Here is a 141,479-nt window from a genome sequence, read left to right on the forward strand (position 1 = left end):
AATAAATAGTGAAACCAACAAGAACAAAAACAAACAAACGTCATGAACACCACATGCTACCCCGTGAATCCCAATGATTTGGTTAGGAACAGATACTCCCTATCAGAGAAGCGGACGGAAGTCTGACTAATGCACTTATCGCCACTGATGCGCATATGAAAGGCTTCCATGAGCTCACGCGTGAGTTGCACCCTGTGTCTGAATAGGATGGTCGTTTTTTCGAAAAGCGGTTTACACTGGATTTTCTTTTCCTTGTCGTTTGTACTGCACGTGCGGCAATGTTTAGGGAGGTTATCAAGAGGATCTCCCTCGAGCAATCTTCGGTGTTCTCCTAATCTCTCGTTGATGCATCGTCCAGTTTGGCCGATGTATAGTGCGCCACACGACAACGGCAATCTGTACACAACCCCCCTGGCACAGGTAACGAACGGGGCTTTGTGTTTGATGCTGCATTCATTTCTTGTTTTTCGTACCGCTCTTTCGCCTCCTTCATCCATCCGGTTGTGCACCTGTGAGCAGATTGCTCCCAACTTCCGAGGGGCGGAAAACACAATCGGAATTTCAAAGCGCCCGGCAACATTTTTCAGTCCATGCGCCAATCTGTGCACGTATGGTATGACTGCAAAATTTCGACGCTCTGTTTCCCGGAGTTTAGGTCGCGACCCATCCTTGATCCACCTTGCCAATCTTCCACAAGCTTCCACGATATCTGTTCCTAAACAAATCATTGGGATTCACGTGGTAACATGTGGTGTTCATGACGTTTGTTTGTTTTTGTTCTTGTTGGTTTCACTATTTATTCGAGCATTGTCTGGAATAAACCTTTAGTTGTGAGTAGCGCTCGTCTTTGTTTGTCTCGCTTGTCCTCGTTGTTCCGCGCCAACTTCTTCAGTATGCCATCACTTTAGTTGATTATTTTTCGAAATGGTCTCAGGTGAAGATGCAGATAATGTAACAGCTACAGATATTACAGGTTTCTTCCTCAATATTTTTGCCCATGAAGGCTATCCAGGAGAGATAGTATCTGATCAAGGCCCTCAGCTCATGTCAAAGGAATTTAAGCCACTTCTGAGTAACAGGGCTATCAAGTCAACTCATTCTTCGATACATTACCCACAGTCAACGGACAAATCGAAAGATATAACAGAACTTTCAAGTCCTTTGTTTAACTGTCATCGTTGGAACGTCGGCCTGTGAAAACCACAATTACACAATATTTGGGCATATATAGATTTACACCTCATGCCACAACAGGGGTGGCTCCGGCAGTTGTTCTTCATGGCAGATGCCATCGTACAAAGCTAGATATTGTAAGATTTCCTTCATTTCCGTCATTGTTTGCTGAGAATCCATATCTAGCTATTCAAGATTTGAGGAAAAGGATGGAGAAGAAGCAAATGATGATGAAAGAATACATAGATAACAAACGTAGAGCACAACCACCCAGAATTCAGCCAGGGGACTTTGCCAAAGTACGTAAACTCTTTATTCAATTCAAAGGAGACAGACGTTTCTCCGCACCACGGGAGGTCATTCAACAGCATGGTTCAGCATCATACCACCTAGATGATGGCAAGCTATGGAATGCTTCCAATCTGGCATAGGTACCGAGACAACTCAATCGGGAATGGATAGCAATTTTTTTTTCAGTTGCCTTTTCCTTACGATTATAAAGGTTATACACAGGATCAAGGCTCGGCGAGGCGGGCCCAGTGTTGCCTCGGCAGCCTCCTGATACGTCATCGGTACCCCAGTTTTCAGGAGCTAGAACTCGCTTCAGCATTTCTTCACGGCCACTAGCTGGACAATCCATGCCGTCCCACCTCCATAGTGATGTGAGTGATTTACCTGTGAACGGGTGTGATGGGCCTTCTGGCGCAAGTGCTCAGTGTCCAAGTGATTTGTCTGTGGGCAGGCAAGATGTGCCTCCTGCCTTTCGTGCCCAGTGTTCAGTGCTGCCTGGTGAAAGTGGGCCAGCCTCAGCTGTTCCGCCTAGGAACCGACGCCGACGGCAGCCTTCGGAACCTGGACTGAGGACGTCTGCTCAAGAATTCAGTTTGGAATCGGAGCGACCAAGAAGGAACACTGGTTTAAGGACTATGTGTCCCAATAACTTGTCTTGCATTCTTCTCCCTTGTTTAAGAAGGGGCATTCCATTTTTTCAAGTCTTTGCGTAGCATAGTTCATGAAATGCAACCGGGTATTTCACATGCATTTCAATATCATTTCTGTTCGCAGTTTCTTCTTCCCTGTAGCTATTGTATGGGAAGCGAATGTGATATATTTCTGTGCATAATATCATACTGATGCTATGATGTGACGCGTTTCAATATTTCTGATATTTCTTTCATTGCGCTTTCAAGGTTATTCAGTATAATATTATAAGGTTGCATTTCTCAATAACAACATTCTTCTAAGTTACATTCCAACAAGATAATGCTCAACTGTTCAGAAATGAGAACGATTTTTCAGGCTACTAGGCATATTTCATTTTCTTCGTGCAGACAAATGCACTTAGTACTGTTTCATGTCAGACATTATATGTCATTTCAGTCAGAGACGTGTAACTTCTTTAGAATATGACTTGCTGTTCTTCTGTATGTTTATTCCAGTTTAGTAGAATTGGCCAATGTTCATGTTTGTATATTCCGGTTGAGTAAAGCTCGCCGATGTTCTATGGTCGTGTGGACCTTTAGTTTTCATTGAGTGGGATGTTTCTTCCGGCCAATTAAAACTAGCCGATGTTCTACTGTCATTTCATAAAGATTACAGCAAGGAGGACCATTTTATGATATCATTATATTTGGATGAAGGATTCACTGCTCATAGGGACGCCCATCAGCAGATTCCCTGGGGACGCTCAGGGAATAGACAATTCATCCAAACCTTAATTATATCACGTGAGCTCCAGTATCTGACGTTATCAGTAGCATTCGGTAACGCTGCCCTAGCAGCATTTATTGAGCATTTTTGACGATTTCAGCTTGCCATGCATTTAAGACCCCTCATTATTTCTAAAGAAAAAAGGGAGAAAATATATTTTGGATGAGTATATTCAATGTTTTCTATGAACTGTTCATTATTCTTTTCAGATATTCAGACGTTTCAGATACTCAGTGGTTTGATGAAGTGCATTGTTTTGATAAAGTGTGAAAAATTCGTTTTTGATGAAGTGTGTTCATTCATTGTCCTTTCGGGATGAGGTATGAAATTTTGTTTTGGATTCAAAGCTTACATAGGAGTAAGCTAATTTCTGTGTTCAGATATTTGTTCATGTTGTATTTGTATAACTTGGTATTCAAAATTTTCTATTCAGTCAAATTTTCACCAATGTTTGCTTTTCCCAGATGGGAAAATGTATGTTGTGTCCTAAGTTTCGGTTTCAGTTTGGTTCTACTTGGATTGGATTTGGCATTGTCTATGTGCATCTGTACTTTGGATTGTCATGTGATTGTTCCATATAAAAACCCATCCCGCCATTAATAAAACGTCATTGGTCATGTTTTGTTGAGTCTCGACTCACTTCTTGCGCCCGTCCAGGACGACACCACACCATTCTTCTGCAGGTCGGCGAGAACGGTGGCTTCTGATTTTTGAACCGAAAAGTTTCGCTACGCTAGTCAACACCGCGCTTCCCGCGAGCCGGCGTGTGTCGGAGCACGAGTGACGTCACGCGCGGCGCAGGCGGCCACTGCCGCGCTCTATGCGTCATCGTTTGACGTTCGCCGCAAGCGCGTGTTTATCTCGGAGGCCGACTATATAACCGCTTGCCAGAGAATAGGCGTGCGCATTCAACATGGAAGGAGAAGAAAGTGATACTATACCGATACAGAAGTGCTACCACGGGAGTTGGCTGAAAAGGAGCGAAGAAATGAACGGCTGAATGCTCAACGAGCGTCCGAGACACCCGAACAACGAGAAGAACGTCTCGCTAAACGACGCAGCAAAGCTGTAAGCATAGCCATAGGCTAAACCATAAAGCATAACCATAAGCTCAACAGTAAGCATAACCGTAAGCTAAATCATAAAGCATAACCATAAGCTAAACCATAAGCATCGCCGAACCTTTTCGCTTCGAGATATCCAGGCTGAATTTTAGCTAAGCCCCAGCCAATTTTTCTCCGCTTCGGAGGAGCAGATTGACTTTGCTCTTCTCAGGAGAGAAGAGACGACGGATTTCTTGTGGCTAGTAGGATGGTTGGAATGAAAATTTAGGTAGCGGCCGGTATGGGTTGGCTTCCTATAGACACCTATCCGGCTCACAAAAGAGGAGATGAATAGGACTCCAGGAACGCTCCCCTCTGCGTGCGTTAGTGGACTGCGCCACGTGCTGACAAAGGAAGAGCGAAGGCAGCAAGCCGCTGCTGCTGCTGGCACCCTTTAGTCACCCCCTGAAGAAGGAACCGAGTTGGTCCCGGAACGTTGGGATAAAGTTAAAAATATTGGTTGGCGTCAGTTTTTTCTCAACTATCTCAAGAACCCAACCAGGCGGACTTTCGTCGTAGATGTTTTCGTTCAAACTGATCACTATGTGTGAGCCTTGCTCGCTCCTCTACCGTGATTGAAGACGCGTCGACGCGAACACCGTATTTTACCAGGGAAATGGCAATGTAGGCCTTGAAAACTGCGTTTTCGCCTATAAAGACCCCAAGCTCAGCTGCACTCAGGTCAAGTCATTTTGATTTTTTTGTCTGTACACTCTTCGAACCTATCCTCACACAACCAGAGACGGAAGACTATTTCGGTGGCGTTAGCTCACGCGCTTCACCCCCGTTCCATGCGTCCAACTGTTCACACAGCTGGCGATGAGAACTGGACGAGCGAAAAGAAACGTCATAATGAAGGGCTGCTGCTTCGTAGCCAAACAACGTACCATCTCTGCAATACGGACCCAGAAACGCCCAACGACAATTCACTGCCAACGGTCATATGTACATTTCACGCGGCTGTCGTTATCAAGCTTGCTCGGTACTCGCGAGAATGAGCCTGTGTGCCATCCTGTCTGCAAGCACTTTCACGCCATGCACTGCAAGCTGCGTACATAGGGAAAAGTGCATGGTGTGTGTGCGGCTACTGCACTGTTGGATCTGCGCAGTCCATCATTCCTTCCACATTGTGTGTTCACGCGGTCACCCGAAAACTGTATGAATGGGGATCGCTCGCTTCTAGATGAGCCAGACTCACCGTGGTGAAAGCCAGAAGACACGGGCACATATATAAGTACTCTGCAAGACCTTCTAGAAGGCTCGAGATGAGGGCTGCCACGTTAGGCCTCGCGCTGGCGTCTGTGCTGCTAAGCGCTCTTTCCATCACAGATGGCGATGAGGTAATCAGCTTCGCCGACTTCCGCAAGGGCATCATCAGCGTCAACCCCGCCAAGATGACGCCTCAGTGTCGCAAAGGTATGCGGGCACACGCCGGCTGACTTGCACCGCGCAATGTCTTCGTGCTTGACGTGGCTTTTAAATACCTGTCTTAATCTATCTGGGAAAGAAAAAGTCGCCACGCTAGCACTGCGCATATACAGACACACGTACGAGATGCACATTAGATCATCATATCGGTCTCTCTCTTGCCTTGCCGAACTTGCTTTGACTGTGAAGAAAGTTTCGTGAAATTGATCCCTTTACCTTCGCAATGCAATTTTAAAGGCGCTGGAAAGGAATGGAATTTTCTACCATATTCAAACAAGCCGAAATTGTCCTGCGTCATATTCGTTTAATGCAGTAAAATGGAGTAAATGAATGAGAAGGCAATGACTCGATGAATAAGAATAGGATGAAACGCATATGGCAGGTTCTCTCAGAAAGAGACTGTCAATTCACCAATATCCCTCAAGAGAAACGTGAAGGCTAACGAATAGGGTTCAGCTTAATTTAAGGACAACGCTGCGAGGTATACGGAAAGGAAAATGATAGGTGTAACGTTAACAGACCTTGTGACGTCATCGGTACCCTCCCATTATGACAGGCCGCAGTTAAATTAATGATTGGTAGCGAGAGGCTGCACCCTGGGTATCACAAGCCACACCGATGACTGTGTGTGATGCAGTGGCGCATCTCTTAACCACTGCACCAGTGCGCCATAAGTGTTATGAAGACTTCCCGCAATCTATGAATGTAAAGTAAATAACGACCAATTCCACATATGTGTGCATACAGGCGGAACCTACGCGAAAGTGAAAGAATACTTGCACCCTTAATAGCGTTGCACCCTCAATGCGATAGCCTTGTACCCCTAAGGGAAAATTAAGCATTACGTGACGTCGAAATAAAGAAGTGTCTGTCAAGTGACACACAAAGGGAACGTCAGACCCCTGAAGGGACCCGGTAAAGATATCGTGTCATACCCTCAGGGCGAGCCTCAAGTGTCCCCTCAATTTTTTTTTAAGCGGAAGCTCTACTTCTCCCGTACAAGGCTGAAGGTAATGTGGCTATGAAATTTGACCTTCAAACCAGGAGGAGCGAACGCTTGGCTCTGACGTCATGCCACATGACTCGGCACCCCTCGCCTCAGGTGCGCGCGTTGAGCAGACGGCGCTCGCTCGCCTGACGCAACTCTCTCAACTGACGGAAATGGCGTGACGCGCCGTTCTCTACTTAAAAGCGTGTGGCGTGTGCGTACGGTCACACAAAGCCATGGACGAGCACCGTGCCAGAAACAGTAGTTCAACGGTGTATCGTCGCTGTCCAAGCCAATCCACTGATATGCAGTATAGCTCAATCAAATCTAAACCATGTGTATCCATGCTTAATACAGTTTTCGCTCTTCTTACTAGGTTTAAGCCCGGTTGAACGACAGCTAATTTTTTTTTATTTCCCCCAGAGATCTGAAAGCTTCCCAATGAGCTATGTTTTCATCACAACTTTTGCCACTTTTTGTCGAACATTATTTTCTTTTATTTCGCCCAGGTATCCGGAAGCATTCGGAAGACCTATGTTTGAAATCACCGCTTGCCTCTAAAACCCCTACCCCTTTTTCAGCCCGTATTTTTTTTCTTTTCATATCTCAGATATCTAGAGCCCCCCTGGTCCGAGAGCTATGTTTCTAATATCTACTTCTTTCCAGAGCACTCGCGCTTTTACCACACGTACTCTTTCCTTCGCCCACCTATCCGAAAGCCGGCCCCCGGGCTACGTTTAAAATCTGCACTTGCCTCTAAAATCCCTACACCGTTCAACAAGCATGTTCTTTATTTTTTTTCGCCCATACATCCAGACCCATTCCCGAAATTTGTTTCGTATTTAATGGCATACGTTTCTCTTTCGCCCAGATATCTGGAATCTTCCCCCAGAGCCAATCCATTTTCCATCCAACAGTTTCCATCCCCACTTGCCTTTGAAACGCCGAACCATTTTTACCGCCAATAATTTTTCTTTTATTTCACACCGATATCTATGTTTTCAAATGTTTCTCCAAGGTCAATGTTTCCAACCTCCATTTTCCTCCCCTACACCTTTCGCCACACCTCGCAACACAAATTTGGGCGCTTAGAATTCGGCACACGAAAGAGCGAGCTGTTATGCTTGTAAACGGCGTAACCTATATAAAAAACAACTTTACAAAAGCTCCTTTAAAGGATTAGTCTTTTCACACTGCCGCTAAGTGCATGAGCGCCTCCCCTTGGCCCTCTCTCACACTGCACTGGTTTAAACCGCGCATGCGCTGTTCGTGTCGGCAAAAGGCGATAGCGGCAGCTGCGAGCCCACATCTTGCACCTCACAGGCGCAGTCAGCACCCCGAGGAACCGGATCGAAGCGGTGGACTTCACGCACGTATTATTATTATTATTAATCGCATGGATAGGCGAAGAGAGATCGGCGCCGGTCAGCTGCGGAAGCTACTCCTCTTTGCAAGGAAGCGGAGATCACACTAGGACTGCCTACATAAGCGCAACGAAACAAAGCTGCAACACACAATACGTCGCATATAGAGAAGACAGGGCACATGCCAGGAATTCTAAGCAGATGGCAGTAGATGAAAAATAAAGACTAAAGGTTGCCAATCATAATCCCAGTAAACGGTAAATAGTGAATAAATACAGTAAATAAGAAGTAAACGATATGCGGTAAGCCAGTATTCATGGACGTTACAATAAGGTTAATCACAAACAGGGGACAGTATTACTCAGAACTGAAGGTAATACGTGAAAAATATATATAAGCAATGGCATAAGGACGTAACCATTAGGTCGTAATCGCAGTCACGTGAAGGTAATGAGCAAAACTTGTTCTGATAAAGACTGTAGTCATGAACCAGTAATGTAGTACAGTAGAGGCAGCCACAAGACACACAAGCCATGATTGCCCGTTTTGTAGCGCACACGTCGGCCGTGTACCTGGCACCTTTTGAAGAATGAAAGGCCTTTTATCAGGGGCGGCAAGTCCCTTTTCAGTGGAGACCTAAATGTTTCACGCTTAGTTTTCTGTGCAGCAGATGAAATTTGGAGCACTATTCAGGCTGCACCACATATCATGAAAAAGGCGCATTGGCTTATATCCGCTTGCTCTCCTTTTTGTTTCGAACTTCTGCATTTAAATGAACTTACGGCGCGGCCTTAAGGCAGCATGGCCGAAAGTGCGCATGCGCCGTCGAGTTACGGCGACCCAAAGCGCTGCGCTTGGTCGAGTATGTGCGGCTGGTGTTGGCGCAAGTGTGACGTCAGCACTGCTGCACCTATGGGCGTGCTTCATGAGGCGCAACTAAGTGCATGCAATTCTGCATGAATATGTACATCAAGTGTAGCGGCAAAACTCGATGCAATTGCTTTAAGAGCAGATGCATTATAACTGCAGTTCGGACTTTTTTCCAGTCATTCGTTGACCCATGAATCCAACATTCCAGAGAGTGCGTTTCTAGTGTTCGTATCAAAACTTTGAGAGTATATTCACTATGAAACCGAAAGAAATAAAACATTGTTCTGTGCAATATTGACCAGAGAAGGCGTGCATGTCTTCAACTCTACAATTCAGCGCCAATAGCGCACTTTCTCAAGGCATCCGACAGCAGGGCTGGATTCGGACAACTGCAGTTTCCTTTGTAAAAACTATCCCACAAAATCCGGCGAAGGACGGGGGTTCGGGCGTCAATAAATGCTTCGCGTATAGGGATCCGGGTTATCAGCAAGATGTCACGTGATGCCTACTTGTTCTTAAGGCAAGGTGTCATTATTCCACTCGTGATTCATTCGAGACGCAGTTAATCAACAGGCTGTGTTAGGGCCCCTTTGCACGCTTTTATTGTTTTAGGTGTGTGGTCCCACTTCGGAAAAAGTTAGGTTAGGTTACGTTAGGGTAGCTTATGTTAGGTTAGGTCGGGTTGGGTTAGGTTAGGTTAGGTCAACTTAGGTTAGGCTAGGCTAGCTTAGCTTAGGCTAGGTTAGGCAACAGGTTACGCAAACAATCCTGACCGCGGCTACGACGCGGAAGCCAGGAACAGGCGCCGAAAAGGTAGCAGCTGTACACAAATGTGCAAAAAGCAAGAGGCATTCAGGCGCGCACTAGGTTAGGTCAGGTTGAGCTTGGTGGGGTTGGGTTAGGTTAGGATAGGTGTGTTTGGGAGAGATGATGATCATTGTGAATTTTTATGGCGAAAGGGCGTCTGTGGCTAAAGAGCGCCGTAGCACAAGGTATTTTTTGTCTTGTCATGGTGGGGTCAAAGACCCGTTCCGAAAGCATTTCACCCTAAAGAAGCCGAGCATCAGACCAGGAGAAAGCTTGTCCTTATTGTATCACCGGTAGGTACCCGGCGGCTCCGGGGGTCGAACCCCGCACCTCCCGCATGCGAGGTGGATGCTCACACCACTAGGCCACCGCTGCGGTGTGTGTATGTGCACGCGCGTGCGAGCGTGTGTGTTCAACCCCCCACCAATGCCAGCCAGATAGGGGCAGCTCCCGGGCACCCCTCGAATCCGGATTGTGTGCCTCCTCCTCCAGAACACCCTTCAGAGCTATCAATATCAACTCATCCCAGGCGTACGGGCGAAGCGCCTACGTGCGCGGGCGTGCGCTGGAGCCTGTCTGCGCATGCGCGAGGCGCGACGCGCGAGCAGGCGTGAGCGGGGCGCAGATGTCTGTGCCTGACAGATGCCGGCGCCTGCGCACGGGTGCTCGCGTGCGCGTCGGAAGCGGGGTCCGGTTTACAACAATCGGAGGACCGCGGACCTCTCTGCGACTCTTTTATTGAAGCTCTTTCAGGTTCCCCGAACTTTTCTTCGCGGTTTAAGTTCTCCTTTCAGCGCCCCCCAACCCCTTTCCTTCGTGGCTTGAAATACTTTGCGTCGGCTCGAGATGGGAAGCCAGCCAGCACCAGGAGCATGCAGATGCATGCCCCTTTTTCAAGTCTGTCGCGGCGCGGCGCGCAGGCGCTCCGTACGTACGCGGAGGAAGCGTTCATCGAATTGCCGCGTTACGAGTGGACGCGCCTCCAGGCACCCACCGTCACCCATCAACGTACACCTTCCAAAACCCTTCACCCACCCACGCAGCAGCGGAACCAAAAAAAGACGTCGAAGTCACATCGAATGACGCATTGGAGAGGAGATGAATATGAAAGCCAAATTTAGTACAACCGATACTGCTAATGCAGATTTGTCGCGTCGCAGTTGTATGATCGCCTATGCATTTTTTTTTTCTGCGTTTCCGTCGCGCTCGTCAATCTGCAAGCAAGTGATGTCACTTTTTTCTTCTCTTAGTCCTGAAGAACTGTGTTTCAAAAATGATGGCCCTGATGCCTTACTTGGACGTTCTTGGACAACACTGGGACGATTTCTCGGTAAGCTTCCCGCCGCTGTGGCACGTAGCCTCTGAGCGCGGCACGAGTAATTCTGCCTGTGGACGGAAACGTACATGGTGTAGTGTGCACACCGTTTGTTAAACTAGATACGTTCGTAATGGAGTGAGATTGTTTTTTGTATATAAGGAAATTTTCCGTATGATACTGGTCTGTTTTTAAAGGCGCGTAATAACGCAACGAGGAATTCCCGTTGACGTTTTTCTATCGGGAACCTGCGCTGCCAAGGTGGCACTGCAATTGTTCCATTCGGTGACTCAAAACTGCTTTTGTCAGCCGCTTGGGCCGCTGCAAAGGCGAGAACACATTATGCGTGATTAGATACCCGCGTCTGTCTGACAGCATTCATTGCCTAGCTTCTCTCGGCGTAGGCCGGATAGCTGACGCACGGCACGTGCGCCTTCGACAGAGCGCGGAGGCTCACGCCAATAAGTGCCTGAAGGTGGCGCGGAAAAGTACTAATAGTACTACCCAAAACTGCTTGCTCTTCTCGCTAGGCAGTGTGTTATGTATCTGCAATCGGCACCGCAAACTTCAGCGCAAGTTACCCATTCCGTCATGTATAACCGACCTTATTCGTGATGCAATGGTTAAAACGAGCGTAATTTCGTAGTCAGCTTTCTTAAACCTTTAGGGGCAGTGAGGGTAAATTCGAGTTGGCATGTATCGGTAGATTGCCGCGTTGCATTATAAAAGCGGCTATTTTCACTAAAGCGAAGCTTTTATCAGCTGGAAATGATAAAGATAGCAAATAAAGGTGTGGCCACCACAGGCCGTTTTCACAATCAAGCTGCAATGATGTTGCTTCTGTTGTTACTGCACTTATTTTTGTAGTGTTTTGTATCCAGGCCTCGTTGATATCGCAGCAGAGGCAGTTCTCTCGCTAGTTGCGAGGACGGTCGACTGCGTAAAACGCAAAAAATCTTGTCGAAAATTTGCGTCGTATTTTTCCATGCGAAGTGTGCGCTTAACCGACAGCTTAACCCACGTGTGCTTCTTGTAGCAGGTGCCCTGCGTGAAGCAGCGCTTGGTGGGCACGTTTCCAGACTACTCGCATGACTGCACCAGGTCCGGTGAATTTGGACAGGTGAGCCACGTGCGCACGAGTCCTGCTAGTAAACAACTTTGGTTCGGTTTGGTTTTATAGGGTTTAACAACCCATAGTGACTAAGGCTATGAAAGACACCGTAGTCGAGGGCTGCTGACAATTTCGACCACCGTGGCTCAGTGGTTAAGACGCTCGGCTACTGATCCGGGGTACCCGGGTTCGAACCCGACCGCGGCGGCAGCGTTTCGATGGAGGCGAAACGCTGAGGCGCCCGTGTGCTGTGCGAAGTCAGTGCACGTTAAAGATCCCCAGGTGGTCGAAATTATTCCGGAGACCTCTGCTACGGCACCTATTTCTTCATTTCTTCTTTCACTCCCTCCTTTATCCCTTCTCTTACGGCGTGGTTCGGGTGTCGTCCGGCATATAATAATAATAATAATAATAATAATAATAATAATAATAATAATAATAATAATAATAATAATAATAATAATAATAATAATAAATTTTATTTGCATCAAACGCACATAATGCCGGAGGCCTGCACAAAAAGCTGTCATTAAGGCACCTTGACAAGGCCGCAAGCCCCCACACTGGCAACACGTAGCGGTCAGCAATCACGAACAAATATATGCAACAAAGTGTGAAACAGCAAGCAAAAGTTATTACATTGAAAAAAGGATATTTCCACAAAACATGACTGCAACAAGAGGGCACACAATTTCAACAAATCTCACCGCCGGAGATATATAGAAGACAGGTAGGCAAATAAAAGTGATGGTTAGAGAGAATGTTGTGAGACTATTTTGTTGTCTTGGTGAGTTTTTTTTTTTTTTAGTTCCTAAACTAGTGACGAAGTTTCTTGAAGTTACTATTCTCGGGTTGTATGCTTTTCTTATGCAACGTAATTAAAAGGCTTGGCAACCGGTTCTTTAACATTTGTAAACCATATGTTTTCCTTTATGTTTCGACTTCCCATCTCTCAAAATTTCGCGTGTTGTATGTGTTGGGATGATTTAGTGCGCCATTATCTTTCCTCAAAAAAAACAATTTTCCTGGGATTCTTTAACGTGCACTGACATCGCACTATACACAGGCCTCTAGCATTTTGCCTCAATCGAAATGGAACCACCGCGACAGGGATCGAACCCGCGTCTTTCACTCCAGCAGCCAAGCACGATAACCACTTAACCCTCGCGGCGGCTGCTAGTAGCAACTAAACGAGCGACAGCCGGTTCTATAAAAATCAGTGGTGGTTTAGCTCTGTTTAAACCTGGAGTGACGCGATAGCTACAGCTGGCTGAGTGAAGCTTCGTCACGTGACCAACCACGTGACGAACCACGTGATCAGCCAGGGTGCCGCGCCGCCGGCAGCTGCTCCGCACCACGTGATCAACCACGTGACAGCGTGGCGGCGCCGCCACGCTGAAGGCTTGAAATGCTACCGTATAGTGTAGCTATCGCTACGAAACAAAAACAGTATATTTTCTATACTAACAAATAAAATGTGGACGCCTTTCTTGTGAATTCACAATTGTTATGACGATCAAGATTTTTCCCACTGCAGGCCAAAGGCAAATTAAATTGACCGCCAATTATCCCTGTTTTGTGCCGGCCGCACCACCCCAACACAGCAACTTTCACATTCTCCCATGTTTGCCCGGCTTCTGGCCGCCACTGCTGAGTTTGCCTTCCCTTGTAATGCTTTCTGTTACAATAACCACCTTTTTGCTCCTTCCATTTAGTCCGCACAATCAAGAGAATCTTGTCACGCAGCCGGTAACGAAACTTAGAAAGGGCCAAGAGATACGGCTGCAGAATAGGTGTCCATTCCAGCTGACCAATACGCGGCCAATATTATCAAAGCCGTCTTCACTGCAGAGCAAGACTATTGAAGCAACAGTTGCACAGAAAACTTTGTCGGCGCAGAGCCTGACTGGCTTTCAGGTCACATTCATATTGTGTAGCAACCAAAATCTTCCTTGTTCACTTACTGGCTAATTGTAGCCTTTGTGAGGCGCGCTAAAAAGCGTCTCGTTTGCCTATTCGCCGATGGGGCCCTTATAAAGGTGGGCAGAAGATTAAGGGCTCTGAAAGCCGCAGTGCTCATCCACTGGCCAATGGGATCATTATTGATGTGGACTCCCGCACATCTGTGAAAAAATGAAGGTTGCTACAGTTATTCCTTGTCGCATTGCTCGAGAAAGTAATCTGGCTCTCACAAGCCCCATCGGGGGTTGTGTTTGCAACAGCCGCCTGCCAATCCAGTTGCGCATCGGTTAACCGCGGCGCCACTGCGCCGGTAGTCGTACGAGGACTCGCTGCAACCTAACAATGCAGCACTTTTCGCTTAGTTGCGTAGTAGGAATTGGAAAAATTGCTGGTGGTTTAACATTGCTAAGCACGAAATATTCTGCGAAAGCACAATTTTTTACAGGTGGGCACCGCCACCACGTATCTGAAAGCGCGATTGAAGTTTTCACTGACCCAGGGAGCGAGTTATGCGTGTCTTCAACTTTTTCATCGCCAGTGGCAATTTGCCTAATGCACGCCGGCGGCGCATGCTGCAGTGCTGCGTTTTTGCGGCAATGTTGTCCACGCCAACGCATGCAGCGCACATCTCTCTGTCACTACCGCCACGTAGCTCAAAGCGCAAATATTAGTTTCATATCAGAATTAGTGGATGAAGGAGACGATGTGCAGGGCATAGCGCGAGAGAGTGTTGCTCAGGTGCGTCATATTATGTTGTGGTATATATGATATGCCATGTGTTGCGTCTTGTCTCGTGCTTGGTTGTTTAGGTCTGTCGTATTATGCATTGCATTGATTTCTGATTGTTTTCTTCATGCTCTGTACTTAGTTCATGTATGCAGCCTTGCATTACTGTAATGAATACCACCTAAAATAAAGTGATAGTCTAGTGGTATCGCGCAGCGGCCTGCGGAGCCAGTCTATTCGCGCCGCCGTGTGTTCGAGTCGCAGTCGTTGGTATTTATTTGATTTATTTTTTATTTATTACTTTCACTTAGCACAAATCTACAAACATCCCAAGAACTCTCTCGGGACCAACCCATTGTTATTGTGCTCCGCCGCTAACACAATCAGAATTGGAGTAGATCGAGGAGTGAAAGACGATGGACCTGGAACAGAATCAGACCTGGAATAGATTCGAGAGTGAAAGAAGAGCGTTTTCTCCGCATCAATTCAATTGATCACCCCTAAAAATGTTTGGCCTAAATATTGATCCTGGATTTCACAGGTCAACAGTGTTTTGCTTCTGACCCCTGTTCTTTTTTTTTTCTTTCTTTCCACTCCAGGCATGGACTTGCTTGACAGATCCTGTGACTTTAGTGAGACAAATTTTATGGCATAAATGCTTACTGCACTTTTGGCTTCCGAGCAGCACCGATGTGCACCGATGTGCAGCACAAAGAAATTACGACGTCGCATGGAATCGTAAAACAGAACACAGTCATAAAGGCTTCATCCTCACATGCACTCACGCGCACTAAATTCCAGGTGTTTCAGACAATAACGCCACATATGTTTAAAGATGGACTAAAAATATGTTAAAAACATTTTTTTTTCGGTATAGTGTAAGCAGCGTTGGTGGGCGTCAGAAAACAAATGAATCATGTTAACTACTTGGCGGGTTAATTAAATTCTAATTGTTATCATTTCAACTATTACAGATAGACACCATGCAATTAGAGATTTGCAGTTCACGACTATTTATGGTCGCATATTTTTTAAATTTAGAAATCGCGATTACCCTTGGCGCTATGACTCAATAAATTTTTCTTCACTGTTATTACTAGGCAGTTCAATATTTTTAGACCATCTACACCATCGGCAATTTTTCATATTCGTAAACATTCTAGAGACAACCAATTCTATACCTTGAGCTTGGCGCATGATGGCCTTAGCTGCCATAAAACCTAACACAACAATCAATAAATTTTCGCCATTTCTCGCGCAATTCTAAAATCGCGCGCCTGCTGTGAAAGACGACGTCCATCAAAACACGTCACTCCGCGGCATACGCACCACGTGACCTTCTCTGTCCTGCCAGCGCTGCTCTGTTTGCCGCTGCACACTGTTCCTGCCGTGGCGGAGACAAGGTCACGTGGCACATGCGTCGTGGAGTGACAGTCAGTGGTGGGCACCTCTTTGCGCGCAACTCGGGTGTGCTGCTTTCGAATTGCGCGAGGTATGGATGAAATTTGTTAAGCCAAGGCGCCGAGTGTAATCGAATTTTCGAAATTCTTCAATCCGCAGGCATACGCGTGCACTCTCAGGTAACTAGATATTTTCGCTGCTAATGTTAGCCAGCACTAGTGATTTATTGCACTTCACGTAAAGGCATTTTGAGCCTTGCTTACTGCTCTACGTGTTCGGAATTACGAGCATTTACAAGGGGCATTATTTAATCGACCCTTTACTGTCCTAGGCCGCCCTGGGAAGTGAAAATAGCGGACGCTACTCGCTAATAATGGACGCTCAAGTAAGCATGTTTGCTATACTTCTCTTATATAGCATTAGTGCATTTGGTGGGGCTTTCAGACACTGTCTTCTCCGAGTTAGGCAGAGATGTCGGCGATGTGCAGACGCATGTGGTGAATTACAACAGGCTTACAGCGAGTAAAAATCGCCTCAGCCCGCTGTGAGAACGTTAACTCGCCTTTCCTTTCCTCATAATCTAACTTAAGCTAAGCTCATCTAACTTATCCTCTCCGGAGTTACCTCCCGAAAAGATGCACGGGCTCGTACGCGCTGCGCGACGGTACGAATGATCGACCCTGCTTCAACTAACCGCGCGCCGAATTTGTGCAGCTGTGCGCGTCTATGAGAAGGTTCCATAATCTGTATTTCTCATTTGACAAGCTTCGATTTCCAGCAATTATGTGGTCACTAATACTGCTACTACTACCACTACTATTCCCACCGATATTCATATTGCTACTACTACTACTACTACCACTATTACCACTAACGCAATTCCCATTCGTACTGTTACTACTGTTGTAACCACCACTACTATCCGCACTACCACTACTACTGCTACTATTGCTAACACTACTATCGCACTATCACTATTGCTACTACTGCTGCTACTAACACAACGACTATCGCCATTACTGATACTACCAATGCCGCTGCTATTACCACTAATACTGCTACTGCTATTACTGATGCTACTAGTATTACCAGCACTATTCCTACTACTACTGCGACGGCTACTACTGTTGTCGCTACCAGGTTGTCGCTACTATATATATATAGAAAGAGAGAGAGAGAGAAAGCGAAGTATACGCTTCGTTTATGGAAACATTCTTATTTTGCTCGACGTTTCGATCGGAGGACCGATTCTTGCAAAAGGTCGGTCCTCCGATTGAAACGTTGAGCAAAATAAAAATTTCCTTAAATATATTATTTTAAGCAGTCAAGTACGTCATGTTTTCGCAACCACACACACACGCGCGCGCGCGCGCACACACGCACACAAACACACACGCACACAAGCACACACATAATTTGTGACCTTTATATTTATTTTTAGTATTTAACTAATTATTTGCTTATTCACTTATTTATTTGAGCAATCTATGTGAGATAGTGTGCTGAAGTTGTCAATTAATTAGTATGTGAATTTATTAAATGCCTGACCGTCCGCACCATTAGTGTGAATAATATGAACGGTAAGGGCCTTCGAATTCGCAAGGTCGCCACCAACGCTAGATTTCTCTGCAGATCTTTGAGACAAATTATTTCCTCTGCTCCTGCACCCTCTCATGATTATTTTTTTAATCGGGAGGTGTTGTAACTTTATCAGGTTGCCGATTTAAATACTGGTGCGACAGATCTAGCAGTTATTGCTTCTCCGGGTACCTGGCTGACAATGTGTCTTTCTCTTCTCCTTGCAGCAATGTGCGATGGAAAATTCTAAGGAGTGACTTGAAGACCGATCTTTAAAGACGTGGAGAATTTATGAATAAACGGGGATATCTGCAGAATGCTGACTTGCAAGGGCCGCGTGTATCATGTTACTAGCAAAAAATTCACACCAAATGGCGTAATTAACTCCGTAAATTAAGAAATATCAATCTGTTAAGGATTCTGAGACATACATGGTTGTAATAAAGGTTCCAGGATGACTGTAAGATTATTTTTGGCAGGTGTTTGCTGCCCAGGCGATCATTCATTCCATCATATAATTAGGCTCACAGAATTCTCCTCAAATTACGCTATCTTAATGTGGTCTCGAAACCACTCAGTTCTAGACACGTACTTCGATTTTGTGGTTTAAACGTGAAGGCTTTCACGCATAGTTGCCGTAACGAAGAGTGAGATGCACGAAAAAATAATTTGTTTTCCAGTTTAGAATTCGAAGGAAGTGCAAATCTCATCTGAATGATCACCTCCCGCCCTCCATATTTATTGACACATTTGATTCACGCAGACGTCATAGGAATAAACTCGTACATCGCCATCTGTTCGTATTGACAGCATTGTTGTATCTGAGACGCGGTTTCTAAATAAAATTTCATCTCCGCTTATGATTGTTTGGGATAAGAATTATTGAACGTTGCGAGCGTCGGTGAAAGCACTTCCAGGAATCAGGGCGTTAGAAGCTGACTTCGCTTTGCTCTTTAAATTTTAATCGCAACCCGTGTAGTCATAGCACTCGACCAGGAAAAAAGCTTTGAGAAAAGTATTTATTCCTGAGTTTTAATTTAATCTACGCTGCTACTGTTCTGAGCACTTTACTAGGCCTCATTGGCGAGAGCTGCTTCATCCTGCTCCATCAAGGTATTGGAAATTAAATACTAACACAATTACCAATTTAAGGGCAAAGCGACTACCTTTAATATACAGTAGTGAACAAACAAACGACATCACGAATTATTTCATGTATATTCAGAATATCCCTGAAATAAAATACCTGCTTGCATTTTCTGAGTATATTTTGATACAATAATGCCCCCTTCTTCCACCCGGAATTATTGGCAGGTAACTGTTAGGTTTCAGTTAATATTTCAATTTTGTCTTTTCATGGGCGCTTCCTATTGCATTCATTTCCGTCTGTTTTAAATTATTGTTAACTTGTTGCCGTTTTCAAGTAAATTATCTGCACTTACATAGATGACTGCTTATTAACACGACCTCAAAAGGCTGTCGTTCAGCGGAGAACTCGCTGGTTCTGGTGGCATGCGAGAAAATGAGGATTGCTCGAAACGGTACTCACGGGACACATGAAGCGGCGGGTTTGAAAAGTATACCTAAAACGTCGCGTAAATTGTGAATATAAGGTCGCAACATTAGTCAAATGTCATCATGACAAGTGAGAATGTAAATTAATTGCGCTCAAAAGAAAATTCGAATGAGATGGGAACTGAGTCCGTGCCCCAAGTCAGACACGCTACCCCTGGGCCATCGAGGCACGTTCGTTGGACTTGGTTACAGGCATTCCTTGTATGCCCTGTACAACAGTGTCCGTGCCTGCGAAGTAGTATTAACGCCATGGAGTTATACCCTGATGGCGGAGTTTAAGGGGCCCTCCGATTTTTTCTGTAAGCAATGAGTGCAGTGCGAGGCGCCAGTAACGTCACCAAGATTGTTAAAATGGCAATTATCCGCAGCCACAACTGCAATATTAAACATCGCCAGAGTTGCATGCAGTTCACAGTAGCACAGCCTACGACTTCGCAAGTTTTGAAGAGAGACAGATTCAAAGGAGGTTTGGTTTTTCAGATCAATCGTCCAAATTGTCGACAAGGACATTGCTCGCGCGAGCAGAAAAAAAAATGGGAGACTCTTAAGCTCCGCCTTAAGAGTGAAACGCGATAGCGTTCCCTCGTGGCCGAGTGTCCGCTGACATCAGCATTCAGGGAAGGCGCTGACTCAGAAGATACGCGTGCCATCTGCCGGGCCAGCACCATGCATAAGCAGGGGGTTTCAGTGAGTGCCTACAGGATGGCGCTACGACTACACGCCAAGCACTTGGGAATTTCACTGGAAACACATGGTACTCGCTTAATTCCGACACCTGCAATTTACATGCTCATAATTACTCATGTAGGCCTCAGTATTGATCTCGAAGATATGTTTCTAATAAACCCGTGCATTCACAAGACCCGCCTTTATTTATGTTCAAACATGGAGGGAAAAAAAACTGAGGAGGGAGCATCGGGCGAGAGACTTGAAGCCTAGTCGAAAAAAAGTAAAAATGCATTAAAAAGAAAAGAGTCAGTCCCCCGTGACCACACCACGTGATAGCGTGCGGTGATATCTAGCGCTGCGGGGCGCGCTCATGCACGGATTATCGTGGCAGACTGACTGTATATCAACCTCCTTGCTGTAGACGCCCGCGCCACGCAGAAGCGCGCACTAAAACATACCATTACCAAAATACTGACTGGGAGAGCGAAAAAAATGGGGGAGGGAGCGGCTTCACGAGCGTTTGGCTTGCGAAAGCCTGCCGCTTGGCGTCGCGCTCCCTCCTAGTTTTTTTTCCTCCATGTGTTCAAACGTGGAGCCTTCGTGGCAGAGTGGAAGCGCCCCCGTCTCGAGCGCTTAAGGCCCTGGTTCGATTCCCAGCTTAAAGGCCGGTTTTTTAATCATTGAGTGTGCGTGCCCTCTGTTTTTTTCCTATTTCTTGCACCTTTGGCGCGGCGCATGCGCAGCAGAGGGCTGTGCCAGGCACGGCGAAATCGGCTTTACATGGCGTAGTGAAGCTATCGCTTCAAAACGCTCGACTGTCTGTTAGCCACATTTCCAAAGGTTTGGTTTTGGTATCAGGCTCTACAATGGCTCCATGGAATGTGAAACATTATCAGCAATGGGCTGAGCTAAAAGCCAGAAGCCTAGCTCAAAACCCTCACATCAGTGAAAAGAATCGGGCTGCCAGGATGATTTAGAGAAAGGAATTAACGCCTGTTATTGACAGGGATTTTCTTAGAGGAATTGAAGTTTTTATTGCATGGGAGTGACGGGATTCGTTATATACGTCACCCCAAACACACCTTCATGTGGACCTTGTAGTCAACTTCCCGCGTTAGCCCAGGAAGATGGTGATATTCTTGGGTCACTTCAGCCGCTCCAGGTGGCCGGCAGTTTAAGTCTGGCGGCGGCCTCCTGCGCTCTTGCCATGGTCCGGGACTGAACGTCCAGGTCCGGGCTGGCGAGAACAGCTCACCATTTTTCAAGCGTGGGAGATGTGACTAGATCTGCCGGAGGCGGATCCTCCGTGCAGTCCCAGATTATGTGGTCTAAGGTGGCAGGCTCGCCGCACAGCTGACAATACGGATTTACCAAATTAGGAAAGATACTGGAATATGTCAACGGGTTTGACTGCGACCGCGTTTGCAGCCGCCTCTATGTGGCAGCCTGTCCGTGGCTGAGCGAAACGTGCGGTGGAGCCAGGCTCGCTCTAAGCTCCTTGTAATTGGTTATGGCCTGGTATGTAATCAGCTTCTCGCCCCTAGGGACATCCGGGTCTGAGACCCCCTCACCGGCTCGGCTGACAAAACCTCGAGCATACTGGTGAGCGGCCTCGTTCCCTGGAGCGCCCGCGTGGGCACACACCAGATCCACTTCCTTCCTATCTTTTGGCATCTTACGAATAATTTCATTTAGCGCCGATGCGGAGTTTCTACGGAGGCGAAACGCAAAGGCGCCAGTGTGCTGTGCGATGTCAGTGCACGTTAAAGATCCCCAGGTGGTAGAAATTATTCCGGAGACTTCCATTACTCCCTCCTTTATTTTTCTCTTACAGCGTGGTTCCGGTGTCCGCTGAGATGTGAGACATACTGCACCGTTTTCTTTCCCCCAAAATCATTTTCTTTTTATTTAGCGGCGCTAGTACGCTGAAATTCAAGTTTTGACAACCGATAACTCAGCTTCTACAAAGAATCGGTTGGTTTGTAATCTTCTCCAGTATCTGCACCCCTTAGGTGTGAGAGACCGCTCCTTTTGGTTCTCCCCTATGCTGGCCAAGATCTGTCTTCCGGCCCGCATGGCATTGAGTCTCCAGAGTTGCGCCTCCCTCAGCGCTGTAGCGATTTCACGCCATGTATTATGTACCCCCGCTTTCAACAGCTTCTCAACTGAGACGCTGGTGGGAATGTCTAGTACTTTTTTATATGCCCTCCTAATCACAGTGTCTAGTTTCTGCTCCTCGCTCTGGCTGAGATCCAACCAACCGGTTCTTTCCTCTCATCTATACGGGGAGGGAGGGGAACCTCCAAAGTTCTGCACCGAGTGAGGGATAACAGCTAATCAGCATCATCTCATCTTGAGATGCCCGGATTCTCATATTAATGGAATCGCGGAGAAAGAAACCTGGGATGCCCTCCTCCGGGCTCTGGAACAGCAAGCTCGAGCAATCCGTCTGGCACGGGACGCTTTGCGAAAGAGGCCTCCCTGAAGGGCTCCCTCTCCATTTTAGTACCCCTGACTGGGGGAGCGGAGAGGCCTCTACATCGACGGCAATAAAGTTATCTTGAACTTAAACTTGCTTCTACAAAGCACATTAAAAAAATGTTCTTGCTGGACAATATACGTGAAGGGGGATGCTTTAACATCCCAGGCATACTTCAACTTTATTAGAGCCCTTTTCAGGGCCCCTTTATTTTAAAGAAAAAAATGTGAAGGAAAATAATGTGGCCGGCCGGGTCAATTGCTATTTAATATCTTAAGCACTTCGCATTTTTAAATTAGCGGGCTAGACATAGGAGCAAAGATTTTATTGTGGGCTTCAATATCTGACTTAAAAACTTATAAACATAACTCCTCGCTATTCTGAGCGTTTTGGTCGCGCTGTAAAAATAACGGGCACGTGTCTACTGCATCCTCTGTCCGCAGGGAAAACAAGTACTAAGGTTTGATTTTCGATATAAATCAACTTGTCTGCGTGTTCGGAGAAAGCAAAGCTGCATTGCGAATCTACTGGGCCGGTGCTAACGATTTGTAACACGCATTTAAATTTCGTTCAAAACAACTGTATACTTTCTGTATTTTTTTAGATCAGGGAAACATGCCTGTGCACGGCTGTTCAATCATAACAGTCGTAGAGAGAAATTCTGCAAGTCTTGGTGATTTCTTTAACAAGAGGTAGCACTCAACTTGATACCTGGTTCTCATTGACCAGCACAGCTTTACAATTTGTCTGTGGCCTCGAAACGAACTATGACGCATCCGCGTTCTTCTTCAGAACATCTTTTTGACAACGAAGACAGTATAAAGGGTAATGGCATTGAAACATCCAGAACGCTGCTCTTGACGGTACTCGACGGCACGGGAATGATATACTCACATCCAGGACAGTTCCACTTTTTTCGAACCGTGGTTCAAATAGCAGACGAATATATGACATAATTAAGGGCGCCTGGTAGTTCTAGATACAGGTATTCCGGAGCTCCTGAGCATAATTTCTTTTTTCAAAGAGAAAGCTGCTCAACGCAGCTCAAAGGGCGAAAGTTCTTTAAGGAGCGCCTGTCTGTCTGAGAAAAGTCCATGCGCGCTGAAAAGTTTAAAACGATCGACGGCAGAGCGTCAAGGGCACAGTAAAATATTGCCCGCTGTCATATCGTTCTGTACTTCTCGGCCTGCGTCTGAAACAGAAAAGGCGGCTTCAAGACTACGTTTACTAAAAATGCACAGACTTGTGCGTAGGCGAGTGGTGGGCTGTACAAGCAATTGTTTCCTCTCTTCTCAGGACGGCTATCCTTTTCTATAGAATCAGACCTATTATGGCACGTCTATTCCGTTTGTTTATACAGAGCGGCGCACAAAAGCGAAGTTTTTTTTATTTCACCTTGGAAATAATAGAGCCCTTTTCTTGATCCTTTTATCGCTCTCTGCTTTTTTTTCTTTTTTTAACTCCGCTGCTTTAACCATTGCGGCTTCCTTGCTTAGTTTTAACGCTGCCCTGTTGTCTTCCTCGCACCTGCGTGTATACCGCGCGAAGATTAAAAGTCGGAAACCTGAGGCAAAGTTTTCCATCACGCAAGGTGGCAGAGACAGCACACACGTGTTCGTCAGTGACCACAATGACCTATGCGTCACACTATAAATCCGTCCGTTTCACGTTGACGCACTGCAGCGAATCTCAGCCCTCGTCGAGCAAATTTTGCAGCGCGCTCGAAAAATGAAGTGGCCCGTGGTGTTGTTCGCAAGTGTCGTGCTGTGCGCCGTCCTCCTCCTGTCGAGGAGTGAAGCGAAGTCCTACGAAGAGTTCGTGCAGAAGGTTAAGGAGCTCCGCAAGGCCAATCTATCGCCTGAGTGCAAGAAAAGTAAGCGCCTCCTCTCGTGAATGCTCCGCGATGCAGTGCTAGCCAGATAGCACAGGATCTCATGTGGACGAGCTTTTATGAAGGTCGTCATGGAGCGACAAGGCGAAAATAATGCGGGGCTGAGGAAGAACACAGGACTAGAACACACAGACTCCTAGCACTGTGTGTTCTATTCTTATACCGTTCTTCTTCCGGACTGTCTTCTTTTCCTTGCTTTGTAATCCATCGTGATCCATCACGAGCGTACCATATGTGTCGAGTAGCGGAGTTTTCTTTACAACATAACTTTGGCATGTTAAGCGTCTTTCAAGATAATATTGGCATTTTCATGTTTTGTATAAGGTGACTCTATCATGATAACTTTGTCAAAGATAACTTTGACAGCGGGCATGTTAGTCGGACACGTCAGGACGAACCAACGGCGCAAACTCGCATTCAGGCCTGTGCCTGCCGCCTCCCGATAACTTCGCCGTCATCAGGTGGAGCGCACGTTAGCGACAAGGCTCCCCCGAACGCCTTCAAACGACTTTCAACGAAGCGCGGCATCCTGCGCGACTGCGCAGTAGCAGCGGCCGCAGTTATGACAAAGCCGCCAGCGACTACGTGGATCACCGGTAGCATTGCGTCGCGCTCTGAACGCTGCACGTATGGGGGAAGCGAGAGCCAAAAACCTGAACCGAGTTGAACCACGGCCGGTCTGGGGTGCACTCTCCAGACCGGCCGTGGTCGAACGAAGGACGCACGCTCTTGGGACGCTGCCCGCAAACGCACTGTACGACAAGATGCGGCAGTCGGTTCCAGCCCATTTGTCACACCATAATGCAATTGTTGTAACACTGCCATAACCAAAAACTTGAGGAAAACAAGGTCACCCTAAGCGTTTAACGCGACAGCGAAGGTCCTTACCGTCACTTGTGGGTCCCCTGACGTGCCTTTCACAGACGACAGGCTTGTTGCCATCACCTACTGCTTTATTGCACGTCGCCGTCCATATTAATTGTGACGCAAATGAGTAACCGTAATTATCTAAGTGCTCCGTAATGTAATTCCCTTACTGTGCGGTATGAGTGGTTCGTACAGAGGGCAAAACACGTCTAGAATGACCTGACTGTGGGTTGCGCAGCTCCTCAAGCCGCTGCGACCAGGAAGGCAAAAAATGGCACCAAATCCTATGAGTTTAACTGCACATGCGCACACCCAGATCATTCTTCAGCAGACGCCGCGGGGGCTCAGTGATTATGGCGCTCGGTAACTGACCGCAAAGACGCGGGTTTGATACAGGCCGCGGTGGTAGAATTTCGATGGAGGCGAAATTCCAGAGGTCCGTGTATTGTGCGACGTCAGCGCATGTAAAAGAACCCCAGGCGGTCGAAATTTCCGGAGCCCTTCACCACGGCGTTCCTCATAGCCTGAGTCGCTTTGGGTCGTTAAACCCCATAAACCATAAACCAAAGCAATTTTCACCAAATGTTATCTCTGGATATTGCATGTTTAGCCCGAAACACACCCAGAACGTGTTCAGACAAGCGTTTTGCCCTCTCTACAAGGCCTCCATTTATCCCACTGGACGAATGTTCCTCAGTGGTACAGAGGTAAACGTTTGACGCAACCGCGTTCAAACACTGTCGACAAACGCTCATTCCTAACATCACCATCCAAAGCAGATGCAACAGCTGCGAAAGCACAATGTGGACAAACTATCGCTGATCATCCGCACTACCACGGGTGTAGTCGCCATTTAATTTTTTACTTGCATGAAAATTTGTGCTGAAATTTTGCAAAAGTAGCGCTGGTGTACATCAGCTTGCAATTCTGCCTATCATGATTGCACTTCCTCGGTATTCTAAACATCAGGCACCCTAGTAGAGTTCTTCTGCAATATACAACTTTTCACATATTTTATCAGCCGTAGTTCCCCATTAAACGGTCAGTACTGCTTGAGCGACTCGATTAGAGAGGAATATAGAGGAGACCTAAGCCTTTGCGGTATCATAGTTTCTTAATACCTTCGTGTGGCTCATTTGGTGCGGCATCATGGAGAGGTGTAGCGCAACGCAACCAAGGACGACAGAGACACAAAGGAAACAGGACTAGTGCTGACCTCCTGTTTCCTTTGTGTTTATGTCGTCCTTGGTTCCTTTGCGCTACACCTCTCCATGATGGTTGCTTATGCTTTCCGCGGCGCTTTCTGAATCTGCAAAAAAGTTCCCAGTTCTGAACACGTGTCTCTTTTTTGGTTGCTTAAGAGGAGATCCCATATAAACACCTGCCTTTACAGTGGCGAGCGAATATAGGTTTAAACGATAGCCTTAATTACATTTTTGGATAGAAGAGAGATTTTTCTTTTAGTGATGAAATGAATGTCGCAAAGTGGTAGTACCCAAAAGTTAAGGCTCACTTTCTGCCAAACAAGCAAGTGTTTCTGTGTCTGTCGTTTTTGTTTATTTAAAGGGGAGCTCCTTGCAGTTACGCGAGATGTAATATTGCCAGCATAAACAGTTTCCTTATACTTATTTCAGTTTTAAGGAAGTGCGCAGGAAGGCTCTTCGTCCTCTGGCCTCTTCTTAGGCCACTAAAGAAGAAGTGGGATGACTTTCAGGTGGGTTCAGCCGCTGTCTCGTGCTTGAAGCCGTTGGCGATTGTGGGCTGAATACGCTTCAAATGTCTTCATTCTCACTGTAGTTTCGTGCAGGTGCAAGCATGACGCAGGTATGCGTTGCGGACAGCTGACATATGTGGCTACCGCTGCTGCCATATAAGCTACCTGTTCGCATAAATAATTGTGAAAACCGGAGTAGAATACTCCCGCCGATGCTTTGCAGGCACCGGGATGTCTTTTTTTTTTCAGCTTCATTTTCAGCAAGAACACACTTGTTAACCGTAGCCCAGAAGCCATCTATAGAACAAAGGTTTGTTGCAGAGCTCTAGAGCGCCTCTATACAAGACAGCGGCGGTGTCGAGTGTCATTCTGCCTTCACTTCGATAACAACGACGCATTGTCCTAATGCCTGGGAGATCTCACAAGGCGGCATTAGCGGCAGGCCTTCCTCTGTGCTGTTTCTTAACAGCTGCCGTGGCAGGCCGTTCGCGCTGGAAGGCTGCCCTGCCGCTTCACGTTTGTAGGAAGTAGACTGCGAAATTGAATAATTACATCCATCCAATAGAATCATAACACACGTTCCCTGGAAGTGCGTCGTACAGGAGAGAAGTGAAAGTTCTCCAAACCCTATGAGGCTGTTAATAGCGGGGCTTTTGGGGGTACGAGAGATATGCCGGGTGTTTCAGGTTAGCCGGCCACTAATTTTTAAAGACAGGCTTTGTGAGGTGCAAGGATGACTTCTGCGGTATATTAATGCCGGTGTTGCTGGACATCAAGGAAAAAGTGAAACTAGTCAGCCGGGTAACCGAATTCTACTAGTTAACTTTTTAGCATGCACAGATTCCTGGCTTCGATAATAAATCTGTAGTTGACAGTTAATAATAGCTATACAGCTTTTAGAATTTCGAAAATGCAATTACCCTCGGCGCTGTGGGTAAACAAGTTTTGGCCATCTCGGCGCTCCTATAACAAATCGCCCGTCTTTTTTGCGCGTGTTCCTGAGCCCACCAGTACAGTTCACTCCATGTTGCACGTGTCACGTGTCCTTCCAACTCTAGAGTCCCATCTAGTGTACGTATATATGTTCATGTATAGGAACACTAGCCCCATCCTCGACTGCTGACCCGAAAGACGCGGTTTCGATCCCGGCCATGGTGGTCTCATTTCGATGGAGGCGAAATGCTAGAGGCCCGTGTACTGTGCGATGTCAGTGCACGTTGTAGTTATCCGGAGCCTTCGACTAGGGCGTCCCTCATAGCATGAGTCACTTTGGGAGGTTAAACCCCGTAAACCATAAACCAGCTTGTTCCATCCGCTCTTGAGCAGAAGGCAACGGCGAGTACCGATACCACAGCAGCGCGGTCGTAACAGAGATCACATAACACGTGCCCCAAGGAGTAATGTGCCCCGGACGTATGGACGAACGCACCTAGTTTGCACGGCTGGCACTACGTTCTCCGTGGCGCTGAACACACAAAGTCACCTCGAGTGTTTGGAACGTTCGGTACATTTCATTGCTTTCTTAAGGCCATTGTAAATAGCTGTATTGAGCGCAGGAAGCATTTTATAGGTCAGATCTTACAGCGACAAGACAGAGTGGGTCCTGATAATCCCAATGTTCGCGCTGAATCTCTCAGGACACTAATTTTCTCAAAATTACAAGTTGAAAATATCCCCATTCAGTTACGCGGTTTCCGCTGCAGGGTGCCAACAGATGACGCTAGCTCCTGAATGTCAGGAATGTTGGACGCAGTTTGTGCACGTGGGACAAAGGAGCCCGATTCAGGAATGGTGAGCGAGATGGCCAGAATTTGTTGATCTATCGTTCCGAGGGTAATCACGTGTTTGAAATTCAAACATTACACATTCTCTACGCCGTGTCCCGAAACTGCCGCGAGAAGTCGCGAAACTCTGCGAGGGCGGATGCATCGGGGAACGGCACAAGCACCTGTCGTTCGTCCATTGGCACGATTCTGCAGCGCGTTCTCGGCTCCCTGAGGCACGTGTGCGTGTGACCGTTGTGCTACACCCGCGACCGCTTCAACTCTCGTAGCCTGTGTTGTGCTTCGCCTTCCTCCTCGCCGAGTGCATGCAGTGCCATTCCCTGTAGCTCTCTCCAGCGCAAAGTTGGCCTCCACCACCACCTGCAGACCTGTGAGCGTGCTTTGCCTTCTCCGCAGTACTCCACGCCAGCCTCTTCCCTCGTAGCGCTGGCTGTGTTCCTCCTCGCCCTGTCGCAGTAACGTTCTGGAGTGAGGCAAGCACCCTCCGAGTCACAAGTGATCGCCTGCGGTTGACGTTCTTTAACAAGTTTCCGCCGTAAAATTGCTATGGCCAGCTTCAAATCCCTAATTGCAACCAGGCGCCCAAGTTTAATTGTTAAGGGAACTACTAGAAATTTAATAGAAAACTAGAAGACAACTACCAGCTGGCTAGTTAACATGATGCACCTGTGTTTTGATGTCCGTCAGCAGTGACGCTATTCCGCAGGAGTGATTTTTGTACCTGAAAAAGCCTATATTTAAAAATTGGTCGCGTGCTTCCATTATACACCCGGTATAAGCTCCTCCAGCGTGATGCATAGCTCGATGCTGGTCAACATTTTCTCGTGTCAAACACCGGTGCGGTCCATGCGGCCCTCACCACCGTGCCTCGATGTCGTCAATGCAGAATGCAACATGCGTGAAAGCCGCGTTCGCCGAGGGCTTTCCCAACTTCGACTGGCCGTGCACACAGGGCGGCAACTACGAAAAGGTAAGCGTCGTCGCATCTTCGCTCCAAACACAGCAATTGTGTGTGGCCTGCAATTTGCGGTTGGTAGACCAGCGTTCATAGCCTGCACTGATCTTATCACACCACCGGCCCAAAAGGCTCAGTGCTACTACAGTGCAGACGAAGTTCTGACCACGGCGCATTGGATTTGTCTTGCTTTCAACTGTTCCTAAAGTTTCAAGTCACACGAAGCCAACTTCTTGCTAAGCGAAAGGACACCAAATTACTTCTCGGTGGCTACAGCGCCATGGTGGCATTGCTGTAAAAATAGCCATAAGGAAGAATGCGGTGCTTATGAGAAACTTTAACTGTCTTGAAGCTCTTAATTTGCATCATTTTGTCGCCTAGAAAAGACACGTTAAAATTTCACCAAATTATTGTCAAATGCATTCTTCAGAACACCGCAGGAAACACGGACAAAGGAGGAGAATATCGCTTGTTTTGTCTATTCTACCCCTTTGTCCGTGTTTCCTGCGCGGTTGTAACAATGAATATGTACCAACTCACCCAACTTTTTCATTCGTTTATTGTCACAGATATCAATTTATTATGACAATCAGTCGAGTCGCCGCAGACATTCTTCCTCTTACCTTACTTCATATTCTACTTCCTTTTTTGTTTTGTTTTTCAACCATACTCGCTATTTCCGTTTAGTCAATCAACTGCATGCTCTTTCATATTCTACTTCCTTTTTTTTAACCATATTCGCTATTTCTGTTTCAGTCAATCAAGTGCATGCTCTCTGACGACGTCTCGGTAAGTAACTCCTTGATTGCTCTTGGGCAGTGATATTCAGCATGATAAAATAAAAAAAAGAAATTTTCCTAAATGAAAAATGTTTGTTAGAACTTGAAACACGGTTCCTTTAACCCAGTGAAACGCTGAGCCAGTTAGGGCAAGCTTCGATCAACACAAAACAATGCGACGAAGTGAGGAGACCATAAATATTTAAGCGATGCTGCTCTAACAACTGAGATCTTATTCGAAAGCTGTGCATTTATTAAATGAAAAAAAAAATACGAGACGTTCAGACGTATGATGCGACCATTCTGCGAAAGCAGTTGGCTTTATCCTCGATGAATAGTTTGAAGCGTTTCCTCCAATGAAGGATTTTAGTTCAAGCCGAGGCTTCACACGCGCGGCAGAATTTAGCTTGAGGCTGAAGGCGGGCGAAAGCGGGTCGAGGGTGGCCACCGCTGCCCCAAAAGTGGTTCGAGTAGCCTGCTATTGCGTACGAATAACCAAAGAACATAAGAGTGAAGCAATCGATGGTCTCTCTGAGTAGCGGAGTTCACACCAAACAAGGCAAGTGTAGTAGGATGTGGAAGAGAGTGAGGTGAGTGGATGAGATTAGGAAGTTTACTGGAATGAGGTGGCTTCAGCTTTCCCTGTACAGAGCCAAAAGGAGGGATATGGAACAGTAGGAGTGTGCGAATATCTGAAAATTTCGAGTGGCGAATCAAATATTCTTCTATTAGATTCGCTGCACGAATAAAGTAGTGCATGTTCAAAATTATTCGCAGGGAATCGAATTCGTTCTGAAGTTTTCGAATAATTATCATGAATTTCGAATAGGGTAGGCGTAGCTTATTTTGACGAACATTTCAAAAAGAGTGCCTACTCCTACACCTCACTGCATGCCGCCGCGCGGCGTTCATAATGCTCATACATAATTGGCAACACGAAAAGGTTCATCCATGTATAGCAAACCCTGCATTCGCAAACTCCCATCTCTCTCTAATAAACTATTGATCTCTAGTTTGCTCGCTGTCATTATTACAGTAAAAGGTATTTTCTTATGCGTATGACATGTCGGTCATGAAGTTAATATACTGACTTCGCGTTGCGTTTTCCCAAGTTGAAATCAGCGTTGCGCCTTTGGACAGGTGCAGCTTTAATGCCATGACTTACAGTACCTCGCTGTTCACATTCGTTTTGTTCGAATATTCGCACAAGCAATGAATAATGACAAAAATATTCGATTCGAATTCGATTAGGTTTTTCACTGCGCTATTAGTACTCGATTCGGCAGCAAATCTAGCCTACTCGTATTCGGTTCTGTTTCGAAAAAGTACTATTCGCACACCCGTATACAAGAGAGGCCTTCGTCGTGCAGTGGAAGTAGAAAGTGCACAGAAAGTAGTATGATGAGGATGAGGTACGAATAAATATCTAGTCGCACGCACTTCCGCAAAAAGGCACTCATGTAAAGCGCATGGAAAGCGCTTAACAGTCCGCGTAATGTGTGATAAGCAAACAAAGCCAATATGTCTGTCCACTATTCAATTACTTCAATGTCTGCTGTCTGACGCTCCAACAGAAATTATTCGGCACAAGAGGGCGGTTGGTGAAGACGGCATCGGTAAGAATATTTTTCTATTTCCGTTTTCGTTGTATCCTCAAGTGTAATAAGCCGCGTATCGCTGCCACCGCCGAAAAGGTTTCGGCCCATCCTTCTCCCTGCCGCGCGCCGGTCGCATGTTGTTCTTGTTGCGGTCCTTAGCAGAGGTGGGCATTTGACGTCAAAAATCTCGACCTCACATCAACCTCAAAAAAAAATTTGCTCACCTCACTCAACCTCAACCTCATCAGTTGAGGTTGAGGTCTCCTGAGACGGGCTCACCTCACTTTTCCTGAGGCCACTGGCGACCTTACTGAACCTCACCTCAACCTCAATTTTAGAGGTTGAGCGGCTGGTAGACCTCAGAAAACAAAACAAAAACAAAAAGCGATTAAGAAGTATTTCAGTTAAAAACAATTCTGAGATTCCTGCGTAACGGGAAAGCCAAAATGATAATGGTACAATTGTGATTACTAGTTATTACAATAGCGCCACTAAGCGGTCTGTAATTATTTAAGAAGGTGTGTACAGACACTATTGATGTGCACGCAAAAAGGGAAGCTTATAATCTGGGATGAACCCTCGGAGAGTTTATGGCCTGTGGACAGGGGTGTCCCATACGCGGTTACAACCAGTACGTCGAAGGATACTTTTTTTTTAATGAAGTTTGGCTCACTAACTAATTGTAAGCTTATGAGTGTCAATATTCGGCAACTGCTTCGCGTGTACTTGTTCGTATTAGAAGCCTCTCGCTCATTCACGCACGAACCGGCAATTGACAAACACAGACCTTCTACACCATCTACCAGAAATTAGGAGGGCGAGAGGGGAGAAGGGGGGGGGGGGGTATTCACGGTACTCTTCTTAGACTTGAGAATTGTTTATATACAGAAACTGTTCGCCGATGTGCTTTCTAATGTGGTGGCTACGCATACGCATATCAGTATAATTCGATTTTTTAATTTAGCTATATTCAGCATAGCGAGAGCACTCAGCGTAGATGAAAGTTTTTCCGCCCAGCAAACGCTCTTTTCAGTCCTCTGTATGCTGCCTTTGAAAAGAAGCCGCGGCAATAGTACACCAACAGGGGCGCGTTGTATTTATGTCTGTGTAGAAGCGAGTAGCTTCTTTTATTAATTCGAAAGCATTAAAGGGCTCATATCAGTTTCAAGGTCATATCCGCAAAAAAAGTGCCTGCAAGAAACGGCACCGTGTCACGCCATGAGCCAACAAGTCACGTGACGAATACAATTACGTCACATGATTAATGAATGCTACATAATATGCATTGATCAACGTGCCTATCCAATGCATATTAATGTAATTAGTTAATGCTAAACTAATTAGTATTAGTGACAACATCATAACTGTGTGACGTAATACCAGGTCACGTGACAGCGATGTAATGTGACGTCATACCAGGTCCCCACCTACCCCCATTTCAAGGTCCATATGGATCCCACGTTACTACACATGCGCGCATGACGGATTACGAAGAGTGCCCACAGCTCTGTGCCCATTAATGACATTCGGATTTTCTAGCAGGTAAACATGCTAGTTCTCATTTGTGACATACTGCAACGATCATGCAACGACACATGCCGTTGACGCGTGAGGTGAAGGCGATGTTGATTACGATGATAATAGTGTATCTTTATGAGCCCGAGGAAGTCGATATACCGCTATCAAATGAAACGTTTACAAAATATAGATTAAATGTGGTATATTACCAGCAACCGAAGACAATAATTCTGAGGAGAAAAAGGAATAATTGCAGGTAAAAATTAATGATGATGTTGATGTTCTTAGGAGGTCAAGACCTTCCCCTGTTTACGCCCCTTCCCTCCAGGTGGCGATGCCAATGGTTTCAAAATCCTGGGAATTCTTCGATGTTTCGGTGATCCCGCGGCACTTGGGCTAAATTACGTCTTCGAACACTGTGCCGACTATTGAAATCTGACGGGCCAAAACAACTGGCCTTGAATGGGCAGGGTGAACTGCTCTCTCTGTCACGAGCACCACGGCTCTCCGCTCAATTTCGGCGCAGCGAAATATTTACCACCCCGCACCACCCAACCCGGGACAAAAAAAAAACGCCTAAATACTATACGCCTGAACATAATTCTGGGTACCATTTCGTCAACCAGTCTGAGAGAAGCTGGTTTGAGTCAATCACTTGTTTTCCTTGAAGAAAGAAAGAAAGAAAAAAAAGAAAGAAAGAAAGAAAGAAAGGAAGAAAGAAAGAAAGAAAGAAAGAAAGAAAGAAAGAAAGAAAGAAAGAAAGAAAGAAAGAAAGAAAGAAAGAAAGAAAGAAAGAAAGAAAGAAAGAAAGAAAGAAAGAAAGAAAGAAAGAAAGAAAGAAAGAAAGAAAGGAAGAAAGAAAGAGAATATTGACCAGGAAAAAACTAAGGTTTCTAGACAGCTGGTGATTGATTAGGACCTTGATGCTATCAGCGTGTGCCGTTCATCATGGTGGGTTTTTTTTTCGCTTTTTTTCCCATTCCGGCTGGTACTTCTCATTTGTACATATGCGTGGCATCTTCAGCAGAATAAACAGTTGAAATTCAGCGCCCTTTGCGTTCTGTCTCTGTCGTCGTCTCTTCCGTAATGTTATTCGCGCTAATCTAATCTATTTTTTAATATAATTGTGTGCATAACGGATAATTTTAATTTCATAGATCAGGGAGTAATACCTTAATTTTGGAGCTGCGGCCCACTCTGGGTTTGTGCTCTTCACGGCTCTAACTGGCTAAGAAAACATTTTGCTGCCCCTCCCGCACCCGACATATAGTATGAAGCGAACAGATGCACCAATGTGTTAAAAGTGTTAATTACGTTGCTGTCAAGAAGGGCACTGCGTGGTTCAACGCGTTCCTTTTCGGACGCATCACGACCACGTTTACTACTGCACTCACTTAACTATCTGCGGAACCCATGCCTGCTTTATATGCGCTGCTGGGTGTCAGGCGCTCATGATCCGCCACGTGTTTTACTGTCATTGTAGTAGGAACAAGTCGTGCCAGCAGAATTCTACAAAATGAAAATGAAAGCACGTCGAATAAGCATGCAGACAGCCGCACAGCCGCGCGGTGGCAAAGAAAACGCAGTGCAAGTATGACCGCAAAAAAACCTTTAAAAAAGGAAATTGCTTTAGGTCTGTCTTGCTATAACGGGTGATTCCAAAAACAAGAACGCTGTAAGTCCACATCTGTACTCTGCCTGGACTCCACCTCGTTAGCGCTACGCACTTCTTCAAAAGCGACAGTGAGGAAAACTCCATCAAATGTTTGTTCCCAGTAAAAGTGGGTCGTTTCGCTGTTGATTTATTTATTTATTTATTTATTTGTTTATTTATTTATTCATTCATTTTTATTTATTCGATCCATCACTGAGCCTGAGAACGCCTGAGCCTCCGCTCAGGTGCTTTCAAACAAAAATGCTTTCCATCATCGCTGTTTGGTTGCGAAAACGGCCTGTGCCGGTGATACCTGTTTCTCATTTTTTTATCTTTTTGCATCTTCTCAAAGCTTCCTTTTCAAATAAATTCGTCTCTTTGTGAGGCCCCTCTTTGCCATTAGAAAGCGATAACCGATACATGCAGGTCCACTTACTCTGTCCTCGCTTTCCTTCCTAACCCCGTGCGGGATACTGAAAACTGACGGCCTTTTACTTTTTTTATGTCCCAGAAATGCCTTCTTGACAACATCTGACGGGCAATCGTCTAAAATGCGCAACCGGACAGCCTTGCTGCACCTGGACCTGGCAACACTGCAATCCTGCGGAGCAGAAATCGGGATCGGGACTACAGACACCACTTACGTAACACTCAATAAAAACTCGTGGCCTCTCACACGAACTGCTCCGAATATTCTTTTTCCCTTCCCGAAAGAAAAAATGTCAATAAATTAAAACGACGAACGCGCACTTTATCTGGACTAAATTTTTATTTGTGGATAAAAGCACTGTTGCTACTCGTTCTCAACTGATTCCACCTAATGGCCCCAACTACAGCAGCTTACGCGTAGCGCACAGGCGTCCCGCACAAATCTTTGCAGGACCCCATTCTTTTCTTCGCATATAACCTTCTCTTTCTGGTTTCGACTCAGTTTCACTTTTCTTGTTTACGGCTGCGTAATTTCCTGGAAAATAGTTAGTGATAACTTTGCTGCCATTTTATTTGTCACTCCTAAGATGCATAAATAACTGGTGCAGTAACTGGGTAATGTAATGAAATATTAACATGTACCAAGTAGTGCCTCTCTTCCGAGCATATAAACACTGACCCTTACCAATTGGTGCTTCGCTCCAGTTAATGTTTAGGAGCTTTTATATCACCTAGTTTATCTTCGTTTGGGGCTCCGGATTAACTTAGACCATCTGAGGTTCTTTAAAATGCACACATCGCACAGTACACGGACACCCTTTGCATTTCGCTGCCTTCGGAAGGAGAGCTCTTACTGTAAGAAACACTCATTCGTCCAAAATTTAAGTACGCTACTTCCGCATGAGATCCAAGCGCTGACAACGTAATTGCATGACTAGAACCCGTGCAGACTCTGTTCATTTCACCTCTTCCTGTTGTAATCACGTCGCCAGGGTACACCGTCCATAAAGCCTAACAATTCCCTTCCATCACCAGCATCCAGCCGTGAAATTTATTCGCAACTCTTTTAATAAAAACAAACTTGAAGAGACTGTTGAGCCCCGCCTTAACGGTACAACGAGAGAGGGTTAATAGGTCCCTTCCAGGGCCCGGGATCCATTTTGCCTCTCACTTCGCAGACACGAATACTGTTCTTTCTTTCTCCATCACATAACGCTTAACCTACATTGCGATTGCATTAATTGCATTAGAGACAGCTTCCGCGCAAGTACTGTTTCTCTGTCGCCTAGGTTCTGCCTACATGCCCGCATATGGGGTAACGGTCATTCTCTATTTAACATTCAAAGATTGCGGGAAGTCCTCATGCCACTCCTGACGCAGCGGTTAAGTGACACGCGACTGCCCCAGCGGGTGGCTGTTTCGAACACAGCCACCGATGAGGCTTCTGAGCCGCAGTTTGCTCTTCCCGAGCACCCTTTCGCGATCAGTCATTAATTTAACTGCCATGCTGGGCAGTTTGTTCGTTACGTGACCTAGGTGGCAGGTGGGCTACCCGCTTTTTCGCTCACGACGCACCGACGACGACGCCGGGTTTTCCGCACACCGTGGGTATGTGCCATTAAGCCTGAGGATATCGTCATCAACAACGGGAGCCGCACCGCTATCGCGTTAATACTTCATCAACTCGATTACCATCCAGGAATGCATGACGAAATCATCCTTCAGCCTCATCGCTGATGGAAGAGCGCTGATCACCACTATATAGTTGAAATTGCCATGCAGTACAAAAACCTTTCCTTGACAGTTTTTACTAATCTTGTTCCAGTTACAGAAAACAATCACTTCTTCTGACAATACCAGTTGTAAATGTAAAGGATTTCAGTGGTAAATCACAGTCCATGAAAAGTATCTGTACAGTTACAGAGAAGTATTTGATTACTACTATGTTATTTTTCAACCACATATGATTATAACAGCATAAATATACACGAACAAGAGTGAGCCGGTGTGGCTGGCTTGTTCTAGAAGGCTGTTGCAATATATACGTTTGTTATTTAACCAGAATTTACTTTTCGAAGCTTTGTTCCTCATTTTTTGCAGATTTTCTTGTGAGCACATCAGTAGCAAAATTGATGAGCACCTCTCTGTACCCGCCGTAGGGAAATAAATGTAACACCTTGCTCACCACCTTGAAGTTACGAAAAGCGTCGTGCTTCGCTGTTGTTAGCGCTGTGAGGGGACAAAGCCCAAGATCAGAAAACACAAGATATTCCTTTGTGCCGTCGTGGTGGAATGCGAAATGCGCAGCGAGAAAGAGGGGGCTAGCCAAATGCAGGCCGTCCAGGCCCCCATGTGCGCTCCGCAGCTTGAACATTGTCGCTCTAACTCGAGGGAATTTCGTGCTACACCAATGTCTGCAGCCGAGTTCAGGCTCTCGAAGTTCTACGACTGGCTTTAACCTGTTTCTGGAAAAAAAAAAGTAATATATTGCTAGTAATCGATTCTTGAAAGAAATAATTGGATTACCGAGAACGTTACACCTTGCAAAAGTAACCAATGCTTTACAAAATTCGAAGAAAATGTAATTGATTACAAGTAATAGTTTAGTTGCAACTCGTTGCATACAAGTCTGTTTTTTTTTCCCACGAGCATGGTAGCAAGGGTGCAATGGCAGCCACTCTGTGTTGGGTCCAATATACTAACGGACGTTTTCAGAATTGCTTATTTAATCTTTCAATATCAAGAACTTCCGTGGATTAACGTTTTATTCTGACGTATTGATTTTCATTTTCTTATTCACCCCGGTTCCCTCTGTAATGTATAAACACCGAGGAAAAAATTAGCAAAACAATAAATTCAAAACCAAAAACAAAAGCCCCTAATACGTGCCGGCAGCTGTGCTTAATTTCCTCAAGATGTACTAGATTTTCATTGCCCGGCTTTGTTGCCCAGCAGACACTATTCATTCCGCGCCAGTTATACAGCACACGTGCAGTTCGCATCTTAAATAATCATCGAGGAGCCTTCACAGAGCTTTCTTGTGATCTCCGCCGCGCGTGGTAGTCCCAAGGACAGCGACGGCCGTCTCAGGGAAATGGCAAAATCGTTTCGCAAACGCCCTGCTCAGGCGGTGGCGTGCTTTGTGCTCGTCGCGTTGACCGGCCTCGTGCAAAACGCGCTGGTGAACGTGAACGAGATTAAGGCTATGCTACTTGCTGTCAGGCTTGAAGATCTCAAGCCAACCTGCCAACCAGGTAAGCGCGACGATTCGGATGGCTTAAGCTTGCAATGCTCCTTCAACTGGTTCCAAGGAGGCTGTTCGGGTCGAAAAATTGCTCTTTGTCGAACCCGACCGCGGCGGCTGCGTTTTTATGGAGGAAAAACGCTAAGGCGCCCGTGTGCTGTGCGATGTCAGTGCACGTTAAAGATCCCCAGGTGGTCGAAATTATTCCGGAGCCCTACACTACGGCACCTCCTTCTTCCCTTCTTCTTTCACTCCCTCCCTTGTCCCTTCCCTTACGGCGCGGTTCAGGTGTCCAACGATATATGAGACAGATACTGCGCCATTTCCTTTCCCCAAAAAACCAATTTATTATTATTATTATTATTATTATTATTATTATTATTATTATTATTATTATTATTATTATTATTATTATTATTATTATTATTATTATTATTATTATTATTATTATTATTATTATTATTATTATGTGAGCTGTAATCGTTTTCATGCCCGACGCTTGTCCGGACACCACCACACTGAAACACCACGGCCATCACATCCTTCTTCCCGTCATTTGGCGCTTAGTAACGCGTCGAGCAGAAGGAATAATAATTGGTTTTTTGCGGAAAGAAAATGGCGCAGTATCTGTCTCATATATCGTTGGACATCTGAACCGCGCCGTAAGGGAAGGGATAAGGAAGGGAGTGAAAGAAGAAAGGAAGAAGGAGGTGCCGTAGTGGAGGGCTCCGGAATAATTTCGACCACCTGGGGATCTTTAACGTGCACTGACATATTACAGCACACGGGCGCCTTAGCGTTTTTCCTCCATAAAAACGCAGCCGCCACGGTCGGGTTCGAACCCGGGAACTCCGGATCAAGAGCAGAAGGAAGTTTTTCAAATTTTCTTTGAAGAGTTCCAGGTTATAAACGCGCTCACATACCCTCTCATTTGTGCTCACGTTAGCACAATTCTCCATATTAGTTTACTCCGTATATGGAGTAGTAAATGAAGTAAATTTCGTCTATTCCGTTCATCAGAATCAAAGGACTGCATCACCTGAGCACGGCCTTCGAGATATCTGACGTGGCGCAGCTTTTCAGCCGACTGTCAGTCATGGATGCCATGGCGACCTCAGAATAGTTGTCAAAGCATTTCCATGGCACACTGCCCGTACTGACCGAGTTTTAAGGCAGAAGGATGCTGATCCATTGAATTTTCCATTGAGTGCCGTGCACGAGTACGTAATGCATAGTTGTGCGCTATTTCCCAGGGACCAGTGAACGGAGACTGGCACACCTACTAACTGCTATGGACACACTCTTCTGAGACTAACATAGCCAAGCGATGTGAAAATGGCGTCTACAGGCCACGCTATGCAACCTAATTTTGATTTCTGAGGATGCACGGCCTTAAGTTAACACGGGCTCCACAATTTTTTTGTTTTTGAAATTGAAATTACTAGAAGCACTACACTCTAGCCGAGGCCTTCCAAACCTGCAGCGTTTGGAAATTAGTAAAGATGGGCTACAAAAAACTTTTCTTGAAGGCTATACTAATTGCACAGATCTTGTGCATTTACAAGGCACTTATTTAAAGCTCTGACTGAACTTAGTTGGTGCATGGTGAGGTAGGGCAACATATCAGCTGGCATAAACACAAACAAGGGCTAGAAAGGACAGATGATACCTTGTGTTGATCACGACGCTTCAGCGATGCAAGATGCTTAGCCTGAACTTTAGCCATCGCCTTAGCCTTAGACAGAGTCTGAGCTTATTCTGAGCTTAGCCTCATCCTTAGCCTTAGCCAGAGCCTGTGGACCTGAGTAAATTACATGGAGTAGTATAGTTCCGGTGACTGACCTGACAGGGGTTCATTCATGGGAAAGGCGGTTTAGACAGCGGTGCAAGTATCACTAACTTATTCGGCTGAGTGTAAAAAAAAAGTTCAATACAGCTTCGAATTCAGAAGAACCTTACCTAATTTGTTTGTTTGGACACTGTGAAGGGGTCCTCAAGGCTCCTTCGCCATATCTGCATAATAGATTTTGGCAGAGCAACTGGCGGCAAATCTCTTTTCTTTCCCCATATCCCAAAATGAAAAATACCAAACTTTACAAAAGCGTCTAATAGGCATGACAACAAAGCGACAGGCATTGAAATGACAATAGAACAGTAGCGTCATGTGCTGAAGTTGGCGCCAATACGATACATGCAGGATCTTTGCACTTTTCGCTCTGATCTGCGTTTTTTTTTATGACGTACTGGCACGCATAACTGCTGTCCGGCAGGCTTCGAGAAGTGTGCCTGGCACCTGAAGACAATCGAACCCATGCTGGAGTCCCTGCAGAACAACTGGTCCAACTTCACTGTAAGTTTTCACTCCTTGAAGTTCCAGTGCATGCATCTATGTTCAGTGCGTGAGAGCATAAAGTGCCGCTAATTAGTGGGGGTGGGCTAAGCCGCAGGGCGGGCTTTCGAGCCGCTTAGTTCTTTGCTCACGAACCCCTTTTAGTTCGAAACCCCCGAATGTGTGAGGGTAACAGACTTCCTTCCCCTGCGGATACTTCAATTTCCGGTGTCCTCTCATTTTCCAACCCCAACAAGGCACTCTTTCGACATGGCTTTTGCCCTAGTATGTACCTGCACTTTCTCTTTCCCCCTTTCACTCCTTCCGTCAGTGCGCGGGACTCCGGCAGTCGCAACGCCACATTACAGTCATCTTCATAGATTCCCCTGCTGTATCCCGAAACCCTGTCCTGCGAGATCTTCATCTAACTACGCCGCAAGGCAGATGTGCTTGGGCAATCTGAATGTGCGTCTGTGGTGGTTTATATGTTGCGAACAAAGGATCATATCATCGGACTGTACATTCCTCCTTTTCCTGCCTCAGAGTATCGAATGCGTAAGCAGAGCGCTCAGCAATGGGTTCCCCAGCAACTCTTGGGACTGCTGGAAAAATGGAGAGTTTGGACAGGTGAGTGGTATATCTCCTAGCGATATCGTTTACAAGACTCAGTCACTTAGGTTCGTTTCTGTTGTGTGTTGGTCGGGCTCCCGCTGTCAGCCTGGCTGGAGCCCATGTAATCACGACTGCACGCACAGCCGTTTAGTGCTGTTGGTTTCATGCAAAAGAAAAAAAAATGTCAATAAGAGCCTTAAGGCCTATTGTGCGCGTAAGCAAATTAAGTTACAAAAACGTTCCAGAAGACCATGACATATGTTGCGAGTTTCAGCGCTGTCGTAAGTTCGCTTCGGTCCACCCGTCCTTCCTGGCACAGTAATAAGCGGGTGTGTGACGTCATACGCCTAGTCGTTACAGTGCCACCGTGAGATGGACCGACGAGCCAAGGCTGATGGGGGATCTTAAAGAGACTGCTGTCACAGCACTAGGTCAGGAGATTGCATGTCGATGGACGAAGGTAAAAAGCCAATCCCCACCTCCTCTGCATGCGGACCTGTGCAGACGCCGAATTTCGTGAAACCAAGCACCTCTTTCTTCCTTTCTTCTCTTAGTCCCTCCTTTATTGCTTCTCTTACGGCGCGGTTCAGGTGTCCGCCGATATGTGAGACAGATACTGCGCCAATTCCTTTCCCCAAAAACCAATTTTCTACTAAAATTTCTTGTATAGCAAGCTCTGTACAACTTTAAACAAAAAGCATGGAGTCACAGTACGCAAAGAGATGCCACAGTGTAAAACACAAGTTCGCAAGTACAAGGAAGCGGTAACACTCTCCTTGTCGCACGCTTGAGAGAGAGGGGGGGGGGGGGGGATGCGCAGCGGATCACACGATGTGACTTTACGAATAGGATTCTGGTGGGCGAGGATTCTGCTGGAGGAGCTGGGCAGGGGTGGGTGCAGGCCTCCTTGATTGCTGAGGTGTGTAAGAAGGTGGTAGTTGAGCTTTTCGAGGTTGAAGGTGCGTGGAGGGTGCTTCTGTAGCATGTAGGCTACGCGCACACACAGACACTAGCTTTTTCGCCGAAAGAGGAATGTACTGCTAGCGCTGTAAAGAGGACATAGTAATGCGCTACACAACAGGGACGAAAGAAGAGAGAAGAAGACATGTTCTCTCTATCGAAACGCACTTTGCTGGGCGACCCAGGTCGGAGTCGCTGTCTGAAGTCGGCGAGTTGAGGCTGCAGCTTCGTGCGGTGGGGTTGTTACCAAACCCGTGGGCGATGTGGGCAATGGGCCAGGGTGTTGGAAGTAGAGCAGCAGCAGGAGTGACCCAGCTTTCCCAGGAATAAGGCATGTAGTGGGGCAGAATTTTGCGATGACAGCCGCGCGTGAGCAGGTCCTGTGCGTTTGTTAGGCAGACGCCGCATAGCTGACAGTGTTGGTGGTGGTCAGGGCTGCTGAGTATGTGTCCACAAGGTAGAAAATTATGCTGTTGTTGTCTTATGTGAAGAGAATTGAGGTGAGCGTGGTGGTGGTATACCGGTGGCATTTATCGATTAATGATCGACTGAATGGTCATACCGTGCTCCTATCTTTCAGGCATGTAATGGTTGCACTACTAACTTTAGATTGATCAACATTTCAACATTACGAAGTAAATTCACAAAGACACCCAATTACATTATGTTCCGACAATTCGGTAGCATTAGAAGTTGTCGATGCCTTTTGCGACTTCAGCTCTAATAACGTCACTTCCGTCCAGCCAATGGGCGAATTTTATTACCGAAGACGCTTTATTTTGTTTAGGGGATGAGGCTTGTAATGCTCTCGCATTAAAAAAATACAGAATTACTGTACGCTTTTACCATTTTCAATGACTGCTGACCTACTTCGTATCCTTTATATCGGAGTTCTCTGTACCTGCATTTCTTTCCTCATATTTTCACGTCCATTTTCTCACCACGGGATTCAAATGTCCGCCTGCAGCGACTCCTATACAGTGACCTTCACCGTGCCTTTCCTTTCTTGACAACGTCCTCCCCCGTAAAGCAGGCATCGCCTATAGGGGAAATTCAAACGCAGACGCAACAGGCCGCACCATCGCACCTCTTCAACCAGAAAGAATGCATTGCATCCGCTACTTCTCAGCGTCAGATCCTTTGTCGGAGATCTGTTCTTCTCAGGTTTCTATCATCTTTAAGAAATGGGCAGACTTGTGGACAGCTGCATTTTGTGCTGATCCACTGCCTGTATTTCAAACATTCCGCGTTTTCCACTGTATGCCTTGTAAGGAGCACAGACCTCGTCAAGTCACCTTTGGCTTTTTGTCCGTGCCCCTAAGCATCTCAGGATGTTTGAATAAACTGATTTGATTTTATTTGATTTGACCGACTGGCATATACATCACATCGCGAAGTTCGCAACCACTCGAACACAGGCAGGTACATGGGAAATATCGCAGCATCTCCACGTTTGAGCGCAGTTCAGACACTCGGCTTTCACCTTGCTTGCTGTCACGCTGGTCGGCTTAGTTATCACCGATAGCGTCCCAAAAGCACGTGAAAGTGACTGCTGCTCGGTCTTGCGGCGACGTCGGGATGGAAGATGTGACCTCAACATTGATTGGTATTATTTTTAGCATGGATATCAATTCGAAAATGCTCATTTGTGCAAGTATGCCCTCTGACTACTAGGCTGCAAGCTGACGTATACACACGTTCTCGCTTTATCCCCTCCGTACAGACAATGATCTGCATGCTCAGCTCAGGTGTCAAGGTGAGTGCGCTCGAAAGAACCTTGGAGATCGTTCACGTTTGTTTCCCTATGACATCTTTCTACTGTAGCGATTGCCTTGTAATTCGCCTGCTAATTATTCTGCAGAAGTTCCTCGGACAACACGAGAATGACGTAAAGACTGTTGTCGTGAGTTTGTTTTCTGCATTTTCTTTTTCATTTTCAATGAACATTATTTTGTACCAAAGGCTTCTCGAAAAGAAATTCAGCCTCCTTAAACAGAAAAGTGTGTGTCCTGTGCCAGTACTGATGGTCTCTAAAGCACTGTTCAGAGCACGATATCTTGCAGATGTTAAAGGCAACTCAGCCTTACCTCCGTCTGGCCTCCGCGCTCTCCTGGACCCCTCTCACTCACTCCCAACAGCCTACCCATCTACCCTCTCTGCGCCGCCTTATGTTAGCCGTTGCCCGTTGCTATATTTTGGATCCCTCAGATCCAAAGCATGAGGCAGGGAAGAACGTAGTTTGAAGGGGTGTCTTTTTTCCACCAGACATCCGCCAACGCGCGATCTGCTGTTCTGAGCATGCGCGAATATACGGCAATACTTTTGAGAACGGGTAAGACAACAATTAACCCCCCCTCTCCTCCCCCCCCCCCCTTCCCGTTGCTCATGTGGCGAAATGGCTTAGTACTGCGTTTTCGAATGCGTAGCGCAGTGGTTCAAATTTAGACTTCTTCTTTTTTCTTTTTACCAAGAATTCGTACCAAGAAAATTATTTATCGTTTACACCTGTGGATAAGTTCCCTTTTAGGTAGCATTCTGGGGTGCTTTTGAGTCGAAATCGCCGTTTAAACCAATCTCATTAAATACATTTTTCAAGTCTTTTTTTCTGTCTGCCTTGCGCACAAACCAATTAATCATCTGCGGATGTGCGTTACCTTATAGGTTGCATTTTTACACATTTTGAATAAAGATTTCTCGTTTAAAAAACTGTCACACCAGTCGGAAGGCGAAACCAGAAATTTCTGCACTGAACCGTTGCCCATAAGCAGAACGTAAGATCGCATGGCGGCGAATGTCAGGTTTTATTTTTTTTTTCTTGTTAGCGATCGTCCTAGCGGACGTAAACACCCAGTCTCAAATTTCCGTAAATACGTAGTAACTGCTCGAATCACTACACAGAAATGCGAAAGAATCAAAAACCAGTATTTGGAGCTGAATATTTTGCATTGTACTTCTACCCACTGAGCGAATATTTTTTTTAATGTCTTCTCTGTGTTTGCAAAACGAAAAAAATTAAATTTATGGAAGACATGAAGAATCCAGAATATGTAAATATGAGTTCAAATACTCAGTATGTTGTATTCAAAGCCGGAGAGTGTGAGATGAAAACACTGCGTGGTTAAGAAAGCCGCCGAAGACTCGGGGACTTACGAGTGAGGGATACCGGGGCGCGTGCTGCGGGACAACTGCGTAGCTCGGGGCTGTTGATTCACAATGCCTTGTAGCGGACCCTTGCGCCAGGAAAGATCAGGGCGCCACGGTCCCAGAGCCTCGGTCTTCCCAGTCGAATCAGCATAGCGGCATGAAAGCTGCTTAAATTGGAGCGTGTGCAAAAAGCCTGACGATGTCAAGTCCGAACGGACCATGCTTGAACCTTTGGGGCTTATTAATGAGCAGCCATCCAGTACAACACCGTAAACTAACACTGCAAAAATAAAGAACGAGTTTCGCGGTTATTCACTTCCAATGATACTTATGGCCTTCCTAGCGAAGTCTCAGGTCAGGATGGCGTGACTAAATGGGCGTGGTCGTTACCGACAACGGTTGAACAACTGGTAGCTGACGAAGAAAGCCCTCTATGAAAATTTTATAATAGAAGGTTACCGAAAGCGATAAATCCTACTAGCAAACTAAAAAATCAAGAGCAGCTTCCTACCATGGCGGCAGCAACAGAGTGCAGAAGAGTAATGTCTTATATAAAAAAAAAGCGGAAAAGAACAACCCACCATGCAAACGTCCGAACAATAACGACAAAAAGGGACAAGCTGATGTCGCCAGTTTGCTACAAGAACTTGTTTTATTATCGCAAGTGAATGATGTACATCTTCTGCACGCCCTGTAGGCGTTGAATGTTCGGTTTTTGCTCGTACAGTGAGTGCTCTGGGCGTGCTTCCGAGGTGCACTGAAACGGCAAACGTGCTATTTATTCACCACTTAAGAGATTAGCCTCGACGTGGAGGTTTCCTGAAGTTTACGGCAGAAAAAAAAAAGAAAAGGCTTGGTGACTTCATTCTTTCATGTTAGCAGATACGTACGCGCCAATCAAACCCGCGTGCCACGTGATGTCAGCAAAGGCTCAGAATCACTTACATTAGTTGGCGCTGTATCCAATCGGAGAGCACAGAGGGGGGAAGAGCGAGAGGGCGAATCGCGCGGCTACAGCTCCAACACAGTACGAGCATGTGTGCGCTATTTCTCAGGAGTTTCCAGCAGAAGGATTCTCCTTTTGGACCGTGCCGTGTGCATCGCCACCATTCAAACCCTCTTGGAGGTGGGGCAGTTTCGTCCTCACTTATTCACTAGTTCGAACATCCACGGTTGCTTCAAGAACACCGGCCGTTAAACTTGTTAGAAACAATGCCCTTGGGCCCTTTAATTTTGACAACGCGTGACAATGACAGAGTGAGACACGGAAAAAGTGTTCCCGATCAGTGTCGAGTTAATCGCCGGCGGGGACGTAAAACAATCCGGGCTTGGGATGACTCAGCGACATGAGCTCGGCGCGCTTGGTTTAACCCCTTCCACCGTAGCGCCTTCGGCGCAATCTAATGTGGAGTAAACGTGGTTTCAACCAATCAGTCTTAGTTTAACCAGAGCTAGCAGCCAGTCGACGAAGATGGCTAAGCAGGTTGACGGTATACGACATCCTTCAGCCAAGGGACTTTATGGATATACACCAAAAGTGCATTTTATGTATGCGGTCACTGACCCCGGATATGTGAATATTATTTTTTTAAGGGAGTCTGACTGTGTTCTACGTTTCAGAAATGCTTCCTCGACAACGCTCCGGTAGGCGACAAAAAACTGCAACACGTGGTCTAGCAGCAATAAACGTATTGTGCGTTTTCTTCTGTACAGAATTCTCTTGCCGGCACTTGTATATCTGAGCGCTTAAAGCAATTAAACAGCACTGTTATCCGACTTTCTACGTGTTGTACACAACGATATATCAGCCCGAGGGTCCTGTGACCGTCGGCCGTCGAAGCCAACCGAATTCTAAGGTGCGCCGAAGAATCCAGCTGATCGTACTCATCACACAGTTCTTAAAAAATGTAATGGCAGCTATGCCTTTGGATGGAGACTGAGAACAAGGCCATCTAATTTTTTTGATTAGCATAAATAAATTACACGGCCCTTTCTGGCTATCCAGGATGTTTCTGGCTATGCTGGTGGACCAAACAACGCGTACATTGCTGTGGAAATTTTATTTAAAGATGAACATTTCACCACGCCCCACCATTTAAACTCGTGACGTCGATGCTAAAATGGACTCCTTGATCAGCATTTAATGACAGATGATGGTGTAGCCTGAACTCAGAGATCCGTGACAAACTCTCTTCACGGAGCTTATTCAGCTTGCGAAAACGGCAAGTGGTGGCGACATCTGCATTTAATTTTTTCTTTTTTACCTTTTATAGTTTGCAAAAGCTCCGTTCTAAGTGAAGCTTGTGCCTTTGTTATTGCAATGCGATAACCGATAGATAGAGGCCAACTTCAAATCGTGCTCTGTGTCTCTTGATTTACAGCATCGGCGTTTTTTCTCGGCTCCACTTTTTGCGGATCTAAATCTGCGCGCAGTTTCCTGCACCACACAACCAACCATTTCAGTTCGAAACAAATATTGTTCGGCCTAATTCACACATTCAGGCCTCATGAAAGCCAATTCGATAGTTCTCGCCAGCAAAAAAAAAAAAAAGGTTAATTTTTTACAGCCACATACAAATTTCTTCCAAACTGTCAAAACAGTTGGAAATTACAATGTTGAAAGCAAAGAATTTGCGAAATCAACACCATAGGCTTCACGGAATCACTATGCGATTTGAAAATTCACATGACACAAGAAAGCCAGAATAAAAGATACAATTTAGTACTGCTGGCAAAAATCACTAATGGTGGAAGCATCCAACCAAGGTCAGTGTTTTGTGAAATATATATATTTTTTTGCCCCGTTTGCAAGTTGGCACAAAGCAACATACGATTTGCAACCCAACAAATAGCGATAGAGCAATGGTTGACAAAAAGACGCTAGTTCGCACCATAAATGTGTGTGTGTGTGTGTGCATGCGTGCGTGTGCGCGTGTGTGCGTGTGTGCGTGTTTGTATGAGTGTGGGGAGGGGGGGGGGGGGGGGTCAGTTAAAAGTACAATCTGGTAAATATAATAAACTCTTACACATCCTCAACCAAAAAACTAATATAAAACTCGACGTTTCGGCTGACGTTTCCAATAAGTTTCTTGGTTGGAGATGTGTAAGAGCTTATTATGTCACCAAACCTAACCAGACCGGCAAATCTGTCAAAACGTTTAGTATTCAATCTGGTAAATACCGTTCGATGCAAGCGGCGTATCAGTGCTATGCTTTTTGGTTTCGATGGTGTGCTGGCTTCTGTCATGCATACAGACAGACACGGAAGTTTGTGAGGGCGGCATGGGTGCTACTTCTTCCGCTTCTTCATGGCCTCCTCGACTTTGTCGTAAAACTTGCGGATGGAATCGATCTCGTCGATGACCGTGTTCGTGATCATGTCGATGAAGCTAAGCACGATGACCACGACCAAGCAGCCGCCGCCCAGCATCATCACGTTCTCCTTGATGTACCGGTTGGCCGCGTCCGTGCAGCCCTCCATGTGCACGCGGTACCAGGCGTCGTGGTCGCTCAGGTTGAGCACGTCGCGGCCGCAGTACAGGCTGGCGGTCAGGTCGGCGCCCGGCGGCTTCTCCGCCTCGCTCTTGTTCGTCTTGCAGCACGAGTAGGGCACCGAGCAGCGCTCGTAGCTCGGGTTCAGGTGCGTGCAGTTGAAGTACCTGCGGCGCAGGAGCGCGCTCACTTCCTCGCTCAGCCACGGTGCGTCTCGCAGCGATCTGGTCAACGGCGAGACATGGTTAAGGACGCGGAGTGCAGTGGTGGCCATCTTTACCGTGAACACGGATCAGCGTGCATTTCGCATGCACCATGTTTCCGTGAATCGCTGCAACCTATGCTCATTGTAAAAGTTTTTCTTTCTCTCACTCCCGCGTCACCTGCGGTAGTGTGGCATCATCTCGTATGCGTATGTTCTCTTGAACTTCACTTGAACATCGGTAATAGTATCGCTATAAGCGCAGAAAAGAACGCGCTTGCGTGTTCACGGTGACAGCGACCGTGCACTGTACTGTCCGAATCAAATGTGATCCCTGTAGACTTAAGCTACACCGACTGAATTGCTAGCTACCACCGTTTATATAACCGAGAAAGTGAACAAATACTTCAGCATATCCGGCCGCTTGGTTCCTGTATTCTTCAGCGTCAGTCTAGTTGGAAAGCAATGGACCCTCTCGCAAGGAAAGGCTAATTCCACCGATGCGCAGTCGATCACCTCCACACTTATTCTGTTTGTACGTAACAGCCACGAAGCAACCCGGGCCGACAAAGCAAAGCACAGACATCATCTTCATGCCCGTCACCTTAATGGAATCCACTGCCTCCATCTAGCAGTACATTACTCTTGCCCACACTTGCCGTCCTCGCCATGGCTGTGCGTGGCCTGAAATGCAGCCACAGCACAGCGGCAGCGCGCGCATCTTCTTTCGCTTTATGTTAAGGTCAAGTGGCAATGCGTCCGGATCCCAACCAGCAGTTCTGCGGCTGGATTGCCCGCTCAGAGGCAGTTGCGTTTTCTGCGTATCTCTATCGGGATTACACCGGGCAACGGACACCCGTCTGAAGTACGCCAGTGATAGGCGCCCTAGATAAACGCAAAAAAAAAGCAAAGCGGAATAGCGGAGGCTGCGTACATGTTGAGCTCCCAGTCCCTGAAGCTGCGTTCCGTCACGCCACAGCATTTCAGCTTGCGCTGAACCGCGTCTATAAGTCTCTCCGATTCCGTGGTGTCGCGGTAGTGGACAATCAGCGACGTGGTGATCGTCTTCTCTATCACCTTCTTGATTCCTCCTGCGAAGAATGTACAGACACACGGAAATCAACTCTCAATGGGCGGCTAGATCACTCACCCGGAGCCCCTTAAACGCCTTCCCCTAAAATTAAATTGCGTACCTTTTTGAGAATTTCACAATATTCAAGGATACAAATCTGTACAGGCTGTAGGTAAAGAATGCCAAGTGTTTTTTTTTAAAGCATTAGCATTTAAAATAGTGACGTAATCGACGATTGAATTTCGCGCTTCTCCTCAAAGCACCAGAGAAGTGCGAGAAAGTTTGGTGTGACGTCATGTAAGGTATAATTTCAAATTACCGCTGTTTTCAACCATGCCCTGCCGCGCCTCGCTGGACGGTGCCAAACAACGCTCGGCGGGATTTGCCTTCGGTGGCGTTGGGTTTTTTTCCTTCAAGGCAGGTGTTTATGCGTTGGTAATGTAAACCAATACCTTCGCTGATGTCATCATGCGCCCGCCACTTGGCGTTGGGCGCTGCGGAGAAGCTTGAAGGGCGTCGTGATTTTGAATCGGCTCAGTGGTTAACGCGATCGTCTACTCAACCGGAGTACCCAGGCTCGAACCCGGCCGCGGCAGCCGCGTTTCGATGAAAGCGAAACGCAAAAGGCGCCCGTGTGCTGTGCGATGTTAAAGATCCCAAATTGGTCGAAATTAAACCGGGGACCTCAACTACGGCACCTCTTTCTTCCTTTCTTCTCTCAATCCCTCCTTTATCCCTTCCCTTACGGCGCAGTTCGATCCTCTCCCTTTCATCTCCGCGAGCTGCAGCTCGGGTGCTTAAGGTATCAGATAGCAACTGCCGCGGCCGGCAAGATTCTTTTCCTTAACTTTTTTTTTCCTTTTTAATAAACCACTACTACTACTACTACTACAATGGAGTGCTTCGGGTGTCCACCGAGATATGTGAGACAGTTAGTGCATCATTAATTTCCTCAAAAACCAATTTTGAATTTATGATGTCATCATTTCGAATGCTTGTCCAAAAGGACTTCGCATGCTTTACCTGCAATTTCACACATTCGACCCTTTTCATCTCGTTGATTTGGTAAACCTGTGCAGTTGCCCTTTAGCGGTCGCGACGCTTATACATTGTAAGGCCGCTACACTCTAAACAGAAAGGTGTGAGAACGGAGTAAGCTGCCCTCTACAGCATTCCCGTTTACGAAAGGAAGTGCTAACTCCCTTTTAATCCCACAGAGCTTACTCCCTTTTAACTTTCTCATAGGCATATCTGTGTTAAAAGTGCATAGTTAGCGCTAGGCGCTTGCGGCGCACCCGCCGGAGAAAAAAAGAAAGGTTTTTCGTCAGGCTTCGAGCAGCGAAGTAGACAACCCCGACTCATGGGAAGACGTGAGTTCAGCTTTGGTAGCTGTGCGTGGAGCGTCTGTTACTTTTGTGTGTATCTTATTCTGTGTTTTTGTTGAACTGTTATTATAAAGTTCAATTCCTTCATTCTCAGTGGGTCTTCCGTCCATCGTCTGCAAGACTGTCTGCTACGCGTCCTGCGCCAAGCCAACGTGCAGCTCGAAGTAGCGAGGTGAAGAAAAAGAACCTGATCTTTGCTGACATCTTCGGGCCATGGCCGTTTGCTCGAGCATAAGACGAAGAGTAAGCTGGTGGCATCTGCTTTTGCGAGGATAGGTGGTGGTGATAGTTGATAATAAACAAAAGCGCAAAAAAGCAGTCCAACTATTTGAGCACACCACTGTCCTATGGACCGGTGTTTGCCAGTGTTCGCCACGCGCCTAATATTTTCTTCCCTTCTTTCACTTTTCTTTCCTTCCGTCCTTCCGTTCCCCTTCTGCAGCTCCCACCTGCATGCGGATGTCACATCGGCCCCATTACCCCTTTAGACTGGTTAGAGCGACCTTCAGGCCCAGCTGAGTCATCTCGACTGCACTGGGTAGGTTGCACGGCCCGATCCGCTTGGCAGGGTACATGTAAAGCCTTGTTTACATGAATCCGACAGGGCCGGGTCGAGTCAGGAGCCCCACGCGACAGCGTTTATATGAACCCGTTTTCTGTCGGGCAGAGATCGCCGCTACCCCTAGCATCGAGCAAGCAAATCATGCGCGGATGCAGGAGGAGGAGGAGGAGGAGGAGGAGGAGGAGGAGGAACGCCCAGGCTTGCATAGCGCACCCAGACCAGAAAGGAGGCAGGAGAGGAGCGCTAAGCCGACGCGGTATGCTTCTTCAAACCGAGCCGGGCTGAGTCAACCCTCCCCCTGCAGTCGGGCTGGCCCATATCGACTCGACGGTCACTTAGCTCGACCCTCTAGCGTATACATGAGCACGACAACCGGTTATCATCCCGACAGCCTACTCGACCCGACTTTTGTCGGGCTCACGTAAACGCCCAGAAAATGCATGCTGCCGAGTGGAAAGTCGGGTTAGCGGAAGCGGAGAAGAGAAATGGAAACCAGTCTTGTAATGGCACCGTCGTGTCTCCTTGCGCACGTCTTCGCACTCCTGCGGACTTGAATCGCTAAGACTTAGCTGGTGTAAACGCGCAGTCGTCGGCTTGGGGTGACCTCTATAGCCTGACGCCTGACAGCTGTCGGGTTCATGCAAACAAGAAAGACTACGTAAACAATATCGTCAGACATGAGTGGATAAACTGCCAAATAATCCTAAGCCTCGTGGACACGGAGATGAAGGGAGGACACGGAGGCGAGCGCATCGTAAAAACGCCTCGCTGCCGTGAGGCTGGCGGCATGGGAGTCCGAAGCGCCTCTCAAGCATACCGATGGGTCGCTCACCAGGCACGTAGAAGATGACGACGCCGAAGACGAGGTGGGCCGCGATCATGGCGGTGAGTGCGAGCGAGTACAGCTGCAGCAGGCAGCGGTTCTCGCGCAGTGCGCCCACGCAGCCGCAGAAGGAGACGACGAAAAGCGAGACGCCCGCGATGCTTACGACGACCTCGACGCGAAAGATGAGGGACGTGGACGAGTCGAGGTCGCTCAGCACGTCCGTTCCTTCGTCAGCCTCCAGGCTGTTCACGTAGAGCACCCCGCCCACTGCCATCAGCAGGATGCCCAAGAACCACAGCGCCAGGTTGAGCAGCAGCAGCGGATAGCGCACCTGCGGAGTCACCACCGAAAAAGTAGGCACGCCGATTGCGATAGACAAAAGATGCAACATACCGCGTGAGCCGCAATGAGGCTCGAGTTGCCAGCCGATCCTTAGATGAGGATCTGTACCCTTGATGAGAAGCTGGTGCGAGAACGACCGAATGATTCTGCTTGGCCCTAATCCAATGCTTGGCGTCTTACGGCAGCCATCCACTCAGCGATATTTCGAACAGATAAGCGCTCCTTAAAATGACTAAACTTGGCATCAAGTGACCAGATTTGCAATTCTGCGATGACGCGTATAGCACTTACGTCATCCACGCCTATCCACGCGTCCGGAACTGATAGAAAAGATTTGGATCTTGGAGCCATGCCGCGAGTTGTGAATGGACGACGGTTCTTACGTGGCCCCTGCACGTCCTTACCATTGGATTGACGTCGAGCAGGGATGCCTCCTCGTCCGGCTTGCGTCCCCCTTTGACGGGGGGCTTCTTGGGCTTGACGCTGCCCCCTTCCTTCTTGACCTTCTTCTTGGGCGGCGAAGCCCGCGGAGAAGAGGGGGCTTTCCTCTTGACCGACTGCACAGGGCCGGAGTGCATGATTGACGAGGCGCTGTAGGCGGGCGTCTTCGGCTTGCGCACCGGGGGCGAATCATCATCGACGATCACTACGGGCGGCATTCTCCTCGGCTTCGGCGAGCTCCGCTGCGGCGGGGTAAGCAAGGCGGCGGCCGGCTCGGCTCTGCTCTTCTCGGCTCGTGCTTGGCGCGCGTCCACGAGGTGGCCACGGCACGACTGGACCGGATTTGGGGAATGGGCCGATTTTGTAGGGCCGGAGCATGACGTTGATTTGTCCCAGGTGATGGTGGTGGCGATTTTCAGCGGCTTCCAGCTTTCGCTGTAGCTTTCAAAGTTTGTCTCCTTGCCAATAAGTTTAGGTGCTGGATTTATTTTCTGGAAGCAACCAGATGCTTTTCCCTGCGCATGTTTTTGGCGGTCAACTACGTTCTCGCCCGCTTCACCTACTCTATTTCTCAGAATATGTATATATTAGTCATTTAGTTGACGAGTACAGACTGATATGCAGAAGGAGGTCCCATAGTTGGCGACTGAAAGGAGGCCTCGTGTTTCTTAAGGAATTATGTGACCTCATGCTTCGACACGCGACCAAATGCAACCGCGTCACCTGTGGCATCGAAGAAGCAGTGCACAGAGAGGCATGTCCATCCCTCTAGAACTGCGATCAAACACTTTTATCAACCTAGTCAAATTCAGCTATATGTTCCGAAATTCGTACGATCCGCATTGCGCCTTCTGCGGCGAAGTAGCTGACCAATACCGCATGGTGCGGGCATGCCAGAACAATCCAGATACTGAGAGAATTAATGACGAAATTCAACTGAGTACTGGGAGACGGCGCTGCCCAGCCCGCAACCGGAAGACAAGCTTTGCCTGGTGAACCGAGCAAGAGCGGCGGCACAAGTCAATGGGCTCCTGGAATGAGGGCCCACCCAGTTAACCTCGATGTAGTATGTCCATCAAATGTTTCACACACACGCACACACACACACATACACCACAATCCCGATCGCCTATTGGCTAATGGGAGCGCCTGCTCTGTGCAGTTATGTTTAGTCAACCCACCTTCTTTAGCTTGTTTCCTCTGTCGTGTTCGGGGCTCACCTTATGTTTTATCCAGACTTGCACATCGTCTCGCCGCTTTACAGGCAGCAGCATTCACTATCGTGCACAAAGCCTGTTTCAGTACCATTTCAAATGTCCGCGCCGAGGCTCGAAATGGAAAGCGATTCTCTTGGAGTTTTAAGTACGCAGCTTTCTTTCGATATCCTCTGGATAGTTAAGAAGCACAAGACTGCTTGCATATCAGCAGCACTCGGGCATCGGGACACTCAAAATAGGACAAGCGTGCAGCTCGGAAGCTTTTACTAAAAATATTGCATACAGTTAGCGGTCATGAAGTCTGCCCGTCATTTTCTGCGTTTAGGGCAGTTGAGGGGAAATGTACAACCAGAATGTGTTGTTTTCATTGGTTGAAACTTAAGCTATATGGAATGCAGTAGAGCTGTTTAATGATGCCATTTGTGTGAAACTCACGATAAGGCGCACGTGCTTCAGTCTCCGGCATCGTTTTTAGCTTAAAGGGACACTGCGGAGAACTACTTCCAGTTTCTGCTGTTACTAAAGTCGATTCTGTGGTTCTCTCTGGCTATCGTCATCTTTTTCCCTGGAGCAGAAGACCCATTTATTGCTGAGACCATATTTTACCATTTTTCCGCCACTCAATTCAAGCTCGTGACATCTACACAGAAAATGAACTACAGTACGGCGTAGCCTCTGGGATTCCCCCCCCCCCCCCCCCCCGCCTCGAAAAAAGAAGCGGATGAAGGGGACACATTCATCTTACTTTTTTTTTATTGCTTATAAGACCTGTTGTCGGTGAAAGTAGCGTCTGTATCGCTAGAATACGGTTGTTTATAGATATAAGCTAACTTCAGCTTGTCGTCAGCGTCCATTTACCACTGGGGGCTTAGCAGATACAGTCGCTTCGTAGAATGCAGCACTAACAGACAATGACGTAAGGAAAGGAAAAACACACGCACACGAGGAAATGCATTCGGGAAATCCTGCGGAGAAGTGCTCCACACCTCTAGGATTGGAGAAAACGAAAATCTCTTTTCGCCCTCCTCGGGGGCGAGAATAAGAGCGCGCACTGCGAGGTTCGCAGGGGCCACGCCCCCATGGCCACGCAGTGCAAACAGCTCTTATTGCTCAGCTACGGATAATACGGCGACTACAAAACGTCAACGCGCACCGATGGCAACGACGCCTGCCGGGGGTGAACCACAAGGCACAACACAGTGGACCGGTGCACATTAATTATATTAAATACAGCGCGTCGTTCACGATTTCCGCGCAGGAATGTTTCCAGTATTTAAAGACGTGTTGTCTATGCTTATTTTCTGAAAATGTTCAAGCTGCGTTAATCTAATTTGTTCTTGCGTCCATTGCCTTTGTTATCAACGTTGTGTTCACTTATCTGAATACCACCCTGCTAAAATCCCCAGTGGGGATTGCAGTATGTGCAAAATAAATAATAAACACAAGCACCAGGCAGCGAGTAAGCACAAGCAACCTAAACGTACGCGTCGGATTATTAGATCCGTTAAGTGTAAGCCTAAAAAGAACGAGTAGTAGCTGAGCAGAAGAAGTCAGGAGGAAGAGTCAGCACTGTCTTGTCGTCGGGCATCTTCGCGCTCGACGCGGTCAGCGCGAAGTGTGCTGCTGCGCGCACCGCCCCGCTAGGTGCGCTGGAAGCTGGCGACCCGCATGCGACCGTAGATCCTGTGGATGGTCTCGATCTCGCCGATCACCGAGCTGGCCATCATGTCCACGAAGGAGAGGATGATGGCCGCGATGAGGCAGCAGCCGCCGATGATGGTCACGTTCTCCCTCAGGTAGCGGTGCGCGGCGTCCGGACAGCTCTGCAGGTGGACCACGTGCCACGCCTGGTTGTCGGTCATGTTGAGCACGCCGCGGCCACAGTGGAGGCTCTGCAGGCCGACGGTGGTCGCGTTCGTCTTGCAGCACGAGTGCGGCACCGAGCAGCGGTCGTGGCTCGGGTTGTCGGCGCGGCAGCTGAAGTAGCTGAAACCACCGCGAGGCATTGCACGGGTGTGCAAACGTCGAGGGGAAGACCACACCACATGTTCTCGAAAGATGAAGCTGCCCTGTGTTGGTAGCTACAGACGAATGCGTTCATCTCACCTAAAATCCGACATGGCCTCTCTCCCCCGCACTCAAGCCCCCAAACAACAGCTCCTGCACACGCCCCTTGACTGTCCAACTACATGGTCTATGAATTTGTGCGAGGATTCATCACATCTGTACGTCCGCCACCCAACCATAGAGCATCGTGGGAGCACTAGCTGTCCCTCCCTTGCCTGGCCACTAGCTTCTGCAGTTCCGCTTGGTTTCTGAAATGTCGCGCATTTCCGGCATCTCTCGCTGTGGATTTAAAATATAATTAAGCCTGAATGGAATTTGAGCGCGCGAACTGATCAAGTACACAGAATAAGCACACAAGACAAACACGGTGATGTGTTTGCATACTCCGTTCTCTCTTCTAAGTGTCCTTGTCTACATTTCAGTCGCAGAAAGTGGCATTTCAAGGCGTTTTTCGGACTTTAGACTTTTTCCTATGGTTCCAAAATAAGGAGGACGCAACATAAATTTTCATGAGCCTGATCCCGGTGACAACATCGCATCGCATGGATATTACGCAATTTTTCTGGCTTTTTGTTGGCGCAGCCAACATCTCCGTGATGTTGAAGGAAACTGAATTGAATTGAACATGACGCTCTTTCTTTTTATCTTGCCTCTTTCTTATTCTCTGTGCTCGTCCACTTCTCGCAGCCAAACCTAATCGGGCTTTAAACTAACTGGCCCGCGAATAAGTGCTATTAGATTTTTTAAATTACGGACATTAGTAGGAAGTAGAAGGCATACCTGTTTTCTCTAACTTCAATCTCGCAGCCCATATGTTTCATTCACGTTAGCGGCAGCACTGTGTGTATCAGCGTCAAACAGGCTTGAGTTTAGGAACGCAACAAGTCCAGGATTCTTGGATATCGGTTTCAAATGTGAGGCAACTACGGAACATTGTAAGATGCTGCTATGCAAATACTGAAGGTAATGGTGCATTCTTCCGAAGCGCAGCAGAATATTTCTTTTAAATTTTGTTCATAGCTGGCATCCAGCAGTTAAGCCTACCATAGAAGACCAGTGTGGAACGTTTTTTGACGATGGCAGTAACTTTAAGGACGAAAAATGCAAGCCTACCGAGGAGACGTCTGCGGATATATTGATTGTTATAGTAAAATCTTCCGATGTATGAAAAAAGTGCGTTCATATCAACAACTTCCGGCTGAAAAGGAGCTTTTTCAGAATTTCTGGTTATGTATAAACTTCCACTCAAGCGATTTCTCAAAATTTTGCATATCGTGCCAGACGAAGCAAGTCTGGAGCGATAGAGGTAGAAGCCCTCACGAGATACGAGCCACCTACATGTTGTTGTTCCAGTCCCTGAACCTGAGATCGGTCATACCGCAGCACTGGAGCTGCCTCTGCAGGGCGTCCACGATCTGCTCAGATTCGGAGGTTTCGCGGTAGGCCATGACCAGGGACAGAGTCATGGTCTGCGTGATGACCCTCCGCACTTCTCCTGCAAAGAATAGTTCAGCGGTGTCATCATTATTGCGCTGCAGAGTTGTCGTGGCTCGAGGGATCGTTTCATGGATACGCTCCAGAGAACAACAGTAGTCAGTGGAACAAAAACATGGAGATCGCTTCGCAGCATACTGGTATACGTAATTTTCGTCAAAAATATGCAGCTCATTGGGATTACTCCTGGGTCGTGCAGTAGAGCTCTTTTTGCATCGTCAGTGTTCTCAACACCTCGAAGGTGAACGGGAATATCGCCCTCACACTCCTCCCTGGCCGAGGACTTCCGTGGGTTCTGAAGGGAGCCACCGCGTAGCTAAAAAGCGAACCACTTGGCCTGCCTATTTTTGACAAACGCTGTGCTCCTTTTTTCAACAAACCACAGCGCTCAGGACAAGACGAAGCATAGAAAGAAGCGACACACACAGCGCTACGTGTCGCTTCCTCCTGTATTGTGCGCTGTGGTTTCTTCAAATGTGTATCCGTACCGACTAGCCGAGCTTGCCACTCGCTGTACTTCGTGCTATGTTCCCACCGTTCCCGGTACCTACTGAATGCATGTACCATCGGGGACAAAACTAAACTGACACCCTCCCCCCCCCCCCCCCCCCACACACACACACACCCCCATTACCCCTTCACCTGTCGCCCGCATGCCTTGCGGCACGGGGGGAGGGGGGGGGGGGGGGTCAGGTACTTTTGTTCCCGATAGTGCGCCTAAGCAGATTTTCACGACATGTAGGTGTCTTCTTAGTTCTCTACGGAATTGGTTAATTATGTTTTAGCCCAATAATTTTGAAATTAAGATGCGACCGTGCTTATCTTCTAGACGAACAGCGTCAGGCTTCTTTCAGCTGCTCGGTGACATATTTCCATCGCAGCACGGGGATGACCTCACCGGGCATGAAGAAGACGACGATGCCGCCGAACACGCTGGCCACGATGAGCACGCCGAGCACGTAGGAGTACATGCGCAGGAGGACGGTGTTCTCGCGCAGCGCGCCCACGCAGCCGAAGAAGGTGACGATGAAGAGCGCCAGGCCGACGGCGAACACGGCCACCTCGACGTGGGTGACGACGAGCGCCGAGAGGTCGAGCTTGGCCAGCGCCGCCGCGTCGGCCGCGTTCGACTCCGAGTTGACCAGCAGCATGGTGGCCACGGACATGAGCAGCAGCCCGATGAGCCACAGCGCCAGGTTGAACAGCAGCAGCGGGTAGCGAACCTGCGGTCGACTGACTGACTGACTGACTGACTGACTGACTGACTGACTGACTGACTGACTGACTGACTGACTGACTGACTGACTGACTGACTGACTGACTGACTGACTGACTGACTGACTGACTGACTGACTGACTGACTGGACGACGACGGACGAATGGATGGACGAGTTCCATATCCATGTGCACAAGCTGAGGGGGGATGGGAGGATTTTGAAAGCAGTAAGCAGGTGTGTGCGAATAGTCCTTTCGTAAACCAAATCGATTATGAATAGGAAAGCTTTGCTACCGAATCGAATAATTGTGCGATTATTTGCTACCTGTGCAAATATTCGTTTGAATTGAATATTCACGCTAAAGAGCGAATGCTAGTGGCGGCGCTATATAAATATATAATTGTGCACTGTGCGATATCAGTGCAGGTTAAAGAACCCCAGGTGGTCGAAATTTCCGCAGCCCTTCACTACGGCATCCCTCATAGCCTGAGTCGCTTTGGGACGTTAAGCCCCATAAACTAAACCAAACCATAAATCGTAGAATTAAAGCTATATCCGTCGAAATAAGGCGCAGCACTGATTTCCAGTAGGAGACACGCAACACGAAGTCAGTCATAGGGAAATTACCTTTTATTAAACAAATGGCAGCGATATCGGGCACGAGGGGAAGGTTTCCTATACCTGGATAAACCCTTAGACGCCAAATGTTGAACGCCAAAGTATGAGCATTATGAACGCCGCCACCCAAATGGACTGCGCCGCGGCGCTGAACTCTCTTCCCCGCAAAGACGGATAGCGGCAGCATGCTGTGCAGTGTCGGAGTGGGAAACGTGTTCGAAATGCCTCTCGAACTAGACTATACGGTTGCTTGACACGAACTTCGTGGTAATTACAAGGTAGATGTACACTGGTAGCGAAGGCTCCATAGACGCCCATTGGTCCAAAAAATGGCGGCTCGTGGGCACTCCAGCGCCCCCTGAATTTTGGGGGGCAAACTACGCAAACGTGACGTAGAATGACGTCACGCACACGTATGCTTTGGCGCGAATTATAAAGCGGTCTTTCTGTAGAATCCGCGTTTTCGAGCCCGTACCTCTCGAAGGTTGCTGCCTTTCAGCGCGCCCCAACCTTTGCCAGTCAAATGTGCTCGCCTTGTGTGCTCGAGTTCCTGCTAGTTATGGCCTTGTTAATGTGCAATTGGGAACGCAATGAAAGTGACTGGTAAAGGAGGGGCAGCATAGAAAGGCAGCAACACTTCCAGACACTGGCGTGGCCGGGTTAGCCGGGTATCGAAACAAGGCCTGCAAAGACGCGCTGTAATGCACCGCACACTCATGAATAGGGGGCAGGTCAAGAGTGTTGCAAAAATACAAAATTTGCCAGGTTTTAATAAAATGACTTACCTCTTTCATAAAACAAGGTGCTAATATATTTTTTTTTCTATTGGCAGATTACATTCCAATTTTGTAGCTTTATCATTTCTTTATATGAGTGTTTTGCCCCCCATCCTCTGGTTGTGCTGCAGTCGCGCTAAACCACTTTTCGGCCCAGCCTTCGCCACCACTTTAAATCCGCCTTGGTAATTACGCGAAAACTATTCGAAAACTTGAGATCGGATTTGATTCGCGGTGCATAATATTGAACGCGCACTGCGTTTTTGATTCCTTCAGCAAATCGAATAAAATGACACTCAATTATCTATTCAAAAATTTCCAATGTTCGCGCATTCCCTCGCACAAGTGAAAGGCGAGCAGCTGGTCCTGATAAGGACAACCATCATACCAGAGCGCCGCACACACACAGGCACAAATAGGATTTGTCGGTGGAATGTATAGAGCCACAAACTATAGTTGTCTAGAGTTTTCTATGGAGCAAATGGTGCTGCCTGTTTAAGGAGATACTGGGTTTCGTAGACAATGCTTGCTCTTTGGCGCAGTAAGCCCAGGTATAAAAGCGGCATCGGCGTATATTCTCTGCTCCTAACAGAGCAGATGCGCTAAGATTACGCTTATTTGCTGTGAAACAGATTGTTCGAGCGCTCTAGACAAGCCTGCTCACCATTATAAATTGCTGTGTCTCCTGATACCAGACAACGTGGCCATCAGATGGGAAAAACTCTCCCGGCAAGCCCATCATCGCACCGAAGGTTTTCCACGTAAAATAGCTTCCAGAGTGTCCTGCATTCATGTCTGCACCTCAGAAGGATGTGCCTCGTGCACAGATGACGAACATGTGCAGGTAAGTGAGGTTCATGCAATCACAGCAGCGCCATGCCTAATCCTAAAACCAACCGGGCGATTGTTGGGATAGCACCGGTATACAGCTGCGGCAACACATACCAGGGGATCGACGTCGAGGTCGACATCTTGCTCCCACACCCTGACGCGGTCTTGCATGTCGCTGCCGCACCGCAATTCCTGTGACGATTCTTCTTCCTTGTCTTCTGGGCAGCTTGCAGCTCGTACCCCTCTGCCCTCTGGCACCTTTTTCGCGCTGGACCGCCACAAATACCTGAGATACCAAAGAGTATTAAGCACTCGGAAGAAAAGGAAATAACACGCGCTTTCCAGTGAAACCATGACGTCGCCTTGTTCGCGTCTTTGTACAGGGCGCCTTCTTCTTTCTTTCTGAATTAATAGTACATGATTCTAAGTTTTTGTTGTCCTCAATAATTTAATGGCGCTTACCCACCACGGGGGATTGGCCATGAGACAGCCGGCCACTGACAGACTCTCAAAAACGTTTTTTAGGTAAGAAAAAAATAAAGGAATGCAGATTCAGTGGTCTAAATTAAGACGAAATCAGAAACTGAGATTGGTGACTGAAAATGGCAACGAGGCTATACGTGCACTGTATTGGATATTTTGATTACCGATGAATTTTGAGCCTCAGTAGCCAGAAAATAGAATTCAGAAAGATTTCCGCTGCCACTGCATCAGCGAAACTTCTGCGTCTTCCTTAGCCACTTTAGGCACGTACTAGGTTTCACTGGATCCATCACATACAGAAGTAGGAAACTTGTTTAATTTGCGCTCAAGTACCCAATTTTATGACACTTACAGCTGGAATTTTGTTCGTTTGCTTCGGAGCGAGCCCAAGTTTTTTCGGAAATGTAAGACGTTGAATCTTCTAAAGAAAAAGATAGGCGGTCAAGAAGCGTCTTCTAAAAAAAAAAAAAATTCGAAGACTTGCCATGTTGTGGACAAAGAAAATCTAGCGTCATAACAGTATTCCCTGGCCTTAACTCATGTTTTTTACCTAAGGTCGTAGTGTATGCACAAGTGATACTGAACACACGCGTGCATGCGCTTTCTTTTGAATGTGGCGCGCTAGTGATTCCGCAAATATATTTTTAATTGCGCACAGCAGATGGCGCTAGCAACACGCAGTTCCCCTCACACCGTAAGCGGTTTTCTCCTGTCGTGTTCCTTTGCTGCGTAGCAGCAAGTTGTCATGCGGAAAAGCAAGCCTTGAGGATGATACCAGGGATAGTAAGAGTGAATATTTTTAACATTGAAAACACCCTATCCGACGAGCAATGCTTAGAATATGTGGAGAAGAAATCACTTAAAACTGCTTATGTGTGGGAATGCGAAAGCATGTCATGGACGCAAGACGTACGTACACGTTTGGTCGCGGTTTGCGAACTGAGTTTATTTCAGGCGATCAGTTTTCTTTTTTTTTATTATGATGCCACCCACATACACACACGCGCGCGCACGCGTATAACACCACCCGGAACGCTGTACGACGAACGAACTAGGGGGCTTTTGAGGAAAGGAAATCGCGCAGTAACTGTCTCATTTCTTGTTGGATACCTCAAGCGCACTGTTACGTCTCATAGCATCCCAGTTCTGATACAAAAGTATGGGAAGGCATACAATTGAGTGTGCATATGTCGTCAGTTCGAATCCCTACCGCAAGCTAGCCTGCAACTTGACCAGCACATGTAAGCTGTATGCAACGAGAAATCGCGTGACGCCACCCGGAAAGCTGTACGACAAACGGTTGCGTCAAAATATTGATACGAATGTCACCACATGAATGGCGCCACATGAAGGTCGGCAAGTGGCGGGTAAATATAGACGAACGACACGCATATGTATGATTGTCCGAAGTGGCGGTGCTTGGCTCGCTGTGTGCGTCATACAGCCGCTTGATGACGTCACCCTAATTTTCTTGCCATCCCTGAGATTTCTTGCACCATCTATAAGTACACACACTTACAAGCACACGCCGCAGGCGTTTCACGTAATGGGACTAGTAATGCTTTCGCAGTAATACTTCCACCACTCATTTCGCTGGAATATGGCTGCTGGGCTAAAATCAGGAGTAAGAGGCAATGGATCATTTTTTGCCGTTGTTGTTGGGCGAAATTGCTTTCAAGAAAGCTGAGATTGCAAATTCGGAGAAGACGGTGTATGCTTGTAATAATATCGACAGGGCGCGCTCCCACATTATGCGTTTATTGAGTCGGTACTCTTCGTTATGAGGTCCTCTTCCTTAGCAGATACATGCACCCAGAGAGCAAGGCAGCGAAATCACGCGAGAGGCAAGGGATGACCTATATACAAGTCATGCGCATTTACACTATGTTGAAGCACGAGCCGCCGCGGTGGCTCAGGGGTTATGGTGCTCGGCTGCTAGCCCGGAAGACGCGGGTTCGGTCCTGGCCGCGCCGGTCGAATTTCGTTGGAGGCGAAATGCTAGACGCCCGTGTACTGTGCGGTGTCAGTGCACGTTAAAGAACCCCAGGTGGTCGAAATTTCCGGAGCCCTTCAATGCGGCGTCCCTCCATATCCTTAGCCGCTTCGGGACGTCAATCCAAGCCATATCGAAAAGCCCGACAGCTGCACCGAAGCACGGTGGCTGCAAAGAGCTATTATTTTATAGCGCGGTTGTTTATGCCCTCCTTTGCCAGGTGAACGCTGGCCGTGGTGTAGCCACAACAGCTACGCATTAGTACCGCTTTGCCGAATACCGGAACGAGACTTTTTTTTTTATGACGGATGCTGTTGAGGAAGGCTCAGATCCCTTAAGGTTCTTTAACGTGCGCTGACATCGCACAGCACGCGGGCGTTTTGCGTTTCTCCTCCATCGAAACGCGGCCGCTGCGGCGGGGATTGAACGAGGGCCCTAAGGCTCAGTATCCAAGCGCCCTACTTGATCCGACTGTTTATTCTATATGCGTCATTGGAGACATTGTATCCTTGGTTCTCTGGCTGTTTAGACTATTAGACTGGAGTAGACCGGACCGGTTGAAGCAGACAAAGGCGTGGCGAAGAGGTTCTGCTGACCCGCTGCAGCACTACCGTGGTACTGCTCAAAATTCTGGCACAAACCGAGAAAGAAGCAATCAAAGACTGAAAGAGCGTTATAACCTGTTAAAGGCGGATATGTTTCCTACTTCCTGTCTGTAGCGGTCATCATGGTACCGGTAATTTCGCGACTTAAACAGCCTATGTTGCCAGACTAGTGTTGTTGTAGAGGTGGGAGTAGTGACGGAGACAGTTCGAGGGCAAACGTAGGACTGCTTTATTTTCGCGGACAAAGAAGTGTATGTAGGCTGCTTGCCCGATGACGTAACAGGAAAAGAACCAATCCCATTTGACACGTGTCCATGCAGCGAGTCATATCCTTTCCCCCCTTTCTTTAAAGCTGCAGTCGTTGTACAGGCCTTCGTTGTCGTCTGGGCGTGTACGAAAGATTGGTGGAGCTGAGAGGCTGCGAGCTTGTTCGGCAGGCGGCGATGTCGAAGGCACCGGAACGGCGCCGTTCGGATCTGAAGATTCCGGGCTTAGCTGGTCTCCTTGCGGTGAGGTCCGACGATCCCTGAGCTGGATGAGCAGAGTCGAGTGCTTCAGTCTTAAAAGCGCTGGGCGACACAGGCGCTCGATGGCGAATTTGGTTGAAATGCCGCAGGGCTGGCCCCTCTGGAGTGTCAGCCGAGAGCATTCGATGCCTTTGATGACGCCTGGACACCATCTCCTCCCCTGGGCAAGGTTGCGCACCCACACGGTATCCCCGCACTCGAACCTGGAAGGCTGCGTAGAACTTCGAGAGGTAGAGGGCAGACATGCATCCAAAAGTGATTGTAATTTTTGTAATTGAGCAACATTTCTGAGGGCCAGTTTTGTTTCGAGATCGCTCACCGCCGAAAGCTTAAAAAGGTCCTTCTGCTATGGTGCGAACAGCGTGCTCTACAAAGCCATTGGACTGCGGATCGTACGGCGCGCTGTGTAGGTGCGTAATGTTGTCAGTCATAAAGTTGGAAAATCGCTGGCATGAAAATTGAGGCCCATTATCTGACACGACTGTTTGCGGCAAGCCAACACGAGCGAACAGTTCGCGAAGCCGCGCGATTTTGACTTCGGTGGTCGACGACCGGACAGGGGGTGCCTCGATCCACTTTGTGTGCGAGACGACGACTATAAGCAACATGCGCCCGTCGATTGGTCCGGCGTAATCGATGTGAAGCTGTGACCACCTTATTCCCGCTTCTGGCAAACCGATAGGAGCCTCGAGAGGGGCCATTGGTTGAGCTTGTACACGCGAGATGCAAGAATGTGCCAGTTTTTCAATCTCACCGTCCAACCCAGGCCACCAGAACAGCGCCTGAGCCAATCTTTTCATAGCAGATACGCCTTGATGGGACTGATGCAGCACAGCCAGGATGGGGTCTCGAGCTTTGCGGGGCACAAGAACTTGATGGCAGCAGTAGAGCAGACCGCCTGCGCTGTACAGCTCTAGTCGTCTGCAAAAATAAGACTGAAGATGACTGTGACAAGGTGAAAGTCGCTTAGGCCATTCACTGACCACAAAGTTTGTAACACTACAGAGGTCTTCATCTGCGTTCGTTAACGACCGTATGGTACTAGGCGGCACGTAAGAGTTGCAAAGGCTCTCAATAGAGAGCGAGTGTTCTGGCAAGGCTCCCGAGTGACAGGCATCTGGGGTCGGCACGGGCAAGCGGGTGAGAGCGGCCGCGTTGGCATTTTGCTTCCCGGCGCTATATATATTCAATGTGGTACCGATATTGGCTAAGGAACAGAGCCCATCTCTGAATACGTGCCGAGGCCATTGGAGGCACCGGTCGATCTTCTCGCAGAACTCTCACTAACGGTTGATGGTCCGTTACCAGCACGAACTCCCGGCACAGCAAGTATTCCCTAAACTTTTCGACTTCGAATACCAGTGCCTCCCTCTCGAGCTGTGAATAGTTCCGTTCGGTGGAGGTTAACGTGCGTGAACGGAAAGCAATGGGCTTGTCCAGCTTTCCCATGCGGAGTGAGATCACTGCGCCTACACCCGACGGTGATGAATCACATTTCAACCGAACTGGTTTTTCGGGGTCGGAAAACGTCAACACCGGCGCGTGCATTTGCTTAGCCTGTGATAAGCATTTTCCTGCGGAGTTCCCCACTGCCATTTCTGCTCCTTTTCAAGCAGCCGACACAACGCAGCTAACAAAGTAGATGTATTTGGCATGAAGCGATGGTAGTAGGACAGCAGACCCAAAAACGAGCGTATAGTTTGCTTACATTCGAAGGCCGCGGTGAATCGCGTATCGGAGCTAGATTCTTCTCCAACGGATGCAAGCCGTCCTTGTCGATGCGATGGTCCAAGTAGACGATTGAGTCCTTACGGAAATGGAATTTCTGTGCCTTCGGCTTTTACACAATATTCTTGCGTCTAAGTACACTTGCACGACAGGAAGGCTTGTCAGGATGGTTTCCATGTAGTAGAACTTTCTGACGGGCTAGTTGGTACATCTCTATTAAACAGCGTGCGCTAACAGGACGTTAGCGCACGTCTCCAAGTTTCCTGTGTACATCCTGTTAGCGCACGCTGTTTAATAGAGATGGTTTTCATGCGCCGCTGAAAAATTGCCGCAACCGAAGCAGCTCCAAAAGGAAGCCGGTTGTAGCAGAACAACCACTAGTGAGTGTTGATCACGTCCAGTTTCTTTGCTTCCTCATCCAACGGGAGTTGGTTATAGACATCCTTAAGGTCTGCTGTGGTGAACAAGCATTTCCCACGAAGCGACGCAAAAATGTCCTCCAAGTTTGGGAGTGGGTAGTGCTCGGTTATGCAGGCAGCATTTATGGTGGCACTGAAATCGCCACAGATGCGGATGGAGCAGTCTTCAAAACGCGCAAAATTGGCGCCGCCCACTCGGAGTGTGCAGTTAGAGATCGTATGCCTTGTTTCTCTAAACGGTCAAACTCTGCTTCCACTTAATCACGAAGGGCGCAAGGTATTGGGCATGCTTTGTGAAACTTTGGTTGCCCACCCTCTCGCGGATGGAATTTCACAGGGGGACCCTGAATGCATCCTCCCTCGTTGGAAAAGATCAGAGAAGTCGCTCATGAGGCTGTCCGAGGCTTCTAGAAGGGATCCTATCACTGCGAGGAAGCCAGGCGGCAGTAATGACAACGCTTGGATTTAGTCCCTTCCGCAAAGGCTATATAGGGCCCGAGCAGCATATACAACAATCAGGGCAGCAGGGACAGACTTGCCCGCGAAATGCGCTTGGAGGTGCAGTTCACTGAGATTGGGCAGCTTTCCCATGGAGCAGCTGAGCTATTTGCATGAGGGTAGCCGATTAGGCAAGTTGTCTGTTCATTAAGAAGACTGCAGAGCTCCGAAACACTGACAACAGGACGGAGACACCACATGCGCTAACTTTCAACTGACTAACTTTCAAAACTAAGTTTAAAGTTAGCGCGTGTAGTGTCTCCTTTGTGTTGTCTGTGTTTCCGAGCGCTGCAGTCTTCAGAATTAGTTTGTTTGCACTTTAACAAACGTGGCGAGCTGATGCGATGCTTTAGATATGGCCTCTTGCGGGATGATACAAAATGGTGATCCCGTATCCATGATCATAATAAGAGAGATGCCACCCCAGCGAATCACTTTGCGCAATAACGAGGACATACTAGGCTTTTCGTGTAGCGTGAAGACAGTGTCGAAATGTCGCCTATCTCCGATTCAGACAGCGTGCTCTAGGGTTCCACGACCTAAGCGTCGCCGTCATGTCGCCCGTGACCGGCCCGAACTCGTGATTGTGAGCGGCATTTTGCTGCAGAATGGCCAGTCTTGCTACAGCGAAAGCACTGCTCTCTCTTGCACGGACACTCATTTGCTTCATGCTGGCAGTTTCTGCAGCGCGCGCACTCAAATTAACTTTGCATCTCAGCTTTGGCACCTGCAGTTCTGATACTGCCGCGACTGGCCTCTGAGGCTGCACACCACTGCCTCGTTATCTGGCGATGTCATGGCGGTCACCTCTTTTGCGGCGACTTCTGCTGCGGTGGCAATAGTTTCGGCTTCGGCGAGTGTAAGTGTGGCCTTTGTGAGCGGCGTCTGTTGGACGGCGAAATCTCGGATCCCTCGAAAGATGCGGTCGCGTAGCATAGAGTCAAGGCTGGGCCGCAGTTGCGCTCATCAGCAAGCTTGCGGATCCTGACCAACATACTCTCGGACAAGTTCGCTTGCTGCCTGCTTTCTAGAAAAGAACTTGTAACTTGCGGCAATCCTGTTGCACTTTGGCGCATAATGGTCATTAAGGAACGCAAATGTCTCCCGGTAGCTCAACTGATTCACTCTTTTCGGAGTGTGGCATCCGACAAGAACGCCGATAGTCTTCTTTGATAGTGCAGAAACTAACCAGTGCCCTTTTCTCATCTTCTCTCTTAATAACGTTCGCTTCAAATAATTCTTCTAGACGGGTAAAAAAAATATCCCACTTATCTTGGTTTTCGTCGAAACTTGAGAAGCTGCCATGACCACGCCCGGTGGCGCACTGTCGCCGCAGGCGTTCCCAGTGCCGCGGGGCCGTATACCCCTCGTCGCCACTGCTGCAGCGATGGGCAGAGTCACGAAGCCCGTTCGAGGGCAATCGCAGGACTGCTTTATTTTCGCAGACAAAGAAGTATATCTAGGCTGCTTGCCAGGTGACGTAGCAGAAAAAGAACCAATCCCATTTGACACGTGTCCAAACAGCGTGCCATATCAAGTAGCATGCATTTTGTCCTAATCAGGGCGGCAAGCTATCAAGAGGCGCTACTGTAATGATTGCCACTGTTTTTATCTAAAATGTGGGGAGAGAGTACATGACAGTTCGGCCTCTGCTTACGCCATACAATCAGTATATTAACTGTGTGGCTGGACGCATTAAATTGACTGAGTGGACGGTTTGATGACTGACTGGCTTACTTACAGATATATTTTGCTGCGATGGCTGCCTCCCCCCCCCCCCTTCCCCTTCATGTCTGGTTACTGCACCCGGCTAGTCCAACACTCAGCGAAAGGCCTTCACTGGAGCATAAACGTAACACAAATACGCTCTCCTGTCCAGAATTCCGAAACACTCGATCCGAGTGGCATCAGAATTTCCCACTGCCCCATTTATCGACGAAAACAGAATGACCACAAGTGCAAACTATGGTGAGTAAAGTTTAGCGAGTGAGTGAGTGAAAATATTCTTCGAGATGGCTTCCCGGTCCGGGTTAGTTGGCGAGCCACAGTTCCATTGCGAATGCTTACCACGATGTTGCAGAGTGCGGCGCACTGGTATGGAGACGTGTTTACAGCATAAGCAGGTAGCCCTCTTCGGGGCATAAGAAGCAACACGCGTCAGAGCAGCACAAAACAAAAACGCCTCAGCGAAAAAACAGCACACTTCGAAGCATCACGGAGGGAGAATGTAGCTTTAATGAAACAGCACGGCGACAAAACGGCAGTGTCACAGCATAGCACTGGAAAAAAGGCTGCACAGCTCAGAAGAGCGCTGAACACGTCACAGCGCTGCAGGACGAGCATGTATATGAGCGCATACCAAGCAGGTTCGAAGAAATATACGAGAAAAAACTGTGGCAGCTGTTTTCGCATCTTTAACTGACGATTCTGCAAACACGCAATGTGCTGCAAACGCATACTCACCCACCGCGTTTTCCACCGAACGGTGTTTACCTCTTTGCTGCGGAGTAGGAGATTTGCAAGTATATTTCAAACCCTCATTTGTGTTCTGTCATCGCCAGATGTGCATGATCAGAATCCGTGTTCTTTCACCAGCGACCTGCCCCGGTAATCTTGTTCTGTGTCGGCCGGCAGCCAGTTACTTGGCAGGAGTTTCAACGCGAAAGCGTAACCACTTCAAAGCAGGCAAGTAATGAACACCCATTACCATATGTTCTGGACAGGTGGTTATAGTTCATTTGGCTGCCACCACATTGCGCATGGATTTGAACATTCAAAAACAGCACGCTGACATCAACCGTGGCATAGGAAAGAGAATGGCCCAGCGGCTGCAGAACAGAACGTAAAACGTCGTTCCAATCCCTCTTTTACCAGTAAAAATAATTGCATCTGGAGCTTATAACCCCGATTGCTTCCTGCGAAAAAAATAATAACGGTTCCTACGCTCCGCTTCTAATGGTAACGAACGAAAAACAAATACGATCAACCAAACTATTCGTCACCCCATGACAGCTAAGCACCAGCTCTCTGCTGGAAAGGGGTGATGGCTGTCGCTGTCTGTCCGTTGCTTTAGCGTTCGGTCCCTTTACGTCCACGTGTTGTCCGGGATTTCCGCTCTGGCTTCCGCTTCGCGATGTCTCTCGTCATTGATCTATTCCGACGCTAAGCTCGTTCGACGCCCCATCAACTCCAAGCTCGAGCGCGTATGGGACTCGACCAGCTCAGCCCAGGCATTATTTATTCCTTCAGCCCTGCATCCGCGGCTTCTGCGCAAGAAAACGGGCAGGTACGGGTCCCCGTTTCGAACAATGTCGTTTCGCCCCAAGGTTAACGTGACGCAACCTCCGTCGCTTCCCACGAGACGAGACACGGAGCGACGTTGCGTGGGCGCCCTCTCCCTCCTCCGACTGCGGGCTGTGCCGTGCAGCGGTCGCCGCCAGAGGAGGGAAAGCTTGGCCAACTGCTCGGACACGAAGCGCAGCCGTCACGCAGCTGCCCTCGTCGCATTGTCTTGCGCCGAAGAGGCCTTCGGAACCGCGGGCCACGCGCGCCGCTGCTCGGCCGGTCCCTCGGTTTTCGTGTTCTTCGCGTCGGGTGTGTACGCCACCGCTAAGGCCGCACGGTTGCGCAACACACTCTGCTGCGCAGGAGAAACGACTCTCCTGTGCGCGGACGCCGGTACAAAGCGCCATCCTTAGGGTGCCTCGAAATCCTCGTTGAGGCTGAACACAACTATGTGGTCTTGAGTCACATGCTAGTTTTCACTGCGCCGACATTTTGTTCTTAAAGGCCGCAGTTTCGGCTGCCGGATACAGCTGCTACTAATGTGTCTTATTATCGCAGGAATAAATGCAAAAGCGTCCAGACAGGTATAAGCGACGCTTGTGAAACAACGCCATCTCCGAAGCGAGGCAAGCAGGAGCTGTCATCCCTCTACCCCTCCCCCTCTCCAATTGTAGGGGAGAGCAAGGAGAAGCCGGACGCAGAATGACTCGGCGAAAACTGAAATGAGAAAGAAAATGACTCAGACAACACGAGGCCTATGTGCAATACATTCAGACTCCCGAAGAACTATGTGTGCAAAATTGAGGCGAGCGGGAGCTATTCCTTCTCGCATTTTTCGGGAGCACTGCAACCTGGGTCTCACAAGCCCCACCGTCAGCTGTGTTTGAAACACCCGCCTACCAGTGCTGTGGCACATTGCTTAACGGCAGCGCCACTGCTCCCGTACCAGTAGGAGCAGTGGCGATCTAACAATGCAATGCATTTTGCGTGGTTTCGTAGTAGGAATTGGAACAGAATCACAATTACAGTAGATTGGGGAGTGATAAACAGTGTACTCAGAGTTGAAATAGAATCATAATTGGATTAAAATCAGAACTGCAATAGGTTGGAGATCGAAAGAAGAATGCTGTCGCATTTCTTTTGCATCAGTCCAATTGATCGCCCCTATTTTTTTGTTTTTATTTAGAGTGACGATTCTGCCACTTTTAGGCCTAACGTACCGCAGAACCCTTGAGTTTAGCGTATGTAAGCGTGCATACGCTTATGGTACGTAGATAGCGTTGATTTATACTTATTTCTAACCATATCCGTGTACGCCGCAAGCAGACAACAACGACTTGTTGAGGTGGTCTGTACCTTCCATGGTGCTACAAGGAACTTATGAGATGGGGTACAGGTCCATCGTGAAATAGACTTTTCTCTCTCTCACAAACACACACAATCTTTCCAACAGGTTAACATCCCTTACCCTCCGCCACTTTGGATTTGCTTTCTGAGCCACAGGTGCAATTTCCTCTCAAGTCACCGAAGTTACGCCGGTTGCTGCGTTGGAATCCTGTACAGCGCAAACCACGGTACAACAGAAATATATACAACAGACAACACACTTCTGGAGTTCAAGGCTCTGTTATTGGCCCACTACATGTTTTGCTTTAAACTACCATCCGTGCAACGTCACATCTCAGATTCGCCTCTACGCCGATGACTGCGTCTTGCGTTGTCCCATAAATAACCGTCAGGACCACAACCGCCTTACTGAATCCTTCTCAATGTTCTGTACTTGGTGCGACAAGTGACAGATGAGTTAAACTTCTAGAAAACTGTTGTCCTCACTTTCGCCAGCAACAGACTCCTTCAGTTTTCGATTACACTTTCGACGGGTCATTAGAAAACAGAGTTTCTGATTTCAAGTACCTTGGATAACTTTTACGAATACATGCGATGGTCTGAACGCGTTGATTCAATCCGCGGTAAAGCGTTGAAAAAACTTGGGCATCTACGTCGTACGCTGTCTCAGGCCCCTAAAGAAACAACACTTCTAGTGCACAAATCTGTAGTCCGCCCTGTTCTTGAATATGCGTCTGTGTGGAGCCCGGACTCTGCAACCGAAATCCGGAAGCTTGAGGGTGTGCAGAGGCAAGCAGTTCGTTTAATCTTTCGACGATATGATCGTAATTTTTCTCCCGCTTCCGCACTTTTATCAGTAAATTAAACTCCTCTCTCGGAACGTTGCCGCACTGATTCTTTAAGGTTTTTGCATTGCATTATTAATTCTCATTATCGCCTCTTGCAAAGGACTTATCTAACGTTCGCCCAACCAACCTCATCAAGAAGCTACCACCCGCTAAACATTGCACCTTTTTACGCGCGGACTTATTCAACTAGTTTTTTCCCCGAAACAATAGCTGATTGCAACTCGCTTAATAGCAGCACCCGCGCACTTTCATTGAATAAGTTTATTGACCGCGTTGAAGCTATAGTCTGTGTAATGTTTGTCTGTGCGCGTGTTCTGGAGTTGCGTGCGTGCGGTATTTGCTTGTTTATTTTTTGTATTGCCTTGTAGGTGACCGGCGCCTTATACCTTAGAACTGTATACCTATACTCCTGCCATAGTCCAGAGAAAAAAATGGGCTCGAATATGAATAAATAAATAAATCACTGATGGCTTGTTTGTATACGCGCTCAAAGTAAGCTTGGATAAACATCAAACCAGAAGCAAGGACAAAAGCAGAGTGAAGGTGCATAACAAAGAATGACGGTGTATACTCAACGCGAGTTTGGCCCAGTGAAGTGAGAGGAGACTAAAGATCTTAATCGCCTTCTAACGGGCATTTAAAATTAAACAAAATATTGGCAGGAACAGAGCGGAAGGACAACCAGCAATAAAGAAATCGAATAGCGTGCGTTTTTCAAACTGCATGCAGTTCGCTGAAATCTCGTACAGCATATTAAAACAAATTAATATTATCGCGTTCGTACACAGCGCATTGTTCTTTGTACTGATTTTACAGATAGCACGTGCTTAGAAAAACAAGTCCAGAAAAACACACAGCCTGCTACTTGCTGGGTGACTACATCCGTTTGCACGTAAGTTACCTGAACTGAAGCGATTGACGCCCTGCATTCCATTCAGGTGGATAGAACCTATCTTCAGCAAACGCCGCAAGGGGACAATTGTCAGGCTGTAATAGATGCACTGTGCGCAGGCCAACTCCAGCTTTGCCAACTATCGCCTCCTGCTGGCACAGCAAAACTCTCCGCGTTCCTTCAAGCGCTGGCACTGAGACAGTGCTTAGATTTTATCTCATTCCCCCGGAATATTTCTTCGGGTTTGTTTCCGTAGTCCGCATTAGAACGTTAAGCCATAACTGTCAGTGCGCCCTCCGAGGAAAATATGCAGTCCACCTTTAAATCTTTACAACCCGGGGTGACTCCCGTAATAAAATATTCCACTCCTTTTAAGAACTGGCATTTTGTGCCTTCTTATTCAGCGCCGAAACAAAAGGTAGGTGAGATAACGTGCGCCAGTTTATGCACACTATAAACTTTTAACCCGCGCTGGAGTCTCCTGCAGGTGGAGGACCCTTTCGAAAGACTCGCAGAGCTGGCGCGTTCCTGGAGTGGCGCTAGGCGGCGTGTCGCGCGTAGTAGGCGCGTATCAGGCCGATCTCGACGATCGTGGTGTGCGCCAGGGCGTCGAGGAAAGCCAGGCCGAGGGAGAGGGCCAGGCATCCGCCGCACACGGCCAGCGCGTGCTTGCGCAGCGAGTGCAGCGCCGTGTCGGCGCAGTTGTTCCAGTTGATGTGGAACCAGGCCTCGTAGTCGGTCATGTTGAGCACGCCCCGGCCACAGTGCACGCTGGGGGCACGCGCCGCGAGCAGGCTGGCGCTGCGCTTGCAGCACGAGTGCGGCACCGAGCATCGCTCGTGGCTCGGGTTGTCGGCGCTGCAGTTGAAGTAGCTGCGAGCGGGGCGAAGGAGATGAGCGAGTGCGGAGATTCCGGGCAATTCTAGACTCCAGCCATTTTATACAAGGAAATAGTCATGGTCAAAGCGTTCTGGGATTGTTTGCACTCGGTGGAAAAGGAAAGTGACGTGGTTGACATGAAGAGAAAGAGAGACGTCTGGATGGCACAGAACAAACTCGCCTTAACGAAGTCAAATCAGCAGGATGTAATGAAATCTGATGGGGCATGTAGTATTGGTAACAGATAGTTGATGAACTGCTGGGTAAGAGAGTGGGTTCGAAGAGAAGGAAAACGTGGTAGGGAGATCAGATTAGGAAATCTGTTGGGATGTGGTGGCAGCCTCGGTGTTCTCCAGTGTTGATTACTGTGATTAGCCAGACAGGAGAATTAGCATAACTGAACTGATCAAGTGTGGTGTCTCAGTCTAGCGGACAATTGTCGCAGCTTACAAGGACCAAACTTCAGAGCGGAAGGTGTCAGAAAGCGATGCGCCTGACGTCCTTTATGGTGAAGTAAAAGGAGATAAGAGAGATCTAAGTACGGAAAATGATAAGTTGCTCCAGATATATGGTTGCTCCATATATGATAGCGTTCAGCGGAAAGTAAGCTGTCTACTCTTCTTTCTTCGGGAGTCAGGAGGGCTGGTCGTCCCTAAACAATTTCCTGCCTTTGCTGCTTAGCTAAAGAGTGAACGACAAGTGCAAATACGCTCTGGACACCTTGTTTTTTCTCGCAATTGTAGTCATTATCTCCCGCTTAGGAAACTTTCTTCCGCCCAAGTGGCGAATTATTCTCTTGCTTCCTTTCCCAAATGATGGTAGACAAGGATCACAAGGCCCACAAGCTGCATTCTTCTGGCTTAAATGAGGCTCGTCCTGGATGACCTCAGAGGCCGTGGAGAAGGGTCAGGCGACAACGACGAAGACCTTTGTGGAGGCGGGCATGTTGCAGTTCTACGGACATGAGCGGGCTGCTTGAATTCCTCTCCCCTTTCTGCCCCTTCATCCGTTGCCTCACGGCGCTTTTGAGGTGGCTTCTCGTGAGGCATGGCGATGAGATACAGCTGACAGAAGCGAGGGACGCGGGTGTTTGAGCCCTGTTTCTGTCGCACTGTATCTTGTCGCTATGAGACACCAATGGGACAGTTACCCAGCCTCTGGTTCGTGCCTAGTTGCCTGATTAGTTCGCGTAATTGCGGCGAAAAAACAGCGAAACAAACAAGGACCGACAGAAAAGCGACAAAACGCCAGCTCAGATTGGCAGATTAGTACTTGTGGCAAGCGGAACATGGACAGAAAGCGCACTTACAGGGTCTATGCAACGACTTTGATGATGATGATGATTTTTATGGCGCAAAGGCATCTATGGCCAAAGAGCGCCAAGACACAATGTATTTTCGACTTCTCAAGGTGGGATCAAATACCAATTTCCCAAGAATGTCACCCTAAATGGGCCGAGCAACAGACCAGGGTAAAGCTTGTGCCCATTGTGTCACCGGTGGGTACCCGGCGGCACTGGGGATCGAGCCCCGCATCTCCCGCATGCGAGGCGGATGCTCAACCACTTCGCCACCGCTGCAGTCCATGCAGCGGTTTTGAAAGTAGCTGTCAAATCCGTGCATTGTGTAGAGTAAACGCCAGTGGGCGTGAATGCCGTGTACAAGTTGTGAAAAGGGTGCCGACAATTTTCAAATAACATGAAAATTCCCATTCCCACGCCTCGCGACCACCCCCGGAGCTAGTCTTTCGCGCGGAAGCTGCTTTGCGACCATATTTTCCTTCTTTGGGTAAGTCGTGCGGGGGCTGTGATTTGCCTGGGTCAAAAACCGCACGGGACGTTCGTAGATGAAGAAGGGCGGGGAGCGCGGCCGGCTGGAGACGGCGCCGCGTCGCTCCTTCCAGTCTCCCCTCTGCTTCTGCTCAGGGAGCGAATGGCCGAAAAGATAGATTGGTAGGGTTTCAGCATAGTTACACCGAGTAGACGTGCGAAAAGCATGTCTTAAGCCTGGCTGGCTCATAGTTTTGCTCTGCTGGATTGTCGGCAAGTCTGGCCACGGTATTATACTCAGGTTAAGCCCTGGTCGAGGTTCGCTGATTTGATCTGTTCGCGCCGCAGATGGAAGTTGATAAAGATGACAATGTGAAATGCAAAACGCGAGTGTGTGTTGCAGTTAGACACGAGGCGTGATCGGCTGCGGCGATCGCATAGGGCTCCCTTGCAGTGACCAGCGCAGCTGATCTGTTCGTGCCAGCGCAGGTTCGAAACCTAGTCGCGAAAATAGATATTTTTATTTCTGCATGGGCTGTTTCCATGCTTAGTTTCGCCAAGGTCACCTCCCATTGGCTGCAGCTGGCGCGAAGCTCCTCCGAACTTACCCGAGTTACTCCAAGGCTGCACACCATATTCTTAGTTGGGACCGTGTTAAGTAGTACCAGAGTCCTTCAATGCTTGTAGTACTTTAGCATTAAAGGTAAACAGCCGAGCCAAGGGGCTGGAGTTGAAACTCGGGCTGCATCTTTTTGCTTGCCTGCTCCGGTGTATGAGTTTAAAGTGAAAAGGAACATGTTCGTCTTAAGTCTCGCTGGGCGAGCTCAGGCTCTCCTCTAAACAAACCGATAGCAACGGAAAAGGACAGGGCGCTCACGTATCGTGAAATCAGGCAGTACCATAGATTAACTGGAAAGGAATATCCGCAAGCAGATCGAAAACTTAGTAAAAGGGAGGAAACAGCTTGTAGGAAACTTCAGGTAGGGGTATTTCCAAACCCGTGTATTTATAGCAAACTATGACCAAGGGCAATTCAATGCTAGTTGGTAAATACTGTGACGGGTGTGCGACCATGATACACATGGTCTGTACACGCCCACCAGTCTCATAGGAGGCTCTGAAGTACAAACCAGACCCAGAAGTCCAAAGAAGCATCGTCAATCAAGCTTTGGACGCCGCCGAGTCCCAGGGAATTACGGCCGACCCCTAGTGAGAGGGAAGAGGACAAAGACCAGCGATCCTCTGATTGATTGACTCTGAATACATCTCATATCTCTGATGCTACATGACCTAGATTCATTTTTTACGCGCGCGCAAGGATGATCGGGGATTTAGTATCGATCTGTCTATCGCTTTTCTTGCCCTCCGTGCACGCCGTATCACGGACCCTTCAAGTTGGACAGCAAAGAACCTTTGGAAACATGAAGCGTACATGTTGTCGTTCCAGTCTCGAAAGTTCTTGCTCGTCATTCCGCAGCACCCCAGGTGGCGCTGCACCGCGTCGACCAACTGCTGCGCGTCCGGAGAGTCGCGGTAGTGGACCACCATGGCGGCCGAGAGGGTCCGCTGGATGGCACCCTTGGCGCCAGCTGCGACACGCAACGCCAGCACGCTCTCCCTTTACAGACTGGCCTTCCTGGAGTTGCACGCATGCGCAGAATGTCAATCCGAGCCCGCACTCCCACGAGTCACTCGCAGGGGCGTCTGTAGCTCTCAGCCATTTGGCACCACGGACCAGGTCACTTGTGGAATAAACTGACAAGCATCCCATGTCTGAGTAATTTTAGGAGGTGTGGAGCATAAGGTAAAATTACAGAAGCATAAATGATAAAAAGATAACAAAAAAGGGAAATGGGAGAATGCAGAATCGATAAAGAGGCGATAAGAAGTACTTGCAAGGCCGATGCGGCATGCTTTCCTCTTGTGTTATTTTTGCTTTGATCAGATGCAAGACCTTTATAAATGATTACGTCAGTGCCGGAATATACCTGAGAGATTATAAGTTTCCACTGTAAATGTTTGTCCCTGCTGGTTGTAAATTTTCTGTTGGTGGACAGGAATGCCGCTGTATTTTCCGCCTCTTGCAGATTTGAAGCCTGACTGGAGAATGAATTTACGTTCATCGAAGTTATGACCACGTTGCTTAAAATGCTCCGCACTGGTCACTTGTGCCGACCTCACCACCTGTGCTGAGCCGCAGCGAACATATCTCCACTGCGCAGGGGTATGATGAAGCGCGACAGCCTGGTCCTGATCTCAAGTAGGTTTCAGTCACACACCCTAGCATTAAAGCCTTTGTCGAAATATTGACCAGTCGTTTACACTTATGGTAAAACGAGTTCCCGCGACAGCTGGGGTGATACGAAATACCCATGCCAGGTTATTAATTCTGGGCAGCGGTGCCTTTCTATGCGGTTATAGGAGTTGCCGGGTGTAGAACTCGGTCATGGGGTGTGAAGGTGGGGGTGGGTAGTGGGTGTGTCGAGTGTGGGGTAAGGGTGTAGGGTAGCGGGAGTCAAGCGTGTGACTGCGCGTCACACAGGGTCTCTTATCCGTCTAACCCTATCCATCCGTATAACTCGGGCGTCTGGCGTGACAGACAGTTCTCCAGAGGGTGTTGGATAGATGCAGCGGCAACGAAACTAAGAAAGGTGGAAGGAGAGAGAGAGGGATAACTTGTCTCTACATTATGAGCAATCAACGTGGCACGTATCATGACGCCATGTATTACACCTCCAATGACAACGGCGATGCATAAACGGGAAAGGTAGCAGCCATCGTTGTAACACATGCAATCAAAGGGGTTCGGTTCCGTACGGCTCTCGTAGCACCTGTGAAGGGGTGAGCACCAGAGTTCCTCCACGTGACCCTAGAGGGATTCGGGACGCTGGCGATGCGTGACGAGTCACGCCCCTTGACACAGAAGCAAGGGAATTGATATTTTTTACTAAGGCGGAAGCCTGCCCTTCTTATTCTCTCTCCTCTTTCCACTCCCTTCATCCTTTGCTCACGAGGGACGCGCGTAAAGTGTGCACTTATTTCTCCCTCCGTCTCATGCAACAATCGCTCTTAGTACAGGGGCAGCCTTTTCTTTCTTCGGACACGTGCTTGAAGACATTCGTCCATTGCCAGTATTCACCTGGCATGAAGAGCACGAGGGTGCCCAGCAGTGCGGAAGCCACGATGAGCGCCAGCAGGGCGAACGAGTAGGCGCGCAGCAGGCAGGTGTTCTCGCGCAACGCCCCCACGCAGCCGCAGCACGAGACGGCGCTCAGGAGCAGCCCAGCGGTGAGCAGCGCCAGCTCCAGGTGCGACATCAGCAGCGCGCCCAGCTCGCCGCGACGCAGCACCTCCGCGTCCTCACGCGCCCCCAGCGAGCGAAGCAGCAGCAGTGCCGAGAGCACGCTCAACGCCACACCGACCACGCACACCACCAGGTTGAGCAGCAGCAGCGGGAAGCGAACCTGCGACCAAAGGGATGCTGCTCCTCGTGTCTTGCACCTAGGGAGGAGGCATGGCGCTGCACTGGAACCATGCTAGGATGAGAACGATAATTTATTGATCGATTGGTCGACAGAAACTGAACACCGTTCTGTTTTTTGTTCAAAGAAAAAAACGAGCAGAAAAAAAAAACAGGGATAGTATACACAGAAGGTACCTATAGAAAGAACGGCGCTGAATCAATCACCGTACTGTATTCTCCTAAACGTTCATAAGCGAGACAGTCAGGACAGCGCGCTACTGACAACGAGTGATGTACCACCTAGCCCAGCAGGAAGTTTATTTGAGCACCTGCTGTTTAACTCTTCTCTGCTACACCACTACGCCACTACTGGTCCGCCAAGGATACGCCACTACTGGTCCGTTAGTATATAGCACTACGACACCGCAGGACAACGTCTAATTTATAAGCTCCCTTACATAATCTTCGGCGCTTACACTGATACCCTTGTAAAACACTAGAGTACATTGATTCCAATACCCGTTAAAGAGCACACGGTATGCGGAGCCCCCCGACAATTAATGCGAAGAATCCTCGCGTGGTCTGACGGACAGAGTAGACGCTGATGCTCCTCACCAAGGGGTTTACGTCGATCAGCGGCAGGTCCTCGCTGTCCTCGCTGCCCTCGGAGCCCGTCGCCAGGACGAGGCGGCCGCGGATGGTGTGACCCCCGTCTTGGAAAGCGGCCGACTCCTCGTGGATCTCGTCCAACATCCTCCTGGTCCATGAATCAGTCGTGATGCACTCCGTCATCCGCAAAATTCTACAAAATTCACAGCCACCACGTCAGAAGGCTGGTAGCGCTCGCTGATGTTGGACTGTCGTTTTACTGTCCTCGGATCTCGTATGCACTACGACGCAACGTCGCTTCTTCTACTTCTTCTTACGCCTCACAGGCTGCTAGCCCATGTCTACCATCCCCCAGCGGGGATGATGATGCTGATGCAAATATTTACTGGGCCCAAAAAGAAGTTTGCTCCGTCCGGAAGGCACCAAGTCCAGGGCTCGTGCAGCGGCTGCCATAAGACTGGCCCGGCCCATCAGCCTCCGCTAGTTATCCGCCTCTGAGCTGGACAGCGGCTTCCCATTGGGCAGTAGTGAGTTCGGAGGTAGGTGGGACCGCGTGGTTGAGTTGGCACGGCCTGTTGGTATGTGGTATGGTATATATATAAAATGGTATTCATTCCACTGTGGGCCGTTATGTTAGGGTAGAATACGGGGTACAGTTTTTGTACAGTTTGCATCCCTCGCAAGAAATGCCTGTAATTATTTCTATGCCCCCCCCCCCCCCCCCCCCGAAAAATGCCTCCTGCGTTCTAAGCCCTCACCAAGGGCACTTGCGAGATAGACTCGAAAAAAATTCAGAGAACCGCCGTTTCGTTCCTTCTACCAATGAAATTTAATCACCATTGAAATTGTTTCTCCACATAAATGACAATAAAATAAAAATGAGCAAAGTAACACATAATCATCGCTCTCTAAAACACAGCATACGCTTTAACGATAGTGTCTCAAAACAGCCTTATAAAATGTGCCTACATGGTTTCCAAAACAACTTCTTTCCTTGTCTTCATACGTGGAATGGCCTTCCGGGCAGCACTGTTTTAGCACAAAATGTCGAAGGGTTTGGACGTTTAAGCTAGCAGCATTACAGGCAAAGAGAAAATTGAGTCTTGATTGTGTCTTTTGTCGTTATTGCAGCTGTTGTATTGTTGCTTTGGAAATGCTTTCTTATGCTGTTTCGTATGCCCGCCTGGAAATGATTTGATCATTTCTTTCCGCTAATGGCCCTCACTTTAGGACTACAGTATTCATGAATAAATAATCAGGCAAGTTATATGATCTCCCGAAAAGTTTTGTTGTTCCCCTAATGTCTCGCCCTGAAAACTTTCGTGCGAATTTGTATGGAGACGTATACGTCTTTAGTTGGAACAAACGGAGCGCACTCCGGCCTCTTGTCGGACGGAAGATCTGCTTCGCTGACGTAGACCATGACGCCAGCCGTGAGTACAAGTGTCGACGCCCAGGTAGCCTTCAAGAGTGATTAATCACCAGGTAGCGATTTAGAGCTAATTTAACCATGCATCGTTCCCGACAGTGAAGCCTGCAGTGTGCAGCAACGCCAAGGACCCAAGCACGTGTAAGTAAAGCCCTGCCACGCCCTACCGTGCGTGGCATATGGCCATATCCATTTGTAGATTTCCTTAAGATACTAAGTGCTACTCTGGTAATGGATTTGGCGGCAAGATACTGCACTATACGGACGCAGAACAACTTGTTTTTCCGTATTATCGAATTCTTCTGTTAGCGAATACGTCGACTATAAATGTTTTACTGAGTTACCAAACGTAACTTGTCTCATATAGTACAGTTTCGAATATGTGCCAATAATATAGGCATGCGAACGTACGACGTCCCCCAAAGTTGTTTATGTCGTGAATCACCGGCTTATCTCATCTGAAACGCCGTGTGCACCATCACGTAGTGCTGAAGTGTGCAGGGGAAAAAGAACAGTTGAAAACCAACATCTTCAACGTTAGGGCATTGTGAAATATCAGTCGACGTCAGAGGTCCACTGAGTTTGTTAGGAGCATGAAGGCGCAGGCTTCTTATGTTTTCTTTCCAATGTGGAGAGGAGATTATAACAGTGTAGCCAATAAAACTATAACGACAATAGCTTGGGACGCAGAAAAGGAAGACCCATCAGTAAGTAAAACACCATGATCGCAGTTCGTGCAGTCTCGCCGAGGGTGAAGGGTCTATAGGATGCACACAAGGAACGCTATGTAGGAAGGTCAACAGATCACGCGCCCGATCACGGAGCCCTCGGTCCCGAGCCGGTTTCCGCGCATATTAACATTTCGTACCCGACGCATTTCGCGCATGTACATCGCTCGCTGCTTTTCCTGCTTCATTGAATTTCACGATTTGTGCATACATCTCCGAGGGAAGAGTCACTGCACTGCAGCGCGACGCGCTCGATACGACAGGAACGAAGCAGCAGCAGCAGTCTCTTCGCGGAGCTGGCGAGAAAGAAAAAAATACTGTCGGAAGTTCGACGCGCCTGCCTGCCTGCATACTGGATGACGCCGTGGCCGGGTCGTCGCTGGGCATGAACATCCGGTCTGGGATCGCACGGCGCGTTGGGACGGAACTGCTTCTCAAGGGCCCGCCCAGATACACTTGGCGTGTGTTTGCGCCGTTGGGGATGGTGCGAGCGTCTCCTGTCTGTTTTGTGTGAATCTTTCCGTGCCATGTTGACGCTCATATGCTTGCCGTCGTGTTAGCTTCTGAGGGTGCGCCGTTGGTGGCGCCGCTAGAGTCGGACAGGGAGAGGCTAATACGCAGCGGCGACGAGAGCACTGTTCATTGACAAAAAAAAAAAGAAAAGAACGCTCTTCGCCGGACACCACAGAGGGGCACAAATATTGGCAGCGTGTATAACCAGTGGGTGCGGACACAAGGTTTATAAATTTATATGCCTTGAATAAGACTAAGTTAGCGGCATTAAACGGTAGCCTGGCCAACATCGCCAAAATAGCTGCCTTTGCAATGAAACCGCGCTGGTGTGAAACAAATACACCTGTGCCTCAAACATGATTCTTTACGCTAAACGACTCCGTTACTTTCTGAATCATGCAAAAATGGCGACGCCAGCGACGTCAACTTTCGTAGCGGGGCGAGTGGCTTTTGCTTCTGGTAAAGTTCGTGCTCGACGACACGAAGCGTACCGCACTGTTCTGCAGCAGGATCGACCAAGTCGCTTCGCTGGCTCTCGTCAATGTCCACTGTCCAATCGCGAAGCCAGTCGACGATCAAAGATCCGGCCTATCGCAAACCAACGCCAGCTTGTGCACTCAATAGAAATTCACTGTGAATTTCGCCCTCGGTTCCTCCGCGAATCTGTTTGCAAAGGGCGTGACCTGCCTGCGTTGATATGAAAACCCTGCCGTTGGCGGCGCCACCTACCACCCGATCTCAACTTTCGAGCAGCCTCGTGCAAACGCTTGCGACGACCGCCGTCTGGTGACGCCCACTCTGATGCCAGTGATTTCCTCCGCACCCGAATAGCAGCGATGGGACGATGGTGCGCACGCTAGCGCGCAGAGCGTTTTGTCCTGCATGTTGCACTGAGAGCAACGGCTTCGGTGCTCGCTCGGAGGCTACGGAAGGGGGAGGACCCACTGCATTGTTATTCTCTGCGTACAGCTGCTTCTTACGCTGTGATACGTGCAGATCCTGGTCGTTACAGTGGCCGCCGTATAGATGTTTATCCGCCAACGGACCTACCGCGGTGTTTCGCACGCCTGAGACTCTCATGCCAACGCTGGGGGATTTGAGATTATGACTAGTCACCACTAAGGTATAACTCTGCTCAGTGTTTGTGCTTGACGACACTGCTCTATGCAAAGGGGAGATTATGTATGCGCGACACTGCGTCCGAAGACTCAGCAACTTCGCAAATTGGAATCTGTTTACGTTTTTTGCACTGAAAATAGACGGCGACGAAATAAAGGGGACGAAACAAACGCCACCTTTTATCTGAACATTCGGCGAGATCTATTGTGTCCACGCTGTGCTTTTTGACACGTAATGTCTCCCATTTAGTGCACCACACTGATCAATGCACCGAATCATTGCTAGCGGAACTCGGCAGCGGCCGCCGGTTGCAGCCCAGGCGCGAAACGACTGAGGTTGCTTCACTTTCCTTATGGTTGCTCGCGATTGAGGGTTCCATAGGCAACAGCATAAAAAATACGGCAAAGAAAACAATCTTCGTCTAAATAGGCGTATTTGAGTAAATGTACTGAGCCGTATACCTGGGAACAAATTAGCTACTCTAGACAGCAATGATTTTCGTAAGGATCCGCATGTTGCTAGCTTTTCAAGGTGACAACGCTGTCTCATGAAAGTGGCGAGCAGTAATATCCGTTGTTTATTTATTCGCACGCAATGCAATTCCTTTGCGCATAGAGCATATCGATTTGGCAGCAGGTACAATGTCGGCCGCTATCTAACTGAACGAGTCCATGCGTTTGATGATAAACGCACACTAAAACTGGTGTTTTCAACCTGCTCAATGAACCGAGTGGAAGGTAGTCGTTGATCAAATAGGCACTAAAAATGATCTGCCATAGAGCTCCCCTGCACGAAAGCGCCCTGCATTTGTCCTCCAGTTTCAGTGGATTGCGAAAACCTACAATCAGACTCGTTTAAAGGCCCGTTAATATGGACGACTCGACTTGAAAACAGTTTGTATGCAGAATTTTTTCAGTGCATTTACGCCTCGTTAATACAGATACTTACTGTTTTAATGGTTTTTGAGGAAAGAAAACGGCGCAGTAACCGTCTGACTTCACAGAGGACACCTCAACCACATCGCAAGGTGTAGGCGTTGCCAGCAGACATAAACGTTGATGGGCAAGTTATGACAGTGATATGGTGGGGAAGGCCGTTCCAGTCAGGTACTACTCGACAAAAAAAAATGAGTTGGTAAAGACAGTGGCACGAGGGCGTAGAACTTGAAGAGGGTGACCGACGCGATGGGATCTGCGTGGTGGGGGTGCGCAGATGTAGGGTTCTTGCCTCAGCAGTGAATAACAAAACTTGTGAAGCAAGACAAGGCAAGACGAGGCACGACTGTATTGCTATGTGTGTGTTGTGGTTCTGTTCTGCGAGTCATACGTTGCCCTCTGTCGGTCGTCCTCGAGTTTACGTGCAGCTCATATCTTGAAAATGAAGATACGAATACTCAGTGGCATACGACAAATGTTGGTGAAAAAAAAAAGTACGATGTGATGGTTTGTTTAGAATTGATACCCACTGCTCTTTAGCGGCTGGCTGAAATGGGGATATCTGCGACCGAATGAAGCGAATCCTGCGGTATACGGTGACACGAGGGGTGCGCATGATTACTTTTGCCTTTACTGAATAGCTCTAAGCGCAGCACGCACGAAAAGCGCGCGGTCACGCACGGTAACCCAGCCGGTCCTCCCTTGAGGTGAGTAGTACGAAGGTCCTGTCCAAGCAGCCATTTATATTCGAAGGCGCCAAATTACAGTCTTGGTGAAAAATTCCCATGTCACTGTGTTTGCTGTTGACCTCTTCGGTGGGGCGCTAAGGTCCAGGTCTCCGGAGGGTGAGGGCCAACTGGTGCTTTCCCTTCCGGTGCTTTGGAACCTAGAGACGACCGCAAGTGCTTGACTATAAGTGGCTGTAGAGCGAAGCCCCTAGCCAGGGCACACCTGACCGAGGCTGCATCGGCCTCGGGACCGCAAGCAAATGGTCGGCTTTGGTGGCCCCTTCTGTTTCCTGCCACTCTGGCGAACGCACAAAGGGCAATTTCAAAAAGGCAAGCTTTGAAATGAACAACAAGCAAGAAAATAAAAAAATAAAACGCAAACCCGGCCAGCCGCGAAAAGCACGCGGAAGCTTATCGGAGATGCTCCTGTTCTGTGGCGCTCTCTTCGGTATTGGAGCGATGGGGCCAGAGCTCGGTCGACCGGAACGCCGGAGCACAAGAGCATCATGCTCCGGTCTGTGCAGTGTTTAACGCTCTGCTATGCTCGCCACACTTCGATGGATCGTGGGTTCGACTGCCGGTCGGCGCGGGGCCTTGTTCGGTCGGCCGCTCTCCAGCGCCCAGCCGACGGCTGCCTTGCCTTTGTTCTTTGGCCGAAGGTCAAGGAACGTGCTCGGACTCGATGAATTCCCTGCGCTCCAAATCTCTTTTTTGGACGTCTTGCACGGTGAAAAAACGTGATCCGGAGCTCGTGTCTGACGAAGGCGTGCGTACGAACGCTCTTTGTGGCACGCCTTCGTCCCCTTCGTATACTCGCCCGACCCAGTTGTCCGCCCAGAAATAATAAGCCTGCTCAATCTATTACCCGGTTGCTGTAGATCGATGCAGCCATTGTCTGGCGCAGTTGAGCTTAGCGCTTTCGCGCCTTAGTTGCGCCAGACAGGTCCAGAACGCTATCGGAGACGGGACACAAAGGTACGCATCGTCCCGGCAGGATGAGGTGACTTCCCGCCAGCGGTAGAATTGCTGGGACTTGTTTCTGTTGACTTCCGTTGCCATCTACAACTGGAGGGAAGAGGTTGTACCAATGTACAAGAGATGGCGCACCTGATCTCAACGTCTAACAGAGGCAAGTGGAAGGTTGGAGCTTGCTGTTAAGCTACAGGGGTAACACGAAAAATATGACCACAAAGGAAGGTATCAAAAAGGCAGAATATAGAGCTTGAACAGGCCGAAAATGAATTTAACGCGTAGCACACGCCAAGAGACAGTCCATTTGCTAATAAAAAGCCAACATGTCTCCTGTAGTCGTACAGGGTGGCTCTAGTCTGTCAGGTGTGAATGTCACAGTTCGAGAACACGCGAACGAAAGAAAATTAATCCACTTCCTTGACGCCTAAGGAGCATGCACCAACCAGCGTGCAAAAACGTTCCACTCAGTATGTTCTAGTAAAAGTGCCTCGCCTCTTCTAGCCTTTCGTTGACTTTTTCCGTATGATGTCGCTCCTGTTTCTTGAAACGCACTACATAAGCGCCACACAGTTCTGCATCGTATTTTCAATACTTCCACATGCGAGTGTACGCCTCCTGTGACGTGCGCCTTTCGTTTTGTTGTTTCGGCTAGCTGTTAGTCACTGACGTTTATGCGGTCGCGTGTCATTCTGACTTCAGGCGGGTAGCCTAAACATCACTAGTTAAGAGTTAACTCGACAGTGTGGGCTGCGCAAGAAGACTTGATTCTCTGGGAGTTGATGACGAAGGGGCAAAAGTAGATGCAGTTCTTGGGGTTGGCATACGGTTAAGCGTACGGGTAAGCAGTCCCCCTCTACTGACGTCGTCTAAATATCGTTATGTGGCAGTGCACGGCATCGCTGCCCTTGCTGCTGCATATGGCCTGTTTGGCTAGAAATGCTCCGCTGCCGGCGCAGAGCGGCATCTTGCGGGACACGCTACACTAGCCATTGCCCCCATACCTATTACCGGTGTACAGAACGGACCGCGCCGAGCTGTACATTGTACGCGTGTCCAAAGGGAAGCTGAAGCCAACTGGGGGCGCACAGCCGAAAAGAGATGGGGAGGCGCGCGAATCGTCTCGCACGCTTGATTAGCCCATCAACGAAAGCTCGGTGCAGGCAGGCCGTCGTTCCGCACCGCGCACCTCCCGGCGGACGGGCATGTCCCGTTGATGGATGCTGATTGCGGGGTCGGCCTCCGCTGCCATTCAGGCGCTCCCCTCAGGTGCAAGACAAAAGGCAGTGGCCCGGCTCATGTCCCGACGTGTCGACGCTGGACGGCGCTATTTGAATACGAAAGCGAGTCTGGCGATGCGTCGACTCCGGAGCTCAGGAAGGGCCGCTCGTTGTCGTCTGCATTTCGAGGAAGGGGGGGCGTATGATGGTGGTACGTGCTCCTCAAGCCACTCTCCCTCGGGACCAATTTCCCACACCGCATCCCAAGAGGTCACGCTTTGTGGAACCGCTTGCTGCGCTGAGCGTCGACACGCGGCACCAAGAAGCAGCGGTGTGGTGTGTGCAGCCAAGAGCGATGAAAATTCCGCCAACCTTTCTGCTTCTGACTGGAGAGGTTCGCGCGTGCGACAACTCAATAGGAGCGCCGCTCGCCTCCCTTTTCTGCCGGGGCGCCGGCCATGGCGTCGCCGTTGGTGAGGGTTGACGAGGCGTTCCGAGGCCGCGCATTTCACCGGCGCCGCGCACGCCGCGCTGCCTGTCTCGCCCCTTGTGCAGCTGTTGACACGCTCGGCGTCGGAAGCCGGGCTGCCGGCGCCCTTCCGGTGTCTGGTCGAGTGGGACGGAGACGGGCAACCGCCGAGAGGCACGCGGGAGCCGCTGACAGCCGGCTTGTGGGGCGCGCGCGGGTAACGAACGCGTCTTGCAATACATAAACGGTTCTCTGCCGCCTTCCAGTCGAAAGTGTGCGCAGACCTGGGTGCCTGTACTCGCCAGCTTTTGTTTTCCTGTTTTCGTCACTCGCGCTGATTGAGCACACCAGCCAAAGCCACTCACTCTACGCTTGCACACTTGGGAGCGGTAAAGCGTATTAAGGCAATAAAAGTGCAACCGAAGGTACGTATTTACGAGAAGACTGGAGAGCCGACAAGACAACGGAGAGGAAAGCAGTGAGCCTTGTCACTGGCGGCACAATATGCGCTAAGTCGTAAGTAAGCGAGGCATTCAGCTCGGATCTTAGGGCCCTGCAAGTATTCGCAACGTTGTAAACGTGGCGGTCTAGTGGCTAACGAATGGGTCGATGTACGAGCAAACACGAGAACAAGTGCTACCAGCACGACGGGTAAGGGGACCACCGAAGCGGATTTAAAATTGTACTACATGAAACCTGGTGTACCAGTAACGGTTTAATCTGTCCGTAGATCCTAAGCATTATGGACCCCGTTTATCACGCTTGTTATTTCCCGACAGCAGTGTTAAGCGGTCAAGCAAAAAAAAAAAACGTTACAGTCGCTTTGGGGTTTATCAACTTTTCCTACAGATATTGCATTTCTTGGGCCCATAGCTGTGGTATATACAAGAAACCTTTAAGCTGTAAGTGCGTACTGGTGTGATAGACAGTCTATAGTGCGTTCACAATAGACAGCGAATGCACTGCAGAATTACAAAAAAAGGATGATGATGCTGGTCTTGCTGGGCATTGCGAGAGTTACGGTTGCTATCTCGAGTTTACAGATGCTAAAGCCATTGTCCGAGGAGCACTTAACTCAAGTAGAAATCTTGCCAGCATCAGATGTTTGCGATAGATGGCCCGACTTTTGCGGAAGAGTTGCCTCTGCGACACATTAGATAAGGGGCCACGTATGTACTCTTTGCGACTATCGTGAGAGTGCATAATACGGCGGCGGGCTATTTTGTATGCAACTTTTCGTGCATGGCACATGAGACGCATTAAAGTACAATCTGTTCGATCACTTTTATCTTGCTTTCCATGCTTAATGTCCAAAGCTGTGCTTGCCGTTTCCATAGTCCTGTTTAGTTAACTCGTCAGCAGCTGCGTTGACAAGATTCCTTTGGCTGTAACCTCTTTCTAAGCAACCATCACAATTGTCAGCGGCGCCCGCCCGGCTGGCATCCGTGTCTTCAAATCCCGTCCACTGCGCTTCATTTGCTTTTATAGGCAGCACGCCCTCTTTCTCAGACGTGTGTGCGTGCGCGCACGCACGTACGCACACATACTCAAACACATACATACATGTTGAAGCGAAATCTTCACTACGCTAGGTTTTCAAGAGGGCAGCGTCAGTGCAGTCACGTGACAGGCGTCACGTGGCAGGTCATGTGACCTACTGACGTCATCACAATCTGCCCACCGTGGCAGTTGGCAACTGCCCCATCGGGAATTTCATCCACGCTTTACAGACAATCCGTTCGGAAGTGTGTGTGGCGTTTGCGCACGTAGCCATGCAAAGGAAGCTTTCGCTTATCACCAAGGTTAACCAAAGTTTAAACCGCAGCTAATTTTTTTAATGAATCACAAGGAGGTCGTCACCCGCCTTCATCGATCAACGTTAAGGAAAGCGCGAAGGTTTTGACCTTAACTGTCTAGACTTAACTGTTATTTTAGAACACAGGGTTTAAAGAAGGGTAATTCTGGCATTGCGGTTAAATAAGCATTAATTCGTCAACTTCAGCTTGTCTCAGAAATGTGCCCTCGGAGCCAAATTGTAGCTACAATGCTGAAAGCAGCCTAACAGGAACGCTTCGTGTCTGTACCTGTAGCAGCAGCATATTGGTTGTGAACAGGTTTGTTCTTGCAGCTTACTCCGTGCACTTAGATACGGATCGTTTTCCGGCCACCAATCGGCCAGAAAACCCACGATACGATCGACTGTCGCACCGGTTTCTTTCCATGCGCAGCAGCCACTTGGCGTGAGTGAGTGTTCTCCAAGCTGTTATCCGAAGGGCGGTACACACAAACTGGCACCTTACAGGGGGTCAAGGCTCGCTCCACTGAATGCGGTATACTCTATGTGTGGGGCCTTTTGCAAACCACTTCTGAGTCCTGACAGCAACTCAGTATAATGCACAACTTTTTTCGTAAATTTATGACAAACGTGATTTTAAATTTACTTCGTCAACGGCACAACGAATGCTCTACCCGGCGGCAACGTACCATGGGCGTCCTCTGTGTCGTATCTGCACTCCTTTTGCTGCGATGGGATAAAGGACTGATAAACGCACAGGCAAGCTCCAGCGTCGCTTTGGCTACCGTAACGCTCGTCGAGCCTCCGGCTAGCGCGCTATTAAGTGTAACATGCATATCCAGCTAGCAACAAACATCACCGTTTTATTTCATGTATATTCGCTTCGTTCTAGCTCCTAACCACTCATCTCTGCAATGCATCTGTCCCTGAGGTTAAATAAATAAGCGGGAAATAAAGGCCATTCAGATACTCCTAACGCGACAGCGCGGACGTTATGATCAGCAATACCCGGCTGTAAAAGGGCGCGTGCGCAAATAATTCGTGGTGTTTATCAAGAGAGGATGCGGCAAGCATCTAAAGCCTCATTCTCAAGCATGGTTAGTATACAAACAATGAAATCCTTTGCAGTTTTTTACCTCTGAGGCGAGTTCGCTATACATTCAAGAAACCCGATACCAGCGAACCACAAGCGAAACCACGAAACAGAAGGAGGTAGCGGAGCATCGTGAAAAACTAGCCCAGAAACGTCGCTCCGGGAGTTGCTTTGGAGTTGCTCCAAGGGTGAAAATAGACCCTCAGGAAGCGACGGTCACATCATAAATGACCGGGACGGAAGCGTTTAATTCACCGCGTCTTGCGTTCCCCTTTACGTGTTCCAGGTACGAGGACCTATGCTGCGGCACAAGACTGTCCCGTTGTACCCGTGGGCCCACAGGAACCATCAAGGAACAAAGTCGTTCGCTTGAGGCCGAGGAACAAGGCCACCCCGGGTCGTTGCAGACCAGGTGGAATCCAGAAGCAGATATCATCCGCGAGCTCTCTCCCTCGCAAGCATGCTCATTAGACTACTCCACTGCACAGCGCAACGCATACAATCAACCTCGCTAGTCACTGCTAATCGCTCTATGCAGGGACCCGTCCTGAGCCACAGAAGATCACAGGGGCCGCATGACTTCCATGGACGCCGCAAGCAAACACATGCACACTGCTCGGTGCTCAATGGTGTGCTGTTAGCAGCCTTCTGCTCTAAAGCGGGCTGCGAAATGTCGTCAACAGCATCAACGCCTCAGCGGCTGTGACGCGCTTTACTTGATTTGCGTGAGTTCTTAGGTTTTAACTATAGTGCGCACTGAAATACCCCACGAGGTCGAAATTAATCGGGAGCCTTCCACTAGTATGTGCGTCTTCTAACCAAGGTGTAAGCTTCGGCACGTACTGACCCGACATCCTCCCCCTGACACCATACCTGGTACGCGTGATATTTCGGCTACAACTGGTACGCCTGGCACACCTGGTGCGGCAAGCGCAGAACGATCACTCTAGTCTAGCCGTAGGTTCCTGGCTTGGGGCCGTTTTTCTTTTCCATAAATGTTTTCGATCTCTGCCATTCTCGTCTTATTCGATACTTAGTTTGTAGCTTCAGGGAATAAAAATGCATATATACTGCGCTGTTTTACGCAAAAGCACCGGCCAAATTCCCTAAAGCAGCGAGGTCAGTGCTGAATTGTTCCAGGTGGCCTCATGGCGCTTACCGACTGTTATGCACCCCGAGAGAGAAAGCGCTCGTCAGTGCGCAGCGCGGGGGCGCGGAGCCAGAGCTGTCCGTTAATTTTAGCTCGTTGTCGAGCCAGCTCGTGAGCTATTACTTTGTCGGCCGTCTCCGCCGGGTAATTACCTTGACGGCGAGTATTTTCGGTGACGGGACGCCGGCGACCGTGCCCAGAAGCGGAGCCACTGCGTCCTGGGCTTTCCCGCCGCCCCCACACCGCGACCTGAAGGGACATACTGCTCCTTCCTCCCTCCCCGGCAACCTGCAGGAGTGGCCCACGGAAAAAGGGCTCTCTCCTTGAACAAGCTATGGCATCCGTGCCGTGACCCGATGCGGTCTGCGTGTACAAAACAGCACAGTTTTGCTGAGTATTGCTCTTGCGCGGTGCGGGGGCGGAGTCAAGTGAAGATAGGGGTGATTTGCACTCGGGACACACCTCTAGGAGCTCAAGCTGAAGCTCTACTGTGCAGAAATGGCACGCCAGATTCGCGAAACACAACTGCAAAAATTACGAGCCGGTAGTGACATGGCAGAACATCTGTGCGCTAGATTATTTGAAGGTATATGCAACTGTTGGAGAGGCCTTTGTCATGCAGTGACAGTAATGATTCTGTTGATTATGATGATGATGATGATGATGATGATGATGATGACACAGTAACTGGTATGTAGTCTGTTTTACTTTAAAACGTATGAGCGCCTGTTATTTAGGCGTACAGTAAGAAATGCATCATATCTGAACAGCAGAGCGTGATTTGAAGTCTGGGGTCGCATACAGCATGTGCAAAGGAACAGCATTAATCTCATACAGTTTGCGATTTATTTGCTAGATGTCTGTAAGGTGGCCATATGCGCTGTTTATCGAAAACTGCATGACAGGCGAGGTTTTCTGGAGATTTGTTCACAGTGTGCAAGCGAAACAGATCATATATGATGTGCGCATACTAGAGAACTAAAATTTAAGACGTAAAGGCAAAAGTGCGGCGTACAATAAACATCAGTTTTTGAACGCATACAACGACTTAATTTTTCTATTTTTCTTTCGTTCATTTTTATTTGTTCTTTACTACATATCGTTTACAGTATGCTGAAGACATAGTATGAAGTTATATTATATATGTATAGTGTATAGGGTACATATTTAGTACATATTGTTACGTGGCAGCCAGCCGAAGAATGAGGCGCGACGAACAGTGGTAGAGATGTTATTTAATGGCCGCTGTCATAGCGTGAGCACTCCGTACCGCGCCACTGCCAACTTCGGCGTCTTCGTTACAATATAGTGTACCGAATAAGGGCAGTTCGGCTCTCATCCCAAAGCCTGTGGTGAAAACAAAAGTGTCACCTAGGACAAACTAGTTTAGGACTTTTCGCAATGTTTCATGATCCATCCAAAGCTAGGGAAACCAGGAATGATAGTTTTCTCGTCCATTCATCAGCGATGCTCCGTTGAGGATGAAAAATGTTGCGCAACAATTCACCTCTTTCTCTGAACCACGTAGCGTTAAAGGAAATCGTTTCTTATATTTATGAACGGTCATGTGATGATACAGAGGTGAAGATCCCGTCATTGAGCGCTTTTAGCCACTCTAGCTAAGCGCCCAGACTGCGCGGCTTGAGAAGACGAATGCGTACACAATGCTGGGCCAAGGAACGCCCATAAAATAGCGAGTGACACGCGTGCGCCATGGAGCGATAAAGATCAGGTGGCCGAGAAATATGCACTTTTTCAGGAGTCTCCTTGTACCGATAGCAAGAATGAAGAATGAAGCATTCTTAAATAATTAGTGAGCATTTCTTTCGTGCATTTAAAAGACCAGCTAAACGGCTGTGCAGTAAGCCATTCAGTGGATTGGCCGGTTAGCGCTGCTTGGCGTTGATGTAGCCATATTGTTTGCAAGTAAAAGAAAAAAAAACTTGTTACAAGACAACGGGACGCTGTAAACGACGCTGGCATTCTACGCTCAACAAGATAGCTCAACTGCTGCTTTTCGCATTCTCCTCCAATCTGCGCGACGCATCTCTTGGCTCGCGTCGTTGGTCGTTGCACAAGCTTCCCAGTGTGTAAGCGACCCCGAAACGCGACCCTTACACCCGCCTACTTGGCAGTGTTCTTCATATTATGGCCCCGGAACACTCGACGCACGTACGAGGAGACATGGTTCAAGAGTAAGGCCGAGTAGTCGCGGAAGTTTTCCAGGAGTCCTCCGAGACGGAACATAACAAGAGCCAACAAAGCGTAAGAAACCGGAAACGCGATGTCGCAGTCCAGAGAACGCAACAACCGGAAACATACATCAACGGTGTTCTGTAATATACCTTGTTCTCCGCAACAAGCTTGCCTGCACCTAGTGCGAGCACGTACTCCCGCATACATAGTCCCGATATAGCGGCGCCGTGGCATATAGCCTCCATTCTCTCCCTTTCCCAAGCGCAGTTCCCTCTTTCCAAGCAGCTCTGGGGAACCAGTGCACGCGAGAGTACGTGGCAACCCGGCATTCCTGGCGCGCCTCGCGCTAGAACAATGAAGCACCGCGTTGCCCGTGGGTGCTCATTAATTAGTGGCCGCGTTTGGGGGCGGCGCTCGGGGCCAACGCGCTTTGCATACAGCCGCGCCACGCGCTCAGTCCGGCCACTTTGTTTCTCCGCCGCACTTCCTGATCCGGCTGGCGGAGAGAAGAAGAGGGGAGGACACGGGCCGCTGTAACCGAAGTGCGGGACTCGGGCAGTCAAGCTTCACTGTTGCCTCGCGTGCCGGAACCCTGGCTTTGGAAGCACCTCGATCGGCTGTGCCGCGGTAGTCGTATACCAACCGGCCGAGGACACGGTGTTGTGACTATGCTGCCTCCTCCTGAATGCGCCACATTGTTGGTACCCGGACGGGGATCGTCGATATCGACCAGATGACGTAGACGTATGATATCACGGGGCTGTTCCTGTATGTAATTACCTACAGTGGAAGAAGAAGAAGAAGAAGAAGAAGAAGAAGAAGAAGAAGAAGAAGAAGAAGAAGAAGAAGAAGAAGAAGAAGAAGAAGAAGAAGAAGAAGAAGAAGAAGAAGAAGAAGAAGAAGAAGAAGAAGAAGAAGAAGAAGAAGAAGAAGAAGAAGAAGAAGAAGAAAAAAAAAGTCATTTAACGCAAGCCCAAAGTCCGGGGAAAGCATGGGTGAAGTCTGAGCGCACAGACATCCACACACTTCTGAAGAGCGCTCGAACGGAGCGCGCTGTTGTGCGTTAGCGACTTTCGTCGCTGGCTGCCGAGCTCGATTGCTGAGACATTAGATGCGAGAGACCGTGTATTCAAATGTGGGTGCACAATAGGGTGTTGTCCCCATTCCCGAGGAAATCTTTATTGCCGCCTGTGTATGGCCCCTAGTATGCCGTTCGAACGCTCTGTAGACTAGTGTGTGGGCGCCTGCGCCTTACAAGCAAACCTTTCAATCGTATCTTTTCACGGATCGAATAATTACACTGTTGGGAGATTTTAATTCTCTTTGTAGGGATGAGGACCAAGCAGTTATGACCCAAATTCTGCTTAACTTACCGATCTGGCCTCTGAACACAGCCTTGTGGGTGTTGGACAAGCAAAGAGCGAGGGTGTCCATTTTACGCCACTTGAATGATCCTCTAATGCTCGGTTCGACAGAATTTAAGAATTTCTGCAGACACGTTAAGAGGCGTTTTTAGTTGCTGGGGGCAGTCCATACGGTTCAGTGATTACTGCACGGTGTCTATTCAGATAGGGAGGTACAGTCGGCGCATGCTCCACCCTGGATGGGAGTTGTGGAAGATGAATAACTGCCTGCTCTCAGATGAAATATTTCAACGTGCTGTATATATTTGCTTGATAAACACATGGTCACACTGGGATCTCTCAGGTTTTCAAAAATGGAACTTATTTATACATGAGACAAAAGTCCTCGCTATGATAGGGCCTCAGCAAGAGCCGCATTCCTGAGGAGACATCACCTTCGTGAGCTTGGGCGTACTTTAATTGAGCTACGTGACGTGCAGACGCCTATGTAGACGAAAAGAATAGCATAAAAGCAGAGCTTCAACAGTCGGCAACCGAAAGGTATTAGGAGGCATTGATAACGTCTAGATCCGTAGGTTTCTAGGTAATCCGTAGGTTTCTAGACCATCCCGTTGGGCCCTGAAAGACAGACTGCACTTGCAAAGGAAATATTGGAAATTCAATATGGAGGTTGCACGTGAGGCGATGCGCCTAGTACTCTTGATGCTTTCTTTGACTATTATTGTAAGCTCTTTGGGAGTTGCGAGGGCCAAAATGGGCGATCAGATTAGAGTTTCTAGCTTACTCGAAACCTTTCCTCCACTTGACTATGAGCAGTGTGCTGTAGCGGAGGGGCCTATCAATTTAGACAAAATTAAATCTGCTATTTCTGACCTACAGGACCAGAAATCTCCTGAGCCAGATGATATCACTAGCGAGTTTTACAAAAAAACATTTTGCCTTGCCTTGCGCCTATATTGATGGAAATTTTGAAGAATCTTGCGATGTTAGTTTTTTGCCTCCCACTTTCTATACCGGACACATCATGTTAATTCCAAAAAGCTTATCGGCTGCAAACTGTTGAAGGATATCGTCCAACCTCCCTCTGTAATGTAGATTACACACTTTTTGCTAAGGTTCTTTGTGACCGTCTGCGCTAGTTGTCATGTACTTCATAGGCTCGCATCGGGGCTGCGGCATCAGAGGCCGCGGTATCCAAACCCATGTCCATGTTTCTCGTTCGGTATTGGAGGCAGTATCTGATTAGACTGGCTATGTAGGACTTATTCAGATTTACCGTGCGAAGGCGTTTGATACAGTTCGTCACGATTTCTTGTTCGCGGTCTTGCAGCATGCAGATATTGGTGATGCTTTGCTCAGGGGACTAAGGCAGTGAATTGAGGAGTCCTACACAAAGCTAGTAGTAATCAAGAGCTAACCAGACCCTATACCACTGATATCATCCGTTCGCCAAGGTTGTCATTATTATAATTGGTTTTGGGGGAAAGGAAATGACGCAGTATCTGTCTCATATATCGTTGGACACCTGAACCGCGCCGTAAGGGAAGGATAAAGGAGGGAGTGAAAGAAGAAAGGAAGAGAGAGGTGCCGTAGTGGAGGGCTCGGGAATAATTTCGACCACCTGGGGATCTTTAACGTGCACTGACATCGCACAGCACACGGGCGCCTTAGCGTTTTTCCTCCATAAAAAAGCAGCCGCCGCGGTCGGGTTCGAACCCGGGAATTCCGGATCAGTAGTCGAGCGCCCTAACCACTGAGCCACCGCGGCGGGGCTGTCCGTCGTCGCCTTTGTTGTTTGCCCTGTATCTCGAGCCCCTTGGCCTCAGTATTATTAGCAGCGCAACTATCCGTGGTTTCTCTCTGGCTCAATGTGCAATTAGGATTTTAGCCTATGCTGATTGCATCGTCCTCTTTTGTTCTGACAAGAAGAGTGTGCTTGCGACTTTCCATTTGACTGCACAGTTTTCCGAAATATCAAGTGCGGCGCTTGATTTAGATAAATCTAAAGCGTTTTGGTTGAGTTTTTGGGGCATGAGGCCAAGTGACTTTGGCGGCATAAGTTGGAACTGTGGCGCGCTTCAGTACGTATGGGTACTTTCGCAACAGTGGAGCCGACTGGGATTCCCGAATCATGGCTTTGAGACAACAAATCCAGGTCCGGATGGGCCGGGATCTCTCAGTGTTTGCTGTGGAAGAAGTCTGTAATATATTTTCTGCACAGCTTTCCTACGTCCTGCAAGTTGTTCATTGTGTGAGGAGGACGAAGGTGCAGGTAATGCACAGAATATTCTGAACTGGGAGTCCATGCGTCATGACAAACTTTTTCTTACATTATAGATTGATGGAATGGGCCTTGTTCATTTGTTTGTGCAACAACTTGTTTCGCGTTTTCTTTTTGAAATCGGCAAACCACTATTTTTTAGGGGCTGTGGCTATTAGGAATCCTAGTGCTCACTTGAATTACCTTTGGAGGGAGAAGGAGGAGGGAGAGAGAACGGAGAAATCTGCGGTAGCTGAGACTGCGAAACGCGCTGCCCGAAGGAAGATCGGTGGCACCACGCGCCTAGAGGAATGGCGGAGTGAAGAGGAAATGGAATTCTCGAAAAATGAGTGTACGTGGAAAAATTAAAAAGAGAGCTCTAGAAATACTATAACTGTACATTTTTAAGTCGCTCTATTATTCTCTACCTCAACATATCGCAAAACATGTACACCTTAACAGATAGCTGTCGCTGAATCTCGCATTACACAATGGTAATCATCCTGTTATCTTTTTTTGTGCTGATTTAAATAGCACTATCAGATAAACCATTCACTGCGTCTTTATCTCTTGCTAATAGGCTTCCTTGGTGTTCTGCGTGTTCCTACAAGCGTGAGTGTACAGTTCGACGAGACCCGTCTTGGCTGGAAGCAAAAAATTTTTAAACCTTTGCCATTTTTCAACTGCCCTTTAATACTTCTTGAATAAATTTTCACTTCCAATGCAAGCCGTCTTATACGTCTAAAAAACTGAGGTAGTGACACATACCAAATTTGAGGTCCTTTTATGAAGTCACTGGTACAACTGTGTGCCACATTTTTCTACAAAACCAGTGATTCAAACGCATTAAAGTGACGTCATTCAGTCGGTAGGGTCATTCTGAGTGCAATTTTGCCGCTTGTATGCACTTGTACACATGCACAGACCTTGCGCCTAATGAAGGGTTAATCCGGCGACCTGCACTTTGGAGGTTTATTAAAGTTTTCACTCTGCTTTCTGTTCTACGTCGCGTTTTTTTAGTACAGCCAAGAGTGAACCAACCAGGTGCCAAGCATGTGTAACCACGCAAGCTGCCGCGCCCTGGTTACGTTCTTAACAACGAAATAAAGCTCAAAAGACGACAAGAATTTGTGGAAAATACGGGCATACCGAGACCTTACGTTCCCATTGTTTTCTTGCTATCTTGCTACAAGTCAGCATTTCTATGCAAGCAAGCACCCAATTTCTTATGCCACCCCTTGTTTAAATAGTATGCGGTCGCCGAGGGAGGCACGTTCAGGTGGGCCTGTCCTATTTCTCGTGACGCAACTCTGGGGGCTGGCGGTTAGGGGTCACGGGGCTTCGCCAGAGAGCAGCGCAAAGGGCAAGAAGTGTTCCGGGGACCACAAAAGAGAGAGAGGGAAAGGGGGGGGGGATAGTAGTTTCCAGCAGTAGCCACGGAATCGTTAGCGTCGGATTAGCGCCAGTATGAGCGCGCCGCGACGGGTAGAAAGAAGGAAGAGCGGGAGCTGAGCGACAGCTCCATTTATCTCCCGCCCAGCGGCACCACCAGCAGCGCCAAGCAGCCCAGGAATCTGTGTCGTGGTCCGCTGTCGCCGCCGCCTTCCCACAGGGTGTATCGAAAGCCGGGGTGGCCCAAACAGCGGCTGGGCACGAGGTCGCAGGCTCGATTCCAGGCCGCGCTGAGCATGACTCGACTGCACCGAACGGCCACAATGAAGGAAAGAAGGAAACGGCCGCTTAGGAAATTAGTTTTCGCACAAATACGCGGAATGGAACCGAGTTGGTTTCTACCGTGGCTATTTCGTGGATATTTCGTGGCTCTCTTATTAGTGAAAAAAAAAAAATGTAATATTCACTTTTACTAAGCTTCCAGTGAAATAATCTGCAAGTTGGCGAGGTTTATCAGATGCCCTTCTCTAAGAGGCGCACCTTGCGCGTCTTTTGGCGCGCGATGCACATATGATGCATACTTGATGCATGCAAAGGTTCATCATTTTCCCAAATCATCATTATGATCATTCGAACAGGGCTGCAGCGTAAAACACAAAAGCTGCAGATAACGAACGGCAAATAACGAAACAGAACTTTAGAGTGAGGCAAACAGAGCTTTAAAAAATCTCACGAAATGGTTACAGATTATTATACTTTCTGTGAATGTTACTAAACAAACTGCAAAGTCTTTACTTCAGATAACACACGATTAACAAACTAAACGATTTTATGTTTAATGGCGAAGAATGGCAGTGTACAGAACCCAAAATTTTTCGGCATATACCTTGACTCTCGGCTGTCGTGGCTCGCGCACAACGTTGCCCTTCGATTATACAAGAGAATTCCTTTTCTTTACAAGCTGAGCTATTTATAGCCATTTTTCAGACTGCTAATCTTATATGACGCCTTCATGCATTCGCACATCGTTTACGCAGTTTCAGTATAAAGTCTAATCTTACCCACTAGGCTCCATCCCGTTCAAGTGGTCCAGAACACAGCACAGTGGGCTATTCTTTTTTTTTTTTAAAGACATGATTTAGTGCCATTTTCATATTCACTCTCAGCCCCTCACTTACTCAGCCCCTAGCCTGATGCATTAACTACCATGTGCTGCTCTTCACTTGCAATCTGTCCCTCGAAAACGCTCACAAATATACCAAAAGCACACGTAGCCCGATCAGTTTCAACGAACACGCAAGCCACTCCACTCATTCGAACAAATTACGGATCATTCTTATTTTCGTTTTTTTTTTTGGCTACAAAGCTGTGGAATAAGTTACTACGAACAAGAAATCATAATATTTGAACCCTAGTAGAATAACAAAAATTTGACAAAATTGTACGCGTTTTTGTTCTTTTTATTGCTCTCAGTTCTTGTATGCCCTTTTTTGCAATCATTTTGTATCTTTAAGGATCACCGCTGCTCTACTAGTTTTGTTTAACTTGATGAAGTTTTTTTTTTTAACTTAAGGACACCTCTTACAACTGCTGTGCTGAGTTCTGGTGTTTCTCCTTCATAGTAAATACAATGTAAGACCATTGAATAACAATAAAAAAATTTCATTTCTCACTTCTGTCTGCCTAGAGTTTAAAGGCTGCACTGAAACCTAGTAAACCTCGTAGAGACTAATCTCCACTGGGATTTATCCGACGTTTCATTCTTCATACTGAGTTGAGCATATTGCAGGGCAAGGCCCTCTCCCAATGGACACAAATTCCTATTTGTTTCGCGCAGGCCGCGGCTACGTCATGGTAGAAAACTCCCTTAGGTCGTCAGTCAATTTGACTTTCAGCCGCCTTGATTGAGACTTTCTTCTCTCGCTATCCACTCTGGCATTCTAATGGGTTACTGGCCTTCACTTTTCCGGCATTACATGCCCTGCCCTTTTCCATCGAATTATTGTTCTCAGTTAAAACTCATTCTCTGGACCGTTATGGGTAAGCTGAAGTTTGTGCGGCAACAACAAAAGTTATGTATGAAAAAACGAATTTAAGAATTTTCCCGCCAGTAGATTCAAACTTGTGACGTCCTCATCAAAAAGGACTGGTTGCATGCGTTTTAAAGAGAATGGCGGTACGACGTAGCGTCGGGGATCCGGGCCAGGAAATCGGTGTTGACGCAGGTGGAGCATATAATTGGTTTTTGGGGAAAGGAAATGGCGCAGTATCTGTCTCATATATCGTTGGACACCTGAACCGCGCCGTAAGGGAAGGGACAAGGGAGGGAGTGAAAGAAGAAGGGAAGAAGGAGGTGCCGTAGTGTAGGGCTCCGGAATAATTTCGACCACCTGGGGATCTTTAACGTGCACTGACATCGCACAGCACACGGGCGCCTTAGCGTTTTTCCTCCATAAAAACGCAGCCGCCGCGGTTGGGTTCGAGCCCGGGAATTCCGGATCAGTAGTCGAGCGCCCTAACCACTGAGCCACCGCGGCGGGTCGGTGTTGACGCATGCATGCATTTTACTCGAGAAGTATAGGCCGATAGTGGCGACACCTGTATTACGTCTTTTTTTGTCCTTTCTAGCTACATAACAGCTACGTTTTCGGTGAGTGTGGTCCCTTTGCCGTTAGAACGCTGTGGCCAATCTATAGGCCAACTTCAGTTTGAGCTCAGTGTCCCTTTAACCCGGCACACCTCAACTTTTCTTTTCTCTTTTACATTAAAAAATATTTATGGGGGAAGAAGCATAAAAGAAACGCTGAGGAACATTTCATCTAATTTTCGTTGTTAGCGAAATTCGACTTTCTGGCCTTTTGGGGTCCCTTTGACGTTCGCTCGGCGCCAAAATGCGTATTTATTGCTGAGAAAAGTGAAGCTGAAGTTATATATTTTTTTATGCCACTGAACTCCTAACGTTGATAACGATGTCGAGAGTCGAAACTGTTATGGACTCCGTGATCGCTGAAGAGAAGTGAATGGCAGTGTGGTAGCCCCTCACAGATCCACATAAAAAAATTTGTATTGATGCTAGCGCGGTCTGCTTGTGGCAACGGCCAGTGGTGGGGTTGCCTGTATTTATTTTCTTTTTTTGCCTTTTCTAAGTTATAAAACCTCAATTTTCAGCGAGAGTAGTTTTTTTTTGTGAGATCAGGTATGGCGATAGATTGGTAAACGTCGATTTCAGTTTGCCCTCAGTGTCGGGCGACCGCCGTGCCTCCGCCAGCGAGCGAGCTGCCGCTGCCACCGGTACACGAAATGGTGGCCCGAAAAAGAAAAGGCACGGAGACTATGTAGCGAGGACAGAGACGAGGCGCGGCGCTGCTGCTGACTAACGACGCCGCCGCGATCGGCGGCGCTCGGGTGCACCCGCTAGCCCGTCAGTTAGCGCGCTCTAACGCCTCTCTCCCAGATATCGTCGCCACTGGGGGCCGCGTGGTACCTTTGAGAGGCGCCTGGATACCGCATATGCCCGTCTATTACACCCAACGCGATATAATAGGAATGGTGGTGTGGTCATTGAAGGCTAATGATGGAGAGATACCTTTCGCATTTCATAAGCAATCAAAGGCTTTCGTGGGGCTTACTTCCTCCTTCATGGTATAAGCTTATTCATCGTCGTTCGTTTCGTCGTCTATTGGGCCGTTGTCTGTTCCGTACGCTTTAAGCCAAGAAAGAGAGGAACAGGGCGGAAAGGCAGGGCGTTTAACCAGGCGATGCCCAGTAGGATACCCTATACATGGGGAGGGGAACATAGGGATAAAAAAAGAAGAAAGAGTGGCAACAAAATGAGTTTTGGACATGTCCGTCGACCGCTATGACAAGGGGACAGATTTGCGCATTTAAGTCTTAAAGTTTATTGCCGGAAACTTAACCCAGAGTCCTTTAAGATAAAAATGGGCAAAATTGGACTACCTGCTCAGCTTCGACCTTTCGGCGAACGGTTAGTTATGGGGAAACTGACTGCGGCCGATACCTATTTGCAGTTATCCTATGACGGGGTAACGGTTACTACGTCTAACGGTTGTAATCGCTGCAGCGCAGGTATTCCTAAAATAAGCTGCAGCACATGAAGACATTTTCCCTGCTTAGAGTGTTGGAATGTGGGTGGTGACCCTGCGCTGAATCAAGAATTCCCCGGGTCCTCATTGCGTAATATACGAGGTACCCATTATTTGGGACCTTATGTCTCGAAGCAAATCCTCCTTAGTATGCGCGGAGTCTTGCGGTACCCTCGTTAATTCTCGTCTCCTCAAGACCGGAAGTCTGGCCGCCTGCGTATATAACGCGGTGTAATAGTTTCCGCCGCGCAGGCGGGTGATCGTTTGCCGGCACACAAACACTCGCGCGAGCGCGACAGGCTGTACTTGCATGCACGCGACGTTCTCACGTGCGACTCGCAGTTCGCCGCCCCCCGCGGGTGGCTTCCGTGCCGGCGGCTGACTTGGCGCTCTTCGAGCATCGCGCCTATTTACATTCTGCGGAACTCATTCTGTCCGAGGTCGCGAGTCGAGACGCCGCCTTCACCGTGGCTAGAAAACAATCCAACACCAAGTCACGGTTCTCAAATACTTCGCTCCATCTGCTGCGCCTCGTATACTTACGTTTGGGTGTTCGTGCACGTCGAGGGAGCATGGGAAGCAGCCTGGGCGACACGTTCGTAGGCCTCCGAGTCAACCGCGCACATTGCTGACAATCGAAATGCGTTAGCTGTAGTGACAGCTGCACGCCGCGATTCCTGTCTTCGCACCATCCTGACTTGAGGCGTTAGGCACTAGGATAATGCCGCTTTGCACCTTCGCTTTAGTTCAGGTAACCGTAATCAGTTTGTCTGTGAAAATCTGCACCATTGAAGGTCCACCGTTGGCGATCAACATAATGAGAAAAACAACGAGCAGACACGGGAGTCGCAACTGTGAATTGTGTATCCTTTTCTTGCGTCCCGTATCTCGCGACGCACTGTCTCAGTACGCCCTCGCACCAACTATCCCAACGACACGCTGTCATCAAGTTTCCGATGCATTTCCAGAATTGGCTGTGTCATTTTTAAACGCAGCCAGCAACTGTCCGACTTATCCGTTCTTTCCCAATATTGGTCCCCGCTGGCACTTACGCTCTATAAACGCTCTAGCGCTGCACACAAATTCTAATAAAGGGCCAATGGACATAGGTGACGATTTTGCCAAAATTATACCGCTGTCGGTACGACGTGGCGTGGTCCATGGCGTTGCTCATCACTGTGTGCAATATTATGAAAAGACTCCTGGCTGGAGTAACACCTCCGGCAGCATTAAACAGACTCTTTCTCCCCATCCTCTTTCTCGTTAAGTTAGCGCCAATCTCTGCTGAGGTCGGCGTTCCGTTTCGTGTTTCACAGTTCTTCGTAGAACTTATGAATGCATACAACTGGAGAAAGTAAAACTGCAACGGGTGGAAAGCACCTGCAGCTGTACCTGATTCACCGAAGACGAAACACACGGTGCACCAAATTGTGAATGGAAGGACGCCTATAGCAGGTAGCCTGAACTTGCCGGGTCGTTTACGCGACACCGAATGGGCAGACACAAAATTAGTATAGACCGGGGAAGATATTATTAGCTGAGTTGCTGTCTGTTGCCCAAACAACTCACCTTCATTAAACACATTTGTTGAAGACTCTCAGGCATAAAAGACCGCTCAACAAGCGTTCAGCTGTGGCATGTAACCAATCCGCGTTAAAAAGTTGAACCTGTATGCATAAAGCGCTGTCAGCTGCACCCGTGGCATATTTTCGTATCCCTTCAGCACTTCGCCCATGACATTACTCATAACATCATCACCGTTCGCCACGTTTGTAACGATAAATGTCACGGTCATCACCATCATACAGTACAGCTATTGGTCTGCCACTTACACTTTTCCCTTCACCGGACGGGGGGAAGGGGCGAAAGTTTTGGAAGTTTCTTATTGAAATACAGAACATGGCTCCTTGCATGTTGTACAACGGAGATTATAAAAATTGGAGGACGCTTATGCTTCGTCTTTAAGAGTGAGACGCGACAGCGTGCTGCAGCGTTGCCAAGGGGGGCACGGAACGCCATCGCCCGTTCGGCGCTACGCGTGGCCCGTTGGACAATTTAGGGAAAGGACGCCTGTCTCGCATATCTCGGCGGACACCCGAACCGGGTCGTAAGGGAAGGAAAATAAAATGAAAATTGGTTTTAAGGGTAGGAAATGACGCCTGTCTAACACATCTCGCTGGACACCCATACCGCGCCGTAAGGGAAGAAACATTGCCAGAAGGAGGATGGGGAGGAGTGCGAGGAGGAGGATTTTTCGTGGACGGCCAAAGCCGCCGACGCCGTCATCGGCTTCTCTGCGACACGAGCCCCTTAACGCTATCACGTTAAAAGGGAGGCAAGCAGAGTGAAAAAGTTTCTTCGTTAGGGTTAATGCGAATAAATGGACGAATGTAGCAACGTGGTTTATCAAGTGTCGCCCCCAGTCGGCGAGCTGTGTCGCGTGTCACTGTGGTGTGGCTCTTTGCTGGCCGTGGATGCAGGATCGAGAGAGAGAGAGAGCGCGCAGCGGTGGCGGCCGCGGCGGATTGCCCCGTTTGACCGTGACCTGTTGCGAGGTCGTTTCGGTCGTGTTGTTCGCGCTGCTAACCAGGAACGCGCGACTCGCGGGGTCTTTTCCTCTTGACGGTGCGCTGTGCCGCTCGGCGGATTACGCAAGACGCCCCGGAGGAGTCTCCGCCGGCCCAGGAGGAAAGCGCCCCGCGCACGCCGAGAGCCGAGTACATTGGTGCGGGGCGGCATGAAGGGTCGCCTGTAGGAACGCTGCGAGCTCATGCCGTCGGTTCACAAGACAGAACGAGGGCGATTCAGCGCGTGTCCATCTTCGCGGTTCTGGTGTTGATGACGGCCAAACCCTTTCTAACGGGTGGGCCGCGGCTACCGCGGAGCTCACCGAGCAGCTAAGCCAGAAAATTTAAAAAAAATAAAGATAAAAGCGCAACGCGACTGTTTCACGTCGTTGCTGGCGGATGTATCAGAATTGTGGCGAATGCTACTGCAAAGGTGCGCGCGATGCCGCGTCATCCCAGTTATGGCAGCTGTTTCAGGCCGTTTTACGGCGTCTTTTTTCGACCTCACCCCCCCCCCCCCCTTGATGACTACGAAGTAATCGCGAGGCACGGGCTTATGAACACAGGTACAAGCAAGCTTTTTTTTAGAAACCGTATGAATAGCTAGTGCTGCATAAAAAATTGGCGGGGTTTTAACGTAGTTAAACCGAGTAGGACGTGCGAAAGCACTTAGGCAACACCGCCTCAAAAGCAGTTGCAGGCAATATCTTGTCAGCTGCTATCGGCAGCCGCACACGAAAGGGGGGGGAGCGGTTCCGCGCATTGACGGAGCAGCTGCGCAAGGCTTCCGCCGCTGGCACTCCGTTAAATGTCGAGGCTTCGCGCATACCCCGAGTTTTTCAGCTTTGCTAGTGTGGTAGTGCTTTCGCACCCAAAGGATCAGGTAAAAGCTCTACACACTTTCTCACGGCGCCTGTACCTTGACATTAGTGTCGACGGAGCCGCTGGTGGCGACGACGACGACGACGACGACGACGATGATGATGATGATGATGATGATGATGATGATGATGATGATAGCTTTGCCGCGTAGTGGAGACACCGCGCATGGCTTCAGGGGATGTTGTTTCACAGTAGGTAGAGAGCAGGGACGATAAAATATTCTGAACAGCACAAAAACAAAGGACGATATGAAAGCCTCAATTTTGCCTTTTCTCTCTTTCAGGCTCCGAACACGCGCGTTCTGTTGCACAAGACTTTTTTTTTTTTGTAAATGAGTTTGCATGATAACTTTCAATCTGAACAATTAAGCGGAGATGCGGGGTCTAAATGTCAAAAAAGAGGCAAGAAAATAAAAACGAGGGTGCGTTTTTCTTTTTTTTTTTTGTGGCGACATCACGTAGCCAATAACCTTCCGAGTTACCGAAGCCAAAGCAGGCGGTGTTGATGCTCACGATGTGTTTTCGTTCACAAATTAGAAGAGTGTCGGGAACGCGGGAGCTGGTTTATCAGGTAGTGACGCCTGTACAGAGTCCACTGTTTACTCATTACAAATTCTGAGACCCTTCCCCCCAGAAAAGTAAAATAAATAAAAACGAAGCAGATTTTCACGGGTGAAAACACGGCCTTCATTAAACACTGTTACGATACGTTGTTTGCAAAATTCCGGTTGCGGAATGAACAACCTTTGACCTCTATAGTCGTGGTGGGGAATACGCGAATTCAGTCTTGCGGTGTCTCAGTACACTTCTCCCTTAGTCTCGCCTGTAGATGCCGTGCTCGCAAATTGCGCGTCGATACCCCGTGAAACAAGCAAACGAGGATGGCTTCGGGAACAGCCAGCAGCGCAGGCAACCCCGAAAACGCCGAGGAGACGGAAAATGCTGGGCCACATCGGGCAGCCATGCGAGGAAAGCATCGCCCCTCCCCTCGTGAGCCGCAGCCATAAATCCGCTGGCGCGCGGTAGACCTACGCGGCCACCATTGAGGGATTCGAGAGCACCTCGGGGGCGGCATCCGGACCAAAAACGAGAAGTTGGGGGGGGATTGCCTCATGTAAAAGCATATCGGGGGAACCAGTCGGGCCGGTTCGCTGCGGGCGCAGTTTGTGGAGGGAGGCCCTCCTGAGCCCCACAGCCGGGGCGGCCGGAGGAGGGTCGTGACACCGCTGTCCTCTCCCTTCCATTGCAAAAAAAAAGGAAAAAAGAAAAAAAAACATTCAGTGACACTAAACCAACTCCCTGCCGCCTTTGTGCAGGCCGCATCCCCCACACATCTAGTGCGTGAACTGTGATGAATGTCAAAGAAGGCCATGTTTAAACGCAGTGTGCGTGTTGCGATCCTGACGAACCGGATCAAAGTGCATTGCTACCGTACAACCGAAAACATTGTGAAATCTTTATTCCCTCATGTATCCGAAACTGCGAGCAGCTAGACAATTCTAACCCTCTTATTGTTCATTGTGATTTGTACTCGCTTATTTTGCCTGGAAGTGTACTCATGCTATTACCGTTTGCTGACATATTCATGCATGTGAATAATGTAGATACCAGTTTTAAGTGTCTGTAGGACGCCCAAACATCTGTCAAGCCTTTCCACCGGCTTTTTGTCGGCGCCCCCTCCATGCTGTCTATGTTGAACGAACGAAAGAAATCGAAAAATAGAAAAAAAAATATGGCGCCACGAAAGTGGCACGCCTTTTCGCTCATGAGTAGTAATTAAAAGAAGCGAACGGCAGCAGGAGCAAATAGGTGTCACTGAATAGTTACGAAAACAACTTTCGGTGGCTGTGATTCCGGAGAAAGCAGTGCATTGCTGTTTTTGGTTACGGTGACGTTCAAGGCGGCCTTTCACATCAAGAGAATTTCTGTCTCTGTTCCTAAAATTTCTCATCAATTCTGTTTCTTCTCTTACGCGTAGACATTTCGGGCTTGCAGACTTTATATGCACAAAAGGACCGGACAGGAACTGCATCACCTCCGGAGTCGTCGCCAAGCCATTTCGATGCCGTACTTTTTCGCTTTGTGACTTGACTGAGCATAACGAGAGATGCATAGCAGGCTTTGATGAAAGGGGCCATATTTTCCCAACACGGGCCTAAATAAACAAAGTACAGCAGTGGTAAGAAAATACATAACCAGCAGATGCGAGGGAGGCTCCGATAGGGCTGAAACCATTTTGCATCGTAAGGGGTATCATCATGAGCGGAGAATTCGTTAAACATATGCTTACATATCGCGTTTCCGCTTCGGTTTTCCCACGTAGTTTAATGAGCTTAATTTCCGGGCAAGCGCTTTTCTCTTGTGCTTGCCTTACGCACCAACCTGCTTCACTGTTCAAGGAAGCAGTAATGAAGGAAGCAGTGATATCGGGCTGCTCTTCCTGTTGGCTCTAGAAGCGTCCGTTCCACGAGGCTCTGCGCCGAACGATGAAGCTAGTTGCACACTTCAGGGAGGAATGATTCTCAGGTGCGGAGTCTGTATCCTGTACTTTGTAGAACTTGCACAACTGAGGGGACCTGGTCCCAATCATGGAACACTTCGACTGTGCACCTTAATTTATCGCACCTTTGGGTTCTGATCTGTGAAACTCTCACTGAAGTGAGATAAGTGGACCTTCTCTTCTTAGAGATGTTCCACGTTTCCACAGCAGGCCAGAGAGAAAGCGAGGCCTAAACCAGCGTCTCAGAACACGGTCTCACTCGACCTGACATAAGCGTGAAGCAATCATCACTATCCCACTGGCGAAGTAGGCAGGGCTGCAATATTTTTATTTTTCAATCGCCAAACTAGTGAGTTCCTTGCTTCACCATTAACTAATCACGCACGCAACCTGTACATATTTATTATTGTGTAAATAGTTTTTTTACTTCTCCCCCCCTATCCTCTCTTCCTGTCCCCTCACCCTTTCATTTCGTTTCTCCGTTCTGCCTGCTAACCTTTATTTCCGCAGCCCCAGCTCTGGTACTTTAGTATCGATGGCAGATGCCGGGGCTAGCAAAAATATTTTCCTTCTTTTTATTATTTTTTAATTAACCGCTTACTACTACTACTAGCGAGTGTCTTAATCTATCACCTGTGACCCCTTATTTTATGAGGTGATTGTTCGCGTTAGTTTCTCTCCGCTCTGTTTTGTCACATTTCCATTTTTTCTCCTGGCCGCAAGATCACAATCCACGACGCATTACCACTTTTTATCTTGTTGATCTCGTTTCATTTTCGCCTCGACGCTAATCGCCATTCGCTTCTTGGCAATGGTGCTTTCCCCGCTCCTTTTGTAACTAAGTCGAATCAACAATTATTATTGAACCTTCACTGCAATGCATGCCGCCTTTGACGCGTGAATGCAGTCAACGTGAGCGCAGTCTACCCGTGCGCCACCTCGCATAACATCTCTACATCCGAACTCCAGCTATATTTCAAGCGTTAGACTTCTTTTTGGACCACTACCCGATGTAGCCCGCACTTTAGCGTGGCAGTGTTGTTCGCAGTGTTGCCTTGAAACGTAAAAATCTATTCTACCTTTCCAGAGGACCCTTTGTTTCCGTACAATGTCGCTAAAGGAGTACCAATTTCCTTCTGTACTTGGCCTTCCAGCCGGGCTAATTCTACCTTCTCGTACAAAGGCTCTGCAAGCATCGATTATTTCATCCCGTTTCCTTAGATGACACCAATTTATTTCTTACCATACCTCCTTCCAAACACATGCGCGGTTGAGCCAAGCTACTGGTGCTCCACCATTTCAGCCTTGACCGTTAAGTGTCCTGCTGTCCAGTTCAAGGGCCATGCATCTGTGACTTTTCCCACACTGCAATTCATGCACTTTGTTTCCCACCTGCCAGTTCTCAAGCCTCCTATTTCCAAATATCGCCCCCAGAACTGTTTGCCTCTCTTCATTGCTCGAACGATGCGCAGACGACGACGTCGTCCCTAAAGCTGCCTACGAAGATGGTCACCTCATTTCTAGTTTAGTGAGAATGCCCATCTCTACGTTTAGATCCGAAGAAAGAACTCAGCGAACGAAACAAGGATGGCGAAGAGGCAGAGACGCACTTTACTACGTGAAGGTATACAGGTCGTATATATCAGCTTACATCATCAGCTTATATCAGCTTACTTACAACCTCATACGTTAAATCAGTGTCAGACCTCACTGAAGCCTCGGTTTACTTCACTGCGTTCGATTTCTCACAGATAAGCTCCAAACATTGCTGCACTGCAGACGCCTTGCCATTGCACCGTGTCATAGCTTTCTCCAAAGCGATGTAAAATCTCTGCAAACGTTTCTGAGTCTCTTTATCACTCGTATTGAGGAATATATTGTCTTAGATTTCGCAAGAGGAAATTTCAAGCACTCGAATCCAAGGGTAATCTCTTCTTTCCACCTGCCCTTCAGAACGCCGCCGAAAATATTCGTGATATGTGACAGAAGCTTGATCGCTCTGTTATTCTTGTGGTCCTTGATGTCACGTCTGCCTTCGTAGAGTTTAAACATGGTGCCCCCTCCCACTACTCGTTAATTTTGGGTCTGGTCTCGTCCGCAGATAAATCTGCGTCACCAGGTCCAAAAGCAAGTTCATTTTCTCCTCCTTCCCCAGTGCCTCCCAGGCTTAAACACCTCGAAATACCCCGAGGCCTCGACAATCTCGAGCGTCAGGAGGTGGCCAGGACGTTCCGCCTTAAATTTCTCCCCCCCAAACACTCCTCCCCCCTGGACACGGCGCGGGCCTTTGGACACGCGGCGGTCGTTCGTCATCGTGAGTTTTTCCGCGGAACTTTCCCAATAGGAAGAGGGCGAGGAGTGGCGGTCGAACGGCGCGCGGCTCAGAGAAGAGCATCTCTGCTCGGCGGCACCAGAGGGGGTGCTGCGAAGAAGAGCATCCCCCAAGAAGAAGCGGATCAGGGATGGCTCCGGGCTACGATGGCGGCGCACGGATACACCGGAGCGGTTGGGGGGGTATATCAGTGGGAGGGGGGAGGGGTACAAGAGAGGGGGCATGAACGGCGGAGGCTGCTCTCTCTGCGATGTCACTGAACTGGCTGGAATGCCGCGGTACAGCCAGAGGACTACAGCGGCAGAAGTGGGGCTGGGGTAGCCCCCCCCCCCCCCCCCCTCGCTGCCCCCGCGGCGATGACGGCGGCCATGGCGCTGGTGGTGCACCCGAGGGTCGCCCCCAATCTCGGAACCCCTCCCCTTCCTCCGCTTCGGATGCATCCGAGCCGACAACCACAAACGATGCCTGCGGAGAGAAACACGCACCAGCCACATTTCCCCATCGCTGTTTTGCTACGCTTCTCGAGCTGAAAGGGGCATTTGGCTACCAGGACGGCAGTCAGTGTGACAGACAGCAAAAGTAAACGCGCAGTACGGAGCAGTATGCTTGAGCGAGTTACGATAGCAGTGACGTAGTAACGACGAGTGGTAACAAAGTAGGGAAAAAAAAAGGCAGGAAGTCTAACTTCACCTTTGAGCAGCCGAAACCGACAACTTTTTTCGAAAAGTTCAACCAGTTAAAATTCTTTTTTCTTGTCTGCGCAAATTCTAATGCCTGTACATATGACCTTTTTCACGTAAAATATTTCTTTTGCGTGAATCCGAGTGCTCTATGCGTTTTTCAATTTATGCCTTGATCCTCCTAAGCGTTGTATTGTCTGCCCCTGTCGCTCAGATGAAGTGTCACGCCGCTGAATGGGCGAAAGGCAGACAAAAAATTAGCTGTGGTTTAACTTTGCTTAACCTTGTGAGAAGCGAAAGAAACCTCCGACTCTGCGTCGCTGGTTAGACGTAGCGCCTGAAGTACTTTCTGCTGTTTCTTCTTAGTAGGACTCTTCCGTCGTTTTCGACGCGTGTCGCACGTTCTTCATCTGTCTCTTTGGCACGGCGTTTCTTCCTAGTCTCACTGAAAGATTCAAACTTCGCTTTCCGGCGCACTATCCCAGCAAGATGTTCTTCCTCCGCCATCGCAAAACCGCTTTCTACCCCCACCGGCTCGCCGTTGGTATGTATATACAGCTCTCCATTGACATCACGGACGGTGACACCGCCCCCGTTGTCAAGCAGAGTATCGACCTCCATGACTGATGTGCTTGTTTGCTGAACATCCTTTTATATGACGTTACCGTTATACAGCACCGCAAGTTGTCTCAGATCTACAACCTTTGACCTTGACCTTGACCTTCGAGACATTTGGGGGGTGGCCCACCACCTTGGTTTGGCATATATGCGCCACCATGGCCTACATGACTTTGCTCCATGGCCTACGTGACTTTGCTCCACGGTTTCACCTCTAAAGCTTTTCAAGGTCATAAACGGAACTACACTACCTACCCTCTTGAAAACCCGGCATAGTAAAGCTTTCGCTTCAATTTGACCTTGACTTTGACCTTGACCTTCGAGAGATTTGCGGTGTGGCCCACCATCTTGGTTTGGCATATGTGCGCCACCATGGCCTATGTGAATTTGCTCCATGGTTTGATTTCTAAAGCTTTTCAAGGTCATAAACGGAACTGCACTACCCTCCTACAAAATCCTGGCAGAGGCAACGCTCTTTGTGGTGTTATCCTCAGCGACAATACAGACCCCTTCAACGTATCGACCCCACTTGTGACTTCCGCATGCCACGCAATATAGACAGAGGTGTTTCGCAATCGTCTCCACCGAATTCGCCTGGACTTTGCCTTCACTAAATCCTATTTGCATAAAATTGGTGCATCAAGTAGCCCTCTTTGTCCGACATGTGCTTTGCCCGAGGATCTTCCACATTTTATCTTCCACTGCCAACTCAACAGTCATCGCCAGGCACTTTTATGTGCTTCAGGACGGCCCCGTGCACCTGGAGCATGTCCTTGGACCCTGGAGAGACGCGGCTTAGGGTGTGCGCGGGACAAAAGTATTTTAATGTTTCTGAGAGACACGAGTTTGGTGGACATTCTTCGACAATCGTGCGTGTGCGTGTGCGTGTGTGTGTGTGTGTGTGCGTGTGTGTGTGTGTGTGTGTGTGTGTGTGTGTGTGTGTGTGTGTGTGTGTGTGTGTGTGTGTGTGTGTGTGTGTGTGTGTGTGTGTGTGTGTGTGTGTGTGTGTGTGTGTGTGTGTGTGTGTGTGTGTGTGTGTGTGTGTGTGTGTGTGTGTGTGTGTGTGTGTGTGTGTGTGTGTGTGTGTGTGTGTTTCACCATTCACCCTTTGTTTTTCTCTTTTCCTTTTTTTTACCATCCTCTTCTCTAATCTTCTCTTCTTTCACCCTCACTTGGAGGAGCATGCCAGGCCGACAACCAAGCAGACCTCTCTTGTTCCATTAAAGTCCTCCTCCTTCTCTTGAAAACCTGACGTAGCGAAGCTTTCGCTTCAATTTGACATTGCTCTTGACCATCGAGAAATTTGGGGGTGGCCCACCATCTTGGTTTGACATATACCCGCCACCATGGCCTACGTGACTGCTCCACGGTTTGACCTCTAAAGCTTTTCAATGTCATAAACGGAACTACACTGTTATTTTGAAAACCTGGCGTAGTGAAGCTTTCGCTTCAAAAAGGCGCCAGGCTAGCACGTGATGCTTCTCTCAGAGTAAACCTAGTTTAGTACTGATGCGCATGCTCAGACTCAACGCAGCGGATCAACGCATCTAACAACAGCAACGACAACACACGCTGCGCCGAGACACTAAACAACAATAACAACCTTTCTGCAAATGTCAAGAATGAAAGTTTACACGGTCTGTTACCCTGTCTGGTTTTGATGAATCCTATCAATTTTCGATGGACGACAGCCCAATTGGTCCACTGTTTTCGAGCAGTGTTTTCTCGAGCAGAGATCAGCTCGTTTCAAACGCTTACAAGGATCTACTCCTCATGCAGGTCAGCACGCGCGTGACCGGCGCCAACGCTGTACCGTGGGGTCCTGCGCCTGTGGCGCTCTTGTCCCAGCCACAGAGAGCACGGCAGTTAAGCAAAGGTTTTTCCTTAAACGCGCTGATTTCTATGAATACATCGTCAACCCGGACAACATTATAACAAGCAACAAATAGATATATAAGCGATATCGCAAGAATACTGTCCTCTCTCCACCTCTGTTTCGACTTCCTTCGTTGGAAATTTGGTGACCCTTTAGGACCACCGCAAGCAGCTGTGGCCGCAGTTTCTCAAGGACACCTTTAGCAGTAGTAGTAGTAATTGGTTTTTGGGGAAAGAAAATGGCGCAGTATCTGTCTCATATATCGTTGGACACCTGAACCGCGCCGTAGGGGAAGGGATAAAGGAGGGAAAGAAGAAAGGAGAAAGAGGTGCCGTAGTGGAGGGCTCCGGAATAATTTCGACCACCTGGGGATCTTTAACGTGCACTGACATCGCTCAGCACACGGGCGCCTTAGCGTTTTGCCTCCATAAAAACGTAGCCGCCGCAGTCGGGTTCGCACCCGGGAACTCCGGATCAGTAGCCGAGCGCTCTAACCACTGAACCACCGCGGCGGGTTATCGCTTGTTACGCTTCATGAACGATGATTAAGCTAACTGCGCGTATGAATTAAGCACGCAGTGAAGGTTAACTGAGAGAGTAGTCCAATAATATATAGAACAGAATAATAATAAACGATTTATTTATTTATTTATTTATTTATTTATTTATTTATTTATTTATTTATTTATTTATTTGTTGATCGCAGACCGATAGGTTAAGCTGGAGAGTCCTACAAAGGCAGCGATTTTTCAGCCGCGTCAGGTTATTCAGTTCATTCATTTATTTACGTCCTGGCAGGAAGTAGCACAGAGCATGAAATGGTTAAAAGCACAGGAACAAACACCCCCAGTCACTGAGGCACTCCGAGTGGTCCTCCGATGTGTGAGAGTGCCCTTGAGCTTTACACCCCACGCCAACGGCGCCAGATATTACGAACACAACCTGGCATGGGCGCCGAAATGCCGGACCGCAGCGCTGGAAATACTATACGTCATTTACAGCGCACACAGGCCACACCCGCTAGGTGGCTCCGTGGCTATCGCGGTCGCCTGCCGAACACGAGCTGTAAGGTTCGATGCCGGCTACGACGACTGCATTTCGATGGAGGTGAAATACAAAACACGCCTTAGCTTTCGGCACACGTTAAATTTGTCACAGTGCGGACAACTGTATGCATGCAATTATTGTTCTGAGTAAAAGTCGATTCGCTGGCTATTTCTGGGTAAGTTAACGTTTGTCCGTGACAAAAAAAAAAACATTCATGGCTGAGAAAATTGTATTTAGAGAATATTCCCGCCCCATGATTGAAACTCGTGACGTCTTCACCGAGGACTGCCGTTTTGAAGTGAATGCAGAAAATTCGATGTTGACGCAGGCGAAGTGAGCCGATGATGCCGACACCTATATTGATTTTTTCGGTCTTTTCCACTTTATATAAGCTCGGTTTGAGATGAGAGGGGTCTCTCTTTAGTTAGAATTCATTGTTCTGTCGACATAGGACAACTTAATGTTTCTCTGCAGGTGTCTAAAATTAACCCGGCGCTTTCCGCTGTATCACGCCTCATGGCCACTCCTTTTCTTTTGGCACGCGTATATTAATTATTGTAATTACACAGTAGCCAGATGACCAGCCACGCCGTTTGTCTGTGCGGTCAAAGTGACCGAATTCATGAGCCTGCCGCGTGTCGACGTCAAAGCTACCGCCTGGAGCGCATAACTATGTATTTCTTGCGCACGTTTATCTCACTAATTGTAATTATGTCGCTGGTTTCGTTTCCCAGGTCGGAGACATTTCAATGACCTTAATGGTCGAGCCTTTGTTCATGATCGGCAGCCATCCGCGGGCGAAGTCCAACGCAGGCTACAACGTGTGCAGTGCAAGGGATCACGACACTGGATCGAGGTGACGGCGACAGTGCGGCGTGTCGTTGGCAGTTTTCGAGCAATAGTCGGCGCCGCCTTCACGGCAGGGAACTGCTTCGCTATGTCCTCTCGGACGCGTTTCTTCGTTCGCCGGATCGCTCTTTCTCAGCGGGGGTAGAGGACGTGCTCCTTTACAGCCGACGCGACCTCGTTCGGCACGCCGAGTGTGTTCCTGCGAGGAGGCAGAGTAGACCAACCCCACACGACGCGTGATTCGTGGGTGGCAGAGTGCACCAACGGAACACCCGGAGGGCTTAAGAGGATGTAGGGACAAGTATATAGGATGTTTCACATAAGATTTTTCCACTATTTTTGAAAACAGGCTTTTCGAGTTAGAAGTGCGCTATTGTTGGCGTAGCAATGTCAATGGTCTAGTGCATCATAATAGAGATAAGACGAGCTAACTAGCAGGCTGGTTAACTAAAAATTCGTTGGAGGCACTTAGATATCTCTTAACTGCGGAAAGGCGAAAGCCGTTTGCGACTCATTGCACTGATTTGAGTTTGCCGCGCTTGAATTCATTTCACGACGGAGGAGAAGAGCAGCTTGTGCCAGCGTGGCGCCACGTGACCTATGTGGCGATGTAACGGACGGACGGTCACCAGCCATTAAAGCTTTTGCCTTGATATTCGATAGTTATCTGTTTAAGTATTACTGTTAGGCTCCTTAATTACTGAGAGGCGTCTCGCCAACGGTAAGCAATATCCATATCGGTCTTTAGAATTTCGAAAACGCGGTTACCCTCGGCGCTGTGGCCCCACAAATTTTTGGCTATTTCGACGAGTTACGCGCACTGGAGAGGTTGCTTTGCCAGCAAGCTTCTCGAAAGCGCATGAATAATGGCGCGATGTAGCCAAAATTTGTGCGGCCACAGCGCGGAGGGTAGCCGCGTTTTCGAAATTCTAAAGACTGATGTGGATATTACTTACCGTTAGCGACACGCCTCAGTAATTAAGGAGCCTAACAGTAATACTTAAATAGATAACTATCGAATATTAGTTAACCAACCTGCTAGTTAGCACGTATATATGAGTGCGTGCGTGTGTGTGTGTGGGGGGGGGGTAGGGGGGTGCACACCTGGCAGCTGTGCTGAACGATCTCGTAACCTATGGAGACAAGAATGAGGCCTTTCGAAATATTACTACGGCGCTGTACAATAGTGCCGAAGAAAAAAAAATGCCGTAGTATTCAGCGTATGTATACCACAATAATATAGAGGTCCCCTATGCGCCACCTACCGCCCATTGGCCCTGTAACCCAGACCCACCTGGATACAACATTTTTAGGGGAATGCGGGACTTTCTGATCACTGACACTGCAAAGGCGAAGCCGTATGCGGCGTATGAAGTCTCTGAACAGCTGTCGCTCTGAGATGCAAAACAAAAATATGGAATACCGGACATCGCCAGTCTACGCCGTTACATATGTTGCAAGTGTTTCTGTTTCATTCACTCGTGTGTGCCACGTGTTCGGGGCTGGTTTCGTCATTATAGTTACGGCTCGTGCCGGAGACGAGTCCACGGCGCCGCCGCTCGAGGGCACGCGGCCGTGACGAGGGGGTGAGAAGAAGCGGGCACCGAGAGCGCCAAGTCGTTGGTGCCTGCTCAGCCAGGCGGAAAAGTTATCCGCCTTCGAAGCGGCGACTGTTTCCGCGCACTTCCGGATGGCCGCGCTGCACTCGCGGACTTTTGTCGCCAAGAACCCTGGAAGGGCGTGTCGTCGCCGCATCGGATATGGACGCAGCAGGCGAGAAAACGAAGAAGGACGACCAGACGAGCGAGACGCTTTTTCGCACGGACGCTGCCTAGACGTGCCCGAAAGATGAGCAACGGCAATGTTAAAAAAGGAAAATACCGATGCGGAAAAGAGATGCAGCAGCGACCATGTGCGGAAACGAGAGCTCTTTCAGATTTCAGATGCATCGTTGACGGCGACGTCCTTCCGCTTGTAACGCCTTTTTATCCTACCTCCTTTTCCGGCGCTGCGATAGAGAAGGGAAAACGACGTCGCAGAATGCGGCATTTCGGACTGTGCGAGCTCGTGTTTGCTTGTGTGTGTGTGTGTGGGGGGGGGGGGGGGGGGGGGTGCGAACACTGCCCGCGACCTCTTCTTAGTAGTTGTCTCGGGGCAATGTACAGTACTCACGGATTGAAATAGGACATTCGGAGCGCTAGCCTTGCAGTGCCACGCAGGCATGTGGTAAGCCACAGGCCGGCTCATTGGCTACTGGAAGGAACAATTCTGCTTTGTAGATGTTCTCCCTCTCACGCCATACCACAATGCACCACCTTGGTTCCATGAGCGTCTACGGGCGGCGCTCCATGAAGCGACGGCCACGCGCTCCGAATGTCCTACTTCAATCCGTGAGTACTGTATGTAGGCACTCGGCGGCACGAGCGCTGGCCTGAGAGGCGACGCGGTCTGGTCGCACTTCGCTTGCCACTTAGGCGCTTTAGTCTCGCCACGTAGAATTTCGTTTCTCCTGCGACCTGTGACTTATTATCGAGGTGCACTGCACACGACACCATAGCAGCGTCACGCAGACTCACATCATCCGAAACAACGCCGGCCTCATCTCGGGCCGCTTACACCTTCTGCGTTATGACTCCTCCGGCTTGCCAACTGCCCTCTATGCTATAGCCTGAAGCAGGCTCTTTCAACGTCGAGAAACCTTGCAGGCTCCATTGATCTCTTCTATCCGCTGGTAGCACGTGACTAGCAGAATCCTCCATGTCCAGGATCTTCTGAGCGTTGAATCTGCCGCCCGTAGATAAAGCGATTTATTTTCTCTTGTCGCGAGCCAAGCGGTTATTGCAGACAGGTTTCGGTTGAACAGGCTATAGCGATTGCAGCGCCGTCAAGGCAGCGCTGGCGGCATTTATGTGGACGGGATCTTTTAATATTTTGTCAGTGTTTTCAAAGCACACTAAAGTGCCGTACCTGAGGCGTGAGGACGACTGTTCTCGTGGCTAGCGCGTTGTGCCTTCTGGCGGTGCAGACAGGGCACTTAGTTTTATTATTTTTTTCTGCCCAAACTAATCTCTGTTCTCGTGGCCGCCATTTGCTCACTGTCGCTCCAGCAGTCGTAGTCGTTTACCCGCGTTTCCTGCAACCCACCGCCACCGGTGTGGCTTACGTCCCGTCCGGATGCAGCACTGAAGATGTAATTCCGCCATTAGTTGGCTTCCCTAGACGAAGGGAAATAAAATGCACGTTCACAAGCGCATCTTCCCCAAAACAACTGCAAACTTAACGGCACCACTGAAGGCAAGACTGGCCGACGACTGTTTGTGTTAACAACGCGACGCGGGTATCGACAACCAGGAATGAGGCAAATAGTCGGGGCCAATGCACAGCCAAGCAAAGGCGGTCTGAGGTCCGATAAGAAATGTTCTTTAATGATACAGGGCTGGCACGAATGCCTTTTTGAGAGAATGGGGGGAATAGGAAAAGGTAAGTTGCATTATACGGTCAGCGCAAATTCGCAGAAAAACAGCCGCAGGGATCGCGCCCCAAACGTAGGCTCTCCGTTAGAAATCAATGGACCGTTCCGTCGGGTAGATGCTGACGTCATGACACCTGCGCGCACCCGATGGGAAGGTACTACGTAGAGTCGTACGGAAGGGTCGTGGTGTGCCGAGGAATGCTTTTGGTGCGGGCCGTTACAAAAGCCGCACCTCCGTTCTTCTGGCTCCGCGCACGCTCTCTCGCGGCGTCGGGGAATCCCCTCTTCTCGGCCGACCAGAGAAAGCAGCTCCCGCCAGCGGTCAGGGTTTAAAGGGGCGGCGGTGGCGGCTTGCCGCGTCGTCGCTGCATTCGCAAGGGGGTCGCGGCGGCCCCCGGGATTAACAGCCGCGTTAACAGAAGGGTGCGCGGCGACTGCGGGAGAGGATACGAAGGCGGGGGACGGAGCCATTCAACCGCGTGCCGCTCCACATGAAACCGTGCGCAGCGCGCGCGCCCGTGAAGCGCCGCCAAAGGACGCGTCTGGTTCCTCCGCTACCTGCCTTCATTCGCGTCTATGGGCGCTCGGCGCAGCTTGAAACCCCGGCTTCCTCCCTCGCGCACGCCGCGTGATTAAATTACCATATTCGCCCCTCCTCCTCCTCGCGAGGATTTCCCCCGGTATGCGGCGTCGGCGACTTCATTACAGGGCACAGAGCCTTCCCCACTTGCGTGGAAGATGGCCGCGCTGCGCACCGGAACTGCGAGCGTCGGAGGGCGGGGCGCCGGCGAACCTGAATGAATCCTCGCATCGGCGCAATGTTTCCAGCCCGGTGGGGGCAGCCTCCGTTGCGGTCGGCTCTGCTTGCAGCCGGGCTGCAGACGTTGTTTAGCCGCCACTCCTCGAACGTGTCTCGGAAAAACTCTGGCGATTTTTTCGTCTTAATGGAGACGTAGAAAGGTTCATCATCTCATCAAAGTTTCATTGCAAGCAGCTGCTGCAGCAGCATAACATTTTTCAGGGTTAAGGAAGCGATGCACGTGACCCACCCCACCCGTGTTTAGAGCGTGGCGGTGCATGCTAATGCTCTGTGTACGCGTGAGCGCGAACGTGCATGGGGTGCGTCCAAAACAAGCGTCTCACATTACAGAAGCGTGGTTAAACTCTACAGTGGGGACACTGGTGAGTTGTTGGCAGCTATAATTTCTCTTTCACAGATTCATCCGCATCCCAGACGGTTCCGGAACTTTAACCGGGATTTTGTCGCCGCTCTATGCGTGACCCACAGCCCCCGTGTCTGCCATCTGGTCTCTGAGAATGTGCCCCCTAGGCTCGTCTCATCCAGGCATGCGCTGTTCGTGGCGATGGGCGACCTAAACCAAAGAGTTAACTATGTCACCAATACGCGTCGACACGTGATGATCCGTGATAACCGCGTGTTTCCAAATTTCTTCTCGCCCCCGCGAAGTTAAGACGAGAGGACACACTAGCATCTATGAAATTCAGATTTCCAAGGGCCATTTTGTTTCTTTAGGGCGTGATGTGTGTGCGAAAGGCCGTGAATTTGCCATAAACAAAGTCCTGATTCACTTGCGCGGTACTCTCCTTTTTGCTCCGTCTCCTTCCCCTTTATAACCCCTCTTCCCTTTTCCCAGTGCAGAGTAGCAAATCGGCCCCTTCTCCTGATTCACCTTAACCGCCTTTCCTTCTCCACACGCTCCCTCTCTGCTTGCCTCTCAGACTGCCGCATTGTGCCTGAGGTTAACAGATAATAATAATAATAATAATAATAATAATAATAATAATAATAATAATAATAATAATAATAATAATAATAATAATAATAATAATAATAATAATTGGTTTTTGGTGGAATGGAAATGGCGCAGTATCAGTCTCATATATCGTTGGACACCTGAACCGCGCCGTAAGGGAAGGGATAAAGGAGGGAGTGAAAGAATGCAAGACGCTGTTTCCCAAACCGGCAAGCTGCGTGCCGTTTATCTCGAGAGGGAGCTCAGGTTATTTTACGGCTCTCACGGGGAGTTCATTTCTGCCCTCAAGATCGCGTTTTAATCCGTGCATCGCACTAAAGTGATCCGCCACGTAACAGCCCACTGCTCCATGTGGCAGCCATCATGGAGTTGGAAATGCCTTGCAGCTTCCCTCGGAGGGCCAGTCCGCTGGTACAGAAGTAACTTTGACAGTCCATATACTGATTATTAATTTTTTTGTAAAGACCAAATGTGCCGATGGTCTCGTCTATTGCGCTATGTCTCGAAGGCGCAAAAAAAGTAAAAGCGATGTAAGATGCAGTCGATCTGCAGGCAAACTGATAAACAGAGTGTCCGGTGGCCATATAGCCTCCTACGCTTTCTTTCCCTCTGTCAATTAGAGAGAGAGAGAGAAGAAATCACTTTATTTTCCCGCGCTGAGCATGTAGGTGGCTCACTCGTTTCTCGAAATTCCAATAGCCCATTGTCAACACAAAGTGATTAATAAACGTTTCCCAAACGCGTATGGTCCCTGTTCGTCGCTCTTCACAAGCGCTGGCAAAAGGAGGCTATAGTGCAATGAGCACCCTTAGCAAGTTCCAAGTGCCCCAGATCACGTCTCCAGCTGGGCTTAAAAAAAAGAGAGCAGAATGATAGGAGCGCAGCGAGACAAAATTCAACAAGGAAGTAAAGAATCGTCACTGTTCTTTCTTCGTTCCTTTCATTCTGTCTTGTCTTGTCTCTATTTCTTTCTTTCTTCGATTCCTTCGAGGCCCAGTAGCCCGAGGTCTTGAGCATTTGTGAGGTACCTCCTTCGTTTATTTTCCTTCCTTTTTCATGATTATTCGTTATTTCTTTGCTTTCTTTCTGTACTTCGTTTATTTCGTCATTTACTTCTTTCTTTCTATCTAACCACGCTTCTGTTTTTCTTTTGTTTTCCTTTTTTTTGTAGAAGAACGAATGGCGCCTCACCCGCCGCGAGCCCACCTACTGCAGGCGGCGGTGGTCTCGCGGTCGCCGGCTGCCGTGGAGCCGTGTGCCCCCCCTGGCGTGCCTGCTTGTGCTTCTCGCGGTGCGGATGCCGCAGCCACCGCCGGCCCCCCGAGGCCACAAGAGGCGGCGCTCTGTCTGCCGCGGCGGCCATCGAGCGCCGATTAATCGAGGGTGTTTTGCAATTTCGAGCGCCGAGGCCGAAAGGAGGAGGAGGCTGCTGCTACCGCTAAGCCGATGAGAAGACGGTGGCCATCGGCCAGGAATGCCCTTCCTGGAGCCTCCTCTCGCGTGCCGGTCGGAGAAGGGGCTGAGCCGGCAGCGAAATTCCGACGTCCATCCCTTCTCGGCGCGCCGTGGCTGCTAATCGGTCACGCAGCCGGGTCTCTCCTCTGCACCCGTATTTCCAGCCACGGACGCGAGTCGCCTCTGGTGCCGCGACTTTGTTTCATTCGTGGCGGAAGTTCTTTTGGGCTACGGTGGAGCGCCACTTTTGCTTCACACGACTGCACACCGGAAAAGACAAAAAGGGTCAGTCCTTCCGGGACTGTTGCCAACCGTTGGCTCCTCGAACAGTAAGCGTCACTCACTCAAACTGCGAAGAGAGTGCCTCACTATGCCACGACTATCTTATTTTTGGCTTACAGTGCACGACAGGGACAGTGCGCTGTAGAGTTCAGCGCGCTGTAGAGTCCGAAGCAGCGGCGCAGATGCGCGCTGCTGGGGGATGGGAGAGGTCGGGGGTCTCCGGGGAGGAGGTGCACAGCGCCTGCGCATGAGTGAAGGACCCGGATGATCCAGCATTCGCCTACGCTGGTACGGGTGTCGTTATTCTAAAACTATCTATTAATCGCAGCATGCACTACAAAACTTCATTTTCCACAAGAGCATGCATTGTTTGTATGAAACCGCCAGCCAAGTCGCTCGACAGGCTTCTCTGAACAGCTACATCTTTTCAGTGTGCAGGAACATTCCAAGAAGTACTTGCAACTGGGCTTGTTGGTGCATATTCGTGAGAAGAGGAACTGAGTGGAAGACCAACTGGGCACGTTGGTCTGACCCGTGTGCGGTTTATGGAGGGGCGGGGACCATAATCCATTGAATAAGAAAGGAGCCCATCTTCCAGACCACTGCCAAGCATGCTCGAAAGAGAAACGTATAGTCTGCAAGCCCCGACTGCCTGAATGCAAAGTGCTACTGAAAAGCCGAGATAAGACCGAACGTGAGCTCGTGGAAGCCTTTTATATCAAAAAACGAGGGGACAATTGCATCAGTGATACCTCGGTTATTATCTGGCACAGTGAAATGATGTTCCTTGATGCATATCTGTGAAAGGTAGATGTTTGTCAAATTGAGATTAAGAGCATGGATAAGGTCAGAGGCTATATATATTCTGTTCCCTGAATAAACCCTGTTGAAAGTGTAGCGCTCGTCCTGTTCCCTTCCTCGTCCGTGTTGCCAGTTTCCGCTCTTATGTCTTTCAGGAACGTTCCAAGATTGGAATAATGGTCTGCAAGTTTCATTCTATCGTTTTCTTTTATTGAATGATTCCGGGCGTGTTTTTGACGCAAAGGCAGGAGCGCTAGATGTCGCCAATAACTTTGACGGCGGGGTACGCAAGACTTTCTGCTAGCTCTCTGCGATGCGTTCAAGCTGCGCCATCGGCTACTTCGATTGAGGGAGGGTGCGAGAGACTTTGTTCCACGCCTTATGGGCTGCGTTTGACGCTGGGCCTTCGACCACTTATGTAAAGGGAGGGTACGCAAGACTTTCTGTGCACACTCTCTGTGCTGCGTTCGATGTTGTGCCTACGACCATTTCGGTGATGGGAGGGTGCGCTACCGCTTGCTTGCCGCAGTTCAGTGCGTGCAAGCTATATCGTTGACGGGAGCGCATCAGCACCGTTCAGAATCGACTTTCTGGAAGTCCGGGCGGCGGCCCAACGCCACTCGGTGGCCGGGCGGCATTAGGCGGCGCGCTAATGATGACGCTCCATATATCAGCCGACCGATCAGAGCACCGCCGAGCGGCAAAACGGGTCGCCGCGGTCGCCCGCCGCCGTTAGCAGCGATGAGTGGCGGCGGTGAATTCTTCACATCCGGCCCGCCAGTCCAGCAGCGCCCTCTCGCGGTTGCTCGCTCTCCGTCCGCGATGCTGACCCACGGGTTGTCAGCCGCCGGTGTCCCATGCAAGGTCAAGGTTCATTCGTCTCCCTTTCGCAACGAGGCTCTTCAGCGCCAATGCATGTGCACGAGCTGCTTGGCTGGAGGAGCAGCTTGCACCGCCTCGTGATGTACCTCTTTCTCCTGCTACCCTGATTTTCAATGCGTTGGGCGCAGCTATATCCACAGCACGTTCACAGTTCGGCTCAGGTGGTAGGTTGTATGCAAAGTAAACGTAACTGTCTCACCGGGCGAGACCATTGCAATGAATATTCTTAGGTACTCCCTTACGAAACTGATGAAAATTGTGCACGACCTGCATCTGCAGCTCCGGCAGGCTGGAAAATGATTACACCGCCTGTGAGCTCGGCTGTCAGTATTTGGTGGCATCTTGCAACATTTCGTCCTCCAGCACGTTCACGTATTGAGGATCTGTGGCCATTTTTCTTTTTTGAATGTCATAATAATAATCGGTGGGACAATCAGCTTGCGTCCTAGTATTGGACAGTGCCGGGTTTAGATTCATGGACGATGTCGGGAGCCACGCAGACGTCATGATCGAAGAGTGCTGGAGTACGATTACTGTGCACGTACGTATCGCGCCGTGATTTAACGAGGGTCTGACTATGGTGAACACGTGCGGCCGTTTTGAGTCAATAAAGACTATCAGTGGGACAACCACCAGCAGCGCGTTGGGGTTACCGTGCCACATGTAAGTGTTCATTCAACTCGCCTATGTTTTGCTGTTGAGCGGCAACATAGGGGAGGCGCGGCTCAACTGCGAGACGCGACATATCCGGCCTCATTGCTGAAAATGCAGTGAGTGATCAGCACGCCTTGGCGATGAGACCGAATTTGGAATGGCGTCCACAGCCGGCTACTCGTACAGCAGCGCAGCGTCGTTGCCATCGTCGCTTCGTCCGCAGCTGGACAGCGCAGCGGACCTGCGCGATGGTGATCTCGCCGCGTTAATTGGCGCCGCGCTCGCAGCCAGCGCGTGGGGCTCGCTGACAAACGACCGAAGCCGGCCCGCGACGGGAGATTAAGCGCGCCCATCACCAAGAAAGAAGCGCGCCGCCTCTGCAACGATGGCAGCTTGCCGTGGCAGCTGTCGCACGGAGATGGCGCGCCCTGCCGGCGACGCTGGCACGTCGCGCTGGCTACCGTCAGCACCAGCCGCCGTGGCATTCTTGAGGCTCTGAACTTCTTTGTTTCGTTTTTTTTTTTCTCTAATTCCTCATTCTCGAAAGCGAGTGTATATGTGCATACGTGTTTGAGCCGATTGCTTCGATAACTTCGTATTAGCTCGGCGAGGTAAAAGGAGGAGCGGAGGGCCGCTAGAGCGGGGCAGTGTCGGCGAAGGAGGAGGGAAGCGCACGGCGACCGGCGACGAGGCGTGTAATACCCGTCCGCTAACTGCAGCTCGCTCGGCCGCCGATTGCTCGCTGCGGGCCTCGGCAAATGAGGGGAGAATGGCGATTGATTGCGAAAGTCCTGGAACGGAGGGGAGCGGCGCGGGTGAAGACGTCTCTGGTTGGCTGCGACTGCGCGCCACAAATGACTCCGCCGGTGCCGTCCCCATCCATCAGGTGGCTGCCGGGTGTCAAAGCCGGAATTTCGTGCCCGCTTTTGTATGGGCAATGGGCTGACATATCGTCGTCACTTGGAATGAACGCGACACGAAGGTGGAATTGGATAACACAAATCATAGTGGGCAGCCAGTGTACGTCCAGCCAGCTACCGTGCACCAGCTACCATGCACTGGCGGCATTGAAAACGCCGGTGCGATAAGTGCAGCCCTCTGTCTCACTTCTCGAGTGCACGGATAGCTTTCCTGAGAGGGTTGTCATGGTAGCAATATTCCAGCGAGGCTGTTATCCTGCAGCTATAGGCCATTGTGGTCATTGTAGGTGGCAGGCAGGTCGGCCGCCCCGTAATCCAATTTGCTGAGCGTAACCAGCTTACAGGCTCCGCGAAAGTCGACTTGCCCATCTCGATCTACCCCGGCCTGGAGGAGCAGCGCTATGCGCAGTCCTTGCGCATTATGCCACTTTACTTGAGTTCGAGGCACCGGAAAGCTTCTGTTGCCGCATTCATGTAATGGCAGCTTAAGTCTACTGGTGGGTAGAAGCTTTCCTGACTGATATCTATAACTAGCCCCGATTTGCACAGCTTCGACCACCCTTCTCCGCCAAATTTCCCTGTGGTATCTCTCTGCCAGGCAATTTGCCATCGGCTGTGTTTTGCTTACTGTAACGTTATCTCCTCTCCTCACGTCGTACCCCGATCGAGTCCACTTCCTCAAACCGAAATTTCCAATAGGGCATCATTATCTGGAATGAGTTCAGTGTTCTTTTTCTTCCTCTCAGCGTTTACTTCACCGCTATCATTCTTCTTTCCACCGCGCGGTGCTGTATTCTTAACTCTCTGCCAAGCTTTCGTGGATAATACGCTGATCAGCCAGTCACAATGCAGCACAAATAAAGGTTAGGCAGCACAAGGAGAAGTGCCAAGAGCGTAGCTGCAGGGGTCGTGGACACGTCATTTAAATGACGAGTTCAAGGCGCACACGCAGAGGGACGGAACGAATACCGGAAAAGAGCGACACAACACGAGCGCTAACAACTAACCTCTACGCCCACGTCCTGTTTTTGCCCAACTCCAAACTGGTTTCTTAGCCAGGAGCTCGCTGCAGACCACCCGCGAGCCTTTGTGCAACGTGGTGCGCGGCGCATACAGGGCGCCTATACAGGTAGCATGCCGGTAGCACATACTGGGAGCGTATTCGCTCCTCCAGCGACGCCCTGAAAGACCGCAGGGCCTTTCTCGCGTCCCTGTTCTCACCGCGATGGTTCCAGCTCATGCAGAGTGCCCGCGCTGCGACGCCATCTCAGATGACATTGAATGACCATACTTCCCGTACCGCGTTAACCTTAACCAACCGCCACGCGGAAACAAAACCCATAGGGTCACGAGACTCCGCTATGAACTCCTAGAAGGAAACCTTTTCTACACCACGGGTGGCACACTCGCGGACCGTTGTTGCGGTCCGTAGCGAACGTGGCGTGAATCGATGAACGCGATGGAAATCGGGTGAGTGCGCGCCGAGCCACATGGGAAAGAAATGGCGTCGTGACCCCGCCGCCCTATCGCGCGCTGAGGATCGGCCTAACGGTTCGGGCCGCTGACAGCTCTCGCGGCTGCCGTCTCCGTACACGCAGACTCGCGCAAAGGGCGAGGACGAATATGGCGGCCGCGATGCGCACTGTGCGTTGCGTGACCTTCGTCCATCGATTCTTCACAGCGGTGGCGGCGCCCACCGCCAGAGACGGTGGCGCGCGAAATTGCACCCCAATGGTGCGACAAGGGAACACATTATGCGCGAGAAGACGCGTCAGCGTTAAGAGCAGTAATCGCAGCAGCCGGTGTGGTGCCTCTAAGGCCAGAAGGGGTAATGTGTGGTTGCTCGGACGAATGCCCTCGAGTGAACGACAGGTCGTGTGGTTGGGGAAGGAAATGGGCGAAGCGAATGCGTCTAGTCATATCAGATTACACTCATCCCCGTCGTTATCACGACCCCCGTTAATTTGGTCGACTCGAATTGTGGACACTTTTTCTGGGGACCAAACTACAATGTATTTTCGCCTCGTTAATATATGGAAACTCGATGTCCGTAGAATGGACAGGGTGAAAATGTACGAAGCACATTGAGGCCCGTGTGCTTTTCTCCCGTTAATATCGACAGTGATGAGAACAAATCCCTAGTGTATGTGCCATATGTTCCGGTCCTTGTATTTTGGGTGCGGAACACCAGCGAAAGAGGGTCCGAAAGTGCGAATGCCGCAGTAAGGGCCTTTTTTGCGTGTGTGGTTTCATGATTTACAGTGACAAGGTGCCCGGTCGGCGCGCTTTACCATTTGCACTTTACCATTTCATGAGTGGGTGCGAAAAACACTATTTCTCTGCGCTGCGTTGAACACCACATTCAGCAGCTGTACACCGAGTGGGTACAGAGCTCTTGGGATGCGAACAGTAGCAGGAGGAGATACTTCATCGCAGCAAGAGGTGGCATAACGCACCTCATGGGTCACAAGGAGCGCCAAACGAGCTAAAATATGGGCGTAGTCAAGCTTGGATTGCATTGGATTGGATCTTGGGGCTTATCCCTTTATAACGGGCGGACCTTACACTAAAGTCCTTTTATGGGACGCTACGACGGGGTCTGTCCCGCCGTGTCGTCACCACCACCCATCACTTGAGCCTATTCCAATTTTCAAGGCGGCGTTTAGTTGTTTCCACCACCCTGGCCTTGGAGAAGGCTTCTTGCTCATTCACCTCGCTGTCGGTCGCTCCGCCCTCTGTCGGCTGACCTTAGCGCCTGCGGAAGGGTACATCCATTCGGTTGGCAGGGGTGGAGTGACCTACACAACAGAACAACATGCTTGATCGAATCCTCATCCTGCCCACACATTGTGCACATGATGTCCGCATTGACCTGGCCGGCAATCCGGGCTTGCCACTTCTTCGTGCGCCGCACCCCCGCTCGAGCTTGGAAGAGTAGTGCACTGCCAAGGGAGTTGTCGTAGAAGCGCTTCTGCACAATCTCTCACTTGAGCGCGGTGTACAGACCGAGAGCTGACTCGGCGTTCGCGCTGGTCCTTCAAAGCTCTGTCTCCGTATCCACCACACGCTTCTGCACCTTCCCTTTCCTCCAGCAGGTACCTTCGGTGTCCGTGATCGTAGGAAGTGTTCCCCAACATTCGCACTCTCTTCTACCAACGCGTACGTATACCAGAGTATAGAAGACAACGCTGTACTTTATGGGCCCTGCGTTCCTCCCCAAGGGTCCACGAGCGCATCTCAGAGCTGTTGTTGATGATGATGATGATGACGATTGCCCAATTTCCACTTCACTGCCTGCCAATATGGTGAGAAGCAGTCCGTAATAAAAAATCGTTTTTATTAGAACATTTATTTTTTTTCTTCACGATTCATTGTTACGGACGACTTGCTTTATGGACACTTTTCCTCGGTAACCAAAGTGTCCATGCTAACGAGGCACGACTGTATGCTCCAGTTTCGCTTCAAGGCGGCGTCCGCGCGCACGAAGGCCGAACCGGACTGAAAACGTTCTTCACTGGCTTCCCTGTTGAAATGCGCGCTTGCTGCAAATATATCTGCGAGGCCAATAAGCTCCATTCCAGTGTCACGACTACCTAGGCGCATGCCTGGACTGCCGTGGCTTACCATGTAGTGGAAAATATCGAAATGAAAGCGCCAAAGAAAAAAGTTCCCTAGCCCATGCCCTTCGTATTCGGGAGGTGAGGGATTTGATTTCAAGTACCGTATTGTATCGGATGGTTTCCATTGGATACAAGCTTCCCTCTGGGGTGAAATGCTTGGGAAAGTAGGTCTTTGACCCCACCTAGAGTAGACTAAAAACGCGTTGGAGATGGCTGCCTTTGGCCAAATTGCCGTTGCGCCATTAACATCAATTCATCAACCCCTTCAGGCGGTAAAAATGATTTTGTTTTTGTTTACATTGTTGTTGCTGCTATCTTTCAACATTTTTTCTCTATTTTACCTTTAATTCCTGCTTTTGCTCTCACTCCCCAGTCTTAATGTCAGAGGTATTCAGTGTGTTCAGTTGGCTGTGGATCCGCAGTCTTCAGGGAGCGTTGACAGCCGTCACATTCGGCTGTCGCAAAACGCCGTGCTTGTAATTGTAGACAACCCTCAGCGAGCATTGCACTCATCCTGCGTGGCCGGGCAGATCTCGTCAGAGTTCCGCGAGCTTCCTACTGCAAGGTTTCGAACATGCTTCTCACTACTCTCGAGCGACGCGGGAAGTGGTCCCTGACGCCTACTGCGAGACGCTGGCACCTCCTTTCGTCCGGATAGCCCTTGAAAAGCTTTTGTCTCAGAACCTCATCTCGAATCCGAAATACCCGGGTTCGAAACCAACCGCGCCGGCCCCGTTTCGATGGAGGCGAAGCGCAAAGGCGCCCGTGTGCTGTGCGATGTCAGTGCACGTTAAAGATCCCCAGGTGGTCGAAATTATTCCGGAGCCCTCCACTACGGCACCTCTTTCTTCCTTTCTTCTTTCACTCCCTCCTTTATCCCTTCCATTGCGGCTCGGTTCAGGTGTCCGCCGATAAGTGAGAGATACAGCCCCGTTTCCTTTCGACAAAAACCAATTTTCAATTTTTAGTTTTCAACCCACTTCAGAGAGACCAATATGACACCGTGCGACTGTTAGCAATATTGATGCAAGAACAGAACGGAGGCAGGCACTGTCGAGCGAGAGACATTCAGTGAACACGACGGTGGTACAAATTAAGGTTGTTGCCCCATGGCCAGGTGTCTCTCGTCGCGAGAGATGCGGCCAACCAAGTTTTACGGTGTCGAAGAGAGCAACGGATAAGGCGGGCGAGTCGAACTAAGAGCTAAGCAAAGCAGTGGCGAAAACAGTAAAAGCGAATGAAATAAATTTGGGAGATGTAACGGTAGGCGTGTCTAGGAGGCGGCTATTTCCGTCCGAGGCTGCAGCGTTCGAACTCCCCCGCCACCGCGAATCTTTGCCCCCGGCAGCCTAAGGTGAACGCCCTCAGCAGCGCTCCCGGCGGGCGCTAAAAAAAGATAACAAGGACCGCGAAGCGAAATGTTCCCCGAAAAGACAACCGGGCTGCCTATGTTCGGGAACGAACCGGCATAAACACTGACGCCTTTCTCGCTTCCTGGGAATGCCGGAAGGAAGCATTGGTCGCACCCGTCCGCTGGCCCTATCGAACCTGCAGTGTCGCCTCGCTGCGGCATAAAATAGAAATAGCACCCTGCTTGGTGAAGAGGGTGGCTGGGATTGTCCTTGCTGTCTCGTGGCGGCTCCAAGTTCCATCATGCTAGAGAGAAAAAGAAAGACTATGAACTGCGGCTAGTCTGTGCTGCCGTGATCTATGATGCAGACCAGCTGTGCCTCTGACCGTGTGCGGCCCATGAAGACCCACCATTGGGTTTACGAGATGCCTTGGTATAATTGCTGTGGGTCGCTAGCAACGGCTAGAAGGTCGGGCGTAGCTTGCAAGACGGAGTGGTACAGCTATGCTGGTACCGAGTTTAAGTAGATGCGATGGTAAACCTGAACAATATGGGGCGAGGAGGAGACGGTTATCGTACATTTACACGCGTCATGTAGAGCGTTTGGGTAGCTACCGACACTGGTAAGAGCCAGCTTGCGCGAGAAAAATAGACACCAGTTTGTCATCCTGCGCTAAGGGCACGGATACGGTGATCTAATGAGGGAGAAATGTATAAAAACTTGAGAGGACACTAGCCCTCCGTCTTGGGGGTATGATGCGATAGCCTTAATGGCTTTTTAACCTACCCTTAAAAGTACATGATGCGACAGCATTAGAGATACTTCCCGCGCAAGTACCCCACTTTCGCCCAGGTTCTGCCTACATGCCCATACATGCGAAATTAAGTTACAATCATTCATACATCGCTTGGAGGCCTCATAAAACTTCCGGCGCAATGGTGCAGCGGTTAAGCGATGCGCCACTGCCCCGGCAGGTAGCTGTTTCGAACACAGACACTGATAGGGCCTGTGAAACCCAGGCTGCTCTTCACGAGCAATCATTCGTGACCAATCACTAATTTAACTGCCATCTGCCACGTTGGGCAGGCTGTGGTGACGCCACTAGGTCACGTGACCAAGGTGGCATGTGGGCCAGCTGCTTTTTCGCACCAACACCACCAACGCCGGGATTGCTGTTGAACGGGACCCTTAACTCTGTTGCGTTAAAAAGCATAAATAACTCCGTGGCGATGCGGTACCGCTTGGTGTGCCATAGACTCGTTGCAATCACGCATAGCTGGTAAGTCGACCTTGCCACAAATAACGCAATGTACTGTACAGGCACGAATGAGCCGTCGAAAACAGGATAGCAGCCACCTATGTCTGGATACACAACAAGAACATTGCTGTGACCAACTGGAACATCTCTAGGCTTGTCACCTTTCACAAGAGCGCCCTTTTTGACTCCCGTTAGACAGGGACGAAGTAAAGAAGCACGTAAGTTCAGGACGTGCTTGCGGCACTGTCATACCTTACTGCTCAGGCACCACGCCCTCAGAAAGCGGAACAGTACCTGGCAAGCTCTCAGGGTTGAGGACTGATGAGGTCACCGTCCGAGAATGTTCGCGTCCGCGAGCAGGCCAGGATTATCCCAAGGCGGTCTAGTGCACAGCATATTGAATATCTTTCCCTTTCCCATCGCCTTTTGCCAGTGCAGGGGTACCGGAGCTGGTTAACCACCTATCCTTTCCTTCTTGTCTCTCTCTCTCTCTCTCTTTGCTTGAGAATAATAATAATAGTCTCTGTCTTGCACTAAGCGGGGTTCGAACCCGGCGGCGGCGGCCGCATTTCGATGGAGGCGAAACGCAAAAGGCGCCCGTGTGCTGTGCGGTGTTAGTGTACATAAAAGATTCCCAGGTGGTCGAAATTAGTCCGGAGCCCTCCCATTACGGTACCTTTTTCTCACTTTTTTTCTTCACTCTCACGTTCCTCCCTTCCCTCGTGGCGCGGTTGAGGTGTCCGCCGAGAGTGAAACAGTCATAATATTAATAATTGTTTTTTGGGGAAGGAAATGGCGCAGTATCTGTCTCATATATCGTTGGACACCTGAACCGCGCCGTAAAGAAAGGGATAAGGAGGGAGTGAAAGAAGAAAGGAAGAAAAAGGGGCCGTAGTGGAGGGCTCCGGAATAATTTCGACCAACTGGGGATCTTTAACGTGCACTGACACCGCACAGCACACGGGCGCCTTAGCGTTTTGCCTCCATAAAAACGCAGCCGCCGCGGTCGGGTAGACAGTCACCGCACATTTCATTTCCTGGAAAGATTTTTTTTGCACTAATCCCGAGGGCCGTGCGTTTTTTTATCAGTATTTATCCGGGTAACAAAACTGTCCTGCCTCCTTCGCATGTGACCCTATACATCTTCCCTGGCACTTGGTGTTCTCACCGTAACTGCCCGGCTCGAATGAAGTTTAGCTGTGAGATCCGTCGCGGGTGTCCTCGCACGTTCTAAATCATGCTCCAACCAGCCCGTCAGGAAATTATCCACTCAGTGACTTCCGTGAAGACTGGGGAATGCGCTTGTGGTCGGGCCACAATGCCGTCGGGACCATTATTCAACCGATGGCTCCCTCGTGAGCCGCGCCTTGGCTGCGCTCCACTGCTTGGCTCTCCCCTCCCCCCGCTGGAAGGAACACTGGCGCCCACACACGCAGCCTCGAGCGCTGCTTTAGAGCCGAGAACGCGCGCCGCGGTTCCAGCTCGAGCCGGCGTCTCTGGCTGTCCTTGCTGCGTGGCAACTGTAGCAGCTTACGTAGCAACTGGTCGGTGCACAAAGAGGTCTCTGGGCCCACTGTTATCTACTGCTATGCCTGATCGTGCTGCCTTCCTCGGGTGAGGTGTGCTCAAAGCAAAGCGCGAAAAAACGCCCACCCGCCGCGGTGGCTCAGTGGTTAGGGCGCTCGACTACTGATCCGGAGTTCCCGGGTTCGAACCCGACCGCGGCGGCTGCGTTTTTATGGAGGAAAAACGCTAAGGCGCCCGTGTGCTGTACGATGTCAGTGCACGTTAAAGATCCCCAGGTGGTCGAAATTATGCCGGAGCACTCCACTACGGCACCTATTTCTCTTTCTTCTTTCACTACCTCCTTCATCCCTTCCCTTACGGCGCGGTTCAGGTGCCGAACGATATATGAGACAGATTTTGCGCCATTTCCTTTCCCCCAAAACCAATTATTAATTATTATTATTATTATTATAAACGCCCTTTCAACTCCCTGGCTTGCAAGCACATAACTTTTTAGATTGGTGGTTTTTGAGGAAAGGAAATGGCGCAGTAACTGTCTCGCTTCTCGGTGGACAACTCAGCTGCGTCGCGAGGGAAGGGAGGAAGGTGGGAGTGAAAGAAGAAAAAGAGAAAGAGGTGCCGTAGTGGAGGGCTCCGGAATAAATTCGACCACCTGGGAATCTCTAGTATGCACTAGCATCGCACAGCCCACGGGCGCTTTCGGCATTTCGCCACCATCGAAAAGCGGCCGCTTTTTTTTAGCACAGTTGTATGGGTCAGTTGGTTGCTATCCGTAATGCTGAAAAGAGTTGAAGTGCAGCACCGTCCTATCTTGTTTGTCCCGGGTCTTCTGTGTGCGTTTTATCTATGCTGCGAATCTTTTTCAGAATTTTTTAGTTGCGTGCCACGCTGGTATTCCTTTTTACTCTAAATTCTACCCTTTCTTGTACTTCTTTACTCTTTTTCAGTGTTACTTATTTTACATTATTTTTAGTGTTATTTAGGTTTACATTCGAAAGAGTTTTATATTACTGGAATTTATGCATTTTTTGCGTTTCTCGACTTTCACTACATTTCTCGTCCTCATTTCGTATCACTTTGTTGGCTGCGCCTTTCGTTTTTTGTAAATGCGCTTTGTTCGTTCTGTCTCGGGCCCCAGGCCAATGTGCAACTTGCCCGTGCTGTAGGTGGGACCAAGCCGGTTACCGCCGACAAGTTAGACGCCTCCAGCGATTAGTATGCAGTCGCTCGCAAGAAAGGCTTGCTGGTCGGAGGCCGATAACACACAGTCATCCGTGATCTCGCGCTTGTTCACGCATGACCGTCGACATGTCACGCACCAAGAGCACGTGCCTGCGTCAGGTCGGCTGCTCTGCTGGCCCTCGTTACTCTTCGGTGACGCGTTCTCACTCCCTTGACTCTGTTCTCTTCGCACTGCTGATGCTCCGTTTGTTCCAACCTCTTGCGATAAGCACGCAGTCTGACGGACCCACATCTCCACTTTGTTTTGATGGCATGCAGCGTCTACATCTTTTTTCCAGGAGACAGAATGCTTGCGGGACCTGACTTTAACGCGGCAGGACTGGGCGGGCATCCGCGATAAGCTCATCGCTATCCGAGTGGGCCATCATAAGACACGCGCCGCTGTCAGATTCGGGCTCAACAATGTAGCCTCTCCCGTGCGAGCACTCAGAGCAGCAATTACTAATCCAGTGTGTCACTGTGCTCGGTAATCTCGCCTTTCCTTCGCCCCCCCCCCCCCCCCCCCCCGTCTCCCTGTTTTCTATCTACAAGGGACACCTCTCAGAAAAAGGTGGCCTTCACCTCACGAAGTGCAATACGGCAAAGCACGCTCTCAGGAGGAACGGGCACTACGTTCATACTCTTCATTTTCATCACATGGAATAACAAAAAGAAGAATCTTGACTTCAGCGTGCGAAGAACTGACAACCATAGAAGCTGTATTCTACCATTTACTCCCTCAACCAGAGCTGCAACTCAGTACTTTTGAGCAGTGGGAGACCGCGGTGCTCAGCTCGGACCTGGCTGTCGCTCGAGCGAGCCACCGAGGCCATCACGAAATGACGTCTTGTTATCACCTACCTTCCACCTAAACTTCCGTTTTTCTTTTTTTTTTTGAGGGGGGGGGGGGGCGGAGGGAGGGGGCGACTAATAAAGTTTTTCCTCCTCCTATATTTATTCTCCTCAACAGACAGACAGGAAAACTTTATTTCTGCAAGTGAGTTTCAGACCCTGCTGGGTCCCTGGGTCACTGCGCCGTCCCGCACTGCATCATGTAGGTCATGTCGGGACATGACGTCGGCAGCCCGAGCCACCGCAGCAAGCTGCGATGTCGGGTCTGCAGACGTGAGCAGAACCTCCCAGTCCTCCCGGCTGGAGATGGCATGCTGTCCCTGGGGGGAGGGTCAGCAGGACAGCTCAAAAGGATGTGGGAGAGTGTGGCGTGGCGTTACCGCATAGGGAGCATGCAGGGGATGTGCCACAATAGTGGGATAACAGCTGAGAGGATGACAGAGAGCGGGTCTGGAGGCGTCTGAAGAGGATCTCTTGGGAGTGCGTAAAAGAGGGGTAGGGAGGGGGTAAGTACGACGGTCCAAACAGGGTATTTGCGTGAGCTCCGCAAAGGTGTGCGCCCGCTCCCTCGAGAATCCTGGATCAAGACTGTCCTTAGCCCGGCAAATCAAACCTCGGGCCAATTTATCGGCAGCCTCGTTTACAGGGTGCCCAGAGTGAGCCGGCACCCACTGTAGCTCTACCCTGTGCGGTAAATTTTGGGTAGGGGTGTTCAACAGTTGCCAGGCAGGGCTGGGAATCCTGCCCCCGGCAAAGTTGGACAGAGCCGGTTTGGAGTCGCTGAAGATGTATTGGGCGTCCAAATGTGCAAGGGCTAGGACAATGACGGTCTCCTCTGCCTCCTCGGGCGTAGAGCCCGCGGGAAGACGGTGATTTAGGGGTTGAGGTAGGGTTTGATCGTAGGCAACTGCTACCGCTTCATGCGCTGTACGTGCGGCGTCTACCCAAACGGCATCGTGGGCTTGCCCGTAATACTTATGGAGGGCATTAGAGCGAGCTACACGGCGAGGGATATGATATTGGGGATGGACGTTTCGAGGAAGGGGTTTCACAACGAGAGGTGTATGTATGTGTCGAAGGGTGGCTATAAGGGTTGACTGGTTAGCAAGTATGTTGATTCGAAGGGAGGACAGTATATGGCGGCCAGTGGCGCTCGCGGCAAGTCTAAGGTACTGTGTCTGAAGGTGCGCGTCAACTAGTTGCTGAATGGTGTTATGCATGCCTAGTGCAAGGAGTTTGGCTGTGCTAGTGCTACGAGGTAGGTTTAGGGTTGCCTTAGTCGCAAGGCGGATCATGGCGTTCACGCTTTCGGTTTCCGTGCGTGTCAATTTGAGATGTGGGGTTGCGTATAGAATGCGGCTGAGCGTAAATGCGTGCACTACTTTCATGTTTTTCACTTCGTCTAAACCCTTGTTAAGGGAGGACACTCGGCGTAGAAGGTGCAACACGGATTGCGTGGAGGCCTGGAGTCTTTTAAGGGTATGTTCATTTCGTCAGAATCCTCAAGATGCAAAGAATTTCAGCACAAGCTTGGCGGCCGGTGCTGGTGGGTGAGGCGTCGTGGATATGCAGGCGATGAGTGAACTCGTGTACCACGGGGCGTGTCAGGTTTAGATATAGCGATGCCGCCACATTGTCCTCAGGCTCCATCACGAACTCTGAAAGCCTCGAAAAACGTTCCTCATATCTCCGTTAAATTAAAACGTCGTCACTAGAAAAAAACGTGTTGTGAAACAGTTTCAGTCGAGGCTCAACCAACCGTATGCAAAAATTGGAGAAGACACTTAAGCTCGACCTTAAGAGTATGACGCAATAGCGTAAATCCCCATATATGCAGAAGGTCAGCCTCTACTTCTCATTCACAAATTCCTTGGAGTCCTCATGCCCCTGCTGGAGCAGTTGTGCACGGGTTAAGCCACTGTCCCGCGATGGCAGGTGCTCCCAGTGGTGGGCCTTGTGCGACCCAGGTCGCTCTTCCCGAGCGACCAGTCATTAATTTAACTGCCAACAGCCACGGTGGGCAGGTTGTGATGACGCCGCAAGATCACGTAACCTAGGCGGCCCACCTGCCTCCTACGTTACTCTCTGGAGACCACCTGTCACAGCCATGCCCGCGATTCTTCGCTCACAATTGGTTGTTTTTTTTTTTTGGGGGGGGGGGGAGGAAATGGCGCAGTATCTGTCTCATATATCGGCGGACACCTGAACCGCGCCGTAAGGGAAGGGATAAAGGAGGGAGTGAAAGAAGAAAGGAAGAAGAGGTGCCGTAGTGGAGGGCTCCGGAATAATTTCGACCACCTGGGGATCTTTAACGTGCACTGACATCGCACAGCACACGGGCGCCTTTGCGTTTTTCCTCCATAAAAACGCAGCCGCCGCGGTCGGGTTCGAACCCGGGAACTCCGGATCAGTAGTCGAGCGCCCTAACCACTGAGCCACCGCGGCGGATCACGCTCACAACGCCGACGCCGGATTTTCTGGGTAACGAGACCTTTAACGGTATCGCGTTAAAATAGTGAAATCAAGGAGCAACCCTCGTTTAAGTTCCTTCGTCAAGCGGGCCCTGGGAGCAAATAACATCTTCTTCTGTCCGGTACGAGCCAGCGGAGGCGTCGCAAACGCGCCAGCAGCCTGGAGACGGGCTTTAAATATCAGGGAAAGAAAAATACTGAGATAAGGAAGTTATTGCTCATCAGCATCCACGCAAGCACAGTCGTACGGCGGCAAAGGAGCGCTATAAAGCTTTCACAGGAACTTTGCAGTCGAAGAAAATTTTTTACTGAAAAAAATTTTACATTCATTCAGCCATCCCCTTTTCTCCTTTGGAGCAATAAAGATCGCTTTAATAAATGAGTCCGGAGCAGCAAGAACTTTTAAGAGCGTTAGCCCTTATTCATCACGTTTCTCGATTTCTTGGGGACCTTCGGCCTGGAATTTTCTGAGTCCGAGAAATTCAAGACGGCGGCCCCCCA

At 49.1% G+C, this 141,479-nt stretch overlaps 6 protein-coding genes and 1 long non-coding RNA gene across 7 annotated transcripts; 4 read left to right on the forward strand and 3 right to left on the reverse strand.

Moving 5' to 3' along the window:
* Nucleotides 1-5,192: 5,192 nt before the first annotated feature.
* On the forward strand, nt 5,193-17,975 carry LOC144098373 (uncharacterized). The gene is made up of 6 exons (XM_077630962.1): nt 5,193-5,402; nt 10,694-10,773; nt 11,798-11,878; nt 15,157-15,189; nt 16,290-16,343; nt 17,764-17,975. Exons 1-6 carry the CDS (start codon nt 5,252-5,254, stop codon nt 17,791-17,793), a joined length of 429 nt encoding a protein of 142 aa, XP_077487088.1. The 5' UTR covers nt 5,193-5,251; the 3' UTR covers nt 17,794-17,975.
* A 5,831-nt stretch (nt 17,976-23,806) lies between these two features.
* On the forward strand, nt 23,807-35,696 carry LOC144096925 (uncharacterized). Its single transcript, XM_077629737.1, has 6 exons — nt 23,807-24,132; nt 26,652-26,731; nt 29,402-29,485; nt 30,227-30,259; nt 31,824-31,865; nt 35,531-35,696. The coding sequence occupies exons 1-6, from the start codon at nt 23,988-23,990 to the stop codon at nt 35,552-35,554; spliced, it is 408 nt and encodes a 135-aa protein (XP_077485863.1). The 5' UTR covers nt 23,807-23,987; the 3' UTR covers nt 35,555-35,696.
* Nucleotides 35,697-38,424: 2,728 nt separating this feature from the next.
* LOC144096932 (uncharacterized) lies at nt 38,425-44,431 on the forward strand. Its single transcript, XM_077629742.1, has 5 exons — nt 38,425-38,702; nt 40,963-41,042; nt 41,565-41,648; nt 44,317-44,353; nt 44,418-44,431. Exons 1-5 carry the CDS (start codon nt 38,543-38,545, stop codon nt 44,429-44,431), a joined length of 375 nt encoding a protein of 124 aa, XP_077485868.1. The 5' UTR covers nt 38,425-38,542.
* Nucleotides 44,432-44,452: 21 nt separating this feature from the next.
* Nucleotides 44,453-47,520, forward strand: LOC144096926 (uncharacterized). The gene is made up of 2 exons (XR_013306871.1): nt 44,453-44,496; nt 47,358-47,520. It is a non-coding gene; the product is annotated as an uncharacterized LOC144096926 (long non-coding RNA).
* A 1,255-nt stretch (nt 47,521-48,775) lies between these two features.
* LOC144096927 (tetraspanin-33-like) lies at nt 48,776-54,351 on the reverse strand. The gene is made up of 4 exons (XM_077629738.1): nt 54,023-54,351; nt 53,283-53,607; nt 50,366-50,522; nt 48,776-49,396 (listed from the first exon to the last, which is right to left on the reverse strand). The coding sequence occupies exons 1-4, from the start codon at nt 54,275-54,277 to the stop codon at nt 49,027-49,029; spliced, it is 1,107 nt and encodes a 368-aa protein (XP_077485864.1). The 5' UTR covers nt 54,278-54,351; the 3' UTR covers nt 48,776-49,026.
* A 2,060-nt stretch (nt 54,352-56,411) lies between these two features.
* Nucleotides 56,412-62,663, reverse strand: LOC144096928 (tetraspanin-33-like). The gene is made up of 4 exons (XM_077629739.1): nt 62,394-62,663; nt 59,736-60,060; nt 58,682-58,838; nt 56,412-57,262 (listed from the first exon to the last, which is right to left on the reverse strand). Exons 1-4 carry the CDS (start codon nt 62,631-62,633, stop codon nt 56,917-56,919), a joined length of 1,068 nt encoding a protein of 355 aa, XP_077485865.1. The 5' UTR covers nt 62,634-62,663; the 3' UTR covers nt 56,412-56,916.
* A 12,586-nt stretch (nt 62,664-75,249) lies between these two features.
* Nucleotides 75,250-81,899, reverse strand: LOC144096929 (tetraspanin-33-like). The gene is made up of 4 exons (XM_077629740.1): nt 81,630-81,899; nt 80,691-81,015; nt 78,984-79,140; nt 75,250-75,777 (listed from the first exon to the last, which is right to left on the reverse strand). The coding sequence occupies exons 1-4, from the start codon at nt 81,804-81,806 to the stop codon at nt 75,444-75,446; spliced, it is 993 nt and encodes a 330-aa protein (XP_077485866.1). The 5' UTR covers nt 81,807-81,899; the 3' UTR covers nt 75,250-75,443.
* Nucleotides 81,900-141,479: the final 59,580 nt, after the last annotated feature.

Source organism: Amblyomma americanum, chromosome 7 (assembly GCF_052857255.1).
Source record: "Amblyomma americanum isolate KBUSLIRL-KWMA chromosome 7, ASM5285725v1, whole genome shotgun sequence".
Taxonomy (NCBI): Eukaryota; Metazoa; Arthropoda; class Arachnida; order Ixodida; family Ixodidae; genus Amblyomma; species Amblyomma americanum.

What these genes read in the sequence shown, in the direction of transcription:
- LOC144096925 (XM_077629737.1), top strand. Translation starts at nt 23,988, where the DNA reads ATGAAGTGGCCCGTGGTGTTGTTCGCAAGTGTCGTGCTGTGCGCCGTC. An exon ending in ATCGCCTGAGTGCAAGAAAA is followed by an intron (nt 24,133 to 26,651) that starts GTAAGCGCCTCC and finishes TACTTATTTCAG; the next exon opens with TTTTAAGGAAGTGCGCAGGA. An exon ending in AGAAGTGGGATGACTTTCAG is followed by an intron (nt 26,732 to 29,401) that starts GTGGGTTCAGCC and finishes TCGTCAATGCAG; the next exon opens with AATGCAACATGCGTGAAAGC.
- LOC144096928 (XM_077629739.1), bottom strand. Translation starts at nt 62,633, where the DNA reads ATGGTTTCACTGGAAAGCGCGTGTTATTTCCTTTTCTTCCGAGTGCTT. An exon ending in ACCTCGACGTCGATCCCCTG is followed by an intron (nt 60,061 to 62,393) that starts GTATGTGTTGCC and finishes AGTCGACCGCAG; the next exon opens with GTTCGCTACCCGCTGCTGCT. An exon ending in CGTCGTCTTCTTCATGCCCG is followed by an intron (nt 58,839 to 59,735) that starts GTGAGGTCATCC and finishes TATTCTTTGCAG; the next exon opens with GAGAAGTGCGGAGGGTCATC.
- LOC144096929 (XM_077629740.1), bottom strand. Translation starts at nt 81,806, where the DNA reads ATGACGGAGTGCATCACGACTGATTCATGGACCAGGAGGATGTTGGAC. An exon ending in TGATCGACGTAAACCCCTTG is followed by an intron (nt 81,016 to 81,629) that starts GTGAGGAGCATC and finishes CTTTGGTCGCAG; the next exon opens with GTTCGCTTCCCGCTGCTGCT. An exon ending in CGAGACTGGAACGACAACAT is followed by an intron (nt 75,778 to 78,983) that starts GTACGCTTCATG and finishes CCCCGCTCGCAG; the next exon opens with CTACTTCAACTGCAGCGCCG.
- LOC144098373 (XM_077630962.1), top strand. Translation starts at nt 5,252, where the DNA reads ATGAGGGCTGCCACGTTAGGCCTCGCGCTGGCGTCTGTGCTGCTAAGC. An exon ending in GGTCCGGTGAATTTGGACAG is followed by an intron (nt 11,879 to 15,156) that starts GTGAGCCACGTG and finishes TTTCCACTCCAG; the next exon opens with GCATGGACTTGCTTGACAGA. An exon ending in TGACAGATCCTGTGACTTTA is followed by an intron (nt 15,190 to 16,289) that starts GTGAGACAAATT and finishes TTACTGTCCTAG; the next exon opens with GCCGCCCTGGGAAGTGAAAA.
- LOC144096927 (XM_077629738.1), bottom strand. Translation starts at nt 54,277, where the DNA reads ATGCCGCCCGTAGTGATCGTCGATGATGATTCGCCCCCGGTGCGCAAG. An exon ending in TGCTCGACGTCAATCCAATG is followed by an intron (nt 53,608 to 54,022) that starts GTAAGGACGTGC and finishes GTGACTCCGCAG; the next exon opens with GTGCGCTATCCGCTGCTGCT. An exon ending in AGGGACTGGGAGCTCAACAT is followed by an intron (nt 49,397 to 50,365) that starts GTACGCAGCCTC and finishes CCTGCGCCGCAG; the next exon opens with GTACTTCAACTGCACGCACC.
- LOC144096932 (XM_077629742.1), top strand. Translation starts at nt 38,543, where the DNA reads ATGGCAAAATCGTTTCGCAAACGCCCTGCTCAGGCGGTGGCGTGCTTT. An exon ending in CAAGCCAACCTGCCAACCAG is followed by an intron (nt 38,703 to 40,962) that starts GTAAGCGCGACG and finishes GCTGTCCGGCAG; the next exon opens with GCTTCGAGAAGTGTGCCTGG. An exon ending in ACAACTGGTCCAACTTCACT is followed by an intron (nt 41,043 to 41,564) that starts GTAAGTTTTCAC and finishes TTCCTGCCTCAG; the next exon opens with AGTATCGAATGCGTAAGCAG.